General features: G+C 40.1%; 1 protein-coding gene and 2 pseudogenes across 1 annotated transcript; 1 reads left to right on the forward strand and 2 right to left on the reverse strand.

Annotated features, from left to right (window-relative positions):
• Positions 1 to 1,600: 1,600 nt before the first annotated feature.
• On the reverse strand, positions 1,601 to 120,745 carry ILRUN (inflammation and lipid regulator with UBA-like and NBR1-like domains). The gene is made up of 5 exons (XM_065886098.1): positions 120,399 to 120,745; positions 82,293 to 82,447; positions 76,177 to 76,374; positions 16,955 to 17,058; positions 1,601 to 1,801 (listed from the first exon to the last, which is right to left on the reverse strand). Exons 1-5 carry the CDS (start codon positions 120,554 to 120,556, stop codon positions 1,784 to 1,786), a joined length of 633 nt encoding a protein of 210 aa, XP_065742170.1. The 5' UTR covers positions 120,557 to 120,745; the 3' UTR covers positions 1,601 to 1,783.
• On the forward strand, positions 29,100 to 29,270 carry LOC136129859 (small ribosomal subunit protein uS14-like; annotated as a pseudogene).
• Positions 60,995 to 61,677, reverse strand: LOC136129827 (lysosomal-associated transmembrane protein 4B-like; annotated as a pseudogene).
• Positions 120,746 to 144,179: the final 23,434 nt, after the last annotated feature.

The following is a 144,179-nucleotide window of genomic DNA, read 5'->3' on the forward strand; positions in this document are numbered from 1 at the left end:
CATTTACTCATCAATGTTCAGCAATAGGGAGTACAATGCTATCAGAAGAGAAAGCTGCCCTTTTACGACAGTGGAACCTGTTTCTTTTTTTCTTTTCTTTTCTTTTCTTATTTTGGCCGTACCACGCACGTGGCACATGGGATCCTAGTTCCCTGACCAGGGATTGAACCCACACCCCCTGCATTAGAAGTACAGTCTTAACCACTGGACTGACCGTCAGGAAAGTCCAGTGAAACCTGTTTCTGCCAGTTATTTGTACCTTGCACATAGTAAGACACAAGTGTCAGTAAAATGAATGAATGAATGAACTGTGAAATACTCTGCACTGCTGAGCCATCTCTGTTTAACCTTCCAGGAGAAAAAAAAAAAAAAGAAGGCTAAAATTCCTAATGAAACAACAATGTCTTACGAGGGCTTTTGAGGGTACTCTTTCTATATGAAAGCCTGTTTAGATAAAGCACCACAACATGAAAACTTTCACATACCTGTCTTATTTTGCTTTTGTGATTTGATTTAAATAAATAAAAAGGTTCACACTGGTTAATAAAAAGAGAGGAGCGTTTGCTGCATGACTGTGAAATAATATGCTCTCGAAGTGTATACTGATGGCAGCATCAGATAACACCACCAGGGCCCTCCTCCTCCTTTCTCATTTCCTGGGCCAGTCCCAGTCTGCGCTTCGCCCACCTAGTGCTCCTTTTGTATCATTTATGTACACTGAATGCAAACACAGAAGAATACAGGGTTTAGTATTAAGTTCTGTCCTGATCCTGTACTGCAAACATGGTGTGGTGAGGCCCTGCTCATGGGGCTGGCTTGGCTGGCAAGGGCCAGAGACTGACCAAGCCCTGATCGAACCCACTTGTCTCTCATTAATTAGAAATCAAGTCTGTACTGGAGTAATGGGCAGGGCAATGAGGACTCTTCTCTCAGGAGCACTCAAAGCAGCGCCCTTCCCTTGACGGATGCTGACCGCACAAGAAGGCTTGCTGGTGGAATATCAGGGCCAGATCATCATGATGGGAACTTCTGCAGATGCTTTAACACTGGTGTTCAAGCCACTTTCAAGTGACAGTCCTCAAAATTTCAAAGATGCAGTGGCTGAAGACAAGTATGAGAACAAGCCAAAGAAAAGAAAATAAACGTACTTTTATGCATGAAGGCTGCTCATGGGGCAGGCTCAGTTCACAGCCTACTGATTGTGCCAAAGTTGTGCTTAAAAGCGTAACTCAGTTATAAGCGTGGTGAACTGTTTAAAAAGCCCTGTAAGAGCATTTTTTATACTTATCCCTGTAACACAGTTTTTCTGTTGCTCTTAACTAACTTCTAGGTCCTGCTGGGGACCTTCACATCTATCCATCCATCCTCCCTCTAACCACCCATCCAATCCTTTGCCATGCATCCATCCTCTGTTCTTCCTCCATCATCCACCTTTCCATCCTCCCTCCAGACATCCTCCATCCTCCTTCCATTCTTCCTCTGTCATTCATTCTCCCATCCCCCCAAGCTCCCCATGGCCAAAGGGAACTCCCAGAGCCTTCACCTACCCCCTGACAAATCAAGAAAATCACCAGGAAGAATAAAACTCAAACATAATTGTGAATGAAAAGATATTATTTAAAGTCCTACAAGGAGATGAAGGATGTTGGTTGAGTTTGACTTCCCTTTCATTAAAAACTTCAGAAAAGGCTATTTGCTATTTGAAATTCTAGTCCCCAAGATCTCATGTAATAGCAAGTGTGCTAGAATCCAGGTGAGATGCAGGCTCTCTCATGGCCATCTCTTAGGGTAGAGGAGATTCCTAGAAAGGAAGAAAGAAGTGATAAGAGTCTCACTGGGGAGAACACCTAAAAGGAGAGAACACTTATCCAAGTTCCCGGCCATGTGGCCATTGGTGCTGTACTATGGGAGTCCTGAGGCACAGGGTGAGGCTGCTGGTCCCAATTCCTCTCAGAATTTCCATTCAAGCTCCTGTACACTTTCCTTACATGCCACTGTCTCCCCCACCTCTCTTACAATTAATTCACAGTATCACCTCCCCGCACCTCCACCCCAGCCAATGGCTGGCTGATTGAGGGAGAATAAACTGTCTTTCCTTCAGCCATATTTGGTTTCATCTTGCCACCCCCCTGCTCAAAAGCATTGCTAGCACTCTTGATTCCTCTCCCATTAAAGGTGAACTCTTCTTTGCTTGGCTTTCAAAGGTCTTCCTCCAAAATTCACCCCATCCTCTTTAAGCACACCTCACTCACCACAATCAGGCTGGCCAGTATCCCCTGAACACACCCTGCCTGTGAATGCCTCTGGGCCTTCCTGCATGTGACTCCTTTTCCCTCCAATTCGGTTTGAATCTATCATTTCTTTCTTTCTTTTTTTTCTCTTGGCCGCACTGCATGTCATGTGGGATTTTAGTTCCCCGACCAGGGATCGAACCTGTGCCCCCTGCAGTGGAAATGCAGAGTTCTAACCATTGGACTGCCAGGGAAGTCCCAGCTTGAACCTATCATTCACCAAGGTATCATTTTCCTGGCTACTCCAAACCTCATTGTTTTCTCCTTCCTCCAAACTCAAGAGCACTTAAAACTCATCTGGAACTCAATATACTCCATCTTTACTGGTCTCATTCTTTCCTATGAGCTAGTCACATCTAAGTAATCAGACAGTAAATTCTTTGACAATAAGGAAGTATTAGCACAGGCTGAGGAACCTAGGAGGCCTCCCTTATTGACTAAATAATATCAAACCTCTCTCTGTTAAAGTACTTTTTTTTTTTTGCGGTACATGGGCCTCTCACTGTTGTGGCCTCTCTCGTTGTGGAGCACAGGCTCTGGATGCGCAGGCTCAGCGGCCATGGCTCACGGGCCCAGCCGCTCCGCGGCATGTGGGATCTTCCCGGACCGGGGCACAAACCCGTGTCCCCTGCATCGGCAGGCGGACTCTCAACCACTGCACTCCAGGGAAGCCCCTGTTAAAGTAGTTTTGATGAATGTCCACAGCTTTGAAAAGGGTCTCGCTTTCAGTCGAGCTCTAAGGAAGCCCATACTTTCCCCTGATGTACAGCAGCCTTTTACATTGTGCACCTGGTCCTGCTGGAATACAATCAGAGCACACTTAGCAAAGAACAAGTCACTGAAACCTGAGCATCTACACCAGACACAAATCCTCACACTTTTTAAAAATTAATCATCAATTTTATACACATCACTGTATACATGTCAATCCTAATCACCCAATTCATCACCCCTCCCACACAGCTTTCCCGCCTTGGTGTCCATACGTTTGTTCTCTACATCTGTGTCTCAATTTCTGCCCTGCAAACCAGTTCATCTGTACCATTTTTTTTTTTTTTTTTTTTTTTTTTTTTGCGGTACGCAGGCCTCTCACTGTTGTGGCCTCTCCCATTGCGGAGCACAGGCTCCGGACACGCAGGCTCAGCAGCCATGGCTCAGGGGCCCAGCCGCTCAGCGGCATGTGGGATCTCCCCGGACTGGGGCACGAACCCATGTCCCCTGCATCGGCAGGCAGGCTCTCAACCACTGCGCCACCAGGGAAGCCCCTGTACCATTTTTCTAGGTTCAACATGTATGCATTAATATACAATATTTGTTTTTCTCTTTCTGACTTACTTCACTCTGTATGACAGTCTCTAGATCCATCCACGTCTCAACAAATGACCCAATTTCGTTCCTTTTTATGGCTGAGTAATATTCCATCATATATATGTGCCACATCTTTATCCATTCGTCTGTCGACGGGCATTCAGATTGCTTCCATAACCTGGCTATTGTAAATAGTGCTGCAATGAACACTGGGGTGCATGTGCCTTTTAAAAATTGTGAAATTCTCCGGGTATATGCCGAGTAGTGGGATTGCAGGGTCATATGGTAATTCTATTTTTAGTTTTTTTAAGGAACCTCCATATTGTTCTCCATAGTGACTGTATCAGTTTACATTCCCACCAACAATGCAAGAGGGTTCCCTTTTCTCCACACCCTCTCCAGCATTTGTTGTTCGTAGATTTTCTGATGAAGCCCATTCTAACTGGTGTGAGGTGATACCTCATTGTAGTTTTGATTTGCATTTCTCTAATAATTAGTGATGTTGAGCAGCTTTTCATGTGCTTCTTGGCCGTCTTCTTTGGAGAAATGTCTATTTAGGTCTTCTGCCCCTTTTTGGACTGGGTTGTTTGTTTTTTTAATATCGAGCTGCATGAGCTGTTTATATATTTTGGAGATGAATCCTTTGTCTGTTGATTCATATGCAAATATTTTCTCCCATTCTGAGGGTTGTCTTTTCATCTTGTTTATGGTTTCCTTTGCTGTGCAAAAGCTTTTAAGCTTGTTTATTTGTTTATTTTTGTTTTTATTTCCATTACTCTAGGAGGTGGATAAAAAAAGATCTTGCTGTGATTTATGTCAAAGAGTGTTCTTCCTATGTTTTCCTCTAAGACTTTTATAGTGTCTGGTCTTACATTTAGGTCTCTAATCCATTTTGAGTTTATTTTTGTGTATGGTGTTAGGGAATGTTCAATTTCATTCTTTTAGATGTAGCTGTCCAGTTTTTCCAGCACCACTTATTGAAGAGACTGTCTTTTCTCCATTGTATATCCTTGCCTCCTTTGTCATAGATTAGTTGACCATAGGTGTGTGGGTTTACCTCTGGGCTTCCTATCTTGTTCCATTGATCTTTGTTTCTGTTTTTGTGCCAGTACCATATTGTCTTGATTACTGTAGCTTTGTAGTATAGTCTGAAGTCAGGGAGTCTGATTCCTCCAGCTCTGTTTTTTTCCCTCAGGACTGCTTTGGCTATTCAGGGTCTTTTGTGTCTCCATACAAATTTTAAGATTTTTTGTTCTAGTTCTGTAAAAACTGCCATTGGTAATTTGATAGGGATTGCATTGAATCTGTAGATTGCTTTGGGTAGTACAGTCATTTTCACAATATTGATTCTTCCAATCCAAGAACATGGTATATCTCTCCATCTGTATCATCTTTAATTTCTTTCATCAGGGTCTTAAAGTTTTCTGTATACAGGTCTTCTGTCTCCCTAGGTAGGATTATTCCTAGGCATTTAATTATTTTTGTTGCACTGGTAAATGGGTGTTTCCTTTATTTCTCTTTCAGATTTTTCATCATTAGTGTATAGGAATGCAGGATATTTCTGTGCATTGATTTTGTATCCTGCTACTTTACCAAATTCATTGATTAGCTCTAGTAGTTTTCTGGTGGCATCTTTAGGATTCTCTATGTATAGTATCATGTCATCTGCAAACAGTGACAGTTTTACTTCTTCTTTTCCAATTTGTATTCCTTTTATTTCTTTTTCTTCTCTGATTGCCAAGACTAGGACTTCCAAAAGTATGTTGAATAATAGCGGTAAGAGTGGACATCCTTGTCTTGTTCCTGATCTTAGAGGAAATGCTTTCAGTTTTTCACCACTGAGAATGATGTTTGTTGTGGGTTTGTCATATATGGCCTTTATTATGTTGAGGTAGGTTCCCTCTATGCCCACTTTCTGGAGAGTTTTTATCATAAATGGGTGTTGAATTTTGTCAAAAGCTTTTTCTGCATCTATTGAGATTATCATATGGTTTTTCTTCTTCAATTTGTTAATATGGTGTATCACATTGATTGATTTGCATATACTGAAGAATCCTTGCATCCCTGGGATAAATCCCACTTGATCATGGTGTATGATCCTTTTAATGTGTTGTTGGATTCTGTTTGCTAGTATTTTGTTGAGGATTTTTGCATCTATATTCATCAGTGACATTGGTCTGTAATTTTCTTTTTTTGTAGTATGTTTGCCTGGTTTTGGTATCAGGGTGATGGTGGGCTCATAGAATGAGTTTAGGAGTTTTCCTTCCTCTGCAATTTTTTGGAAGCATTTAAGAAGGATGGGTGTTAGCTCTTCTCTAAATGTTTGATAGAATTCACCTGTGAAGCCATCTGGTCCTGGACTTTTGTTTGTCGGAAGATTTTTAATCATAGTTTCAATTTCATTACTTGTGACTGGTCTGTTCATATTTTCTATTTCTTCTTGGTTCAGTCTTGGAAGGTTATATCTTTCTAAGAATTTGTCCATTTCTTCCAAGTTGTCCATTTTATTGGCATAGAGTTGCCTGTCTCTTAGGATGCTCTGTATTTCTGTGGTGTCTGTTGTAACTTCTCCTTTTTCATTTCTAATTTTATTGATTTGAGTCCTCTCCCTCTTTTTCTTGATGAGTCTGGCTAATGGTTTATCAATTTTGTTTATCTTCTCAAAGAACCAGCTTTTAGTTTTATTGATCTTTGCTACTGTTTTCTTTGTTTCTATTTCAGTTATTTCTGCTCTGATCTTTATGATTTCTTTCCTTCTGCTAACTTTGGGTTTTGCTTGTTCTTCTTTCTCTAGTCTCTTTAGGTGTTACGGTTAGATTATTTATTTGAGATTTTTCTTGTTTCTTGAGGTAGGCTTTTATAGCTATAAACTTCCCTCTTAGAACTGCTTTTGCTGCATCCCATAGGTTTTGGATTGTGGTGTTTTCATTGTCATTTGTCTCTAGGTATTTTTTGATTTCCCCTTTGATTTCTTCAATGATCTCTTGGTTATTTAGTAACGCACTGTTTAGCCTCCATGTGTTTGTGTTTTATACGTTTTTTCCCTGTAACTGATTTCTAATCTCATAGCGTTGTGGTCAGAAAAGATGCTTGATATAATTTCAATTTTCTTAAATTTACTGAGGCTTGATTTGTGACCCAAGATGTGATCTATCCTGGAGAATGTTCCATGCACACTTGAGAAGAAAGTGTAATCTGCTGTTTTTGGATGGAATGTCCTAGAAATATCAATTAAATCTATCTGTTCTATTTTGTCATTTAAAGCTTGTGCTTCCTTATTTATTTTCTGTTTGGATGATCTGTGCATTGGTGTAAGTGAGGTGGTAAAGTCTCCCATTATTATTGTGTTACTGTCCATTTCTTCTTTTATAGCTGTTAGCAGTTGCCTTATGTACTGAGGTGCTCCTATGTTGGGTGCATATATATTTATAATTGTTATATCTTCTTCTTGGATTGATCTCTTGATCATTATGTAGTGTCCTTCCTTGTCTATTGTAACATTCTTTATTTTAAAGTCTATTTTACCTGATATGAGTATTGTTATTTCAGCTTTCTTTTGATTGCCATTTGCATGGAATATCTTTTTCCATCCCCTCACTTTCAGTCTGTCTGCGTCCCTAGGTCTGAAGTGGGTCTCTTGTAGACAGCATATATATGGGTCTTGTTTTTGTATCCATTCAGCGAGCCTGTGTCTTTTGGTTGGAGCATTTAATCCATTCACGTTTAAGGTAATTATCGATATGTATGTTCCTATGACCATTTTCTTAATTGTTTTGGGTTTGTTTTTGTAGGGCCTTTTCTTCTCTTGTGTTTCCCACTTAGAGAAGTTCCTTTAGCATTTGTCGTAGAGCTGAATTCTCTTAGCTTTTGCTTGTCTGTAAAGGTTTTGATTTCTCCGTCGAATCTGAATGAGATCCTTGCCGGGTAGAGTAAAATTAGTTGTAGGTTCCTCCCTTTCATCACTTTAAGTATATCATGCCACTCCCTTCTGGCTTGTAGAGTTTCTGCTGAGAAATCAGCTGTTAACCTTATGGGAGTTCCCTTGTATGTTATTTGTTGTTTTTCCCTTACTGCTTTCAATAATTTTTCTTTGTCTTTAATTTTGCCAATTTGATTACTATGTTTCTCAGCGTGTTTCTCCTTGGGTTTATCCTGTATGGGACTAGCTGAGTTTCCTGGACTTAGGTGGCTATTTTCTTTCCCACGTTAGGGACGTTTTCGACTATAATCTCTTCAAATATTTTCTTGCGTCCTTTCTCTCTCTCTTCTCCTCTGGGACCCCTATAGTGCGAATGTTGTTGCGTTTAATGTTGTCCCAAAGGTCTCTTAGGCTGTCTTCATTTTTTTTTTTTTTTTTTGCATTACACGGGCCTCTCACTGTTGTGGCCTCTCCCGTTGCGGAGCACAGGCTCTGGATGCGCAGGCTCAGCGGCCATGGCTCACGGGCCCAGCCGCTCCACGGCATGTGGGATCTTCCCGGAACGGGCCATGAACCCATGTCCCCTGCATCGGCAGGTGGACTCTCAATCACTGCGCCACTAGGGAAGCCCTGTCTTCATTTCACTCTTATTTCTTTATTCTGTTCTGCATCAGTGAATTCCACCATTCTGTCTTCCAGGTCAGTTATCCGTTCTTCTGCCTCAGTTATTCTGCTATTGATTCCTTCTAGTGTAGTTTTCATTTCAGTTACTGTATTGTTCATCTCTGTTTGTTCTTTAATTCTTCTAGGTCTTTGTTAAACATTTCTTGCATCTTCTCGTTCTTTGCCTCCATTGTTTTTCCGAGGTTCTGGATCATCTTCACTATCATTACTCTGAATTCTTTTTCTGGAAGGTTGCCTATCTCCACTTCATTTAGTTGTTTTTCTGGGGTTTTATCTTGTTCCTTCATCTGGTACATAGCCCTCTGCCTTTTCATCTTGTCTATATTCCTGTGAATGTGGTTTTTGTTCCACAGGCTGCAGGACTGTGGTTCTTCTTGCTTCTGCTGTCTGCCCTCTGGTGGATAAGGCTATGTAACCTCATACTTTTGAATTATACTTATCTGCTTGAATTTCACCAGTCCCACTTTGAGAATTTTCATCAGAAATTAAAATGCTAAATTCAGAGTACAGGGAAAAGAACACGTCGTTACAACTGAAGTAAAATATGCTATCTTGGGAACACTAGCTCTGTTTCAGCTACAAGACTGCCCAGCATCAGCTCAGCCTATAACAATGCTCAGAGTCCCAAAGCAAAGAAGATGGAGCTGAACGTTCTACTTTGAAGCCGTTGAGGTACAAAAGAGAGAGTTCCTGGAAATACTTTTTATTCTCAGTCAGATAGTAATGTTACAAACAACAAAAGACATTTTCTAAGGCTCACAGTGTTTGCTTGATTTATTTTTAAAATGCACACATGACCCATGCCAATGCAAACACCAACAAGGCTGGGAGGACTTTGCTGGTTCCTCAGGGTTTTCAAAAGAGAGACATCTTAATATCATTAAACCAGAGTTTCCTGGCAAACCCCTTCTGTACAGAATGTGCTAATTTGCCAGCGAAAAGGGGCAGGTTCCTCAGTTGATGGGCACTGCTTCCTTCTTGGTCACAAATTCTTTCGTAGCTCCTGAAGATGAACAAGAAGGTCTCTACAACCTGACACTAAGTGTATAAACTACCTTCAGAGAACAGCAAACAAACTTTGCTTCTGCCAGCAAGCCTCAGCATAGTGTGGTGTAGAAGAACACGAGGCTCCAACTGGGTTCCCTGGGTTCCAGCCCATGGCCCATCCCCAATTTGCTGTGTGAATGTGAGCAAGTCACTTACAACTTCCTTATTGTTTTGTCAAATGAAGAGTATAACTAACTACAAAAGTTACAAGAGTGTCGTGAATTAAGAATAAGAATAAATGCAGTAGAGGTGCTTTGAGTAACAGCAGTTTTACATGTTAGACAGATAGCATTAAGCTCAGTCCTTGGACCTCTTCTCCATCTATACCAGTGGTTTCCAAGTAGGGAAGTTTTGCTCCTGCCCCAGGGGGCATTTGGCAATGTCTGGAGATGTTTTTGGCTCTTACACTTGGGGCTAGTGAGGTACTACTGGCATCCAGTGGGTAAAGGCCAGGGATGCTGCTGAACATCTTACGATGCATAAGATCCATACCACACTGCCCTCTGAAGCAAAAGAAGACGCATCCGGCCTAAAATGTCAATAGGCTTACTCTGTTGGCTGAGAAAACCCTGCTTTACATAGACTCATCACTTTGTGGATTGCAGCCAGGCTCATTGCAGCCAGGCTCATAGCATTAGATACCATCCACATGAAATGACTCCCAATTTTTTTATCTCCACCCAAACCCTCTCTCCTAAACTCTATGTCCAATCTGGATATACAGCAGCCTACTTGATACCTCCCATCTGGATGCCAATGTACCCAAAATGAATTCCTGATCTCTCCCCACCTCTACCATAGCCTTTCTTCTCTCTGTGGATGGCAATTTTACCCTTTTATTTGCTCGGGCCAAAAACTTTGGTGTCATCATTTATTCCCTCTTACACCCCGCTTCCAACCCATTAGCAAATCCTGTTAGTGCTAGCTAACAAACCAGATCCAGACACAGACCTCTTTTACCTCTGCTGCTACCAATCTGGTCCAAAACACCCATTCTCTTTACCTAGATGATTGCACTAACTTCCCTACTGGTCCCCTGCTTCTATCCTTGCCCTGTACTCTCCACAAGAGAGCCAGAGAGTGATCCTTTTACTCTCTGGCATGAAGTCAGACCACATCACCCCTCTGCTCAAAATCCTTCAGTGGTTCCTTCTGTCCCTCAGTGCAAAAGCCCAAAGCTTCACAAAGGCCACAAATCCTTCCATGATCTGGTTTTCATCCCCGACTTCATTTCCCTCTATCCTGTTCCTACCCACTCTGGTCTTGAACAAACCAGGTGAACTTCCACCTCAGGACTTGTACTGACTGTAAAATATTCTTTCTCCAGATGGCCTTTGCAGAAACTAAATCTGGCTTTAAAGGGAGTTAGATCGCCCCTAAGTATGTTCTAGTTTTAAAATACTAAGTATGTTCAAAGGGAGATGTTAAATTCATTACAGAAAAACGGAAAACTCCAGAGACTGTATCTTTTGGCCACAATCAGGAATAGACAGGTGACTTCAAGAGGTATAGGTGCTGCTGTCACAAAAGTGAGTTAACGGAAATTTCAATGTAACCAAAAATCTAAACCCAAGTGACCATGGAAGTTCTAGGGAATATTTTCCCTTCATAGAGGCTGGAGAGAAAGGCTGATTTCTGTAGCTTCCATAGATAACAGCTTGTGGAGAGAAGGGGTTTAGCAGTAGAGAAGTCACATAATAGCTGGCCAATAATTGGCTTGATCCTCATTTGAAATGTAGCAGTGTACTACAGAAAGCATGCATGCTCTCCCTAGCCCACAGCTGTCAGTTCAGCTGATAAAAATACGTACCTGAACACTATTTGTAACTAGGAAGCAATGTAGTGGATCGTAAGAGAGCAGGCTCAGGAGTCAAAAACAACTGGTTTTGTTCATATCCTCGTTTTACCACTTTCTAGCTGCATGACCTTGGGCAGGTCATGAAACCTGTGAACCTCAAGTCTCAGCAGCTGTAAATAGGGATAATGACAGTGCCTGTCCTGTTGTGTGGACTAAATGAAGTCATGCATGTCAAACTGCTGCCTCTGCCTCTGGGGAACAAATACTGGGGGCTGGGAGGCAGGGAGGTGACTAGCATTTTTTGTAATAAACTTTGTAGATCTACTTGACTCCTTAAATTATGTACATCGATCATTTTAACAATAAAAATTAAATTTAAAAAATCCTCAGCACAGTGCCTGGCACATAGTAAGTGCTTAATGAACGGTAGCTTTACAGCTCTGATTACTGCACTCCCGTGGCCGCCACCTGGGAGTAATGTGCATTTGCTACCTGTCCCTTGCCAGAGGAGAACACAAGTTGGATAGAATATCAAGTGACACGAGTTTTCCTTCCAGCTTCTCTTTGAGCCATCTTTAAACCTTTCAGGGAAAGGGTCTGCACCTGAGAACGAAGACTCAGGTTTCATGGCAGTGGGAAGGTTATACTGCCCTCTATTGCCATTAGCTCAGCTAAGGACACCAACCACCTGCTTTTGGGTCAAATTCAGTGTGCTCTGAACTGAGCAGATGTTGGGCCCATCCTTATTAAACTCATCCCTTATTATTATATTAAACTGATTGGCTACTTCAAAGTAGATAATAAGATCCATAAGCCATTACATCCTCAGGCCCATATAGCAAAATATCTGCCTTTTCCAAACCTCTCCCTGTAACCTCTACTACATTTCTAAACCTAAACAGAGAGAAATTAACTCTTCCATGCCTTAGTCAACACAGACAGCAGCAGGTTAGAAGAGTTGATTTCTGATATAATAAAAGCAGACTAACTTCTCTAGCTCCAGATCCAAAACACACTAAAGGGTGACTGTCAGAGAGAGAGAGGAGGAGAAGCAGGTGCAAACGTGGGCAGGCAGGGCAGATGGCACTCGGCAGGGGCTGACGCTTGACAAGCATGAGGAACCTCTCCCAAAGATAATAACACGTTTCTCCTTCTGAACCAGCACTTGGCGGAAGTAATAACAGTGGCTCAGGCTGTAATCAGTTTAAAGGAGGAGTGTATGACAAACACCAGCTCCAAACGTTTTTTTTAAAAAAAATGAGAGCAAACACAAAATAAGACGCATAGTCCAAGTAACAAAATAAATGAATTTGGGATTCTTTTCAGCTCCCCCAGTGTAAATCATTACTCTTCAGAGAAAGAAAGCAAAGCATTTGGGTTGTCCTGAAGAACACCCTGGTATCACACTCTTATTCCCAGCTGTCCTGTATAAGACCATTTGGTTGGTGTCTTATTCCTCTGTAAGGCCTTCTTAGAAAACATTGAGAAATTGTGAAAATTACTGGCAAGTAAGAAAAAGAAGTACCTAATTTCAATACGACTTATTCTCTCCTTCCACACCTCTACAGATTGTTTTTTGCTACTGTACCACTGTCCAAACAGAAGCTGTCCCAGCCTCCAGAGATGAGTCACAGTTAGAATTCATTGCAAGACTAGCCTTGAGTCCACAGAGTGAACACCTACCCTACTGTGACTGTCCTCAGAGGCTCTTGGGCTAATCACATAAAAAGCGTTCATTAAAACAGCACCTAACCTTCACCAATACTTGGTCTGATTGTTCACCTGGGACAGGTCAGCCACAACTGAGCTGACAATGAGGCCAGCCAATCTTTAACAAAAGCATGGAGTCAGATTTATGAATCCTTGGAGCAGGTCAACATATACTTGCTCACCTTTCTGACCCTCTGACAGCTCTCACACAGGGAAGGCCCAGGCCCTCTGGATGTTGTGGGATGGAGCTAGGACAGGCGTTCCCACCCAGAGCTCCCCCATTCTCCCCACCACCACCCCTGCCTGTGGCACAGAGCACTGGGTCCGGAGAGCTTATGGGTTATTCAAGGGTAGCTGGGGAAGGGCTCCAGGGGGTGTCCAGTTCCTGGCACTGACAGATGGGCCATTATGTTGGCATTCACCCAACCCTCACATAAGATGCATGAAGCAATCTTTTCATTTCATCCTACCAACCTTAGCAAGTTAAACTGTAACTATGGAGGCAGCAGGAAACTGTATCTGCCTACTAAAACTGTGGTCATGGGCTTCCAAGAGCGTCATGTTCTTTCCCAGCCTTCAGGGCAGGCAGGGAATTTCTTTAGAGTAAATCAAATCTATTGCCAACTCAGTGATCCCTGATACCAGGGCATCAGGTACTCCTCCAACCCATCCAATAAAGATGGCACCTGGTGTGAACTGAACACACTTGCCCCAACTCTAGCGCTCTAGGGGGCTCTCATCCTTTCCACTCACTCATAAATAAAAAGGGCTATTTATTATTAAGCCCACATGGTTGGTACACCCTGAGAGTTTAAAAAGTTTTTATTTTTATCAACCAGAAAAAGAAATCACTACTTTAAAGACTCAACAAACAGGGGAACTCTTCAAAAAAAAAAAAGACGCCACAGGCAATCCTCAGTTTACATTAGAGCCACTTATCTTATTTCAACTCTGCTTCTTTCACATCTTGATGACACTGCTCATCAACTCAGTTAATGCTTTCGCTCAACACAGCCTCCATCCCAACAGGAAGATCTAAGGAAAGCCCAGGTTCACCTACTAATACCTTTAGTAACGTGGTGCCTGGATGTGAATCCCAGCTCTGCCTCTTGCTAGCTGTGTGATACTGAGGTAAGTTACTTAGCCCCTCGGAGCTTTTATTTTCTTACCAAAATATGAAGATGATATATGTAAAGTACTTGGCACTTACCTGGCACATAGGAACGGTTAAAAAATAACTCTAGTATATACCTGATCTTGCCACTTATAGCCCTTCAGAACCTCAAGTATTCTTGCCTTTAAAAATAAATAAATCTATATTCTCAAGCCAAACACAAATGCTTAGAATCATGAATTATCTCTGCCTTAAGGTATTCATTTAAGTATAGTTCCAATTCTTTTCGAAGCCATTTGTAATTATTTCACCCAAATTTTTTCATCAAATTACTTCATCCAAAGGAACACACTGCAACCAACTGAATGTATCTCCCACTGTCCATCACCCGTATCTCCTGACCACACATCCCTTACTCAGTATTCTGCCCTCAGCACTTCAACTGTTCTCCTACCATCATCCTTCCTGTCTTTCCAAATCTGTCCATTCTTTGAAAAGCCCTTTCCATCAACTCCACCTCTACTTCATCTCTGCCTTCCGTAACTCTAACCCCCAGCCATGCACACAAATTATACATTTTGACTGTGCTGTGCTCTACTGACCAAATTCATACTTCACCTTGACTGAATTGTATGTGTGTTTCATCTCCCCTACTGTACTGTGAGCTGCTGGTTGGTAGGGATAACTTCTTTTATTCTTCAAGTTCCCTTACTCAATAATCTACACTGCTCTGTACATCAGTGCAGAAATGTGTTAATAAATGTGTTAATAAATACTTACTGATAACTTACTGATAACTATACCCTACCCCATTTCTAAGGAGCCCTAAGAGGTGGAGCTGACTCAACTTTAGCCAGAAATGCTTTCAGAGGACTTGCTTTAAGAGGACTGCTTAACTTAAGAAGAAAAGGAGGCTCCGATTTCTCTTTGGGGTCCAAGTGCCATATTCTCAATGCATTATAGGCAACAGTCTTGTATATCGTCTCCAATGAGAACCTTTTCTCTGTGGTTCTTGAAAATGCTATTTCTAAATGATTCTACAGAGTTCATGAAAAAAATTACATAACATACCATGAGTTCATCAACCTCAAGAAATATCTCAATAGCCTCACCATAGCCCAGCCCTTCCAAAAAAGAGCAGCATGGCAGGACCTCAATTAAGGCTGGTAGGTAATCCATTCAGACAACCCCCACCCCACCCTGGGCCAGGGCAATGACAGACTTAAAAGGTATCAGTCCCTAAAGCCCTAAAGGAGTGAAAAACAACTAACAGGCTCACAACTCAGGAAAACGAGTGCAGTGCACTGGCCAGGAACACCAGCCCTCTCCTAAGACTACAGTGATAGCTAAGCCAGGGAGTTTACAGTCGGGTGAAGAGGCTTCCATTACAGAAAGCACTGGAGCAACTGGCTTTGCCTCCTCCAACTCTCATCTTCCCATTACACTCAACTGCCCTAAAGTTCTCCTTCTAACAGGGCATGCTTAGCCTAGGGCCTATACCACCCAGAACAGTCATACCCTGGAGGGTTAAATTTAAGGAAGAGAAATCTGGAGCAATAGGAACTTAGTGGAAAATCTTTTGTTAGAGTATTAAGATGTGAAGTCTTTCCTCAAATATAAGCCATTTATTGCCTTGCCAATTTACTTCTCTCATATCCTGTATGACTAACATGATTCCACACAATCCTTTATAATGACCATCCAACCAATAAATCAATCCTGTTGCACTACTGTTGAATGAAGTCCCTCTTACTGGTCCCTGTGGAGAAAGAGAATTCATATCACCAAGTTTCTTTTCTTAATTTGCCTCTGGATCTAGACCACATATAAAGGCACTGGTCAGAAAAATGCCATTCTTACAACAGAGTGAGTTGTCCCTCAAATAAACATTATTTTTAAAAATTTGAGGGTGAATGCCAACACAAAGCAAGGAAAGACTTAACAGTTATACGATTATATAGGTGGGAGGCTGGGCCTAATACACCACATTATTAATCAGAGAAGAACGAACAGGAATGTTCACAGGCCCTGCCACACAAATCACCTACAACAGTTAGCGCTTAGCATCAGGGCTTTATTCAACCTACCAAAACCAACAACCAGGAACCATAGTCAACTCGGCGGAGTATGGAAGGTGCGTGCTGTTTAATCATCAAGCATAGCGAAACAGATCAAGAAATCAAACACCTAGAAGACTGTCTTAGAACAATCAGAATATTTAAAATCATGATTAACTTAACAAACAATTCTCTCACTTATTCCTCACACATGAAAAGTCAAAATATCACTTGGGCCACTCTGGGTTGTAGGTGAGGAGGTAGATGGGCCATAAGAGACTGGAAAGACATCAACAAGAAGACATGCAAACTAGGTAAATAAACTGGAAGCCCAACAACATTTGGACAGGATACAACATTAGGATAAATAATTGAGCTTTTTTTTGGGTCTATTTCCTCAGGAAAAACACCCCACCCAAAACCAAAAAAACACAGTAGGAACAAATTCCAAAGGTGTGCTGTTGCTCTACACTTGGTATATGCATTTACACTGGAAGAATGGCTGGTGATATTTTGACTTTCTTTTTTTTTTAAGCTAAAGGTAAAGAACTCTGTTCTTTCAGCACCCAAACCAGAGCAGAGAGACAGCAGTAAATTATAAATGTGGATGGAGTAACATCCACAGGACATGGAGATGGGGGAGGGGGGAGGGGAGAAGGGGTAGGTTTTTGTGCTGTTGCATTGGCAGGAGAGCTAAGCAGTCTTAAAGAACATTCTAGGCTTCTAGGTTTGCCATGAAGGAGTATCACAAATCCCAAGGCCCACCACCTACCCCTTCTCCTCTTCTCCGAGGGCACCTACCTTACTGTAAGTCACTACTGATAAGTTGTTTGCGTGACTGCTGGGGGACAGATTTACAGAGTTCTGTGAGAGTCTATTCTCATCTTGCTCGGTTTGGTCAGGAGCAGGAGCCCATGTGTTTTTGCTGATCGAGTCGAACTCGGAACCCCCAGGGTCTTTTAAGTTGTTTTCATCTGATTGTCGGTTCTTTTGGGGAGAGGCAAACGGGTTGAAGTTTCCTTCTACCTTGCGATGTGGCTGTGTGTTGAACTCCGTTTCAAAAGATGACAGCTGCTGCGTTACTCCTAAAAGTCCACCCACCTCCACACTGAGAATGACCCAGATGACATCTGAAACAAAAAGGCAATTCATGTCAATGCCAGGCATACCCTCAAGGCTCAAAGCAGCCACCACAGAGAACCCCAAACACCACCCAAACCATAAGATGAAATGTTTCTCTACATGCTAGTTTAGAAGCTTACTGACAAAGTTATCCAGTACATTTGCATTGCATGCAGTTCTACATTTTTGGTAACGTCAAATTCATACTCTGGTACAAATTCAGCAGACGTCTGTGGTGAGACCCATGAAACTATCTGTAAAAAGGTTACTAGTTGATTTTGATGCATAACCATATTTTGGAAATCATCACTCCAGAGAACAATGATCAATATATAGAAACCCAAAAGCTATTTTTCCAGAATTACAAGCTCTTTGCGGTTTTTGCTTTATTTTGTACATGGTTAACTCAGAAAACTCAGGCAGGCATAATTCTTGAGTCAAAAACAATGCTTATATTTACTAAAACTGCAACTTATCAACACCCCCCACACACACACTTTGGGGCAATTTAGAGTGACCTGCCCAAACTAGGACAACTGAGAGTAAAAGGGGGAGTTATTAATTACACCAGGACACAGTTGTAAGCCAGCACTAATCCTGACATATTAGAACAGATATCACCCTGGCTATTTTCACCATCTATGTGTTCAAAAGATAGCAAAATTTAGTATGCCTGAGACTTTCTATTGATAAAATAATCCAATTTAATACCAACTTTGCCTTTCTGTCAGATAGGGAAACCCTACCATCTACATTGAAACCATAAGAGATTTGTTTTAAAAGATGCACCGTCAGACTTTTGGTCATAATTCAGTTATTTCCTCAACTGTCAAAGCCATGGGTTCAAAAAGAAATGAATAAAGTAAGCGGCACTTCAATTTGATGTTCAGCACCTCAATTCAGAGAACAGTGGCATCTACTTTCCTGATGGAAGGTTTTCAAAAAGCAAGCTATAGAAAGGCCAAGAAGCTTTTAAGTGTGAACCTTGTTGAAAACAAATATGAAAAATTGTTCAGGCTCCTAAACAAGTGGTATAAGGTTGACAGGAAGAGGCAGATAAAACTTCATCAGTTAGCTACCTGGAAATACAGTAGTCTCCTTTACCCATGATTCACTTTTCATGGTTTCAATTACCCACATCAATGGTGGTCCAAAAATATTAAATGGAAAGTGCCAGAAGTAAACAATTCATAAGTTTTACATTGCGCACTGTTCTGAGTAGTGTGATGAAATCTCTCACTGTCCTGCTCCATCCTATCTGGATATGAATCATCCCTTTGTCCATCATATCCACGCTATATACGCTATCTGCTCGTTAGTCACTTAGTAGCCATCTAAGTTATCAGACTGACAATTACAATCGGGTACTGCAAAAGTGAGAGCCACAGTGAATGATAAGTGCTTAGTTAAGATGGAAAAGGCATTAAATTTGGACAATAAGATATTTTGAGAGAGACCACATTCACATAACTTTGATTACAGTATGTTGTTATAACTGTTCAACTGAATTATTATTGTTGTTAATCTCTTACTGTGCCTAATCGGTAAATTAGGCTTTATCATAGGTAGGTATGTACAGGAAAAAACACTATATATGGAGCTCAGTACTGTCTGTGGTTTCAACATCCGTACTAGGGGTCTCGGAGCATATGCCCCACAGATAAGTGGTGGACTACTGTATAATATATAAGCCTAGAACAAATACACTAAAAAGGAAATTGAAGGAAACTAAGGAAAACTCTTGGGCTGTGTTTGTTCTCAATTTTCAATCTGGGTTCTACAGCTGAGGAAGGGGATCTTAAGTGTCAGAGAGCCATAAATACTCGATTTAAGGTTAGTGATTTGGAAGCTGTATTAAGAACTTGGTTGTATCCAAACAGCTATGAGCCAAAACCTTAGTAAGTAGAGATGCAGTGACATCTACTGTTCACTTCTATAATGAGCAACTCTTTTTACCTCCTGTGAAGAGGAAGAAAGCCACTAGCAACACTAGTATGGATCACAGGAATAGGCATACATCCCAGACACACTTACCATTAAAGCAAATGTGAATCTTTATGTAAACTAGTATCATAAAAGTTCAACCTGGGCTTCCCTGGTGGCACAGTGGTTAAGAATCCGCCTGCCAAGGCAGGGGACATAGGTTCAAGCCCTGGTCCAGGAAGATACTACACGCCATGGAGCAACTAACCCTGTGCGCCACAACTACTGAGCCTGCGCTCTAGAGCCTGTAAGCCACAACTACTGAAGCCTGCGCATCTAGAGCCCACGCTCCACAACAAGAGAAGCCACCGCAGTAGTCTGTGAGAAGCCCGCGCGCCGCAACAAAGAGGAGTCCCCGCTTGCCACAACGAGAGAAAGCCCGCACACAGCAACAAAGACCCAACGCAGCCAAAAATAAATAAAAATAAAAATAAAAAAATTTATTAGAAAAAAAAGAAAGTCCAACCTGCTGATTTAACACTGTAAACAAAGACAGGCAGAGTACCTTTTCACTTAGAAATCTGTAACAGTGCCAGTAATGGTGGGTCAGATGACTTTTATTGAAGACTTGCTCAATCTCATAAACCAATATGATATGGGCCTTAAAAAACAATTCAATGGCAGGCAGCCTGAGGGAGACTCATTCTGTGCTCTCTTATTCTAGGCTTTCTAACCAAAGGCAACATTCCTTCACTCTACTATTCATTTCTTCCAGGCGGATACACCTTGTCTTACAGTACATTAATTCCTACTTTTGTCTTCCACCCATCTGTTTTCCAAAATCCTTTTGTAAGTACATGGTATGTTTAGCATACTCAGCTACAGGTAATAGTCTTTGTTCTCTTAGCTCAGGAAACTAAATGCTTATGAGAAAGGACAGACTGTTCTGAAGGCTGTTAGCAGTACGAGACTAATGACATTTTCCCCCCTGGCTTTGAGAACTAAAGCTTCTTTAACACAACTCACTGGGCCTTATCATACTTAAAGCCACCACACTCTCTTCACCTTGGCTATTTTTCTGTACTGTTCACAGATTCTACATAGTAGCTGTAAAAGGAATGTCACTTAAGAAGTCACTGATTTATAAACACCAATAATTAAATTCCAGTTCTGATCCTCCAAAGTTACTATCGTGATGGGTCATTATGAACAGTACACCATGCCTTCTACATGGTACTCTCTGAGCCCTCCAGGTACTACCTATAGACCTCACATTTCGGAACGTGTTCATCCCACACATAGTGTGTGAGGGTTTCTTTTAATCAAACAATAAAAAGGATGAAGATGAGCCCAATAAGCTTATTTCAGAGGTTGACCATTTCCAATTCTTGTCAGAACACCTTAATTACTAAGATTAAAACTGCCAGCCAGATATTTCACTATTGATGATGATAAAATCACAGCTGTAAGGAATCTTAGGGGGCATCTAATGGAACTGCTTCACTTTCTAGATGAAGGATCTGAGGTCTGGAGGTTGAAGTGATGGGCCTAAGATCAGACTTCAAGTTAGAAGTTGGCCATGATGATGACCAAGAACTTCCAGCTCTTAGTATAGTTTTTTAAACCCATACTTGTTTCTTCCCAACAGGAATTTGGGAAGCCAAGTGCCCAGGGAACGAAACCTATAGTTAAGTCAGTCCCATTTTAGTATCTTTACTGACAGACATATGAAACAAGAATGGTGTCCTAGAAAAGTAGCCAAGAAAGTAAAACCAAGTGCCAAGCCTACACAGTCAGGGCTTAGTAAGCCAACGGAGAAACCAATTTTAGAATGTCTTGCCTTAAAGTAATTTTTAAAAAGCACCTGAGACAGAACTTTGGAGCTAGAAGGTACTGTAAATATTATTTTATTCAACTTGTCCTTTTTACATATGATAAAACCTTTAATAATAAGTACAAACCTTATTAATAATAAGTATACATTTCCTTTTGTAGAAATGTGTAATAAATTACTGAAGAGAGAACATAACCTTTTATTTCTTAAGTTTAGACTATGAGAAGTGTAGAATAAAAGGAAAATATTTTACTTTGAGCCCAAGTCCATAATCTTAATCAATCATGCTGACACACAAAGACATCTCAGATTATGGTAAGAATATTAAAAACATTTGCATATATCTAAAAGCTAGCATCATGGGTCAAATCACATCATAATAAATGTAAACAAGTACCTATGATTTGTCCACTAAAATAGAATTGTTAAAAACAGTACAATATTAGAACTGGTAAATTTGTTTCTTGTGGGAATACAGGTTACAATATATGTACAGTAAGGGTACAGGTATACTGGGCTGAACAAATAAGTAAATGGATGGTGGGAGCAAGGTTTTTCATTATCAAAGAAGGATATTACAGGAAAGCAAGCAAAGACGGAATTCTAAAATAAACCCTGTGGTACTGGATTAAAGCCAGAGACATCAATATAAACGAAACATAGAAACAATTATAGATATGTCTGTATACAAAGGTTAGTATGTATACATATACTATCTAGCCCTATCTGATAAGATGGCCTAGAAGTAATGATACCCCGCTAGCAATGAACATACCTAGTGCTCAGAAGTTTCTAAATACTACTCTCCAATAAAAAGAACAAGGGCTTCTTGGAGAAATGGCTGATTCTAGGGCTGGGGCATGGAAAATATAAGAAAAGCCTGGAACATCTTGTTGTACCAGAAAGTAAGGAAGTGGTCAAAACACAAAAGGATAGGGGCAGGTTACAGGGATACAGGAGCCACCTTAAAGAGCTCCCTCTGGAGCTGGAACAATCTGGGCAACAAAATAAATAATGTAGCACTGGACTGTAACTCCAACTATAAAATAAATATACATGAGTATATTTATTAACTATGAGTCCATAGTTATATAAATAAATGAAGGAGAAGTGGCAAACTTCCTTACAAAGAATTCCAAATAATATATAAAGATACTCTCCCTTCCAAGAGGTGGAGCTTAATTCTATACACCCCCCAGGGACTTCCCTGGTGGTTCAGTGGGTAACACTCTGCGCTCCCAATGCAGGGGGCCCGGGTTCAATCCCTGGTCGGGCAACTAGATCCCACATGCATGCCGAGACTAAGAGTTTACATGCTGCAACGAAAAAAAGCTCGCATGTTGCAAGACCCGGCAGGGCATAAATGTTTTTAAAAATAACAAAATTCTACACACCCTCCAACCCACTCTATCTTAGTGATAGAGTAGGGAAAGAGAAAAGGTGTAACTTTACAGTGGAGAAACTGGCAAACTACTCAACCTAGTGACCAAGGTTAATATCACCAGTGATGTTATGCAAATATCAAGTACCCTCCACCCCCACAGGCCACTTCACCATCACAGCATTCTTCCCCAAACCCATAACATCAGTCTAACCATGTGGAAAACATCAGATAAGCTCAGACTGGGGGACATTATAAAGCAGGGGTCCCCAACCCCCAGGCCACAGACTGGTACTTGTCCATGGCCTATTAGGAACTGGGCTGCACAGCAGGAGGTGAATGGCAGGTGAGCAACCAAAGCTTCATCTGTGTTTACAGCCGCTCCCCATCGCTTGCATTACCGCCTGAGCTCCGCCTCCTGTCAGGTCAGCGGTGGCATTAGATTCTCAGAGGGGCGCGAACCCTACTGTGAACTGCGCATGCGAGGGATCGAGGTTGCCTGCTCCTTATGAGAATCTAATGCCTGATGATCTGAGGGGGAGCTGAGGTGGTGATGCTAGTGCTGGGGAGCGGCTGCAAATACAGACTATCATTAGCAGAGAGGTCTGACCGCACACAGACCATAATAAATCAACTGCTTGCAGACTCATATCAAAACTCCATCAGTGAGTGGCAAGTGAAAACGAGCTCAGGGCTCCCACTGATTCTGCATTATGGTGAGTTGTATAATTATTTCATTACATATTACAATGTAATAATAACAGAAATAAAGTGCACAATAAATGTAATGTGCTCGAATCATCCCAAAACCACAGCCACCCCCATCCGTGGAAAAATTGTCTTCCACAAAACTGGTCTCTGGTGCCAAAAAGGTTGAGGTCCGCTGTTATAAAGGATACTTTATATAAAGGATACTTGCCAGTATTCCTCAAAACTATCAGGGTTCGTGAAAAACACAGAAAAGACTGAGAAATTGTCACAGACCAGAGGAGACTGGGAGACATGACAACTAAGTACAATATGGGACCCTAGACTGGTTTCTGGAACAGAAGATTCCTGAGTGGAAAAACTGATGAAATCTAAATAAAGTTTGCAGTTGAGTTCATAGTAATGTACAAATGCTGATGTCTTCATTCTAGCAAGTGTGCCATGATTATGTAAGATGCTAACAATGGGGGAAACTGGGTATATGGGAACTCTGTATCACCTCTGAAACTTTACTGTAAATCTAAAATTGTTCCAAAGTAAAGTTTACTAAAAGAAATTAGTATAGCATTAAAAAAGTGTACTTTCAAACACTAAGAGTTAAAGTTGTAACACAGCCAACACAAACAATTCTCTCTGTAGTGAAGTGACTATAAAGGAGAGTGCTTTGATCTAGCAGGGGGTAGAACAAGGTTGTAGCAGGGCAGGCAGGAGGGGCTGTCACGCACTCAATTCTTCAGAGGCCTCAAAAAGACCACATCATCAACTGGACACACAAGTCATTCCCATCTGCAGGGAGATCTTGCCCTTCCAGTGCAACCCCTTCTCAGCAGTGCCATAAAGACATTAACAGTCTTCAAACAGGGGGAACAGCAATGACTGCACAAATGAACCATCTTGACATGGATGTTCGGCTGAAGCTGCCTGACTAGTTCCAGAGCCTGCCTCTGGCGCACAGAATATGCAAGTGGAAGCCACAAAAAGCAAGCAATAAACTGCCACATTAATAGGTTCCACTTGGTCTGGGTTTCCGAAGGGGAAAGGTAGGGGAGTCGGTAAAGCACCACCTTCAAAAATCCAGTTTACAAGGACACCTCAAAGTAATTCCAACTGTGGTTAGGACTGAAATCTTACAGGCTTCTTTCTGATCTCTAGAGCAACTACCTTGGGCTCGTCCCTAAGAGCTGTAAGAGCACCAGGAGACACAGGCTAGCTTTAGCCTGCATGTACCTACAAGATAACCGGGGAGGCCACTTCTAGATTTGGAGGTTGCAAATTCAAATCCTTCCTAAAGCTCAACTCATCTTCATAGCACAACAGGAACCCCACATTTCCCCTGAGAATTAAGAAACAACTTGGGTCTGTAGAGGTAAACAGGCTCTAGTCAGCTGCTGGGCTACAAGCTACGGGCTCACATTTCATTTCTAGAGTAGGAAGGCTGGATATGTGCTGCTTGGCTTCAGTGAGAGAGGCTTGAAAGGAGAGAGTCTGAGCACTGGTAAACTAGTGGCCTGAAACATGCCCTGACAGTAAGTAGCGCAAAGGTCAACATTATGAGTATCTTTTTTGTGTCTGCCTCTTTCCAGTCTCAACTTCCAGTCTGTTTTTCTACACTGTTTACTCAACACATGCCTGGCTCTCATGACACCTGCCCAGGCACTCAGATACTTTCACTCTCTATGAACACAACACCTACCTCAGCATCTACGGGGGAAGATGGGACAGCCAGACTCCAGTTCATTAGCTCCTCAGAGGACAACTCCTGTTTTCTGGGGCCCAGGCCCCTTCTACTGCAGAGTGACTGTTGAAGGGCTGTCTCTACTCAGCTCTGCTTCCCTACCCATTCTCACTCCCCACCCCATCTTGCCACAGTGTGCATTAAAGACTTATTCCTTAGTTTCATATTATTCTCAGGAATTTCATTTTAAAATGCAAATGCCCCCTAAAGGAACATAGTAAGCTACATTAACTCCATTATCAGATCAACCAACGGGCACAAGTTCACAAAGGGGAGAAGATAAAGAGAAGCCCAGGAAAGAGCACTGGAAGCCTGGATAAGACAAGACAGTAAGGAGTCCCCAGTGCCCAGAATAGGAAGAGGGGCTCAGAAAGAAAAGCAGAAATGGCAACAAAAAAGAGACTATTCCTCTTCACAATTTTTTCAAATCATGCCCTATTTAATAATCATGAGGGACTTCCCTGGTGGCACAGTGGTTAAGAATCTGCCTGCCAATGCAGGGGTCATGGGTTCAATCCCTGGTCCAGGAAGATCCCACACGCCGCGGAGCAACTAAGCCCTTGCACCACAACTACTGAGCCTGTGCTCTAGAGCCCGCGAGTCACAACTACTGAGCCCGCGCAGTGAGAGCCCGCGCTCTGCAACAAGAGAAGCACCCGCACCGCAATGAAGACCCAATGCAGACAAAAATAAAAATTACAAAAAAAACCAAAACATGAGCTTTTGCCTTAACTTGTATGTGTGGCGGGGGTGGGAGGGCAGGTAATCGCGATCATTGAATCACTTAGTTATTTACTTCAGGTCTGAGGAAATAAGGATCCCTACTTCCCAAACCCAGTAAGATCAGTGCCATGAAACAAAGAGTGAAAACATGTCTGAGACAAAAGATGAAATCAGCTCAGAATGGGGAAAAAAACCCAAATTGCCATTAATCGGGCTGGGAGGACAGACAGAGATAAAGGCAGGTACAAAGAAAATAGGAAACACTATTTCCCCCAAGGTCATACAGCAGCTGTAAAATGCTATAATGACCCTCTCTGAGTGGCTACTGCTTTCTTACCAACGACGCCCCCAGACCAGCTTTGTTACAGCCATCTATTACTAAGGATACCCAACTGCCACCCACGATAGCACCCAAGCCCTAACTAATCCTCACTTCTAGTCCTGCCTCAGAAACAGCAGCCAATCCAAAATTGATCCCACTTCCCTAGAGCCTCCTCAGAATCCTTCAGCAGGAACCCAACCTTACAGAAGCTGCTTCCCTCCTCCCTCTTACTGCACGGCATCCCACAGGTCACCTGGAGTGTCTTCCCTCACCACGTATGTCTATCTGGTTTTGTCAGACTACAGGCTTGTTTCAGGTGATCTCTGAACCCAGACGCCTTCCTCCCTTCCCCCTCCCAGCCTCAACTCCTAGAAGCAGAGACTCCACCCCTTCCTACCAGTCTTCCCTTCCTGTACAACTGCCCTCCCCACCAGCTGATAATATAAGGAAAAGGAGTGAATTCAATGATAAGGAGGTCAAAAAAAGAAAGAGAAGGAGCAGCCCCAAGAATAAAGAAAAACCAGGAGTATATAGTATTCTAGAAGTCTAATGACAAAAGTGTTTCAAGGAAAACAGAGTTATTAAGTGGGTCCAATCCAGCTAATAAATCAAGTTAGTTGAAAACTGAGAACAAGGCACTGGATGTAGTATCATGCAGGTCACTGGTGATTTTGAAAAGAGCAGCAGTTTTAGTGGAATGGTAGGGACAGAAGCCTGAATGGAAAAAATTCGTGAGACTAGGAAACAGGAGGTGGAGATAGCCATTACTGATACTAAATGTTTGAAGGACTTCTGAAAGAGAGCAGAGAAATGGGGAAGAAGCTGGAGGAGGAAAATTAATAATATTACATTATATGTAAAAGCAAGAAAAATTTTTTAATCAATCCAATCTATAGTTATTGTTTCAAGGCATGTAAAACAATAATGTGTGCCAACATTACATCTCCAAAGGAATTTTTTTTTTTTTTTTTTTTTGCAGTACGCGGGCCTCTCACTGTTGTGGCCTCTCCTGTTGCGGAGCACAGGCTCCGGGCGTGCAGGCTCAGCGGCCATGGCTCATGGGCCCAGCCGCCCCGCAGCATGTGGGATCTTCCCGGACAGGGGCATGAACCCGCGTCCCCTGCAACGGCAGGCGGACTCTCAACCACTGCGCCACCAGGGAAGCTCCTCTCCAAAGGATTTTTTAATTTTATATTGGAAGAAGTTTAAAATAACTCAAATGTCCATCAGTGGGGACTAAGCTAGAAAAATGAAGACATATCTACCTGAGGGGATACGCCACAGCCATAAAAACGAATGAATATTTCTACAGTGATCTCTAGAATATAATTATGAAGTGAAAAAAAGTAAGATGCAGATCAATATCTATAGTTATGACACTTCTTTGTAAGAAAAAGGACACATTTATATACATTTGCTGGTGTCTGCAAAACAAAACAAAATGCAACACTGAATGGATAATCTATAAATGAATAAATAAAAATGAGCACTTATAGGAGGAGGAAGGCACTATCTGAAGGGGACAGAACGGGAGGGAGACCTTTCTAAATACACCATTCCTAAATTGAGACTTAGGATCATAGAAATGTTCTACATACTCAAGAAAACAAAAAACAAAAAAACCAACACGCTAGGTCAAAGGGGGACAAGAGTTAAGAACTGGAGATTAAAAATAAATTTCCGGGCTTCCCTGGTGGCGCAGTGGTTGAGAGTCCGCCTGCCAATGCAGGGGACAGGAGTTTGTGCCCCGGTCCGGGAGGATCTCACATACCGCGGAGCGGCTGGGCCTGTGAGCCATGGCCGCTGAGCCTGCGCGTCCGGAGCCTGTGCTCCGCAACGGGAGAGGCCACAACAGTGAGAGGCCAGCATACTGCAAAAAAAAAAAAAAAATAATAATAATAATTTTCCTAGGATGGTGACTGACACAGAATAGGTGCTCAATAGAAAATTATTTTTAAAAAAAGAAAATTATTTATGCAGAAATACTTAGCAGTGTGACATTAAAAAATGTTTACTGTGTTGCACTGTTGGAAGTTAGATTCAATGCTAAGAGTAATGTCTGATGATTGCCTATGTCTAACTGTCGCTGGAGGACTCTACCAATGACAGTAAAACAGGTTTCCTATATAAAATCTAAGAGTTTATGATACCTGTAAAAAGGGAATATAATATTTGATCCTCCTCTTCATTCACTAGTTTCACTGAAAGTAAATAAAGCACCAAACCCTTACTCTAAAGAACTGGCAATTAAAGGTAAAGAATTAAGCATTTAATCTAGCCTTATCTGTAAAACTGAATTTCAGGAAAATAAGTCATTGTTGATAAATAAATGTTTCCTCCGCCCAAAACTACTCTAGCTAATATATGTGGGAAAAAATTGCCACTTTGTAATCCCTAATTGGAATGATTCAGGCAATAATCAATGAACAAAACCATTAGACAAAAGGTTGGTTGATGGGGAGGAGCTTTGGAGGGATCAGACTGTCACCACTTGAACACTTTGATTGATCTCAGCATCACTAAGAGCCAAATAATTTTGAAAAAGAAGTACAAAGTTAGAGGTCTCACACTTCTTGATTTCAAAACTTACTACAAAACTACAGTATCAAAATAGTGTGGTACTGGCAGAAAGACAGACATATAGACCACGGAATAGAATGGAGAGCTCAAAAATAAACCCTCACATTTATGGTCAAATGATTTTTGACAAGAATACTAAGAGCATTCAATGGGGAAGGGAAGTCTTTTCAACAAAGGGTGTTGAGAAAACTGGATATCCACATGCAAAAGAATGAATTTGGATCCCTACCTTACACCATATACAAAAATTAACTCAAAATGGATCAAAGATCTAAACGTACGAACTAAACCTCTGAGAAGAAAACAGAAGGAAAGCTTCATGACACTGGATTTGGAAGTGATTTCTTGGATTTGACTCCAAAAGCACAGGCAACCAAAGAAAAAAGAAACTGGACTACATCAAAATTAAAACTTTTGTGCATCAAAGGACACAATCAACAGAGTGCAAAGGTAAACACCGAATGGAGAAAATATTTACAAATCAATATCTGATAATGGGCAAATATCCAAAATATATAAAGAACTCCTACAAAATAAAACTAATAACCTGATTTGAAAATGGGCGAGGGCTTCCCTGGTGGCGCAGTGGTTGGGAGTCCGCCTGCCGATGCAGGGGACACGGGTTCGTGCCCCGGTCTGGGAGGATCCCACATGCCGCGGAGCTGCTGGGCCCGTGAGCCATGGCCGCTGGGCCTGCGCGTCCGGAGCCTGTGCTCCGCGGCGGGAGAGGCCACGGCGGTGAGAGGCCCACGTACCGCAAAAAAATAAAAAAATAAAAATAAAAATAAAAATAAATGAAAATGGGCGAAGGGCCTTTTGCCTCGCTGCATATGAGAAAGCAAGATGGGTCACCAGCAGCTCTAATGGAACCATCCAAGAAAATCAGGCCGGGGTTCTTGCTCTTGCTGCATCTGCTCAAAACTGCACAGTACGATCCAAAAGTACAGCCTCAATGTGTACCACCAGTGTTTCCAACAGTACACGAAGGAGATGGGCTTCATTAAGTTGGACTAAGCCAACTTCTTGAATGGGTCATCCAGGACATCTACCTTACCACAGAAACAATGCTAGCTCTTTGTACATTAAAACAAAAACAAAAACCCTTTTCAATTTTGAGAGTTTTAATGTGAATGGAATAGTCAACTGACTACAGAAATCTCCTTTTAAAAATTTACTGTTATCTTCTCAACGGATTCATCTTCAAAATATGTGGCTTATTTTCCCTCAGTTATATAAAAGTATTCAAGCTGGAGGGAAAAATGGGCAAAGGACGTGAACAAACTGAAGGACCTAAAAGCACAGGTAAAGATGCTCGATATCATTCATCATTAGGGAACTACAAATCAAAACCATAATGAGATACTACCTCACACTCATTAGGATGGCTACTGTCAAAAAAACAGGAAATAACAAGTCTGTGCAAGATGTGGAGAAACTGGAACCCTTGCACATTGGTGGGAGGGTAAAATGGTACAGCCACTATGGAAACCAGTATGGCATTTCCTTAAAAAATTAAAAATAGAATTGCCATATGGTCCAGCAATACCATTTCTAGGTATATACCCAAAAGCACTAAAAGCAGAGTTTCAAAGAGATATTTGTATACCCATTTTCATAACAGCATTATTCATAATACCAAAAGGTAGAAGCAATCGAAGTGTACATTGATAGATAAATGATTTTAAAACTGTGGGATATACATACAATGGATTATTCAGCTTTGTAAAGTTGGAAAATTCTCAGCCATGTTACAACTTGGATGAACCTTTAACATGAACTGATATAAAAGCCAGTCACAAAAGGACAAAAACTGTGTGATACCACTTATATGAGGTACCCAGATAGTCAAATTCAGAGACAGGAAGTAGAATGGTGGCTGTCAGGGGCTGGAGGGAGAGGGAGAAGAGGAGTTATTATTTAATAGGTACAGAGTTTCAGTTTTGCAAGAGTTCTGGAGATAGATGGTGATGATGGCTGTATAACAATGTGAACGAGCTTAATGCCACTGAACTGTATACTTAAAAATGGTTAAGATGGTAAATTGTTATGTGTATTTCACCACAATTCAAACAAAACCCTGAGGCCCAGTAACTTTAAATTAGTTGCTCAAGGTCACTCACTATTATGTGGCAGACTCAAAACCAGAGGTCAGATCTATTAACTCCTGGACTAGTACTTATCTATAACATCAGGCAGCACTTTTTTTCCCCCTACCCCTGGTCAGTTTTGAATGTTCCACCAACCAGGAAAGAAAGGGTACTTATGGAGACAACTATTCCTGGCAGAAAAGATGGAAATACTAACATCTTAATAATTTGAAATTTTATAGCCTACTAATAAAGTATAACTGAGTGGATGATAGCACAATTGCAGAAGATATAGCATGAAAGTACATTTAAGCAACTTAAATTGCTAATTTAAATCTCAAAGTATAATTATGTTTTAAGGGTAACACAGGGAATCAAAACTATAGCACATTAAGAGCCAAACGTATGTAACTGGAAAAAAATATACAGATTAAAACTGGCATTTTAACAATCGTTTTGCATTTACTTTGAAAAGCACTTAAATGTAACATTGGATAAAAGGGCTTAACATTTATTGTTCATTTTACATGCAAATAGGGAGAAAAATGGCTGGAATTCTCATTCCTTCACTACTTCTACTGCATTTCTCAACCAATCAGATTGTGACACACTTGGTGCTTCTTCATATCTGTAGTATTTTTACCAAAGGGTAATTTAAAATAGAATATTTGAACAGAAGAAGTACTTCCAAGTATTTAGTTCAAGAATCAGAAAGTCAAATTTTAGGCTAGCAACTGATTTACTTAATTCAACCTTAAGTAGTTCCATTAAAAAAAGAGAGAAAGAGGTCTGTTCTTCTTGGTACATGTGCTTTAAAGTAAGGTTTAACTTAAGACTCTGATATCTTTCTGCAGAGGTACTATGTATGTTCTGAATACTAAAAAGCCTAATAACAAGACATAGCCCCGTCTTTTTTAAAAAACTCAAACGCTATCTTTGACATAATCATGGACAAAAAGGGTAAAACAGCATTACTGATGGTAATTAGTTAACCTTGGTGAGGTCTCTGATAATGTACTACATCAACTCTCCCTTCCCCCTCCTCCTAAAAGAGGATGGGCTTTGTTTCTGGGTTCAGGGAAACTGCTCCCAGTCAACATCATCATCCTAGCTGGACCAATGTGAGAACTAGCGATACAAAGAAAATAGATACCCCTTCCCCTCAACATTCTCTCCTAAGAGAACTACATTACAGACGTCACATTCACTGACAAGTCAGAGTCAGACAGAGACAAAGCAGAACTTGTTAAATGTTTCTTCATTCTCCTTTCATTTTTCACTTTCTTCATCTCTTTGGTCCTACCCAATCTTCCTAAGTATCCCTTCCTCTTCATTTCCATTGCAGGCACTTATTAACAGGCCCAAAATTTTCCTGGCTTGAATCTGGGCACAGAGCTTTGAGGGAACGAATGACTACTCATCCCTAGACTGAAGTAGCAGCATCCACACACAGTGGGTCTTGGGACTCACTCATAGCCATTGGGACTTCCCAGTCCTACAAAGGGAGCCGCCCTCGCCACCCTCTCACAGCAGAGGTACAATGCATTGGGCCTTTTAGTCTGGGCCATGACACTCTGCTACTCATCTCTATTCCAGATGACCTGTGGGTGTAAATATGCTTCAGAGTACCATCACCTTCAATCTACCTCCCACTCTTTTGCACACAGAACCCTCAACTCATGCCAAACTGCATTAGTCATGATCAACCAGAGTTTATGCTTATTTACTGCAATCTGGAAATGTGATACCTTGTCACCAATCTGAATCTTTTTAGTTAAAATACTGCATATCTGGGAAAGCCCCTTCAGACACCATTTGACCTAGAAAGTTATTATTTCCTAATGTTTACTATTTTTTATTACTGAAAATAAGTTTTAATAGACTTCAGTATTTTTAAGACTTTATTTTTAGAAGATGTAGGTTCACAGCAAAACTGAGAAGATAATATACTCTGCCTCCACATACATAAAATCTCCTTTACTATCAATATCCTACATAAAAGTGGTGTATTTGTTACAACTGATGAATCTACACAGACACATCATTATCACCCGAAGTCCATAGTTTATGTCAGAGTTCACTCTTGTGTTGCACATTCTATGGGTTTTAATAAATGTATAATGACATGTTTCCACCACTGTAGTATCACAGAATAGTTTCACTGCCCTAAAAATCCTCTGTGCTCTGCCTATTCATCCCTCCCTCCCCCAGCCCCTGGCAACCACTATTTCCACAGTTCTGCCTTTTCTAAAATGTTATATAGTTGGCTACATACAGTATGTAGCCTTTTCAGATTGGTTTCTTTCACATAGAAATATGCACTTAAAGGTGTTCTGTATCTTTTCATGAAGTGAAAGCTCATTTCTTTTTCATGCTGGATAGTATTCCACTATCTAGATGTACCGAAGTTTATTTACCCATTCATCTACTGAAGGATGTTTTGATTGCTTCCAAGTTTTGGCAATTATGAATGTAACTGCTATAAATATGGTAAGAATATTTTAGTTTTGTAGGAAACTGCCAAACTGCCTAACGAAGTGACTGTACCACTTTGCATTCTCACCAGCAATAAATGAGTTGCCGTTGCTCCACATCCTTGCCAGCATTTGGCGTTGACAGTGTTCCAGATTTTAGCCATTCTAACAGGTAGGTAGTGGTAACTTATTTGAATTTGCAACTCTCTAATGACATAATGTTGAACATCTTTTTATATGCTTATTTGCACCTGTATATCTTCTTCGGTGAGATGTCAGTTCAACTCTTTTTTGCTTGTTTTTTGAGTAGTTTGTTTTCTTATTATTGAGTTTTAAGAGCTTTCTGTGTATTTTGGATAATAGTCCTTTATCAGATGTGTCTTTTACAAATGTTTTCTCCCAGTCTGTGGCCTGTCTTCTCATTCTCTTGACACTGTCTTTCACAGAGCACTTAAGTTTTTAATTTTAATGAACTCCAGCTTATCAATTCTTTCTTTAGATCATGCCCCTTTGGGGTTGCATTTAAAAAGTCATTGCCTATAATCAATTCACTCTGCTGCACACCTGAAACACAATATTGTAAATCAACTATACTTCAATTAAAAAAAAAAGTCATGGGAAATTCCCTGGCAGTCCGATGGTTAGGACTCCATGCTTTCACTGCTGAGGGCTCCGGTTTGATGAGCTGTGAGACACAACCAAAAAGTCATGGTCGTACCCAAGATCATCAGGTTTCTGCCTATGTTATCTTCTAGGAGTTTTACAGTTTTGCATTTTATGTTTAGATTTATAATCCATTTTGAGTTAATATTTGTGAAGGATGTAAGACCTGTGTGCAGATTCATTTTTTTACATGTAGATGTCTATTTGATCTGGCACCATTTGTTGAAAAGAATACCTTTTCTCCAGTGTATTGTCTTTGTTCCTCTGTCAAAGATCAGTTGACTATATTTGTGTCAGCCCATTTCTGGGCTCTCTCTTCTGTTCCAATTATCTATCTGTTTATTCTTTCACCATTACTACAATATCTTGGTTACTTTATAGGAAGTCTTGAAGTCAGAGTGTCCGTTCTCCAACTCTGTTCTTCTCCATTGCTGAATTGGCTACTCTGGGTCTTTTGCCTTTCTGTATATAATTTAGAATCAGTTTGTTGATTTCCACACAATAACTTGCTGGGATTTTGATTGGGACTGTGTTCAATCTGCACATCAAGCTGGGAAGAACTAATATCTTGAAAACACTGAGTCTTCCTATCCATGAACATGAAATATCTCTTCACTTACTTAGTTCTTCTCAGATTCTTTTCATCAGAATTTTGTTGTTTTCCTCATATAGATCTAGTTCACACTTGGATAGCTTTACACTTAAGTACTTTATTTTGGGGGGATAAAAACATAAATGGTAATGTGTTTTTAATTTCAAATTGAACATGTTCATGCTGGTTTATAGGAAAGTGTTTAATTTTTGTAAATCAATCTTGTATCCTGCAACCTTGTTATAGTTGCTTATTAGTTCCAGGATATTTTGTTGTTGATTCTTTCAAATTTTGCCATCTGCAAAAAAAAGATGGTTTTATTTCCTCCTTCCCAATCTGAAGATTTTTTATTTCGCTTTAATTGTCTAATTACACTAGCTAGGACTTCCAGTACGATGTTGAAAAGCAGTGGACTTTCCTTTGCCTCACTTCTGATCTGAGCAGAAAACTTCTAATTTCTCATCATTAAGTATGATATTAGCTAAAGATTTTTTGTAAATAGTCTTTATCAAGTAAAGAGCGATCCCCTCCTTTCTTCCTAGTTTCCTGAGAGTTTAATCACAAATAGGTGTTGGATTTTAACAAATGGTTTTTCTGTATCTATTGATAAGAACATGTGACTTTTCTTCTTAGCCTGTTCATATAATGGGCTATATTAATTGATTTTTGAATGCTGAACCAGCCTTGCATGTCTGGGATAAATCTCATTTGGTCATAGCATATGTTATTCTTCTTACACATTGCTGGATTTGATTTGCTAATATTTTGTTGATGACTTTTGCATCTATGTTCATGAGAGATAATGGTCTATGATTTTTCTTTCCTTGTACTGTCTGTCTGGTTTTGGCATTAGGGTAATGTTGGCCTCACAGAATGAGTCAGAAAGTATTCTTTCTGCTTCACTCTTCTGGAAGAGATTCCAGAGTAGTGGCAAAATTTCTTCCTTAAATGTCTGGTAGAATTCACCAGTGAACTCATCTGAGCCTGGCACTTTCTGTTTTGTAAGGTTATTAATTGTTGGTTTAATTTCTTTAATAGATATGGCCTATACAGATTATTTCTTCTTGGGTGAGCTCTGGCAGATTGCACCTTTCAAGAAATTGGTCCATTACACCTAAGTTATCAAATTTATGGGCATTACATCTGTTTGTTACCAACATGACTTGCTCATAATATTCCTTATTATCCGTTGAATGTGCATGGGATCTGTAGTGATGTTCTCTCTTTCATTTCTGATTTTAGTAATTTGCATCTTCTACCTTTTTTTCTTAGCCTGGCCAGAGGTTACTGACTTAAATCAACCTTTTCCAAACACCAGTTTTAGGTTTTATTGGTTTTCTCTATTGATTTTCTATTTGCAATTTCACTGCCTTCTGCTCTACTCTATATTTTTCTTCTGATTTAATTTGTTCTTATTTTTCTAGTTTCCTAAAGTAGAAGCTTATATTATAGATTTTAGGTTTTTCTTTTTTTCTAACATATGTATTCAATGCTATAAATTCCCCTCTGAGAACTGCTTTAGCTGCATTTCACAATTTTGATAGGTGTTATTCTCATTTGCATTTAGTTCAAAGTATTTTTAGATTTCTCTTGAGATTTCTTCTTTGATCCATATGTTATTCAGAAGTGTGGGGATTCGTCCACTATCTTTCTGTTGTTGCCTTCTAGTTTAATTCCATTGTGGTGTAAGAGTATACATTGTATAACTTCTATTCTTTTAAGTTTGTTAAGGTGTTTTATGGCCCAGAATCTGGTTTACCTTGGTGAAAAGTTTCATGGGAGCTTCAGAAGAATTTGCTGCTGTTGGATGAAGTAGTCTGCAGATGTCAATTATATCCAGCATAATGATGGTGTTGTTGAGCTCAACTATGTCCTTATGGTTTTCTGCCTGCTGGGTCTGTCCATTTCTGATAACGAAGTGTTGAAGTCTCCAACTAAAATAGTGGAGACTTCGTCTATTTCTCCTTTCAGTTCTATCAGTTTTGCCTCACAGAATTTGATATCCTGTTGTTAGGCACATATACATTAAGAATTCTTATGTCTTCCTGGAGTACTAACCCCTTTATCATTATATACTATCCCTCTTTATCTCTGATAATTTCTTTGGTCTGAAGTCTGCTCTGACTGAATATAGCTACTTCTGCTTTCTTTGGATTAGTGTTAGCACAGTACATCTTTCTCCATCCCTTTATTCTTAATGTATATGTACATTTATATTAGAATTTTCTTGAAAACAATGTAGAGTTGGGTCTTGTTTTGTGATCCATTCTGACAATCTCTTTCATTTGTACATTTAGACTACTGAGGTTTAAAAGTGGTTACTGATATAGCGGGATTAATATCTACCATATTTGTTACTGTTTTCTATTTATTGCTCTTGTTCTTTGTTCTGATTTTTCTCTTCTACTCTTTTTTTGCCTTTTAGGTTTTAATTGAGCATTTTACATGATTCCATTTTCTCTCCTTTCTTAGTATAACAATTAGTTTTTTTTCTTTTAATGAGGTTGTCAGTTTGCAATGTACATTAACAACTAATCCAAGTGAAATCATAAATGACACTACCCACTTCATGGATAGTGCAGGTATCATATAATAGCAAAATACTCCTAATCGCTCCCTCCTGTCCCTTGTATCACTGCTGTCATTCATTTCACTTATTCATACACACAAACACACACACACACGTATATATATGTATGTATACACATATGTATATATATATGTATGTAAATGGTTTATACACACAAACACATATAATTGAACACAAGCATACATAATTGATTACACTGTTGCTGTTATTATTTTGAACAAATTGTTATATTAGATCAATTAAGAATAAGAAAAATAGGGACTTCCCTGGTGGTCCAGTGGTTAAGACTCCACACTCCCAGTGCAAGGGGCCCGGGTTCCATCCCTGATCAGGGAACTAGATCCTGCATGACGCAACTAAAGATCCCACATGACACAATGAAAACCTTGCACGCAGAAACGAAGATCCCATGTGCTGCAACTAAGACCCAGCGCAGCCATATTAAATAAACAAACAAATAAAGGGTTTTGGGGGGTTTTTTTGCGGTATGTGGGCCTCTCACTGTTGTGCCTCTCCTGTTGCAGAGCACAGGCTCTGGACGCGCAGGCTCAGCGGCCATGGCTCACGGGCCCAGCCGCTCCATGGCATGTGGGATCTTCCCAGACCGGGGCACGAACCTGTGTCCCCTGCATCGGCAGGCGGACTCTCAACCACTGTGCCACCAGGGAAGCCCAAAGTAAAGTTTTTTTGTTTTTTTGGGTTTTTTTCTTTTAATTCCACCTTCCTCCCAATTCTCAATGATGGGGCTGTGAGGAACTACAGGCACTCTTCCCAATCCTCCCTCTTAATCAGCTTGGTAGAACTTTTCTACGGATTAGGGATGAATCTCTTCCAGTTCTAGCTGACACTTGAGCCAAACTTTCAGTGCTCAACCATACTACTATAAAACAGCCACTGCCTTTTAGTACTAAAACAGCTAGAATGGGGAGGATCTCTGATGAACCGCAAGAGGTTCCTGTCTCTGAACCTGCTCCCTTTTGTTTAGGCCCTTTGGGAGATACTTACTCTGTTCTCTTTAGTTCATCCACCCCTACCCATTTATTATGCTGAGACTTCTTAGACAAGTATGCTAGAATTTGGGAGAAATAATTCTAGAATTTGACAGTAGTCATCAAAGTAACACACTAGGTGAATTAAATGACCCTTTATTTGTTCGGTCTCTGATGGTACTAGAGCAGATTCTGGAAACACTGATCATTTGTTCCTACTGAATCAGCTACCATTTCCTTATGGGCAAAATCTCCAAATGATGTTAGCAAAATTCACAGCACACCTCCCATCAGCATTCAAAAAGATCCCTCAAAACCTCCTCCCCCAATTAATCAATATTCTGTAAGTAATGAAGTATTTCAAGGCATAAGGCCCATCATAGAAGATTACAAGGCTCAAGCTCTCATCATCCCTTGTACTAGCCTCTGTAACAGTCCTATTTTATCAGCGATAAAACCCAAGGGCCAAGGATAGAGATTTGTGCAGGACCTCTGAGCAATAAACAACATTGTTATCCCTCAACACCGTGTTGTTCCTAACCCTCATACATTACTAACATCCACTCCCACAGATGCCGAAAGCTCAGCCTCTGTACAGCAGTGCCGAATCGAATCTCGGAGATAGGGTTTTGGTTGAAGTAGAAAAGAATAGCTTCATTGCTTTGCCAGGCAAAGGGGGACAGAGAGGAATCCTACCCTTGAAAACTATGTGTCCCCCAAAGTAAAGTATTTTTAAACAAGAATAAGAAACTTTTAAAAGAATAAGACTTTTAATCCTACCTTCACTTACTCATTCTCCAATGTGTTTTCTTTGTATTTTTAAAATCTGGTTAATATGCTAAAGATTTTAATGGAAAAAGCAGACAACATGCAAGAACAGATGGATAATGTAAGAGAAAGGCAGAAATTCTAAGAAAACAGAACAAACCAAAAAAGCCAGAGATCAAAAACTGTAACAGAAATGAAGAATGCCTTTGATGGGCTCATTAGTAGACTGGACCCAGCTGAGAAAAGAATTTCTGAGCTTGAGGATATGTCAGTAGAAACTTTCAAGACTAAAAAGCAGGGCTTCTCTGGTGGCGCGGTGGTTGAGAGTCCACCTGCCAATGCAGGGGACACGGGTTCATGCCCCGGCCCAGGAGGATCCCACATGCCACAGAGCGGCTGGGCCTGTGAGCCATGGCCGCTGAGCCTGCGCGTCCGGAGCCTGTGTTCCGCAACGGGAGAGGCCACAACAGTGAGAGGCCCGTGTACCGCAAAAACAAACAAACAAACAAACAAAACTAAAAAGCAAAGAGAAAAAAGACTGGGAAAAGAAATGGAAAAGACTACCCAAGAACTGTGGGACAACTACAAAAGATGTAACATATGCATAATTGGAATACTAGAAGGAGAAGAAAGAAAGGAACAGAAGAAATATTTAAAGTAATAATAACTGAAAGTTTTCCTAAATTAACATGAGACACCAAGCCACAGATCTAGGAAGCTAAGAGAACACCAAGGAAAATAAATGCTCAAAAAACTACACATAGGTAAATCATATTCGTAATGCAGAAAATTGACAATAAAGAAAAAATGTTGAAAGAAGCCAGAGGAGAAAAACCTTTTACTGACAGAGAAAAAAAAATCAAAGTTATATATGACTTCTCAGAAATCATGTAAGGAAGCAGAGAGTGAAGTGAAATATTTAAAATACTGAGGGGGAAAAAAAACCTCCCAGCCTAGGATTTGGTACTTTGCAAAGTTATCCTTCAAAAGTTGAGGAGAATGATAATTCTAACACTCCTGTCATGTCTGACTCTGGTTCTGAGGCTTGTTCAGTCTCTTCAAACTGTGTTTTTCGTCTTTTCCTTTTCTGCTGAAAGGTGTACGTGAATATACTGTGTAAAAGGAACTGCAGAAAAGAGTCTTTTAGGTGTAGGGGGAGGAGAAGCATTCTGCAGTCCTATGATTAGGTCTCAGTCTTTTGGTGAGCCTGTGCCCCTGGACTATGAACTTCATCAGTGCTTCTCAGTTTTCTTCCCCATTTATGGGACAGGATGGCTAAGGGGACTGGAGCTGGGCACTTCCCTTCCTCTAGGTCAGTTAGGCTCTGATAAACCCACAGCAGGTAAGGCTCTGGTAAAATAATTTCTCCTGAGGGCAGGAGATATTACCCAGACAATATTCCGGGTAATTTCAAAACAGTTACTTTCCCCCTTCCCTGCCAGAAGAATTAGGGGATTTTTTTCTTCCAATATCCACTGGAAAAACCTGGTAGAGATTCTTGAGGTAAAATCACAAAAGTGTGGGGACACTCCTAGAGTCTTCATCTCTCAGGCTTGTCCACACTGAGCCTCCAGTAATTTGTCAATTACAGTTCTGGTTTTTCTACCCCAGTAGTGGTTCCCACAGGTTTCCACTGGTGGTTTCTGCTCTGGTAAATTTTAATTCTCTGCATAATTTTTAGTGCACATTAAGCTGCATATTCTTCTGCCTTGGGTATTCCACATGTTTAACACCTTTCTTGTTTTATGACCTGGAATCTTTTGACTCCACCCTGAAGATGCCACCAGGTCAAGAGATCACTGAAATATCTGACATGGAAAAACCTTAAGGAATCTTTACTAAGAGGGTCCTTACAAGACAAGTAAACAGTTGAGGAAGGATTACCACATAAGGTTTCACAATATAGTCATATCTTTTAATAGCAAGAAGAAGGGGCTTCCCTGGTGGCGCAGTGGTTGAGAATCCACCTGCCAATGCAGGGGACGTGGGTTCGAGCCCTGGTCTGGGAAGATCCCACATGCCGTGGAGCAACTAAGCCTGTGTGCCACAAATACTGAGCCTGTGTTCTAGAGCCCAGGAGCCACAACTACTGAACCCAGGTGCCACAACTACTGATGCCCACGTGCCTAGAGCCCATGCTCCGCAACAAGAGAAGCCACCGCAGTAAGAAGCCACACACCACAACGAATAGTAGCCCCTGCTCACGGCAACTAGAGAAAGCCCGTGTGCAGCACTGAAGACCCAATGCAGCCAAAAATAAATAAATTTATATATAAAAAGAAAAACAACAACAACAAGAAGAAGCAGTAGCAGCTGCAGCATCTAACACCTATTCATTGCTTACCATGCCAGGTGCTGTTCTAAAAGCTTTCACATGCATTAACTCCTCAAATTCCCTCAAAACCCCAGGAGGTGAGGACCGTTTTCCTTATTTTATAGGTGAAGAAACTGAGTCACTGAAAGATAAAATAATTTCCTAAAGGTCACAGTGCTACTGCACTGTTGAACTAGAAGTCAAACCCAGATGGTATGACTTCAAGGTTCACGCTGCTACTCTACTGTCCTTCTTTAATAAAGAAGAATATCTAAGAATTTAACTGTAAGTGAGCCAAGTAAATTATGGTTTGTTCATTCTTAGTAAGCAGCCCAGATTCTGTTTTTGAGATGGCTGTCTAATATATTTTATTTTTTTGATCACTATTTATATACCTTGCCCCAACACAGCAAAAAGAATTATCAATCCATAGAGACAAAAAGTACATTAGTGGTCACCAGGGGCTCTATGAATGAGGAGTGACTGCTTAATGGGTATGGAGTTTCCTTTTGGGGTAATAAAAATGTGTTGGAACTAAAAAGATGATGGCTGTACAATTCTGTGAATGTACTAAATGCCAATGAATTGTATGCTTTAAGTGGTTAACTTGTTATGTGAATTTTATCTCAACCGAAAAAGAAAGAACAATCTACAACATTTGGGTTAATAGTAGGGGGAAGGTTCTAAAATATTAGTTAATAGGAAAAAAGTAGGTTATACAATTATATGTAGCACAATACCAAATTTGAAAAACAAAATTTTTTATGCTTTTAATATTTGGATACATACACTAACAGTGTCTATATCTGTATTTCAGAATAAATGTTGTTTTCTTTATGTTTTCTATATCTTCTAGGTCATATATTTCTTTTATTATCAGGACAAATACATTTTTTAAAGAATTTAATCACAAATAAGTTTAGTGATGTAATTGATTTAAAAGTCCTAAAATAATAAAATGGTTGAACTAAATTCAAATATATCAATACCTATAGTAAATGTGAATAGTCTAAACACACCAATTAGAAGAGATTGTCAGAAAGGAAAAAAAAATAGCCTAACTATATGCTGTCTATAAGAAGCTCCAAATATAATAATATAGGTAGGCTGAAAGTAAAAGGCTAGGAAAAGATACAGCATGCAAACACTAATCAAAGAAAGCCAGAGTGGCTATATTAATATCAGACTTCAGAGTGAAGAAAATACCAGTGACCATGAGGGACATCACACAATAATAAATGGGTCACGCACCTTGAAGACATAATCCTAAATGTGTATGCACTTAACGACAAAGCTTCAAAATACATGAACCCAAAACTGACAGAACTGAAAGGAGAAACAGACAAGTCCTAAACTGAAGTTGGAGACTTCAACACTCTTTTCTCAGTAATAGATACAACTAGTTGATCCCCCCAATAAAAATCTATAAAGATATAGAGAAATTGAACAACAGCATCAATCAACTACATTTAACTGACATTTATACAACACTCCACCCAACAATAGCAAAATACACATCCTTTCGAGGTACACATGAAATACTCACCAAGACAGACAATATCTCTTGGGTGTATCTCCTGGGTCATAAACACCTTAACAAATTTAAAAGAATTGAAATCATACAAAGTATGCTCTCTTAACATAATAGAATTAAACTAGAAATGATCAAACAAGATAACAGAAAAATTACCGAACATTTGGAAACTTAACTACATACTTCAATACAATCCATGGGTCAAACAGGAAGTCTCAAGGGAATTAGGAAATACTTTGAACTGAATGAAAATGAAAATACAATATTTCAAAATTTATGATAGGCAGCTAAAAGCAGCACTCTGAGGGAAATTTACAGTTGTTATAGACTAAACATTTGTATCCTCCCCCCACCAAATTTTTATTTTGAAACTTAATCCCCAATGTGAGTGTATTTCGAAGTTGGGCCTCTGAGAGGTGATTAGGTCCTGAGGGTAGAGCCCTCATGAATGACATTAGCATCCTTATTTTAAAACATCCCAGAAAGGATACAGCAAGAAGGCCACCTTACGAAGTAGGAGACTAGCCCTCAACAGACACTGAATCTGCCAGCATCTCTATTTTAGACTTCCCAGCCTCCAGAAATGTAAGAAATAAATTTCAGTTGTTTACAAGCCACCCAGTCTATAGTAGTTTATTACAGCAGCTCAAACAGACTAAGAGAATAATATTAAATACCTACATTATAAAAGAAAGGTCTCAAATCAATGACCCCAAGCTTCCATCTTAAGACACTAGAAAAAGAAAAAAATAAACCCAAGTCAAGCAGAAGGAGGGAAATAATAAAATTAAGAGCAGAAATCCAGGGACTTCCCTGGTGGTGCAGTGGTTAAGAATCCACCTGCCAATTCAGTGACACGGGTTCGAGCCACGGTCTGGGAAGATCCCACATGCCGCAGAGCAACTAAGCCTGTGTGCCACAACTATTGAGCCTGTGCTCTAGAGCCCGTGCTCTGCAACAAGAGGAGCCACCACAATGAGAAGCCCACGCACCACAACAAAGAGTAGCCCTGCTCGCCGCAACTACAGAAAGCCGGCGCACAGCAATGAAGACCCAACGCAGCCAAAATAATAATAATAATAATAAATAAAAAGAGCAGAAATCCATGTAACTGAAAACAGAAAAACAGAGGAAAATCGATGAAACCAAAAGCTGGTTTTATTAAAATTAAGAAATCTATCAAGATTATTAAAGAAAAAAGAGAGGAGACACAAAATATCAAGAATAAGAGAGGATATCACTATATACACAGAAAGCATTAGAATGATAATAAAGGATAGTACAAACAATTCTACAAACATAAATTCAATGATTTAGTGAAAAGGATCAATTCCTTGGAATTACGCAAAGTCACCCAAGATGAAACATAACCTGAACAGATCTATAACTATAAAAATAAACTGAAGGGCTTCAGTGGTGAAGAATCCGCCTGCCAATGCAGGGGACATGGGTTCAAGACCTGGTCCGGGAAGATTCCACATGCCCCAGAGCAACTAAGCCCGTGTGCCACAACTACTGAGCCTAGGCTATTGAGCCCACGAGCCACAACCACTGAGCCCGTGCACCGAGAGCCCGTGGTCTGCAACAAGAGAAGCCACCACAATGAGAAGCCCAAGCACCACAACGAAGAGTAGCCCCCGCTCGCCGCAACTAGAGAAAGCTCACGTGCAGCAACGAAGACCGAATGCAGCCAAAAATAAATAAAGAAAGAAGAACCCTCCAGGCCCAGGTTTCACTAGCAAATTCTTTAGAAGAAGATGGCCACCAATTCTACACAATTTGTTACAGAAAACAAAAAAAATTGGTACAACATACCAGAGTTTATAGAGCTGCAGGCCACTAGCCACATGTAGCTACTGAGTGCTTGAAGTGGAACTACAGCCACACGTTGAAATGATACTATTTGGGCTATACCAAGTTAAATAAAATGTAGTATTAAATGCTCTTTAAAGTCTTAGTAAGACTTAGGTCAGATAAGGTCTGCTTTCCTATTCACTTCTGATTTCTAAATACAAAAGACAACTGTAAAACTAAAAAAGGAAAAAATGACTTTGAAGTGGCTACTAAGCCAAAGCCTGACCCACTGTAGAATTCAGTTACTTTCAAGACCATCTCAAAACAAAGTACAAGCAAAACTCTTAGAAATCATAAGAGGAAACTGGAAGGACATTGATCACTACCAAGTAAAATCCAGAGGCTCAAAGCATTCCTACCTGGAGCCAAATGTCTGACATTGACATTCTCTTTGTAAAGAAAGGAAACCATAAGCTCTTTAAAGTTAAAAGGAGAAAAATTAAGAGGGTTTTTTAAAAAGGCATTTTGTTTTTCAAGATAAAGATTACAGAATGAACCAATTTCTAAGTGATAAATATCTTTGCCATTCCAAGGAAAAACTCATTAGACCACTGTGTGGCTAATGTCAAAGCATCATTACAGGAAGAGAATGGAATTTGCTTTTCAGTAAAAAGATACCCTCTTCAAAAATTCCTACAGTTAACTGCAAGACTAACAGGAGGTATGTATGTATGTATGTATGTATGTATGTATGTATTTATTTATGGCTGTGTTGGGTCTTCGTTTCTGTGCGAGGGATTTCTCTAGTTGCGGCAAAGTGGGGGCCACTCTTCATCGCAGTGTGCGGGCCTCTCATGTTGTGGAGCACAGGCTCCAGACGCGCAGACTCAGTAGTTGTGGCTCACAGGTCTAGTTGCTCCGTGGCATGTGGGATCTTCCCAGACCAGAGCTCAAACCTGTGTCCCCTTGCATCGGCAGGCAGATTCTCAACCACTGAGCCACCAAGGAAGCCCCTAATAGGAGGTTTTTAAAAATAAAATAACAGCTACATTTCGAGCAATAATTAAGGAATATAAACTGCATCATAAAAATTAAAATATCAGGGCTTCCCTGGTGGTGCAGTGGTTGAGAGTCCGCCTGCCGATGCAGGGGACACGGGTTCGTGCTCCGGTCCAGGAAGATCCCGCATGCCACGGAGCGGCTAGGCCCGTGAGCCATGGCCGCTGAGGCGGCGCATCCGGAGCCTGTGCTCCGCAACGGGAGAGGCCACAACAACAGTGAGAGGCCCGCATACCACAAAAAAAAAAAAAAAAAAAAAAAAAAATTAAAATATCAGATAAAGCTTAAAAGCCCTATACTTCAATTACTTTAGACACTAATCACCATTCTGTTAAAATAAAATAACCACATATTTTTCAGTAGTTATATAGCCCCACACCCACAGTTTTGCTTTCTGTAGTTTCAATTACCCAAGGCCAACTTCAATCTGAAAATACTAAATGGAAAATTCCAGAAATACACAATTCATAAGTTTTAAGCTGCACACCATTCTAAGTGGTGTGATGAAATCTCATGCCTTCCCACTCCATCCCACCCAGAACCCCCAACCATCGACATCATCTGCTCCTGACATCCAACCATTCACATTGTCATGGCTTGATGATCCAGGATCACCCAAAGCAAATGATCCTCCTTGTAGGTATTTTATCATCTCACATCATCACAAGAAGGGTGATTACAAACAATAAAATATTTTGAGAGAGAGAGACAGAAGGAGAGAGGGAGAGAGACCACATTCACATAACTCTTATTACAGCATACTGTTATAACTGTTCTATTTTATTATTAGTTAATCTCTTATTGTGCTTGATTTATAAATTAAACTTTATCATAGGTATGTATGTACAGGAAAAACCACAGTATATATGGGGTTCAGCACTATCCGTGGTTTCAGGCATCCACTGGGGGTCTTGGAATGTTCCCCCAAGGACAAGAGGGGGACTACTGTACTGATAAATTAGATATTCACCATGATTTGAATAGGAAGCAATTATGCTTGCTTCCTGATTTGTAAGAGACATGCTGTGGTCTGAATGATTCAGTGGCAAGGGTACACAACGGCACTTATTAAAAATTCCCATCACATAACAATTCAGTAAAACCTTAAGAATTACTCATCTGAAACAATTTCAGCATACATGTAAACATTTTTGTGACCGGGAAATGGACATATCTCCTCCATTGTGAGTCTTACTTTTCACCTCATTTTTAATATTTCTGAAATCAAAATGTATCATATGATCAAATATGTTCATTTAATATGACAATGCTCTTCCCTTCTCCTCACAAGAAAAGTAGTCATTAAACCAATGATGCACATTAAAATTACTGTCACATAAGTGAGGAGGGGGAAGATGGTGGAAGAGTAAGATGCGGAGATCACCTTCCTCCCCACAGATACATCAAAAATACCTCTACACGTGGAACAACTCCTACAGAACACCCACTGAACGCTGGCAGAAGACCTCAGACCTCCCAAAAGGCAAGAAACTCCCCCACGAACCTGGGTAGGGCAAAATAAAAAAGAATAAACAGAGACAAAAGAATATGGACGGGACCAACATGAGCGGGAGGGAGCTGTGAAGGAGGAAAGGTTTCCACACACTAGGAACCCCTTCACGGGCGGAGATTGCGGGTGGCAGAGGGGGGAAGTTTCGGAGCCATGGAGGAGAGCACAGCAACAGGGGTGCGGAGGGCAAAGCAGGGAGATTCCCGCACAGAGGACCGGTGCTGACCAGCACTCACTGGCCCGAGAGGCTTGTCTGCTCATCTGCTGGGGTGGGCGAGGCTGGGAGCTGAGGCTTGGGCTTCGGTTGGATGCAGGAAGAGGACTGGAGTTGGCGGCGTGAGCACAGCCTAAAGGTGTTAGTGCACCACGCCTAGCCAGGAGGGAGTCCGGGAAAAAGTCTGGACCTGCCGAAGAGGCAAGAGACTTTTTCTTCCCTCTTTGTTTCCTGGTGCATGAGAAGAGGGGATTAAGAGCGCTGCTTAAAGGAGCTCCAGAGACGGGCGTGAGCCGCGGCTATCAGCGCGGAACCCAGAGCCAGGCATGAGACGCTAAGGCCACTGCTGCCACCACCAAGAAACCTGTGTGCGAGCACAGGTCACTATCCACACCTCCCCTCCCGGGAGCCTGTGCAGCCCGCCACTGCCAGGGTCCCGTGATCCAGGGACAACTTCCCCGGGAGAACGCGCGGCGCGACTCAGGCAAGGCAATGTCACGCCGGGCTCTACCGCAGCAGGCTCGCCCTGCATCCGTGCCCCTCCCTCCCCCCAGCCTGAGTGAGCCAGAGCCCCCTAATCAGCTGCTCCTTTAACCCCGTCCTGTCTGAGCGAAGAACAGACGCCCTCCAGTGACCTACACGCAGAGGCGGGGCCAAATCCAAAGCTGAACCCCAGGACCTGTGCGAACAAAGAAGAGAAAGGGAAATTTCTCCCAGCAGCCTCAGGAGCAGCGGATTAAATCTCCACAATCAACTTGATGTACCCTGCAACGGTGGAATACGTGAATAGACAACGAATCATCCCAAATTGAGGAGGTGGACATTGAGAGCAAGATACATTATTTTTTCCCCCTTTCCTCTTTTTGTGAGTCTGTATGTGTATGCTTCTGTGTGAGATTTTGTCTGCATAGCTTTGCTTTCACCATTTGTCCTAGGGTTCTGTCCGTCCGTTTCTGTTTTGTTCTGTTTTTAATAAAAAAATTTTTTTCTTAATAATTATTTTCTATTTTAATAACTTTATTTTATTTTACTTTATTTTATCCTCTTTCTTTCTTTCTACTTTTTCTCCCTTTTATTCTGAGCGTGTGGATGAAAGGCTCTTGGGGCTGCAGCCAGGAGTCAGTGCTGTGCCTCTGACGTGGGAGAGCCAACTTCAGGACACTGGTCCACAAGAGACCTCCCAGCTCCACGTAATATCAAAGGGCGAAAATCTCCCAGAGATCTCCATCTCAATGCCAACACCCAGCTTCACTCAATGACCAGCAAGCAACAGTGCTGGACACCCTATGCCAAACAACTAGCAAGACAGGAACACAACCCCACTCATTAGCAGAGAGGCTGCCTAAAATCATAATAAGGCCACAGACACCCCAAAACACACCACCAGACGTGGACCTACCCACCAGAAAGACAAGATCCAGCCTCATCCACCAGAACACAGGCACCAGTCCCCTCCACCAGTAAGCCTACACAACCCACTGAACCAACTTTAGCCAGTGGGGACAGACACCAAAAACAATGGGAACTACGAACCTGCAGCCTGCAAAAAGGAGACCCCAAACACAGTAAGATAAGCAAAATGAGAAGACAGAAAAACACACAGCAGATGAAGGAGCAAGATAAAAACCCGCCAGACCTAACAAATGAAGAGGAAATAGGCAGTCTACCTGAAAAAGAATTCAGAATAATGATAGTAAAGATGATCCAAAATCTTGGAAATAGAATAGAAAAAATGCAAGAAACATTTAACAAGGACCTAGAAGAACTAAAGATGAAACAAGCAACGATGAACAACACAATAAATGAAATTAAAAATACTCTAGAAGGGATCAATACCAGAATAAATGAGGCAGAAGAATGGATAAGTGACCTGGAAGATAAAATACTGGAAATAACTACTGAAGAGCAGAATAAAGAGAAAAGAATGAAAAGAACTGAGGACAGTCTCAGAGACCTCTGGGACAACGTTAAACGCACCATTATTCGAATTATAGGGGTCCCAGAATAAGAAGAGAAAAAGAAAGGGACTGAGAAAATACTTGAAGAGATTATACTTGAAAACTTCCCTAATATGGGAAATGAAGTAAGTCCAGCAAGCACAGAGTCCCATACGGGATAAATCCAAGGAGAAACACGCCAAGACACATATTAATCAAACTATCAAAAATTAAATACAAAGATAACATATTAAAAGCAGCAAGGGAAAAACAACAAATAACACACAAGGGAATCCCCATAAAGTTAACAGCTGATCTTTCAGCAGAAACTCTGCAAGCCAGAAGGGAGTGGCAGGACAGGACATATTTAAAGTGATGAAGGAGAAAAACCTACAACCAAGATTACTCTACCCAGCAAGGATCTCATTCAGATTTTATAGAGAAATTAAAACCTTTACAGACAAGCAAAACCTGAGAGAGTTCAGCACCACAAAACCAGCTTTACAACAAATGCTAAAGGAACTTCTCTAGGGAGGAAACACAAAAGAAGGAAAAGACCTACAATAACAAACACAAAACAATTAAGAAAATGGGAATAGGAACATACATATCGATAATTACCTTAAATGTAAATGGATTAAATGCTCCCATCAAAAGACATAGACTGGCTGAATGGATACAAAAACAAGACCCATATATATGCTGTCTACAAGAGACCCACTTCAGACCTAGGGACACATACAGACTGAAAGTGAGGGGATGGAAGAAGATATTCCATGCAAATGGAAATCAGAAGAAAGCTGGAGTAGCAATTCTCATATCAGACAAAATAGACTTTAAAATAAAGACTATTACAAGAGGGCTTCCCTGGTGGTGCAGTGGTTGAGAGTCCACCTGCCAATGCAGGAGACATGGGTTAGTGCCCTGGTCTGGGAAGATCCCACATGCCACAGAGCAGCTGGGCACGTGAGCCATGGCCGCTGAGCCTGCGTGTCCGGAGCCTGTGCTCTGCAACGGGAGAGGCCAAAAGTGAGAGGCCCGCGTACCGCCAAAAAAAAAAAAAAAGACTATTACAAAAGACAAAGAAGGACACCACATAATGATCAAGGGATCAATCCAAGAAGATATAACAATTGTAAATATTTATGCACACAACATAGGAGCACCTCAATACATAAGGCAAATACTAACAGTCATAAAAGGGGAAATCGACAGTAACACATTCATAGTAGGGGACTTTAACACCCCACTTTAACCAATGGACAGATCACCCAAAATGAAAATAAATAAGGAAACACAAGCTTTAAATGATACATTAAACAATATGGACTTAATTGATATTTATAGGACATTCCATCCAAAAACAACAGAATACACATTTTTCTCAAGTGCTCATGGAACATTCTCCAGGATAGATCATATGTTGAGTCACAAATCAAGCCTTGGTAAATTTAAGAAAATTGAAATTGTATCAACTATCTTTTACGACCACAACACTATGAGACTAGATATCAATTACAGGAAAAGATCTGTAAAAAATACAAACACATGGAGGCTAAACAATACACTACTTAATAACAAAGTGATCACTGAAGAAATCAAAGAGGAAATCAAAAAATACCTAGAAACAAATGACAATGGAGACACGACAACCCAAAACCTATGGGATGCAGCAAAGGCAGTTCTAAGAGGGAAGTTTATAGCAGTACAATCCTACATTAAGAAACAGGAAACATCTTGAATAAATAACTTAACCTTGCACCTAAAGAAATTAGAGAAAGAAGAACAAAAAACCCCCAAAGTTAGCAGAAGGAAAGAAATAATAAAGATCAGATCAGAAATAAAAGAAAAAGAAATGAAGGAAACAATAGCAAAGATCAGTAAAACTAAAAGCTGATTCTTTGAGAAGATAAACAAAATTGATTAACCATTAGCCAGACTCATCAAGAAAAAAAGGGAGAAGACTCAAATCAATAGAATTAGAAATGAAAAAAGAGAAGTTACAACTGCCACTGCAGAAATACAAGAGATCATGAGAGATTACTACAAGCAACTCTAGGCCAATAAAATGGACAACCGGGAAGAAATGGGCAAATTCTTAGAAATGCACAAACTGCCAAGACTGAATCAGGAAGAAATAGAAAATATGAAAAGACCAATCACAAGCACTGAAATTTAAACTGTGATTAAAAATCTTCCAACTGGGCTTCCCTGGTGGCACAGTGGTTAAGAATCCGCCTGCCAATCCAGGAGACACGGGTTCAAGCCCTGGTCTGGGAAGATCCCACATGCTGCGGAGCAGCTAGGCCCGTGCGCAACAGCTGCTGAGCCTGTGCTCTAGAGCCTGTGTGCCACAGCTACTGAAGCCCATGTGCCTAGAGCCCGTGCTCTGCAGCAAGAGAAGCCATCGCAATGAGAGGCCCGTGCACTGCAACGAAGAGTAGCCCCCGCTCACCGCAACTAGAGAAAGCCCGTGCACAGCAACAAAAGACCCAACACAGCCTAAATAAATAAATAAATAATAAAATAAATAATTAAAAAAAAAATCTTCCAACAAACAAAAGCCCAGGACCAGATGGCTTCACAGGCGAATTCTATCAAACATTTAGAGAAGAGCTAACACCTATCCTTCTCAAACTCTTCCAAAATATAGCAGAGAAAGGAACACTCCCAAACTCATTCTACGAGGCCACCATCACCCTGATACCAAAACCAGACAAAGATGTCAAAAAGAAAGAAAACTACAGGCCAATATCACTGATGAACACAGATGCAAAAATCCTCAACAAAATACTAGCAAACAGAATCCAACAGCACATTAAAAGGATCATACACCATGATCAAGTGGGGTTTATTCCAGGAATGCAAGGATTCTTCAATATACGCAAATCTATCAATGTGATAAACCATATTAACAAATTGAAGGAGAAAAACCATATGATCATCTCAATAGATGCAGAGAAAGCTTTTGACAAAATTCAACACCCATTTATGATAAAAACCCTCCAGAAAGTGGGCATAGAGGGAACTTTCCTCAACATAATAAAGGCCATATATGACAAGCCCACAGCAAACATCATCCTCAATGGTGAAAAACTGAAAGCATTTCCACTAAGATCAGGAACAAGACAAGGTTGCCCACTCTCACCACTCTTATTCAACATAGTTTTGGAAGTTTTAGCCACAGCAATCAGAGAAGAAAAGGAAATAAAAGGAATCCACATCGGAAAAGAAGAAGTAAAGCTGTCACTGTTTGCAGATGACATGATACTATACATAGAGAATCCTAAAGATGCTACCAGAAAACTACTAGAGCTAATCAATGAATTTGGTAAAGTAGCAGGATACAAAATTAATGCACAGAAATCTCTGGCATTCCTATATACTAATGATGAAAAATCTGAAAGTGAAATCAAGAAAACACTCCCATTTACCATTGCAACAAAACGAATAAAATATCTAGGAATAAACCTACCTAAGGATACGAAAGACCTGTATGCAGAAAATTATAAGACACTGATGAAAGAAATTAAAGATGATACAAATAGATGGAGAGATATACCATGTTCTTGGATGGGAAGAATCAACATTGTGAAAATGACTCTACTACCCAAAGCAATCTACAGATTCAATGCAATCCCTATTAAACTACCACTGGCATTTTTCACAGAACTAGAACAAAAAATTTCGCAATTTGTATGGAAACACAAAAGACCCCGAATAGCCAAAGCAATTTTGAGAACGAAAAAAGGAGCTGGAGGAATCAGGCTCCCTGACTTCAGACTATACTACAAAGCAACAGTAATCAAGACAGTATGGTACTGGCACAAAAACAGAAAGATAGATCAGTGGAACAGGATAGAAAGCCCAGAGATAAACCCATGCACATATGGACACCTTATCTTTGATAAAGGAGGCAGGAATGTACAGTGGAGAAAGGACAGCCTCTTCAATAAATGGTGCTGGGAAAACTGGACAGGTACATGTAAAAGTATGAGATTCGATCACTCCCTAACACCATACACAAAAATAAGCTCAAAATGGATTAAAGACCTAAATGTAAGGCCAGAAACTATCAAACTCTTAGAGGAAAACATAGGAAGAACACTCTATGACATAAATCACAGCAAGATCCTTTCTGACCCACCTCCTAGAGTAATGGAAATAAAAACAAAAATAAACAAATGGGACCTAATGAAACTTCAAAGCTTTTGCACAGCAAAGGAAACCATAATCAAGACCAAAAGACAACCCTCAGAATGGGAGAAAACATTTGCAAATGAAGCAACTGACAAAGGATTAATCTCCAAAATTTACAAGCAGCTCATGCAGCTCAATAACAAAAAAACAAACAACCCCATCCAAAAATGGGCAGAAGACCTAAACAGACATTTCTCCAAAGAAGATATACAGAATGCCAACAAACACATGAAAGAATGCTCAACCTCATTAATCATTAGAGAAATGCAAATCAAAACTACAATGAGATATCATCTCACACCAGTCAGAATGGCCATCATCAAAAAATCTAGAAACAATAAATGCTGGAGAGGGTGTGGAGAAAAGGGGACACTCTTGCACTGCTGGTGGGAATGTGAATTGGTTCAGCCACTATGGAGAACAGTATGGAGGTTCCTTAAAAAACTACAAATAGAATTACCATATGACCCAGCAATCCCACTACTGGGCATATACCCTGAGAAAACCAAAATTCAAAAGGAGTCATGTACCAAAATGTTCATTGCAGCTCTATTTACAATAGCCCGGAGATGGAAAGAACCTAAGCGCCCATCATCGGACGAATGGATAAAGAAGATGTGGCACATATACACAATGGAATATTACTCAGCCTTAAAAAGAAATGAAATTGAGATATTTGTAATGAGATGGATAGACCTAGAGTCTGTCATACAGAGTGAAGTAAGTCAGAAAGACAAAGACAGATACCGTATGCTAACACATATATATGGAATTTGAGGGGAAAAAATGTCATGAAGAACCTAGGGATAAGACAGGAATGGAGGCGCAGACCTACTGGAGAGCGGACTTGGGGATATGGGGAGGGGGAAGGGTGAGTTTTGACAGGGCGAGAGAGAGTCATGGACATATACACACTAACAAACGTGGTGGGGTGGATAGCTGGGGGGGAAGCAGCCGCAAGGCACAGGGATATTAGCTCGGGGCTTTGGGACAGCCTGGAGGGGTGGGAGGGGGAGAGTGGGAGGGAGGGAGATGCAGGAGGGAAGACACATGGGAGCACATGTATATGTATAGCTGATTCACTTTGTTATAAATCAGAAACTAACACACCATTGTAAAGCAATTATACCCCAATAAAGATGTTAAAAAAAAAAAAAAAAAAAAAAAAAAAGAGAAAAGAATGAAAAGAACTGAGGACAGTCTCAGAGACCTCTGGGACAACGTTAAACGCACCATTATTCGAATTATAGGGGTCCCAGAATAAGAAGAGAAAAAGAAAGGGACTGAGAAAATACTTGAAGAGATTATACTTGAAAACTTCCCTAATATGGGAAATGAAGTAAGTCCAGCAAGCACAGAGTCCCATACGGGATAAATCCAAGGAGAAACACGCCAAGACACATATTAATCAAACTATCAAAAATTAAATACAAAGATAACATATTAAAAGCAGCAAGGGAAAAACAACAAATAACACACAAGGGAATCCCCATAAAGTTAACAGCTGATCTTTCAGCAGAAACTCTGCAAGCCAGAAGGGAGTGGCAGGACAGGACATATTTAAAGTGATGAAGGAGAAAAACCTACAACCAAGATTACTCTACCCAGCAAGGATCTCATTCAGATTTTATAGAGAAATTAAAACCTTTACAGACAAGCAAAACCTGAGAGAGTTCAGCACCACAAAACCAGCTTTACAACAAATGCTAAAGGAACTTCTCTAGGGAGGAAACACAAAAGAAGGAAAAGACCTACAATAACAAACACAAAACAATTAAGAAAATGGGAATAGGAACATACATATCGATAATTACCTTAAATGTAAATGGATTAAATGCTCCCATCAAAAGACATAGACTGGCTGAATGGATACAAAAACAAGACCCATATATATGCTGTCTACAAGAGACCCACTTCAGACCTAGGGACACATACAGACTGAAAGTGAGGGGATGGAAGAAGATATTCCATGCAAATGGAAATCAGAAGAAAGCTGGAGTAGCAATTCTCATATCAGACAAAATAGACTTTAAAATAAAGACTATTACAAGAGGGCTTCCCTGGTGGTGCAGTGGTTGAGAGTCCACCTGCCAATGCAGGAGACATGGGTTAGTGCCCTGGTCTGGGAAGATCCCACATGCCACAGAGCAGCTGGGCACGTGAGCCATGGCCGCTGAGCCTGCGTGTCCGGAGCCTGTGCTCTGCAACGGGAGAGGCCAAAAGTGAGAGGCCCGCGTACCGCCAAAAAAAAAAAAAAAGACTATTACAAAAGACAAAGAAGGACACCACATAATGATCAAGGGATCAATCCAAGAAGATATAACAATTGTAAATATTTATGCACACAACATAGGAGCACCTCAATACATAAGGCAAATACTAACAGTCATAAAAGGGGAAATCGACAGTAACACATTCATAGTAGGGGACTTTAACACCCCACTTTAACCAATGGACAGATCACCCAAAATGAAAATAAATAAGGAAACACAAGCTTTAAATGATACATTAAACAATATGGACTTAATTGATATTTATAGGACATTCCATCCAAAAACAACAGAATACACATTTTTCTCAAGTGCTCATGGAACATTCTCCAGGATAGATCATATGTTGAGTCACAAATCAAGCCTTGGTAAATTTAAGAAAATTGAAATTGTATCAACTATCTTTTACGACCACAACACTATGAGACTAGATATCAATTACAGGAAAAGATCTGTAAAAAATACAAACACATGGAGGCTAAACAATACACTACTTAATAACAAAGTGATCACTGAAGAAATCAAAGAGGAAATCAAAAAATACCTAGAAACAAATGACAATGGAGACACGACAACCCAAAACCTATGGGATGCAGCAAAGGCAGTTCTAAGAGGGAAGTTTATAGCAGTACAATCCTACATTAAGAAACAGGAAACATCTTGAATAAATAACTTAACCTTGCACCTAAAGAAATTAGAGAAAGAAGAACAAAAAACCCCCAAAGTTAGCAGAAGGAAAGAAATAATAAAGATCAGATCAGAAATAAAAGAAAAAGAAATGAAGGAAACAATAGCAAAGATCAGTAAAACTAAAAGCTGATTCTTTGAGAAGATAAACAAAATTGATTAACCATTAGCCAGACTCATCAAGAAAAAAAGGGAGAAGACTCAAATCAATAGAATTAGAAATGAAAAAAGAGAAGTTACAACTGCCACTGCAGAAATACAAGAGATCATGAGAGATTACTACAAGCAACTCTAGGCCAATAAAATGGACAACCGGGAAGAAATGGGCAAATTCTTAGAAATGCACAAACTGCCAAGACTGAATCAGGAAGAAATAGAAAATATGAAAAGACCAATCACAAGCACTGAAATTTAAACTGTGATTAAAAATCTTCCAACTGGGCTTCCCTGGTGGCACAGTGGTTAAGAATCCGCCTGCCAATCCAGGAGACACGGGTTCAAGCCCTGGTCTGGGAAGATCCCACATGCTGCGGAGCAGCTAGGCCCGTGCGCAACAGCTGCTGAGCCTGTGCTCTAGAGCCTGTGTGCCACAGCTACTGAAGCCCATGTGCCTAGAGCCCGTGCTCTGCAGCAAGAGAAGCCATCGCAATGAGAGGCCCGTGCACTGCAACGAAGAGTAGCCCCCGCTCACCGCAACTAGAGAAAGCCCGTGCACAGCAACAAAAGACCCAACACAGCCTAAATAAATAAATAAATAATAAAATAAATAATTAAAAAAAAAATCTTCCAACAAACAAAAGCCCAGGACCAGATGGCTTCACAGGCGAATTCTATCAAACATTTAGAGAAGAGCTAACACCTATCCTTCTCAAACTCTTCCAAAATATAGCAGAGAAAGGAACACTCCCAAACTCATTCTACGAGGCCACCATCACCCTGATACCAAAACCAGACAAAGATGTCAAAAAGAAAGAAAACTACAGGCCAATATCACTGATGAACACAGATGCAAAAATCCTCAACAAAATACTAGCAAACAGAATCCAACAGCACATTAAAAGGATCATACACCATGATCAAGTGCGGTTTATTTCAGGAATGCATGGATTCTTCAATATACGCAAATCAATCAACGTGATACACCATATTAACAAACTGAAAGACAAAAACCATATGATCATCTCAATAGATGCAGAGAAAGCTTTCGACAAAATTCAACACCCATTTATGATAAAAACCCTACAGACGGCTTCCCTGGTGGCGCAGTGGTTGAGAGTCCGCCTGCCAATGCAGGGGACATGGGTTCGTGCCCCAGTCCGGGAAGATCCCACATGCCGCAGAATGGCTGGGTCTGTGAGCCATGGCCACTGAGCCTGCGCGTCCAGAGCCTGTGCTCCGCAATGGGAGAGGCCACAACAGTGAGAGGCGCGCGTACCCGGGAAAAAAAAAAAAAAAAAAAAAACCCTACAGAAAGTAGGCATAGAGGGAACTTTCCTCAACATAATAAAGGCCATATATGACAAACCCACAGCCAACATCGTCCTCAATGGTGAAAAACTGAAACCATTTCCACTAAGATCAGGAACAAGACAAGGTGGCTCACTCTTATTCAACATAGTTTTGGAAGTTTTAGCCACAGCAATCAGAGAAGAAAAGGAAATAAAAGGAATCCAAATTGGAAAAGAAGAAGTTAAGCTGTCACTGTTTGCAGATGACATGATACTATACACAGAGAATCCTAAAGATGCTACCAGAAAACTACTAGAGCTAATCAATGAATTTGGTAAAGTAGCAGGATACAAAATTAATGCACAGAAATCTCTGGCATTCCTATACACTAATGATGAAAAATCTGAAAGTGAGATTAAGAAAACACTCCCATTTACCACTGCAACAAAAAGAATAAAATATCTAAGAATAAACCTACCTAAGGAGACAAAAAACCTGTATGCAGAAAATTATAAGACACTGATGAAAGAAATTAAAGGTGATACAAATAGATGGAGAGATATACCATGTTCTTGGATTGGAAGAATCAACATTGTGAAAATGACTATACTACCCAAAGCAATATACAGATTCAATGCAATCCCTACCACTGGCATTTTTCTCAGAAATAGAACAAAAAAATTCACAATTTGTATGGAAACACTGAAGACCCTGAACAGCCAAAGCAATCTTGAGAACGAAAAACAGAGCTGGAGGAATCAGGCCTCCTGACTTCAGACTACACTACAAACTACAGTAATTAAGACAGTATGGTACTGGCACAAAAACAGAAAGATAGATCAATGGAACAGGATAGAAAGCCCAGAGATAAACCCACGCACATATGGTCACCTTATCATTGATAAAGGAGGCAGAAATGTACAGTGGAGAAAGGACAGCCTCTTCAATAAGTGGTGCTGGGAAAACTGGACAGGTACATGTAAAAGTATGAGATTAGAACACTCCCTAACACCATACATGAAAATAAGCTCAAAATGGATTAAAGACCTAAATGTAAGGCCAGAAACTATCGAACTCTTAGAGGAAAACATAGGAAGCACACTCTATGACATAAATCACAGCAAGATCCTTTTTGACCCACCTCCTAGAGAAATGGAAATTTAAAAAAAAATAAACAAATGGGACCTAATGAAACTTCAAAGCTTTTGCACAGCAAAGGAAACCATAAACAAGACCAAAAGACAACCCTCAGAATGGGAGAAAATATTTGCATATGAAGCAACTGACAAAGGATTAATCTCCAAAATTTACAAGCAGCTCATGCAGCTCAATAACAAGAAAACAAACAACCCAATCCAAAAATGGGCAGAAGACCTAAATGGACATTTCTCCAAAGAAGATATACAGATTGCCAACAAACACATGAAAGAATGCTCAACATCATTAATCATTAGAGAAATGCAAATCAAAACTACAATGAGATATCATCTCACACCAGTCAGAATGGACATCAAAAAATCTAGAAACAATAAATGCTGGAGAGGGTGTGGAGAAAAGGGAACACTCTTGCACTGCTGGTGGGAATGTGAATTGGTACAGCCACTATGGAGATACAGTATGGAGTTTCCTTAAAAAACTACAAATAGAACTACCATATGACCCAGCAATCCCACTACTGGGCATATACCCTGAGAAAACCACAAATTCAAAGAGTCATGTACCAAAATGTTCATTGCAGCTCTATTTACAATAGCCAGGAGTTGGAAGCAACCTAAGTGTCCACCAACAGATGAATGGATAAAGAAGATGTGGCACATATATAAAATGGAACATTACTCAGCCATAAAAAAAACGAAACTGAATTATTTGTAGTGAGGTGGATGGACCTAGAGTCTGTCATACAGAGTGAAGTAAGTCAGAAAGAAAGAGACAAATACCGTATGCTAACACATATATATGGAATGTAAGGGGAAAAAATGTCATGAAGAACGTAGGCGTAAGACAGGAATAAAGACACAGACCTACTAGAGAATGGACCTGAGGATATGGGGAGGGGGAAGAGTAAGCTGTGACAAAGTGAGAGAGTGGCATGGACATATATACACTACCAAACGTAAAATAGATAGCTAGTGGGAAGCAGCTGCATAGCACAGGGAGATCAGCTCAGTGCTTTGTGACCACCTAGAGGGGTGGGATAGGGAGTGTGGGAGGGAGGGAGACGCAAGAGGGAAGAGATATGGGAACATATGTATATGTATAACTGATTCACTTTGTTATAAAGCAAAAACTAACACACCACTGTAAAGCAATTATACTCCAGTCAACATGTTAAAAAAAAAAATCAAAGAAGTGCAGGAAGTTTTATGTGTTTATGTTTCACTATGATAGGGATATACTCTCTACGTAACGAAATACTTTTTTAACTAGATTCTACCTAAGCTATAGCCCTTACCAATGCATACACACACAAAAGTTAAGAATTATATATATATTTTTTTCTTGGATGTGGGCAAATCTCACTTTAATTCCAAATGGCTTCATTTACAGCACATTCAATAATGAACAAGCAGGAGAGGTGTGACTTTTGAACATATGAATATATAAAAGTCCCTTGAAATTCAGGTAGTCAAGATAAGGGCATTTCACAAGGAAAGCACCCCCGCCACCTCCCATTTTTCTGAAGACTGTTTTACACTCATTTTAAAAGATGATGAGACATACTCAGAAGTTCAAAGTAGTAGGATGTGCCTTGCAGGGAGAGAAGAAAACCTTTTTTCAGATTGTTGGGTAAATACATATCAGCAATTCCACTAGACAAAGGCTGATGGATGTCCTCCCTGAGTCAGGCTAGGGCAGAACTCTTAGTGAAAGGGGGCTCTGAGCAGGGATGGGAAACTGGGAGAAAGGGAGAACCAGATACCACACAGTACCAACCAGTTCCCCTCTAACACGCCATGCCGTGACCCCAGACATGGGTGTACAAGAGCAGCCACCGGGGTGGCGACTGACTGTCCTCACTGCCAGGAATCGACAAAGGGCTTCAATTTGGCCCATGGACAAAATCCTTGACCAGCAAACTCAAATTGTCACTGAATTTAAATCATAAAGGATCTAAGGAAATACTTGTTTTATGTATATGTATATATGGACTACTTACACGATTAACATTCCTCTTCTCCTAAGGTTTGTTCTATAAACTGGAATGGCCTAAGCATCATATAATTTTGATTTTATTTTACGTGTTCAAAAGAGAAAGGAGGGAACGGAGAGAAAAGTGTCATAAATTCTTCAACTCTGGGGCTCAGCACGTACAACAGCCTCCTCAGACAAAAGGTTCATCCGGATTGTTGGGTAGTTTCAATGCTGAGACTAGGGGAGCCCACCGCAACCCCCACAGAAAGAATTCTACAGTTACTCTATCACGGTGCTCTAGCTAAAGAATAGGTTTCAAACTACAGAGAGTTTCAACTTAACATCTAAAATTTTAAACTATAGCATTTCAGCAAAAAATAAGCTCAGAAGCTCATCTCAGAAGTAAAATTAAAGACCTATTGCCCTGATGTATGAAAGTCAAGCTGTCACTCTCAGCTACACCCTACTTCCAGGCTTAGGCAGACACATAAGGTGGTGGCGGCTCCTTGGCGGTGCCATTCACAGTGGCATCGTCGTACAGGGGTGCATAGCACCGTAGTGTCATTGCTGGTAACAGAGGCCAGGACATCGGAGGAGTTCCTGCCACTGATGAATCGGTAGCAGTTCCAAACACAGCTAATCAAGTACCCCTTAAAAGTAAAGATAATGCTGATAAACAGAATAATAATAAAGACCAAACAAGGTAGGAGTCACTGACACGCTATCATCTTCGTAAAGAAAATCAGGAGGCAGCTGTCGTATGTATTCCTGGATTGAGTCTGGATAAACAAGCACAATGACTGCAACCAAGGTGTTCAGGGAAAAATCAAAGACCTGGTAACAGGAGAATGGGATGATCCAGGCCACGTGTTGCCTGTATCCTCCATAAGTAGCCACCGCACAGATCAGGATCATGAGAAGAGAAATTGCAATAGCAGTGCACATGCTGGCAACATCCATGAACTCAAAGTCACCTCCGAGTTCAAAACTTGAAAAGTGATACTGATCTGGATCAGCCAGGGCGCTCAACAGAAGCAGCAGTACCACGGCATTGATGATCAGGTACCAGACGCCAAGCAGGATGGAGCCGGTGCAGACATGGCAGCACAGGCAGCAGCGGTGGGAGTAGAACCGCGTCCAGGGGGCCACCATCTTCATCACTCAGGCCGCTGGCACAGCAGTGCGAGCACGCACCCAAGTTTGCGGGAGCTTCAGCCGCATTGGACCGAGCCCGCCGCGCGCCTGCTGCCGGCTCCTCAGCCACTCCTGCTTGCGCTCCCAGCCCCGCTCGCTGCCCGCCAGCCCTTGCCCCGCGACTCCCCCGAGAGATCTGAGCAGTTGCCTCCAAGAATTATATTTTTTTAAAAAGCAATTATGCTTACGTATTTATTTTTTAAATGGTCAGTGGTTTTACAACTATTTATTTTCTGTTTAACAATAAGTACATGGATATTAATAAATAATTAAATTTGGTTAAAAATTTTTAAGGAACTGTCAATCCTTAAATTCAGAATCCTTGGAACCTAACATTCCAGATCAAAGACATTTCCGTTATCAAAACGGCTCTGGCTACCATAAGAAAAAACATGCTGCTTTGAAATTATATTTTTGCACTTCCACTAAACCCTTAGATATATATTTGGTCTACTGAGAAATAATACAATTAATTATAAAGGAAACAGTGTTAGCACGAACAGTTCACATTAAAACTACTCACATCACAATTTTCAAGTAGTTAAAATATTTGACGCTTCGTACCTAGACATGCAAATATTTTATTTACTACACTTTAAAGATCTATCACTGTTTCACCTGATCTCTTGATTTCGATGCTTCATAGAGGTTCAGGACCCACATGACTGCATTTTAGAGATTAATCTGAACAGTAGAGCCACTTCACACTGCCTGTGTCTCCTGAGGAACTACCTGGACACGACCACCAAACAAATGACCACTTGGTGTCAGTACAACCAACTGGATTGTACAAACCTGCAGGCTTCCTTCTCTGAAGCCAAAATAGCCCATCGCCTTTTAAACTTAATGTAGACCTTATAAGGTAAAGATATTTCAGGATTTCTGATCTCATTTACATATTGAAATGTCCCTTCTAAAAACACTTCCCATACAAATCACAATCAGCTTAGGATAGCATTTTTTTAATCAAAAAAGAAATCTCTTATTTTCAAGGGGTACTCCTATTTCTGATACTGGAGGGATCTAGAGATCAAAACTGAAACAGAGTATTTTTTTTTTTTAAAGAGATAAAGAATTTTTTTTAATTTCCTTTTTACACAGCAGGTTCTTATTAGTCATCCATTTTATACATATCTATGTATACATATCAATCCCAATCTCCAAATTCATCCCACCACTCCCCCACCACCACGTTTCCCCCTTGGTGTCCATATGTTTGTTCTCTACATCTGTGTCTCAATTTCTGCCCAGCAAACCAGTTCATCTGTACCATTTTTCTAGGTTCCACATAAATGCGTTAATATACGATATTGGTTTTCCTCTTTCTGACTTCACTCTGTATGACAGTCTCTAGATTCATCCACGTCTCTACAAATGACCCAAGTTCGTTCCCTTTTATGGCTGAGTAATATTCCATTGTATGTATGTACCATATCTTCTTTAACCATTTGTCTGTTGAGGGGCATTTAGGTTGCTTTCATGACCTGGCTATTGTAAACAGTGCTGCAATGAACACTGGGGTGTATGTGTCTTTTTGAATTACGGTTTTCTCTAGGTATATGCCCAGTAGTGGGATTGATGAGTCATATGGTAATTCTATTTTTAGTTTCTTAAGGAACCTCCATACTGTTCTCCATAGTGGCTATATCAATTTACATTCCCACCAACAGTGCAAGAGGGTTCCCTTTTCTCCACACCCTCTCCAACATTTGTTGTTTGTAGATTTTCTGATGATGCCCATTCTAACTGGTGTGAGGTGATACTTCATTGTAGTTTTGATTTGCATTTCTCTAATAATTAGTGATGTTGAGCAGCTTTTCATGTGCTTCTTGGCCATCTCTATGTCTTCTTGGAGAAATGTCTATTTTGATCTTCTGCCCATTTTTGGATTAGCTGGTTTGTTTAATATTGAGCTGCACGAGCTGTTTATATATTTTGGAGATTAATCCTTTGTCCATTGATTCGCTTGCAAATATTTTCTCCCATTCTCAGGGTTGTCTTTTCATCTTGTTTGTAGCTTCTTTTGCTTTGCAAAAGCTTTTAAGTTTCATTAGGTCCCATTTGTTTTTATTTCCATTAATCTAGGAGGTGGATCAAAAGAGATCTTGCTGTCATTTATGTCAGAGAGTGTTCTTCCTATGTTTTCCTCTAAGAGTTTTAAAGTGTCTGGTCTTACATTTAGGTCTCTAATCCATTTTGAGTTTACTTTTGTGTATGGTGTTAAGGAGTGTTCTAACTTCATCTTACATGTAGCTGTCCAGTTTCCCCAGCACCGCTTACTGAAGAGACTGTCTTTACTCCATTGTATATCCTTGCCTCCTCTGTCATAGATTAGTTGACCATAGGTGTGTGGGTTTATCTCTGGGCTTTCTATCCTGTTCCACTGATGTATTTTTCTGTGCCAGTACCATCTTGTCTTGATTACTGTAGCTCTGTAGTACAGTCTGAAGTCAGGGAGTCTAATTCCTCCAGCTCCGTTTTTTTTCCCTCAAGACTGTTTTGGCTACTCTGGGTCTTTTGTGTCTCCATACAAATTTTAAGATTTTTTGTTCTAGTTCTGTAAAAGATGCCATTGGTAATTTGACAGGGATTGCACTGAATCTGTAGATAGCTTTGGGTAATAGAGTCATTTTCACAATACTGATCCGTCCAATCCAAGAACATGGTATATCTCTCCATCTGTTGGTATCATCTTTAATTTCTTTCATCAGGGTCTTATAGTTTGCTGCATACAGGTCTTTTGTCTCCTTAAGTAGATTTATTCCTAGGTATTTTATTCTTTTTGTTGTAATGGTAAATGGGAGTGTTCCCTTAACTTCTCTTTCATATTTTTCATCATTAGTGTACAAGAATGCAAGAGATTTCTGTGAATTAATTTTGTATCCTGCAACTATATCAAATTCATTGATTAGCTCTGTTTTCTGGTGGCATCTTTAGGATTCTCTATGTATAGTATCATGTCATCTACAAAGAGTGACAGTTTTACCTCTTCTTTTCCAATTTGTATTTCTTTTTCTTCTCTGATTGACGAGGCTAGGACTTCCAAAAGTATGTTGAATAATAGTGGTAAGAGTGGACATCCTTGTCTTGTTCCTGATCGTAGAGGAAATACTTTCAGTTTTTCACCATTGAGAATGATGTTTGCTGTGGGTTTGTCATACATGGCCTTTATTATGTTGAGGTAGGTTCCCTCTATGCCCACTTTCTGGAGAGTTTTTATCATAAATGGGTGTTGAAGTTTGTCAAAACTTTTTCTGCATCTACTGAGATTACCATATGGTTATTCTTCTTCAATTTGTTAATATGGTGTATCACATTGATTGATTTGCGTATATTGAAGTACATTGATTGATTTGCGTATATTGCGTATATTGCATCCCTGGGATAAATCCCACTTGATCATGGTGTATGATCAAGTGGGATCATGGTGTATGATCCTTTTAATGTGTTGCTGGATTCTATCTGCTAGTATTCTGTTGAGGATTTTTTTTTTTTTTTTTTTTTTTTTGCGGTACGCGGGCCTCTCACTGTTGTGGCCTCTCCCTTTGCGAAGCACAGGCTCCGGACGCGCAGGCTGCGCGGCCATGGCTCACAGGCCCAGCCGCTCCACAGCATGTGGGATCTTCCCGGACCGGGGCACAAACCCGTATCCCCTGCATCGGCAGGCAGACTCTCAACCACTGCGCCACCAGGGAAGCCCTTGTTGAGGATTTTTGCATCTATATTCATCAGTGATATTGGTCTATAATTTTCTTTTTTTGTAGTATGTTTGTCTGGTTTTGGTATCAGGGTGATGGTGGCCTCACAGAATGAGTTTGGGAGTGTTCCTACCTCTGCAATGCTCTGGAAGCGTTTGAGAAGGATGGGTGTTAGCTCTTCTCTAAATGTTTGATAGAATTCACCTCTGAAGCCATCTGGTCCTGGAGTTTTGTTTGTTGGAAATTTTTTTTTTTTTGGGGCAGTACATGGGCCTCACTGCTGCGGTCTCTCCCGCTGCGGAGCACAGGCTCTGGTCACGCAGGCTCAGTGGCCATGGCTCACGGGCCCAGCCGCTCCGCAGCATGTGGGATCCTCCTGGACCAGGGCATGAACCCATGTCCCCTGCATCAGCAGGCAGACTCTCAACCACTGCACCAACAGGAAAGCCCTGTTGGAAGATTTTTAATCACAGTTTCAATTTCATTACTTGTGACTGGTCTGTTCATATTTTCTATTTCTTCTTGGTTCAGTCTTGGAAGGTTATATCTTTCTAAGAATCTGTCCATTTCTTCCAGGTTGTCCATTTTATTGCCATAGAGTTGTTGTAGTTGTCTCTTAGGATGCTTTGTATTTCTGTGGTGTCTGTTGTAACTTCTCCTTTTTCATTTCTAATTTTATTGATTTGAGTCCTCTCCCTCTTTTTCCTGATGAGTCTGGCTAATGGTTTATCCATTTTGTTTATCTTCTCAAAGAACTAGCTTTTACTTTTATTGATCTTTGCTACTGTTTTGTTTCTATTTCAGTTATTTCTGCTCTGATCTTTATGATTTCTTTCCTTCTGCTAACTTTGTGCTTTGTTTGTTCTTCTTTCTCTAGTTCCTTTAGATGTAAGGTTAGATTGTTTATTTGAGATTTTTCTTGTTTCTTCAGGTAGGCTTGTATTGCTATAAACTTCCCTCTTAGAACTGCTTTTGCTGCATCCCATAGGTTTTGGACTGTCGTGTTTTCATTGTCGTTTATCTCTAGGTATTTTTTGATTTCCTATTTGATTTCTTCAGTGGTCTCTTGGTTATTTAGTAACATACTGTTTAGCCTCCATGTGTCTGTGTTTTTTAGGGTTTTTTTCCCTGTAATTGATTTGTAATCTCACAGCATTGTGGTCAGAAAAGACATTTTATATGATTTCAATTTTCTTAAATTTACTGAGGCTTGATTTGTGACCCAAGATGTGATCTATCCTGGAGAATGTTCTGTGCACACTTGAGAAGAAAGTGTAATCTGCTGTTTTTGGATGGAATGTCCTAGAAATATCAATTAAATCTATCTGGTCTACTGGGGCATTTAAAGCCTGTGTTTCCTTATTAATTTTCTGTTTGGATGATCTGTGCATTGGTGTAAGTGAGGTGGTAAAGTCTCCCATTATTATTGTGTTACTGTCCATTTCTTCTTTTATAGCTGTTAGCAGTTGCCTTATGTACTGAGGTGCTCCTATGTTGGGTGCATATATATTTATAATTGTTATATCTTCTTCTTGGATTGATCCCTTGATCATTATGTAGTGTCCTTCCTTGTCTCTTGTAACATTCTTTACTTTGTCTATTTTATCAGATATGAGTATTGCTACTCCTGCTTTCTTTTGATTTCCATTTGCATGGAACATCTTCTTCCATCCCCTCACTTTCAGTCTGTATGTGTCCCTAGGTCTGAAGTGGGTCTCCTGTAGACAGCATATATATGCGTCCATTCAGCGAGCCTGTGTCTTTTGGTTGAAGCATTTAATCCATTCACGTTTAAGGTAATTATCGATATGTATGTTCCTATGACCATTTTCTTAATTGTTTTGGGTTTGTTTTTGTAGGTCCTTTTCTTCTCTTGTGTTTCCCACTTAGAGAAGTTCCTTTAGCATTTGCTGTAGAGCTGGTTTGGTGGTGGTGAATTCTCTTAGCTTTTGCTTGTCTGTAAAGCTTCTGACTTCTCATCAAATCTGAATGAGATCCTTGTTGGGAAGGGTAATCTTGGTTGTAGGTTCATCACTTTAAATATGTCATGCCACTCCCTTCTGGCTTGTAGAGTTTCTGCTGAGAAATCAGCTGTTTACCTCATGGGAGTTCTCTTGTATGTTATTTGTCATTCTTCCCTTACTGCTTTCAATCATTTTTCTTTGTCTTTAATTTTTGCCAATTTGATTACTATGTGTCTCAGCGTGTTTCCCCTTGGGTTTATCCTGTATGGGACTTTCTGTGCTTCCTGGACTTGGGTGGCTATTTCCTTTCCCATGTTAGGGAATTCTTTTTTTTTTTTTTTTAAACATCTTTATTGCTTTACAATGGTGTGTTAGTTTCTGCTTTATAACAAAGTGAATCAGCTATACATATACATATGTTCCCATATGTCTTCCCTCTTGCGTCTCCCTCCCTCCCACTCTCCCCATCCCACCCCTCCAGGCTGTCACAAAGCCCCAAGCTAATATCCCTGTGCCTTGCGGCTGCTTCCCCCTAGCTATCTACCTTACTATGTTTGTTAGTGGGTATATGTCCATGACTCTCTCTCGCCCTGTCAAAACTCACCCTTCCCCCTCCCCATATCCTCAAGTCCATTCTCCAGTAGGTCTGCGTCTTTATTCCTGTCGTACCCCTAGGTTCTTCATGACATTTTTTTTAGGGAAGTTTTTGACTATAATCTCTTCAAATATTTTCTCAGGTCTTTCTCTCTTCTCCTTCTGGGACCCCTATAATGCGAATGTTGTTGTGTTTAATGTTGTCCCAGAGGTCTCTTAGGCTGTCTTCATTTCTTTTCATTCTTTTTTCTTTATTCTGTCCTGCATCAGTGAATTCCACCATTCTGTCTTCCAGGTCATTTACCTGTTCTTCTGCCTCAGTTATTCTGCTATTGATTCCTTCTAGTGTAGTTTTCATTTCAGTTATTGTATTGTTCATTTCTGTTTATTTGTTCTTTAACTCTTCTAGGTCTTTGCTAAACATTTCTTGCATCTTCTCGATCTTTGCCTCCATTCTTTTTCTGAGGTCCTGGATCATCTTCACTATCATTATTCTGAATTCTTTTTTCGGAAGGTTGCCTATCTCTACTTCATTTAGTTTTTTTTCTGGGGTTTTATCTTGTTCCTTCATCTGGTACATAGCCCTGTGCCTTTTCATCTTGTCTATTTTTCTGTGAATGTGGTTTTTGTTCCACAGGCTGTTGCTAAATGATACACAAGTCTAGGGGGCTAGAATGGCACCATGTTGGCTGACTGCTCCAGGAGCTCTAATCTGGCTTGCGGCTGCTGCTGCTGGTGGTTTTCCTTCCTTCCTTCCTCCCTCCCTTCCTTTTGCAGAGAGTATCTTATTGAGGATCTTCTAGAACCAAATGAAGCAGGTTTTTTGAGTGTAACATAAAAGAGAGACATTCTAAAGGTGGGATCAATAGGCAAAAGGGCAAGAGAGCTGGTAGAGATGCCAAGTAGAACAGCATCTAAATAGAAGACACCTGTGTAGAGTCTAGAGGACATCTATGAAACCAGAGCTTCTTTTACAACATCATCAGTTAAAACATTGGAGAAGAATGAGGAGGAGCAGCCCCACACTATCTGGTTAAGGTGGACATTCCATAAACTGGAGAAGCTGAAAGAGGAACTTACGAAGGTTTAAAGAAATAAACTGTGTGGTTTACATAGAGCAACCATTAAGTTTCCTAACCTGTGGGACTATATTATATAGTATGATTTGGGAGCTTAATAAGGGAAGTTCCATTTCTAACCTCTGAGAAAACTAAATGAATATAAGTATTTAATCTACATGTGAATTGTCCCTAAGGAACCACGTGAAGCCATTTAACAAGAAGAGCTATTTCAAGTGGAAGAAACCCTCATCAGCATGTGATAACCAGAGTATCACGTGACCTCAGTGCCTACTTCACAACTAGAACCCCTCTGCTTTAGAAGGAACCATCAAGTGCAGGGGTACTGCTCTCCTGTGGAACTTTGGGTTTTTTTCTTTTGGGTGGTTTTTTTTTTGGCTGTATCGTGCGGCATGTGGGACCTTAGTTCCCCAACCAGGGACTGAACCAGCACCCCTTGCATTTGGGAGCATGGAGTCTCAACCACTAGACGGCTAGGGAAGTCCGTCTCCTGTGGAACTTTGAAAGACGGTACTCTACTAGGAAAAGGGGAGGCATGTTTGTACCAAGGCTAAAATGGTGACAAGCACCCACGCTGCTTACTCCTTTCCAAGAGTCAAGTGTCCTACAGGAACTGTATATCTCCTGGAAAGCAGGAACTCCTTGGGGAACACCGGTATTTACTCAACCATCTAAGAGTCACCTTGCCAATCTCAGCCTGACCCTCATTCCCACTCACTCCGGAAATGGAGAGGACTTGTAGACCATATACCCCAGTCTCCCTAAACTCTGCCAAGTACCAACAACCTGGAGCCAAAGTTTCCCTGTAAACCCAATATAGTAGTCTCCAATGGCAAAGATCATAAAACTACTTTTGTTAATTTATAACTATAATTTATAGCTAATTTATAATTTATAACTTCCACTGAAACTTAGACAAGTCATTAATTATCTCTGGTCTTCAGTTTCCCCACCCATAAAGTGCAGCTAATATTTCCCATATAATTTATATGAAAAAGCCCAGTACAATGCCTGACATAAAGTAGGCATTAGATAACAGGTTGTTTTTATCTAAGAAGCAAAAGTCTGTAGAAAGAAGATAAAATAAAATGTTTGAGCTTGAAAATAACTCTGCCAAGAATAAAATACTTAGTGGTACTCAACCAAGGGAGTTAGAAATGTGTGTGGTGGGCGAGGAGGGGTGGCTCTAAAGATGAACATGGTATTTAGTGAGAGGGCCAAGGGTCTTATAAATATGCCCCACATAAAGAAGAACTGTCCACACAATATGCCAATAGCACACTCCTGTTGAGAGACTGAAAGAGTACAACCAATCTAAAATGAGGGAAGAAGACTTTGTAAATTATTAAATATGGCAAGAATTCCTTTTAGGAAGAGAAATGAGTTCAAACAACATAAGTATTATTATAAAAATAAGGAGAATGGATTCTTTCTAGAAAAAGCCATTAAAGACTCAAGAAGAGACCACCCAACCAAAACCAAAACCACACAAACAAAACAAGCTTTGTTGTTAAAACAGAAAGATGAGGGACTTCCCTGGCAGTCCAGTGGTTAAGATGTCGCCTTCCAATGCAGGGGATGCAGGTTCAATCCCTGATCAGCGAGCTAAGATTCCACGTGCCTCTTGGCCAAAAAACCAAGACATAAAACAGAAGCAATATTGTAACAAATTCAATAAAGACTTAAAAAAAAAAAAAAAAGGTCCACATCAAAAAAAAACCTTAAAAAAATAAAAAGCAGAAAGATAAGGCATAGAGAAGTTACCTAACTTGCCCAAGTTTGTGCCCAGGCAATGTAGTCCGACATTCCAAACGCCTACCACTACACTATACTCAATGCACTAGCAAGCTAAGAGTGAGCAGAAAAACTGAAAGAGCCATTCATGCCAAGGTTAACATAGCAGCTTATTTTTTTCACATGTTCACAGCTGTAGTTTTATGTATATTGTGTATATTTCACTTTCTGCCAGTCATTTAACAGTTCTGCTATCATGACATGTTTTATAATCAACATTAAACTGAATTCAATGGAATACAGTAGCTTGTAAATGGAATTAAATTCTTTATTAGAGTAGATGGGGTTTGCAAACTATACTCCACACAGCCCTGGAGGTCACCTCAGACAGAAGGCAGGGAAACACGGGCCAAGGAGGCTCCCACTTCAACAAAGCCAGTTTCAGTTTTATCTTTTCTGTTTTTTGGAGGAGGCATTCACATATACTTTTATCAAGAAAAGGTTCCACTGATTAAGAAAAATGCTTGAAAACCATGGAATCAGATGAACTATTAAGATCCCTTGTAGGTATTAGATTTCAAAGTCCTGAAAAACAACTCACAGATTATATGACCAAGAAAGGCTTCGAAGTTTTTACTGCCTTCAGAGCTAGTATATTTATACTCTACCTACTTATAGAATTTGAGAGGGATGTTAAAAGTATAAATTTTAATGTCACATATAGTGATAATTATTTTTAATTTAACAATAAAGCACACGCACAAAATAAGACTAGAGCTCTCAAGCATGGGAAAACACTATGAAACAGTATCTTTGCATCAAAGAAAATTTTTTTTAAAGTCATGTATGTTGTCTTCCTCCTCCTTTAAAAACACTGACATGCATTTTAAAATTTGAGTAGCCACTCTCCACTCTGCACTTGGCTCAGCTTTTTCAAGAGTTACAAAGATAAATGAGACATGTATCACCTTACGTTTTAAAATCGATATTAGACATTCATCAAATTAACTGGGCAGAAAGAGGTGAAGTGCCAAAGAGAGGCAAAGGAGAGGGAAAGAGATTATGAAATGGAGCTCAGCAATGGGAGAAACCATTTGCAAGTAAGAAGATTCTCAGGAAAGGTGGCCTGAGAAGAGGGGAGAAATAATCTCTCTGCATTCTGATAGATGATTGTTACATGATGTTGATTCTGTATTCAACAGATAGTTCACTATCTAGTAGGAGAAAAGGATAAGTAAACAAACACCTAAAACACAATGTGTTAACTAAAATAACAAGCGTGTGCATAATATAAGTGAAAAGGGAAGTAGGTATTTCCTTCCGGTAGAGGAGTAAGAAGTGGGGAGGAGGGAAGGAGGAAAGGTGAGTTCACCAGGGTGCTGAGGATGAGCAGGGGTTTGTTGTAAAGAAAAAGGTATTTCAGGCAAAAGGAACAACATGAGCAAGGGCATGAAGAAGTGAAATCATGTGGTGTCTTTGGGGACTGGCTGTGGAGAGTAAAGAGGTGACTAAGGATGAAAGTGAAAATGAGACCAGACCAGATCATGACGCGGGCCTCTCACTGTTGTGGCCTCTCCCGCTGCGGAGCACAGGCTCAGCAGCCATGGCTCACGGGCCTAGCCGCTCCGTGGCATGTGGGATCTTCCCGGACCGGGGCACGAACCCGTGTCCCCTGCATCGGCAGGCGGACTCTCAATCACTGCACCAACAGGGAAGCCCCATGAGGAGCTTTAAGCCCTGTGCCAAGGAGTTTGGCTCCATTACAGGAGGCACAAAGGTTTTCGGCAAAGAATGATGTTACAAAGGATGACACTAACATTATAATTTTTTCAGTCAGAGAAATACTTCAAGTTTCCACTGGCTGCAAAAACATATATGAGAAAATTAATTCCGGGACTCCTTTAAATAACTCCAAAGGTCCCACTGGCCATGAGTCCCCAGTTAAGAGCTCCCTGAGGACAGGAACTCTTTTTTAATTTATTTTTCTCTGGATCTCTAGGACACAGGATATACAGAAACAAATAGGAATTGGTCTGTGATTAAGGATGATAAGACAGAACAAAAGATGACTCAAGCTTCTGGCCTGATCATCTCAGTAGGATGACAATTACACGAATATAAGTTTTGCCTAGGAGATACTAAAATACAAAACTCTACAGAATATCCAGAGGTTCTGTCCACAAGCACTTAAATACAGGTTTGAAACTCCAAAGAGTCTGCACCACAGATATGACTTCGAGTACCACCATGTATGCCGTACTGGTGACAGATGAAGCCAGGTGGGTGGATGAGGTCACAGAGCATAAACAGGGCCCAGCTCACAATCTAAGACAGGCATACCTTGGAGGCATAGCTGGTTCAGTTCCATATCAATGCAATACAGTGAATACTGCCATAACGCGAGTCACATGAACTTTTTGTTTTCCCAGTGCATTACGTTTACTGTACACTGTAGTCTAAGTGTGCAAGAGCATTATGTCTAAGAAAACAATGTAGATATCTTAATTAAAAATTCCTTTATTGGCAAAAACCGCTAACCATCATCTGAGCCTTTAGCAAGTTGTAATCTTTTTTGCTGGTGGAAGGTCTTGCCTCCATGTTGATGGCTACAGACTGATCAGCCTGGGAGTTGCTGAAGGCTGGGGCAGCTTAAAGTAAGAGAACAATGAAGTTTGCTGCATTGACTGACTCTTCCTTTTACGAGCAATTTCTCTGTAGCATGCAATGCTGTTTGATAGCATTTTGCCCACAGTTGAAATTCTTTCAAATTGGGAGTCAGTCCTTTCAAACCCTGCCATTGCTTTATCAACTAAGTTTATGTAATATTCTAAGTCCTTTGTTGTTATTTCAACAATCTTCACAGCATCTTCACCAGGACTAGATACCATCTCAAGGAGCCACTTTCTTTGCTCGTCATAAAAAGTTAACTCCTCATCGGTTAAAGTTTTATCCTGAGATTGCAGCCATTCAGTCACATCTTCAGGCTCCGCTTCTAATTCTCTCGCTACATCCACCACATCTGCAGTTACTTCCTCCGCTGAAGTCTCGAACCCCTCCAGAGTCATCCACGAGGGTTACAGTCAGCTTCTTCCAAACTCCTCTTAATGTGGATATTTTGACCTCCTCCCATGAATCACAAATGTTCTTAATGGCATCTAGAATGGTGAATCCTTTCCAGAAGGACTTACTTTGCCCAGATGCATCAGAGGATTCACTATAGCCTCACAAAATGTATTTCTTAAAGAACAAGACTTGAAAGTAGAAATGACTCTTTGATCTATGGCTACAGAACGGATGTTGTGTTGGCAACCATGAAAATCTCGTTGCATATCTCCAGCAGAGCTCTTGGGTGACCAGGAGCACCGTCGATGAGTAGTAACATTTTGAAAGGAATCTTTTTTTCTGAGCAGTAAGTCTCAACAGTGGGCTTGAAATGGTCAGTGAAGCATGTTGCAAACAGATGTACAGTCATCCAGGCTTTGTTGTTTCATTTACAGAGCACAGGCAGCGTAGATTGAGCATAATTTTTAAGGGCCCTAGAGTTTTCAGAATGGTAAATGATCACTGGCTTCACCGTAAAGCCACCGGCTGCATTAGCCCCTAACAAGAAAGCCTGTCCTTTGGAGCCAGGCACTGACTTCTCCTCCTTAGCTATGAAAGTCCTAGATAGCAACTTCTCCCAATATAAGGCTGTCTTGTCTACATTGAAAATCTCTTGTTTAGTGTAGCCCACCTTCATGAATTTTCTTAGCTGGATCTTCTGGATAACTTGCTGCAGCTTCTACATCAGCACTTGCTCCTTCACCTTGCACTTTTATGTTATGGAGAGGGCTTCTTTCCTTAAACTGCAAGAACCAACCTCTGCTAGCTTTAAACTTTTCTTCTGCAGCTTCTTCACCTCTCTCAGCCTTCACAGAGTTGAAGAGAGTCAGGGCCTTGCTCTGGATTAGGCTTTGGCTTGAGGGAATGTTGTGGCTGATTTGATCTTCTATCCAGACCACTCAGACTTTCTCCATATCAGCGGTAAGGCTGTTTCACTTTTCTTATGATTCGTGTGTTCACTGGAGTAGCACTTTTCATTTCCTTGAAGAACTTTTCCTCTGCTTTCACAACTTAGCTGTTTGGTACAAGCGACCTAGCTTCTGGCCTATCTTGTTTTTTGACATGCCTTCCTCACTAAGCTTAATCATTTCTAGCTTTTGATTTAAAGGGAGAGATGTGTGGCTCTTCCTTTCACTCGAACAGCTAGAGGCCATTGAAGGGTTATTAGTTGTCCTAATTTCAATATTGTATCTCAGGGAATAGGGAGACCCAAGGAAAGGAAACGAGATGGAGGAATGGCTAATTGGTGGAGTGGTCAGAACACACACATTTACCAATTAAGTTCACAGTCTTATGTGGGCACAGTTTGTGGCATCCCAAAACAATTACAATAGAAACATCAGAGATTGCTGATCACAGGTCACCATAACAAATATAATAATAATGAAAAAATTTGAAATTTTGTGAGAATTACCAAAATGTGACACAGAGACACAAAGTGTGCAAATGCTGTTGGAAAAACGGTGCCAGCAGACTTGCTCAACGAAAGGTTGTCACGAATCTTCAATTTGTAAAAAACAAAATTATCTGTAAAGCACAATAAAGTGAACGTCAATAAATCAAGGTATGTCTGTAGTCCCATGGCAAAAATGAGACTAGACAAAGAACATTCAGAGAAGAAACAAGAGAGGTACCATGTGAGTCTAAGAAGGAACACACTTCAAAAAACATTTAGTTTGGTGCCAAATGATAGAGGGTCAGTTAGTATGAAGACTGGAAAGTGGCTACTGGATTTGGAAACTGGGTAGCTGCTGATAAACATCACTGGAGTGGGTAAAGGACTGACTAGTTTGAAAAATAAAAGTAAATGGGAAAAAGAGACAATGAGTGTAAATCACTCTGTCCAAAAAGTATGGCAGTAAAAAGAAAGAGTGAGAGGTACTAGCATCTTGACAGGTCATCAGGTGGAGAGAAGTATGCACATTTTGTGCATTATCTTTTTTTATATAACTTCTGTCTAGAGACTGTGAGAACAAGGACTGCCTTCAGTATTCTTACAGCACCTACTAGATTATATAATAAAAATAGCAGCACTACTAAATCATTGTTTAGAATGCAATATATATCTCATTACACTTCACTAAATTTTAACTAAATTCCTAGTATAAAAAGGAGACCGCTAGACTGAACCAATTAGTCATTAAATTCAAGTCATTTACCCGCATGGGGTCGCTGTTTTTTTAAAAGGGACCACACCCTGCTACATAATTTGACAGGCTCTGTGAGCAACCGGGGATGCTGTAAGATGTTACCTTAATTCCTTCACCCTGGGCTGCACAGGGACATACTCACCTCCATAGTAGAGTCCTGTAGCAGTGCACATCCGCCACTGTCCCTGATACATTCCTGCTCTGCTGGGGCTGCACATCTGGACGCTGACATCTGCAATCTCTTGGGGCTCTAGCGATCTCACCATCACCATGTTCACATGTCCAAATTGGTCTCCCCCGACATATTTAAGACAAACCCCTGGAGGCCAGGCCTCTGCCCCTGAGTTCAAGCAAAAGAAAAAAATGTTAGGCAATCAATGGTCCTATGCTGAGTGCAGTTCATTACAAAACTGTAGAAGAGGTCTCTTTGTCTCTCACACATATGTAAACCTATCCACATATCTTTGAGCTATGTAACACCTCACTGGTCAGAAAGAATCAGAGTCAGCAACCTCTGAACAGCAGTCTATCCCTAACAGAAAGCACACACAGCAAAAGCAAGGCAGTTCCTCAAGCAGATGTGTTTTGGGTGACCCAGGGAAGGCCACACATCACACTGAATCTGTAGAACCTAAGAATGATGTCAGAAAAGAGCCATGGAAATGAAGCTCAGGCCCACATCTTTGGAAGACTGCTTTCTCTACTAAGAACACGTACCCATTTGCACTTGACCTTTTAAACTGACATTCAAAGTAAAAATATGTCTGACTGTCCCCAGTTTTTCCATCGAGGAAAGAGGATGAAACTTTCCATTGAGGAAAGAGGAATAGTTTCTGTATTATTTTCATTTTAGAACTGCTTTTTCCCTGATGTACGACTTTTCTTCTGGAGTTCCTAACAATGAAAAGATCGAGGGTCAAAGACTGCAAATAAGACAAAGGAGTCAAATGAAAGTTTCATTTTCAGGTTCAAACAGTAGTGGGGAAAATATGAATAGTGGGCCCTGATTAACAGTACAATGACCCGTTGTCTCAGGGGTGATGATACCAGCAAGAGGTGCTTGTAGAAAGAATAGGAATGGCAAGACAGAGAAATGGCTTTGGCAGGAATGTCTTTCCCTCCTTTGGAAGTGGGAACAGTCTTATTTGGTTCCCACTCCTGTACACATATTTTCACGTAAACTAACTCAAATGAGAAATCAATATATTGACTTCTGACTAGTCATAGGTGGCCACACAGTGACTAGATGCGATCTTTCCTGTGAAGTCCCTCCAACAGACTCCTTTTTACTATATACAGAAAGCTCTCTCTATTTTTTTGTTGAGATACATACATTCATTATAAAAGCAAATCACCATGAAAAGCTGGACATGGAAGGACTTTCAGCATGCTTGAAACTCATCTCCTAACAACACTCTAGGATTCCTCTGTACCTTGTTTGTGAAGTGCCAGGCCGGTTTTGATATACTTGGTTTACTACTGAAAAAGAGAACTGGAGAGAAAAGCAACCAACGCTCTACTGCTGAGATCTCAGCCCCATAATGAACGGCACCTGCTGTGGCTCTTGGATTTTTTTTTTTTTTAGGGGTAGCAGATGGAGGAGTGGTCACTATGTCTGTCAGACCCTCTTTAAAAAAAATCCTGCCAGCAAAGTGCCCTCTTAAAGTTAACACTATAAAGGGCAACTGCTGCTGTGGAAAAGGTTGTGGATGATACACTGGCAATACATGAAAATTCTTTTTTTTCATTTCTGGGGCCTACGGCCCGGCAAAAGCATATTTGTCTTAGTCAAGAATAGTAGCAGTTGATGTGAAGTACCTTGGAAAATGTCAGTCTCTTTAAAGACCAAGATCCAAGAGGAAAATTAAACTACTATTATAGGGCTGAATTCACAATTATTCTTTAAAAGACACACATACACATGCGCACACACACACACACACACACACATCTATAACAAGACAATGTTTATATGAAAATCCAAGAATGTGTCTGTTTTCCAACTTTAAAGAAAACAAGGGAAACCAAGACTGTCTGGGTGTGGAAAATACTTGGCTGTCCTAGGCAGACAAGCACAAGCAGCTGAGACAGTTGGATCTCTCATCTGTGCAAAAGAGGGAGTACTGCTGTATTCCCAGGATACTGAGTTAGTTGGTAAAATGTTAAATGATTAACAATTATGAGGCTACGGTCCTGATCTTTTTAGTACATCAGACCCTACTGATGTGGTTCTTCGAGAGCCTCTTGAAAAAACTGGAAGAGTTATACACCATCAACTATGAAGTGTTAATCTGCTATAAAATGAAGAACCAATCATCTGCCTTCTGAGAGTTACCAACAGTTTATTATGACATATAGTTCTTACAGCCCCCAACTGTCAGGTCAGGTAGTTCTGAAAAGGTCACTGATACTGGCTCTTGATACAGAAGGAAGGGAAATACTGATGAGCTACTTGGCCTACCAGGCTAAGCATACTGGAAAAATCTGGATTTGAGAAGCATAACACAATAGCACTTCAAATTAAGTCTGTTACAACTAGCTTAATGGGGGGGGGGGGGGGGTAGATATATATAAGAACAAAAGAAAGACTAATCTGTGTTTTATGACTTTCCAAGTTAAGTATCGCAAGCACACATATGACTAAGGCTGTGATTCTCCAGTTATCATGGAATATAATTTTATTAAAAAACATAAAAAGTCAAAACAAAACAAGACAAGAAACCTGTCATGTGGCAATTCTGAGATGATATAGAGCATGGCAAAAATGAAATAAAAGTCCATCAGTTCCAGAAAGTCTGAGACTTACTAGGTATAAGTGATTATAGAAATAGTTTGGAGACAACAAGGAACATCCAAAGAGCAAGACCGAAGACAAACCTCAGTGAAGACCCCCTCCCTCTTTTTAACCCCTGTAGCTTTAGAGATTGCATTTCAAATTAAGCTACATGCAAACAGGGACCTTCACTGATCTTGTTGCCATTTTCTTCCTGTACCTGATAAAGTGACTGGAACATAAGAAACTTATTTTAAGGAGTCAAAAGAAAAATGGAGGGAATAGTTGTTCTTTCTCAAGCTTCTTTTTTTCCCTCAACTGTTGTTTCATATTCACTTCTATGTAGTTTAGAAAATAAAGATGACTCTCATGTCACTCTCTCATATAACAATCATAACTACTTCATTAAAGTCAGAGAAACACCAGTTATAATATGCGTAGTTTAACACTCACCACAGCTGGACAGCAGAGCATGGCTATAACAACTGAAAAGCTGTAAGTGTTGGTAAAGAGAATTGTCTCCTTTCATCTTCAGAGGGACAGTTTCAAATTTTCATTTTAAACTCCAACTGTAAAGTTTCCTGGTCATGTTTCCCAAACTTCTAAAACTTACACAGTACCAAAAGTTTGGATCCTGGGATTCTGCATCTATGTCATTAAATGTCTCACTTCCGTTTTTCTATGATCTGAATGTAAGGACTTAAACAATATTAGGTGTTTAATTTTAAACAGTGTGTGACATTTATCTACTTTGGGGAAGGTGCTGGGACAGCTATATGCAGTTCCTATCAATCTCATCTGTTGTAAATTTGAATTCCTGATATGCCTGAAACATGACAGTAGAGAAGCACCGTGAAAAATTATTTATGAAACTCTTTCAGCGAGCACTTATCTCTTAGGGAAGGTTATGAATGAGAGTAAGAGAGCCTGAGGAGAAACAGCTAAGCCCTACCCTAGTTCTTTTTTTTTTGGCCACGCCATGCGGCATGCAGGATCTTAGTTCCCCAACCAGGGATTGAACCCATGCCCCCTGCATTGGGAGCAGAGCCTTAACCACTGGACTGCCAGGGAAGTCCCGGCCTACCCTACTTCTTTGTGTTACCACTCTATTTCCAGAAAAAACCCAGCCCAGATTAGAATGACACCAAAGAACCAGTGCCTGTGCATGCTTTCCTTATCTCTCTCTCTAATAACATACCTGTCACTTAATTATGTGAGGCCAGTTTCTTCTTAATCAAATGGAAAGCATTTAGTTTACAGACACAAAACTATTTTACAACAGATGGAACGATTTCCAGAAGAATAAAAAACCTACCTGTTCCAAGTACCTCGAAAGGTAAAATCTCTAGCAACTGTTGCCCAGTTTTTAAGAGGTGTACAGGAACAAAAATGTCCTTTTACAGGAAGACAGGCTGCAGACCCAGAGACTGTTTTAAACTGGAGTTACTATGCAAAAGCAGGACACTAAAACAAATTTTCTCCAAGTCAAGGTGAAAGGCAAGCTCTTTGGGGTTCTGATTTGACATTCTCGCCATTTTATATCAAACCCTTACAATCTCCCATTAACCCAAGGAACTGTCTAGTGAGTGAGTAGATATTTCAAGAGGCTTTCTGAAATATAAAATGGTTATTTTGCAGCAAGATGGTATTTAAAACATTTCAACAGTACTCTAACAACTTTCAATATTTAAAAACACTATAAAGAACCCATGGAAAGCCAGACCATTTCCAGTGTTTTCACCATTAAGTAAACAAGGTCTTGGATTAATTCTTTTAAATAAACAAAACTTTTAATAAGCTATACTTTCTAAACAAATGTTACTCATTTTAAAAATTCATGGCTAGGTTTCAAAAGCATTTTTGACCAGTAACACAGATTTTAGTAATTCAGATAAGAAATATAATGAATAAAAGCTGACCTAAAGAGATTGTTTTAATATTTTTAAAAGCAGACAACACTAAGCAAGGTGAGAAAGAAATTAGACAATGTAAAGATAATCAAACTTGGAACAAGAATTTCAAGAAAAATGGCTGTTTTCCTGTATTGCCATGTGCCTCTCAAACTAACAATGCACCAAACAGTGTTATAACCAAAAGAGAAAAGAAGCTAATGAAAATTTACAAAGCCACTGATGTCCCCAGTCATCTACAATACTGGGTCAATCCAGATTATGTGCTTTTGCTCAGTGACACACCATCCAAGGTAAAGTTACTTCCAAATTAGCCAGAAAAACTAAGAATAATAATTTGGTACATTAATTATTATATAAAAGGCTAGCTTGGCCAGTCTCTCCCCATCATAAAAGAACTGAAGTATAAAGAACTGAAAAGTAAACAGGGTCCAATAAAAGGTCACTTTTATAGGTTTGAGTCCCCAGAGTTTTATATCATTCCACATCAGATTACCTTACTAGACATGGTTCCCCGACACCAACAAACTTTTAGCTAAATATTCCTTTTGTCTAGTTTTCCATCTCTTAGAATTTCTTTTGTAAATCCTCATTAATAAGGAAGTTAAAGCATCCTCACCTAGTCAGCATAAACTGTTACTGGATGAGACAAGAAATACTAAACTCACTCAAATTTAAAAAGTCATTAGAGGGGACTTCCCTGGTGGGCCAGTGGTTGAGACTTCAGGCTCCCAAGGCAGGGGGGCCGTGTTCAATCCCTGGTCGGGGAACTAGACCCCACATGCCACAACTAAAAAGATCCTGAGTGCCGCAAGTAAGACCCAGTGCATCCAAATACGTAAATAAATAAATAACTATTTTTAAAAAAAAAAAAAAAAGTCATTAGAAAAGAATTAACAAGTAAAAGGTGATAATAAACATTTACTAATACATATTCAGATACTATTTTCAAAGAACTACGGTTAACTTATGTTAAATTTTTCTTAAGTCAGCAGTACGTCAAAACAATGTTTTTTAAAAAAAGCAATTTCTCAATCTTTCCATCTTTTCTATTCTGAGCAAATCCCTACACTTCTTACCCAATTTTTCAAAGTGATGTTAACATCTCAAATAGATAGCTCAATGAAAATTTCAGATACAATCATCCTTGTGGTTGCAAAGAAATAAGCTTTCAAAAGAGCAGATGCTCACAACTCTAACTACCTTGTTCCATTCAAGGATGTACCTCCTCTAGCTTGCTGGAAATAACTGGAAGATTAATTAGAGCAGAAATAAAATGATGGAGTAGAACTGTACAGGTGGAGACAATACCACCACCACACACAGGCCTAGTTCCTGGTATCAAAAGAATATTGAATTGTGTTTAAATGTCATCAAGACCTAAATTCTTCCTAATCTAGGGAGTATTTTATTGGTGTTTGGGTCATCATACCAGTAACAGAAAATTCTACATCATGTATAAGGAAAAGCTCAGAGTTACACAATCACATAATTTAAGCTAAAACACTTCCTTATTTCTTTTAACTACTAAGAAAAAGAAAACTGGGCAAGGAAGATTGCTCGTTATACATTTACCAGAATTTTGGATTCGCCATGTTTTTATAAATTGAGTATCAGGAGGTATCGACTCCCCTTCTCCTATGGTGACATCTTCAACAAAGGACATAGAGGGCACACTGATGTTTGGGCTCTCAAAGTCATAATAGGCGCCAATTGCTGCTTGTAGGTTCCTACAAATAAAGAGAAAAGGCAAAAGACTTCAGTCCTCTCCAGAGCATATTATCCTAATTGTCAAACAAAAGGAACCTATAGAACCCATATATAGAAGGTATATAGACGGCTCCTGGTATGTTAATCTTCAGAGTCATTGATTCTGGCTAAGGAACAACAGGAAAAACAGCAGGACGAAAAACTTGTGCATCACTTTCTTCCCAAGGTACCCACATAGAAAGTAATAAACATTATTAGCACCATCAGCAACAATGTGAGGAAATCCCCCTCTTACCCATAAGGACAGCAAGTATTGGTAAGGGAGTCAATTAAAAGAGAGCTCCTCTGTAGCTGTGACTAAAATCCAAAGAAGCTCCATTAAAAAAAAAAATCTAATTATTTTTTTGAAAAAGCAATACATGCACATGATTCAAAGTTTCATACAATGAAAAATACCCATCTTATCTCTTCCTTCCTACACACACACAGGTAATCATTCGTTCATATTACTTTCTTAAATACCCTTCCAGAACTTCCTTACGCACATACAAGCAAATGATATACATTCCCCCCTTCTTACACAATTGGTAGCATATTACACACTGCCCTTTCCTTTATTCCCTTAACACTGTATCATGAAGACATTTCTAAGTCAGTACACAATGAATATCCTCATTGTTTTCTATAGCTGTATCCACTGTATAGATATATCATTATTTAGGTAACCAATCCACTTTTGAGTTTGCTTCCAATCTTTAATTCTTCCATATATAAGGTTAAGCACACATAGTTTAACATACAAGTGCATCTGTAGGATAAAGTCCTACAAGTGATACCACTGGGTCAAAGGGCATATATTTGTGGCTTCAATCGATATATCTAAACTTCCCTCAATAAAAAAGTTACATACTTAATGAATGCTCCCACCAAGAATGTATGAGAGTGCCTATTGCCCCACTTGCTCATCAACAGTGTTTCTCCAACATTTTGGATTTTTGTCGATCTGACAGGTAAAAAATAAGATCTTGGTGAGGTCTTAACACCATTTTGTAAATAGTGGTGTTCTTTATTTTGTTTTTTAAGATTTATTTATTTAATTTATTTTTGGCTGTATCAGGTCTTAGTTGCAGTACACAGGATCTTCGTTGAGGCATGCGGTATCTTTCGTTGTGGCGCGTGGGTTCTTCGTTGTGGTGTGCTGGCTTCTCTCTAGTTGTGGCATGTGGGTTTTCTCTTCTCTAGTTGTGGCACGCAGGCTCCAGGGCACATGGGCTCTGTAGTTGTGGCGCGCGGGTTCCAGAGCACACGGGCTCTAGTTGAGGTGTGCAAGTGCCGTAGTTTTGGCGCACGGGCTTAGTTGCCCCGCGGCATGTCGGATCTTAGCTCCCTGATCAGGGATCAAAGCCATGTCCCCTGCATTGTAAGGTGAATTCTTTACCACTGGACCACCAGGGAAGTCCCTAGTGTTCTTTTCAATTACTTATAAACCCCCTTAGGTCAGAAGGACTACCAAGCACACAAACCAGAGTCCCTAACTGAACAGAATCACACGACTGACAGCTTGGCTCTTCAGTGCCAGAGACCAAAGGCCGCTAAGGGGTTTAAGTTAGCTGTGTTCATTAAAGATCAAAGAAATTGTCAGTAATTTCATTAACCATTTCTCTTATGGTCTTCCTCAAACTAGTGACATCATCCCCAGTCCCCACAGAATAACAACACAAATAGCATTTTTCTAAACATAACCCAACCATAAGCCAATGGATACAGTGGGTTGTTTTTAATTATGTATAAACATAGCATGAAATAAGCTCTGACAGTACACAACTGTTCAACAGACATGCTATTAACAGCAAATACTTTTCTGCTGGGGGCCTGCCTGCTCTTCCAGGTGTTTGCAGCTGCCAGAAAGGAAGGCTATATTTAGAGCAGCTACCTCAGGTCAAGCCTCATGCAATGGCGACCTGCAGTTATTAGTGAGTCATGACTGGAATTACACCACCACCAACTGCTGGCCCGTCATGTGTGTGCTAGATAAAATTTACATGGAGCAGAACTGGGCCAGGGTCCAAACTGTGCCTGTTTACTTGACCATTCAATAGGAAGGCTTAGACTTCAGTTTTTCCGGCAACTTCCTTATCTAGCTGACACTGATCTCAAGTGAAGAATATGTGACTGGTCGAACTTGGGGATGCCCAGACCCTACCACCCGCCAACAGACTTAGGAGTACATCTGGAATCAGCCTTACACTTAGGGATCAGAGATAAAACAAGGGAGAGAGAAATAAGCCTAGGTTGCATTTTGTTCTTCTGAAACTTTTTATAAAAACCAAGTGGCCACTTTTTTATAAAGATAATTTTTCTGCCGAAGGTCTCAGGCAAACAGCCTGAATTGTCTTCTGTTCACTTGGCTGTAAAATATGCTTGGGAGGGAAGAGACTATTTGTGCACTCAGGACAATTGCCAATGCTCATCCTCAGCCTGTGTCATATTTCGCCACTTGGCTCTGCCTGATATCAAACAGGACTTCGAGACCAGCACAGGAGAAACACTAGCAAGTGGAAAAGTCCAGCTACCCTACTTAGGCAGATCCATCCCCCTCCCAAATCTCCTTTCACATATTCCAACTCATCCCACAGCCAAGCCAACAAAACTGCTTACTTGTACCTGCATTATACAGAAAATTCAACCAAAGATTAAGGAATACTTTTAAAGCCCAAAGTGAAACTGAAAGTAGTGAACTGGACTCCTATCAGGACGAAGAAGTGAAGGATGACAAAGCACAATCATTTCCCAAGTACAAGGCGGAGAGAAGACATTAGCCCGGTGGTGCTCTAACCCATCAGGCAGGTACACAGCTCCTCAGCACTTGGACCATTTAGATCACTGCCTCACAGGGCCAAGGAACCGCAGGAAAAGACTAAACAGCTCCTATTCAGTGTGAGAACAGCAGACTTGATAGCATGTATTCCTGTTCAAAACAACATACCCAACTATTATTAGCCAATAAAAAACTCTACATGAAACAGAGCTGGCTGAGGAGATGGGAAAGGGAGGACACTGACTCAGTATGCAGCCCAGCCTGAAAGTTTAAACTTCCAGGTTCCTTCAGTGTTTTTGCTCAAGAGAAGTTTTTACTCTGATTTTAAAAAGTTAAAAGTGCCCTAAAGAACAAAGGGAGGCAGTGTTAATAGGGGGAAAAAGGGCACAGGCAAAGATGGATGATAGTGATGGTTACATAACATTGTGAATATACTTTATGCCACAGAACTGTGCACTGAAAAATGGTTAAAATGGTAAAATTTTACTTTATTTTTTTACTGACGTATAGTTGACTTACAATGTTATGTTAGTTTCTGATGTACAGCAAAGTGATTCAGATATATATATTATTTATCATATTCTTTTCCATTATGGTTTATTACGGGATACTGAATATAGTTCCCTGTGCTGTTTATCAGGTGGTTTGTATCTGCTAATCCCAAACTCCTAATTTATCCCTCCCCCACCCCCTTTCCCCTTTGGTAACCATAAGTTTGTTTTCTACGTCTGTGAGTCTGTTTCTGTTTTGTAAATAAATTCATTTGGATCATATGTTAGATTCCACATGTCGGTGATACCACATGGTATTTGCCTTCCTGACTTACTTCATTCACTTAGTATGATAATCTCTAGGTCCATGCATGTTGCTGCAAATGGCATTATTTCACTCTTTTTTATGGCTGAGTAGTATTCCATTGTATATATTTACCACATCTTCATTATCCATTCATCTGTCAATGGACATTTAGGTTGCTTCCACGTCTTGGCTATTGTAAATAGTGCTGCTAGGAACATGGGGGTGCATGTACCTTTTCAAATTAGTTTTCTCCTGATATATGCACAGAAGTGGAATTGCTGGATCATATGGCAACTCTATTTTTAGTTTTTAAAGGAACCTCCAAACTGTTTTCCATTGTGGCTGCACCAATTTACATTCACACCAACAGTGTAGGAGGGTTCCCTTTTCTCCACACCCTATCCAGCATTTGTTATTTGTAGACTTTTTAATGATGGCCATTCTGACCAGTGTGAGGTGATAACTCATTGCAGTTTTGATTTTCGTTTCTCTAATAATTAGCGATATTGAGCATCTTTTCATGTGCCTATTGGCCATCTGTATGTCTTCTTTGAAGAAATGTCTATTTAGGTCATCTGCCCATTTTTCCATTGGGTTGTTTGTTTCTTTGTCATTGAGTTGTATGAGCTGTTAGTATATTTTGGAAATTAAGCCCTTGTCAGTTGCATTGTTTGCAAATATTTTCTCCCAGTCCATAGGTTGTCTTTTCATTTTGCTTATGGTTTTCTTACTGTGCAAAAGCTTTTAAGTTTTTGATTAGGTCCCATTTGATTATAAAATGGTAAAATTTTAAATGGCTTTGTTTGGAGGCAGCTCCTAACCCCTGGCTGTGGGGCTTTGAACAAGTGGTTAAGCATCTGTGTCAGTTTGCTCACGTGCAAAACTGAGTTTTTTTATTGTAAGGTTGCTTATATTTTTTATTACAAAGTTGGGTGTTATAAAGTTGGCTGTGAAGACTGCATGAGGCAATGTGTGTAAATGCCAATGCCCTAGGTTGGCAGTCATTCATTCAACAAATATTTAATTAATGAGCATTTATCCATGTTCTAGGCACTCGGCCTGGGTCTAGGGACAGAACAGACAGCAAAACAGACAAGGGCCCTCTCCGTTACAAAGCCTAGCAGACTGCAGCAAACCAGGGACACTCAAAGAAGGGTAACTACAACTATCTCTCACACTGAGGCTTATCAGCCCAAGGCAGCTTTTCCATCTTGGGGTAAAAAAAAAAAAAATGGGCTTGGTGCACAATACAGTTTCAACTGCACTGATAATCAGGTTAACCTGATTTGGAGTAGAAGAATCTGGTGATGCTGATATGTGTTTCCTGATGAAATGCAGTTTTATAACTAAGAAGCAATATTGTCCAACCTTCATTTTATAGATGAGGCCACAGATGCACTGACAGGTAAATAACTTGCCCCAGGCTAGACAGTCAATTATTAGTACAAATCAGAACCACATCTATTCAAAGGCATAAAACTTTTACCTTACCCAGAATTTTCCAGTTTTCTACTAATGCTCTGAACATCTGATTTTCTTAAGAACATATTAAGTACCATCATGAATTCTATAAATGAATTAATTGTAACTTCTCATTAAACTGAATTCCTGAAAGTGGTCAAATGCCTAATCTTGCATATATTCACAAACACAAAACATTTATTTTTGTACTATTTATACAAACGTAAGTCAAATTGACAGTCTTATAAAGAAAAATCATCTATATACTGAATATACAGTCAGGAACATAATCCCAAAAATACGGGGGTAGAAGAAAACAGTTAAGAAAACTAGGAAATCAGAATTAAAGAGGGAATGCCGGAAGTCTAAGTATTAGCTCAGACTCTCAGCAAAATAAAATTAGACACCTTCTCTTTCCACTCTCTGAACAAGTAAGAAACTCAAAAGGGTCCAAATTGTTTATAAGAAAAAAAACTATCCATCTAATTTGGACATAAATTAAAATGGGAAGTCAGAATACTGAATCAATCTAGTTAAACATGAACAGTAGCTTCCTCAGGCTTCAAGCAGTACCTATCCTGAACTTCAAGAAGTTTCCCTCACCTGTGGAGCACCAATGATACTGCTCCTAAGGCACAAGCTCATCAGGGATCAGAAAGACCTCACTATCTTTGAATGACTGAAAAAAGCTGATTAGAAAAAGGATCAGCAAAACAGATGTCAGTTCTTACCTGGGCTTTCCAACATCTACCCGGGCTTTCCAACATCAACTCAGCAAGCATGTAACATGGAAGACCAAAAAAAGAGGCCAGAAAACGTGTACTTGTGAATTTTAAGGACTGAGAAGAAACTGAGAATTTCATTAAAACAAAGATGAATGCAGGTAGGGAACAGAAGTTGGGCTAAAGAAGACTTAAAATACTTTCAACCTAAAAATTAACTAATAGATGATATTATTTAATACATGAAGACAGTAAGAAGAAAGAAAGAACTTGTGGAAGATTTCATTAAGAGGAGCAACAAAGTTCACACCAGTATTTACCCACTTCTCAGGGCCCTAGCAAGCCTAAGACTGTTTCTTCCTCTTCTTTTCCTGGCTATTTACTGATCCATTAATTTTAATACTTTTTAGAACTGGTCCCTCTAACATCAGCAGTTATACCTTTTCCAAAGAGAAAGTAAAACACTAGCATTCTGCCATGAAAACCCAAGGTGGTGGCACTGTTCTAGATTTAAAGAGAGGGTCCAGGGGTTAGGTGCTTTCACTGCCGTGGCCTGGGTTCAGTCCCTGGTCAGGGAACTAAGATCCCTCAAGCCTTGTTGACAACCCCCAAACACAAAAAAATTCAAAGAGACATAACAACCAAATGCAATATATGATCTTTGAGGTCCTTGAAGGGATTCTGATTCTATTTTAAAAAAAAGGTTAAAAATGATACATTTGGGAAGAACTGAGCAAACTTACAATATGTACTGGATATCTTTTTAGTACTAAAGAATTTTTGTAAATTATCTTAGTGTCTTACTATGTAGTTATGTAAAGGAATGTCCTTTTTTTTAGAAGCATGCTGAAACATTTAAGGATGAAGGGTCGTGATGTCTACAACTTTCAAATGATTCAAAAAATTTTTACATAGAGAAAACAAATTATGGCAAAAATGTTAACCACTGTTGTTGAATTAGGTGGCAAGTATAAGGGTATATACTCTGATTTTTTAAAAATTTTCTGTAGGTTTGAATAGTTTATAAAAAAGGTAAATGAAAACAAAAACAGAAGAAAGAAAAGGTATCTTATTTCCCACCACTGGAAGATACAAAAAAAAATTAGGTGCAAAGAATTACTTCAGCCATCTAGGGAACATTAAGGAACCTACCGGGATCCTCAGGAGACCTAACGAGGATGAGGCTGACATGCTGACAATGACAGATCAGAAAGGGAAATAAAATTGCTGTGTCCTTGATGATATAGTTGAACCACTAAATTAGGCAACCCCAGAGCCATCTTACATTGGGTATCGCTGTCATCTGAGAAAATACAATTGGCTCATTGTTTAAAAAGTGGGCAGGGGAAGGGGCAGATTTTGAGCCTACACCAATTTGACACTGGCATCATAGACTTTAATTTCTGAGTGCCTTTGACTGTGTCAAGATCAAACTATTTCCCCTCTTTTAAAAAAACTGAGGTGAAAGCCACATAACATACAATTAACTACATACTTGAAAGTATACAATTCAATGGTGTTTACCGCATTCACAATGTTGTGCAACCACCTCTACTTTCAAAACTTTTAAATCATCTCATACCCATTATGAACACCACATATCCATTAAGTAATCAGTCTTCATTATTCCCTCCCCCCCATCCCCAGGCAACTACATATCTGTTTTCTGTCTCTATGAATTTCTCTATTTTGGATAATTTATATAAAAGGAATGACACCATATGCAACCTCTGTGTCTGGTTTCCTCCACTTAGCAGAATATTTTTGAGATTTATCCCAAATGGTAGCATGCTGATCAGTATTTCATTCCTTTATATGGCTAAATAATATTCCATTATATGTACATACCACATTTTGACTATCCATTCATCTGCTGATGGGCATTTGGATTGTTTCTACCTTTTGACTATTGAGTAATACTGCTATAAACATTCATATACAAGTGTCTGTGTGGGCATATGTGTTCATTTCTTTAGATATATACCTAGGAGTAGAACGTCTGGGTCACATGTAATTCCATGTCTAACTTTTTGAAAAACCACAAACTGTTTTCCACATCAGCTGAACCATGTTACAGTTCTACCAACAATGTACAAGTCAAGTGTTCCTATTTCTCGACATCCTCACCAACACTTCTTTTCTTTTTTTTTCTTTTTTTGCGGTACGCAGGCCTCTCACTGTTCTGGCCTCTCCTGTTGTGGAGCACAGGCTCCGGACGCACAGGCTCAGTGGCCATTGGCTCACAGGCCCAGCCGCTCCGCGGCATGTGGGATCTTCCCGGACCGGGCCACGAACCCATGTCCCCTGCATCGGCAGGCGGACTCTCAACCACTGCGCCACCAGGGAAGCCCTCTTTTTTTTTTTTATTATTATAGCCATCCTAGTGGGTGTGAAGTGATATCTGACTGTGGTTTTGATTTCCATTTCCTTAATGACCAATGATCTTAAACAACTCTTCAGGTACTTGGCTATCTGTATATCCTCTTCGGAGATACGTCTATTCAAATCCTTTGCTCATTTTTGTGACTGAGTTGCTTGTCTTCCTATTGTGCAGCTGTAAGGATTCTTTATATATTCTGGATACTAGACCCTTATCAGATATATGATTTACAAATATTTTCTCCCATTATGTTGACTGTCTTTTCACTTCCTTGATAATGTCTTTTGATGCATAACAAGTTTTTAATTTTGTTGCAGTCCAATTTATCTAGTTTTTTTCATTGTTGCTTTGACTCTGACATCAAATCTAAGAATCAGTAGCCCAATCCAAGATCATGAAGATTTATCCCTATGTTTCTTCTAATAGTTTTATTGTTTTACTTTTATTTAGGTCACTAATTTTCAGTTAATTTTTGTATAAAGAGTGAGGTAGGGGGTCTGACTTCATTCTTTTGCCCGTGGTTATCCAGTTGTACCAGCACCATGTGTTAAAGAAGATGAAACATTTTTAAGAGAAAAAGAAGTTGGACAGACTCTTGGGTATGAGTAGGATTCTGCCCTATGGGTGATCCTTGCTAGCCTTTGGGGACACTTCCATGTCAAGCGCAATAAACGGCAAAGCTCAGACATGGGAAACTGAGTGGGTGAACAAATTGAGACATGCACTGTACCTCACCATAACTCAAGTATGGTATGCTTATGCTCTGATCACCCTAAAAAATATATTTCCTATTCCCAAACACAGTTTCCAGGACTGAAAGAACCAACAACATTTATGCTCAGAATCAAACTAAATTATCAGTACAAAAACGTTTTCCCTATCTGCCAATCAGTTAGTATATAATATTTACTTCTTTTATATTTTTCTTTAAGTTTTCACTCATTCATGCTCTAGGTAATAGAAACGTAAAGATAAATAAGACAGTCTTTGCTACCAAGGAACACAAAGTCTATTAAAGAAAGATTTAGAAACAAGTAATCACAATTCAATGAGGTAAATTTCAGGGAAGAAATATAACCAAGGACTACAAAAGTACAGAAAAGAAAATACCTTACTCAAACTTAGGAATTCAGGGAAAGCTTCATCAACCAGGTAACATCAAAACTGTACCCTAGGGCTTCCCTGGTGGCACAGTGGTTGAGAGTCCGCCTGCCGATGCAGGGGACACGGGTTCGTGCCCCGGTCCGGGAAGATCCCACATGCCGTGGAGCGGCTCGGCCCGTGAGCCATGGCCACTGAGCCTGCATATCCGGAGCCTGTACTCCGCAATGGGAGAAGCCACAACAGTGAGAGGCCCATGTACTGCCAAAAAAAAAAAAAACTGTACCCTAATGAACTGGTTAAGCACTTTGAGAAGGGGGTGAAGGGGCATTTCAGACAGAGGGAGATTATATGCAAAGGCACACAAATGCATGAGAATCACAAGAACACCACAAACTCACCAACAGCCAGAAAAAGACAGGCCTGACAACATTCAGGTCTCTGGTTCTGGTTGTTTCTGAAGCCCAAATGAATTGCTAACTTAAGTTCTAAGATATTCCTGTATCCTTATTAATTCTCATTTTTATTCAGGCTAGTTTAAGACAGGGTTGTGTTCACCTCCAGTACAGTCCTAACTGATACAAGACTAAAGTATTGCAAAAGTTAAAAATCCACAATGCATAACAAAGTCAAGGGGACTTCCCTGGTGGAGCAGTGGTTAAGAATCTGCCTGCCAATGCAGGGGACACAGGTTTGAGCCCTGGTCCGGGAAGATCCCACATGCCACAGAGCAACTAAGCCCATGCGCCACAACTACTGAGCCTGCGCTCTAGAGCCTGCAAGCCATAACTACTAAATCCCGAGCGCCTAGAGCCCATGCTCTGCAACAAGAGAAGCCACCACAATGAGAAGCCCACACACCGCAACAAAGAGTATCCCCACTCGCCAGAACTAGAGAAAGCCCGCAAGCAGCAAGGAAGACCCAACGCAGCCAAAAATAAGTAAATATTTTTAAAAACAAACAAATAAACAAACAAACAAAAAGTCAAGGTGAGATGGAGGAAACGGGCTCCCCTCCATCTGGGCTTAGCATGCTAGCAGTCCCTGTATGTAGCAAAGCAACTGGTTATACTCCATATGCACTCCAAAGCTAGATGGAGCTTTTGGAGCTTGGACCATAAAAGGAAATTGACCACAGAACACTCTGCAAACTTCAGTAAAGTTTTTCAAGACAATCCAACCTGCAAAACACAACCCAACCCAATCTGGTTTTCCAGAAAGAAGATATGACATACAAGATAAGAATATAACTTTCTGCCCAAAGCCAGAGATCTGAAACCTCTAATGATTAGATAATTAAGAGACTTGCTGAATTTCAGCACCTGAACTCTCTGCATCACTTAAACTGTGAGACACTGATGAATACAATGTAGATAGCCCCTTTTAAACACTTCTCCCAGGATCCCCCAAACTGCCATCTCCTCCCCCCTTCATTATAAACCATATCTAAAAGAAACATAGCTGGGAGAGGGGAAATTTAGGGGGTGACATTCCACAGAATATCTGAGAAAACTCTAAATCCAGAATTATCCACCCATGCCCTGAGTAGAGATCTTTAACCTGGAAAGATAAGCAGAGCTAAGGGTCCTAACCCGGTCCTAGCAATCCTCTTCAGCAATTTGGAGACTAAAATCTAATTATAATATTACTGGACTTGGTTATTTATCAAAGGGAATGTCCAAATACGAAGTGGATAAGCAATGAACTTAAGTTTTAAAGGAGTTCTATTATTAGGAGCCTATAATTATTATACCCCTGGTCAAGCCCTAGGTCCCAAAAGTAGCATCGTATTGGAAGGGAAAGCTAAAGCAGCATGGCCCTCATAAAGGAACTCTCCCACCCTGCCCCTACATCTCCTGTGCTCCTCTCAAGGAAGGTCATGAAGAATATCAGACATAGGAAATCTTTCTGGGGTAAGCTAGGCCAAGGCCTTCAGTTCTTCACCGATGAAATGAGTTAACAGGTGACCAGGAGACTTGCTGACTGTATTTTACTGCTGCTGCCCTACAGAAGACAGTGTACACTCGTAATTCTTTCTGCTTCTATCCCCCAGGCTGAGAACAGTGCCTGGCATATAGAAGGTGCTTAATATATATTTGTTGACTGGAATATGCTACTGACCAAAATATAGTACAGCTGTCCTTGACCAACATGAGGTAAATTGGGCGGGTCCACTATACTCAGATTTTTTTCAGTGGTAAATACTACAGTACTACACAGTCCAAGATTGGTTGAATCCACGGATTGGGAACTGCCAATGTGGAGGGCCAAATTACAAATTATACACAGATTTTCCACTGCATGGAGGGTTTGCACTCTTAACCCCTGAGTTGTTAAAAGGTCAACTATATTTTTCCTTTCATCACATTTTCCCCTCACAATTTTATACTGGGACTATAGGCATACCTTGTTTTAATGGACTTGGCTTTATTGTGCTTTACAGATAATTGCTTTTTTACAAATTGAAAGTCTGTGGCAATCCTGCTGCAGGCAAGTCTATCAGTGCATTTTTCCAACAGCATTTGCTCACTTTGTGTCTCTGTGTCACATTTTGGTAAGTTTCACAATATTTCAAACTTTTTCATTATTATTATATTTGTTATGGTGATCTGTGATCAGCAATATATGATGTTTCTATTGTAATTATTTTGGGGTGCCACGAACAGTGCCCACATAAGACTGTGAACTTAATTGGTAAATGTGTGTGTTCTGACCACTCAACCAACCAGCCATTCCCCCATCTCTCTCCCTTCTCCTTGGGTCTCCCTATTCCCTGAGATACAATATTGAAATTAGGACAACTAATAACCCTTCAATGGCCTCTAGCTGTTCGAGTGAAAGGAAGAGCCACACATCTCTCCCTTTAAATCAAAAGCTAGAAATGATTAAGCTTAGTGAGGAAGGCATGTCAAAAAACAAGATAGGCCAGAAGCTAGGTCGCTTGTACCAAACAGCTAAGTTGTGAAAGCAGAGGAAAAGTTCTTCAAGGAAATGAAAAGTGCTACTCCAGTGAACACACGAATCATAAGAAAAGTGAAACAGCCTTACCGCTGATATGGAGAAAGTCTGAGTGGTCTGGATAGAAGATCAAATCAGCCACAACATTCCCTCAAGCCAAAGCCTAATCCAGAGCAAGGCCCTGACTCTCTTCAACTCTGTGAAGGCTGAGAGAGGTGAAGAAGCTGCAGAAGAAAAGTTTAAAGCTAGCAGAGGTTGGTTCTTGCAGTTTAAGGAAAGAAGCCCTCTCCATAACATAAAAGTGCAAGGTGAAGGAGCAAGTGCTGATGTAGAAGCTGCAGCAAGTTATCCAGAAGATCCAGCTAAGAAAATTCATGAAGGTGGGCTACACTAAACAAGAGATTTTCAATGTAGACAAGACAGCCTTATATTGGGAGAAGTTGCTATCTAGGACTTTCATAGCTAAGGAGGAGAAGTCAGTGCCTGGCTCCAAAGGACAGGCTTTCTTGTTAGGGGCTAATGCAGCCGGTGGCTTTACGGTGAAGCCAGTGATCATTTACCATTCTGAAAACTCTAGGGCCCTTAAAAATTATGCTCAATCTGCGCTGCCTGTGCTCTGTAAATGAAACAACAAAGCCTGGATGACTGTACATCTGTTTGCAACATGCTTCACTGACCATTTCAAGCCCACTGTTGAGACTTACTGCTCAGAAAAAAAGATTCCTTTCAAAATGTTACTACTCATCGACGGTGCTCCTGGTCACCCAAGAGCTCTGCTGGAGATATGCAACGAGATTTTCATGGTTGCCAACACAACATCCGTTCTGTAGCCATAGATCAAAGAGTCATTTCTACTTTCAAGTCTTGTTCTTTAAGAAATACATTTTGTGAGGCTATAGTGAATCCTCTGATGCATCTGGGCAAAGTAAGTCCTTCTGGAAAGGATTCACCATTCTAGATGCCATTAAGAACATTTGTGATTCATGGGAGGAGGTCAAAATATCCACATTAAGAGGAGTTTGGAAGAAGCTGACTGTAACCCTCGTGGATGACTCTGGAGGGGTTCGAGACTTCAGCGGAGGAAGTAACTGCAGATGTGGTGGATGTAGCGAGAGAATTAGAAGCGGAGCCTGAAGATGTGACTGAATGGCTGCAATCTCAGGATAAAACTTTAACCGATGAGGAGTTAACTTTTTATGACGAGCAAAGAAAGTGGCTCCTTGAGATGGTATCTAGTCCTGGTGAAGATGCTGTGAAGATTGTTGAAATAACAACAAAGGACTTAGAATATTACATAAACTTAGTTGATAAAGCAATGGCAGGGTTTGAAAGGACTGACTCCCAATTTGAAAGAATTTCAACTGTGGGCAAAATGCTATCAAACAGCATTGCATGCTACAGAGAAATTGCTCGTAAAAGGAAGAGTCAGTCAATGCAGCAAACTTCATTGTTCTCTTACTTTAAGCTGCCCCAGCCTTCAGCAACTCCCAGGCTGATCAGTCTGTAGCCATCAACATGGAGGTAAGACCTTCCACCAGCAAAAAAGATTACAACTTGCTAAAGGCTCAGATGATGGTTAGTGGTTTTTGCCAATAAAGGAATTTTTAATTAAGATATCTACATTGTTTTCTTAGACATAATGCTCTTGCACACTTGACAGACTACAGTGCCGTCTAAACATAACTTTTACATGCACCGGGAAACCAAAAAATTCGTGTGACTCGCTTTATGGCAATATTCAGTTTATTACGGTGGTCTGGAACCAAACCAGCTATATCTCCAATGTATGCCTATATATCAATATAACAGAGGGCAGAGGAATGCCAACAACAAAGAAATGTATCATTTAGCCTATAGAGTGCAGGATCATGCAAATGTATACCTGGACCAATCAAGACCACATTAGGGAAAGCACAGCTATCACCCAAAGACCTTCAGTTGGTGGGATAGGGCACCTGGGACAACAAAAGTCTTAATTATGATAGCTGGACCTGACTAGGGGTCATCTCCCACGGGAAGGGGGGATGAGAGCATTTGTAGCTGTTACTTGTTTGGCAATGCCCCCACTTGCACACAGAACTCCTTAATACAGAGTGAGGTCATTCCAGAGTTGACGTGGGGGTGGGGACACCCAGAAATTTGAAACTGAAATTTAGAAAGAGTTTTTCTCATAGTATCTGGGCTATAAACTACACATTTGGGGGCTTTTGACAGTCACCGTTCTCTTCAGCAGAGATAGGAGACCACTGCGAACACCTAGATAAAACATACATAGAAAGGAACCTGAAGGGTTTTTTAGTCCCTGGTTCCAGTCGTTCCTGGAAGCCCAAACTTATTCCTGCCTTTGGGTTCTGTGTAACATAGAAACATCCTTAAAATACCGCCACCCCTTTAGCATTATCTACTTGGAAGTAAGTTTGTTACCTGCAACATAATAATCCCAGATTAATTCAAAATTGTAGAGTGTGGTCCAGAGATAGAGTCTGCAAGTCTGGTGCAAAGTCTGTCACAAGAGACAGAAGAGGAACTGGAAAGGTAAATTAAAACTTAACTCAGATCCAGCAATCTACTTTTGGGTATATATCCAAAAGAACAGAAAGCAGAGTCACAAAAAAAATGTGCACATCCATGTTCATAGCAGCATTATTCACAATAGCCAAAAGATGAAAGCACATGTCAATCAACGGATGAAATGGATTAAAATACACATACAGTGAAATATTACTCAAACTTAGAAAGGAAAAACTGTCACATGTTGGAACATGGATAAACCTTGAGAACATTATGCTAAGAGAAATAAGCTGTCACAAAAAAGACAAATACTGTATTACTGTATTCACTTATATGAGGTATCCAGAGTAGTAATTCATAGAAACGAAGTAGAATGATGACTGACAGGGGCTCAGGAAAGGGGGAAATGAAGAGTTATTGTTTATGGGTAGAGAATTTCAGTTTTGCAACATGAAAAAGTTCTGGAGATTAAGTGCACAACGTGCTTAACACTACTGAACTGTACACTTAAAAATGGTTAAGATGGTAAATTCTGTGTTATGTGTATTTAACCACAATTTTTGAAAATTTTAATTAGGATGAGACCAATATGCTTCAATAAGAAATTTGGACTTAACTCCTAAATGCAAAGGAGAGCATCTAAAGGTTAATAAAAACAACTCTACTGAAGTAGGACTTATGCAGCATAAAACTCACCCATTTCAATTGCACAATTCAATGATTTTTAGTAAAGTTACTGAATTGTAACACAATCACCATGTTTCAGAACATGTTTTCATCATCCCCACAATGTGTATATATGTTATGTTAATGGCACAGGGGAATTAAGTGTGACCTGGACATAGCAACATTATCCTGGATTATCCAGGTGAACTCAATGTAATCACTTCCTTAAGTGTGAGAGGGAACTGGAAGACAGAACCAGAGAGAGAGCAGTGTGAGAAGGACCCACACAACATGTTGGCTTTGAAGATGGAGAAAAGAGGCCATAAGACAAGGTACGGTATGTGGCCCCTGGAAGTGGGAAAAGGCAAAGAAACGAGCTCTCCAGCAAGAACACAGCCCTGATACACCTTTATTTTAGTCCAGTGAGACTCATTTTGGATTTCTGAACTCCATAACCATAAAATCATAAACTGGTGTTTTTATAAACCACTAAGTTTGTGGTAATTTATTAACAACAGCAAAAAATTAATACAATGGCTATTCATTATATTATTCTTTCTACTTTACTATATGTTTGAAAATGTTCATCATACAAGAAAACTATGAATATAAAAAACTAAAAGGTTACAAATAAAAAGGTGCTATTTTCTGCTGAGTCATTTCCTTCATCATAACTCGGCTCTCAAGAACTCAATTATCCATTAAAGATGCACACTTAGAAGTTAACTCCTATTCTTCTTGCCTCCCGCCACCCCACCCCCACACCCGCCATGTAACTGTCATGGATACTTCCTAAAAAGGTAAATAATCATTAGGTTCAGTGCTAACTGAAATTTTTGAAGATACTAGAACAGAGTAGAAATGCGCGGAGTAGCCATGAAAATGTAAAATACTCAAAAAGTCCCAGAATGACAAACAGAAAATGTGATTCAAACAAAACTAACTTCATAAACAAAACATTTGTGGTTTACTGTTGTTCATGGAACTTTCGTTGGGACATAATTTAAAGTAGCAGTTATGAAATGATCAAGTAAATCTATAATTAAGTATGGTTTTCAAAAGTGTGTTTACCTCACAAGGAACTTAGAATAAGCCAGCAATGGTTAAAATGCATCTTATCCTACAGCCTAGTCAGAGATCTGTTTTCTAAAAAATACTAGCAACTTTTTCTTTATTTTTAAAAAAGGGAAAAGTGCCAAAAAGCTAAATTGTAAGCCAGCATTCCACTCTCAAATCTAGCTGTTGTTTCTGCATACAGAGAAAAAAAATGCAGGGGCTTCTAAAAGAAATCACACACCTTTTACATATACCTTTGATTAAAATGCTCCACACCTGTCTTATATATCTTGCCTAGAGATTTCCTGATGGTGTGCTACAGGGGCCAGCTTCAAAGCCTCTTCAGTTTCATCGCCCCTAAAGAACCACGCTGACCACACCGTCTTTGGGGAACACAACAGTAAGACTCAGCATACTTCACCTCCAAAATTGCATACTTGGGTACGTGTCTAAGACCCTATGTTATGAATCTTATTCTGTCCTCTAAAAACAAAAAGGTAAATAAAACTTGGCCAAGTTCTATGCAATATGTTGAACAAAGCCAATGCAACGTTATCATCGCCACCAAATAATGTCACATAGCCTTAATGCCTACTCTGCTCATTCTGCAGCCAACCCATCTCCAAATACTCTGCAGCTATATTTGGCTGTTCTCTAGTACATGTGAGATAGGTACCTTAAAAAGCTACATACAGCTGGAAGACTAAATTAAATTGGATAGAACTTGAAAAAAGACTAGGATAAAGGCAGATTTTATCACAGTTCATAAACCTGAGAGGACCAGCCCCCCCTTTATTTTACAAACTAATAAAATGACAGTATAAAAGATGTCAGATGTCATTTTTAGTAGTAACTAATCCCTGAGAACAAACAAGGAAGACAACATGTAAAGAATATTTCCTGTAAAAGTCCTATGACACTTGCAGACAGTCTCACATACTCTGTTAATGTTTTCATGTCTGGGCAACCAACTGCACATAAGAAGCAGTCAGGTTTGGACAGCTCATCCAACTATGGCATTTCTTTTACATTACAGAAGAAAAGAATTTTTAAAAATAGCTACTTTGCATGATACTGCATAATTACCACCAGTTAAATTACTATCAAAAAAAAATCACAAAACCATCCAAACAAACAAGGGGGGAAAAAAACTAATTTGCTTTACAAAGAAAAACTAACAAAAGCTTAAGAAAAACCATTTCTGTATCTTTTTCTTATTCCTTAAAAAGAGTGGTCTCTCAAAGAGAGAAAAGCAGCAAACATCCCCAAATAATGTAAACACAGTCAAAAAGTTTATGTATTTCAAGCTTCGCAAAGGTCAAGGAGATATCTCTCTCTCTCCAGTACCGTTTCTTTGGATCCTCTGTGGCTGAGGGTAAGGTAAATACGCTTAGCTCAACACTATTAAGACAAGCAACCAAAATCTGCTTCATTCTCCATAAAATCCTTCATGACTCTGACAAGTTCCATTTAAAAATTAGCAATATCTTTACAAAAGACTGCTAACTAATAAACACAGAAGGAACAACAGAATTAGAAAATTACCTTTTTGCAACCACTAGGCAATAAATAGCTCAAGCAAGGATCATCAATGGATACTATAACAGGAGAAAGATTGCTGGGGAAAAGGATATTCTGACAGTCTATCACAGATTACTTACTAATTACAAAGAAGAATAACAGGTGGACACTGTCTTAACTAAATACTCAAATTTAGCATAATAATGGGACAAAAGCAGATGCCTCCTGATGTGATGCAACAGAAGACACATTTCTAACAACAACAAAACGTTTAACCTGAATTTAACCATGAGGAAACAGACTAATCAACAATATGGGACACTCCAGAGGACAACTGGCCTGGACTTTTAAAAAATGTCAATGTCATAGGGCTTCCCTGGTGGCGCAGTGGTTGAGAGTCCGCCTGCCGATGCAGGGGACACGGGTTCGTGCCCTGGTCCGGGAAGATCCCACATGCTGCGGGGCAGCTGGGCCCGTGAGCCATGGCCGCTGAGCCTGCGCGTCCGGAGCCTGTGCTGCGCAACGGGAGAGGCCACAACAGTGAGAGGCCCGCGTACCGCAAAAAAAAAAAAAAAAAAAAAAATGTCAATGTCATAAAACAAGCAAATGGCAAAGGTGAGGTTAAAGACATGACAACCTAACATAGCATGAGATGCTTGAGAAGACTCTGGATTTTTTTTTAAAAAGTTATAAAGGGCATCTGGGGAACCAATAGGAAAATCTAGATATGAACTGTATATTGGATAACACTATTATTTCCAGGCTAAATTCCTTGGGAGTGACAATGACATTGCAGATATGCAGCATGACGCCCTTGTTCTTAGAAGATATCTGCTGAAGGACTAAGAGGTGAAATGTCATGATGTCTGCAATTTATCTCAAATGGTTCAGGGAAGAAAAATAAAATAAAATCCAGAGAGAGAACTTTCACACATTGCCAGTGGGAATGAAAAATGGTAGTTACTTTGGAAAAGAGTTTGGCAGTTTCTTAAAAGGACATAATTTTACAATACAAAATAGCAATCAATTCCTAGGTATCTACCCAGAAGAAATTAAAACACATCTAAAGTCTTGCAAATGAATGTTCATAGCAGTTTTATTCATAATAGCCTAGTAGAAAAAAATCCAAATGTCCATCAACTGGTAAATGGATAAAACGTGGTATATCCATGCAATGGAAAATTACTCAGCAACAAAAATACTGATACACGCTAAAACATGGATAAACCTCATAAACAAAACACTAAATGAAAGAAGCCAGATACAAAAGATCGCTTATGGGACTTTTCTGGTGGTCCAGTAGCTTAAGAATCCGTGCTCCCAATGCAGGGGGCCCGGTTTCAATCCCTGGTGAGGGAACTAGATCCCACATGCATGCCGCAACTACAAGTTTGCATGCCACAACTAAGAGTCCACATGCTGCAACTAAGAGTCTGCGTGCCACAACTAAAACACTCCGCAACGAAGATCCCGCATGCCATGACTAAAACACGGCGCAGCCTAAATAAATAAATAATTTTTTTTTAAAAAAGACTCCCTGGGCTTCCCTGGTGGCGCAGTAGTTGAGAGTCCACCTGCCGATGCAGGGGACATGGGTTCGTACCCCGGTCCGGGAAGATCCCACATGCCGTGGAGCGGCTGGGCCCATGAGCCATGGCCGCTGAGCCCGCGCGTCCGGAGCCTGTGCTTCACAACGGGAGAGGCCACAAGAGCGAGAGGCCCGTGTACCGCAAAAATAAATTAATTAATTAAATAAAATAAATTTAAAAAGACTCCTTATTATGATTCCATTGATATAAACAGTAAAAGGCAATTATTTAGAGACAGAAAAAAAATTAGTGTTTGCCTGAGGCTGGAAGTAGGAATGGTGATTAACTATAAATAGGCAGGCAAAGTCTTGAAATGAAGAAAATATTATACAACTGGATTGTAGTGATGGTTGCTCAGTTCTGTAAACTTACTAAAAATCATTCAATTATCTATTTTAAATGGGTTAATTTATGATATGTAAATTATACTTCAATAAAGATACTTAAAAAATAAAGCAGATATGGTAAAATGGCAATTATACAGGTATTCACTGTGCTAATCTTTCAACTCTTCTATAGTTTTGAAAGTCTTCAAACTAAAAAGTTGGGGGACAGATCAGAATGACCTCTGCAAAGCACATACACTCACCCCGAAATTAGTGTTTCTAACTGTAGATTACCTAAAAGAAGTAAAGGACAGAGCACAACTCTGATAGATTTAGGATTAAATAAAAGAAGAACATATTGGAACCTAGGGCAAATTTTTATCTAAGGATGTGATTAACAATTTTTTCTCTACTTAGGTATTATTTTTTCCTAATTACACAAGTAATACATATTCATTATAGAAAATGTGAGAATTAAAGTGAAAAAGAAAGTATAAAAAAGAAAATAAAAAACAACTTCATAATCTCATAGCCAGAGATAAGTATTTGTAGCTTGTTTTTTATCCTTCAGGTAAATGCAGATCCATTTTGGCGAAGGAACGCTATCTAAATGCAACATCATCACAACTTGATTATTCAATTGGTATACTAAAATTTTACATCATATCCAAACAATCACACAAATCATAAGAATAAAAAGGCAGAATAAAAAATTTTAGATGAAAATCCAATACTTCCTTTCAGCTTCCAATTAAAATTTTCAGGGACTTCCCTGTGGCTCAGTGGTTAAGAATCCGCCTACCAATGCAGGGGACATGGATTCAAGCCCTGGTCCAGGAAGAACCCACATGCCTCAGAGCAACTAAGCCCATGTGCCACAACTACTGAACCTGCGCTCTAGAGCCCATGAGCCACAACTACTACTGCAGCCCACGCGCCTAGAGCCCATGCTGCGCAACAAGAGAAGCCACCGCAATAAGAAGCCTGCACACCACAACGAAGAGTAGCCCCTGCTCACCGCAACTAGAGAAAGCCCACGCACAGCAATGAAGACCCAATGCAGCCAAAACTAAATTAATTAACTAATTAAAAAAAAATTTCACACACTAGCCTCAGCTCTCTCCCAAAACCCTCCTAAAATATAGGTATAGTGCTACAGATTGAATGCACATTTGTGTCCCCCCAAAATTCACTGTGAAACCCTAACTCCCAATGTGATGGTATCAGGAGGTGGAGCCTTTCGGAGGTTATTAGGTCACAAGGGTAAAGCCCTCATGAATGGAATTAGTGTCCTTATAAAAGCCATCCCAGAGAGCTCCCTTGCCCCTTCCACCACATGGGGTTACAGTGAAAAGTCAGTCATCTGTAAACCAGGAATCGCACACTCACCAGACATTGAATCTGCTGGCACCCTGACCTCGGACTTCCCAGCCTCCATATATGTGAGAAATCAATCTCTGTTGTTTATCAAGCCACACAATCTATGATATTTTTGTTATAGCAGCCTGAATGAAGAAAAATGTGGGAAAAAGTCAGAAATTCACAAGGACCAAATGAACAAGTGAGGAGGCAATATTTGGGTGGCTAGAAAGCAGAGAGACAAGTGGTAAATGACTTAGCCGACCTGAGAAAGATGACTCCTCCTCGGCCAGCAGTGGGGACAAGTAGAGAAGCAATCCAACTTAAAATGAGGATTCCCCAAAAGGTTCAGAAATTAAGAGCACCAGGTACCCTACAAGTGAAGGTAAAGACATGGATAAAAACAGAAGTTATGCATTTGCCTAAACTATGCATCAGACCTCAGATCCTCAATACAGTCTAAACACTGCATAGCTGGTGACTGCCCCACCCTGGAGGAAATGGGTGGAGCTGTTAAGCCCTCATTTAACAAACCCTACAGTCAGGCCCACAACTTTCAAACCACTTTTTGTGTCCTACTCTTAAATACGAGTAGATAGCTAATAAACAGCAAGTACGTAAGGTAAAGTATCTAATATGATAGAAAAAAACTAAAGCAAGCAAACAGAAAACGCAACCTGAAGAAAACAATACCGAGGAGATCTCAGAAAAGAGCGCAAAAATTTTGTCAAAAGATTAAAAGAGGGGGGAAAAAAGATAAGACAGAGGACCAGAACAGAAAATCCAGTGTCTGAAAAATAGGAGATCTAAGAAAAGAGAACAGAGAAAATGAAGAAGAGAAAATCAAAGAATTAATTCAAGAAAATTTCTAAGATCTAAAAAAAACAAAACAAATGAACAAACATAAGAAAAGAGAAACAGAGGTATAGACAAAGAGAACAAACAGGTGGTGGCAGGGTGGGGAGGGGGAGGAAAGAAATAGGTGAGGGAGATAAGAGGAACAAACTTCCAGCTGCAAAAAAATGAGCCACAGTTATGAAATGTACAGTGTGAGGAACATAATCAATAACTATGTAATATCTTTGTATGGTGACATATCATAACTAGACTTATCAGACTTACTGTGGTGATCATTTTGAAATATATAAAAATACCAAATCACTATATTGTGTAACAGGAACTAACAGTGTTATTGTAGGTCAATTATACTTCAAAAACAAACAAACTCATTGAAAAAGAGATCAGATTTGTGGTTACAAAGAGGCAGAAGGGGGAACTGCAGGAAGGCAGTCAAAAGGTACAAAATCCCAGATATAAGATAAATAAGCACTAGGGATGTAAGGTACAACATGATAAATATAATTATCATTGCTATATGTTATATATGAAGGTTAGTAAGAGACTAAATTCTAAGAGCTCACTCACAAGAAAAAAATTTTTTCTATTTCTTTAATTTTGTATCTATATGACATGATGGATGTTTACTAAACTTACTGTGATAATCATTTCATGAGGTATGTAAGTCGAATCATTATGCTGTACACCTTAAAGTTATACAGTGGTGTAGTATCTCAATAAAACGAAGAAAAAAAATAAACATTCCAAGAACAGAGGACAGTTTCCAGACTAAAAGGGCTCCCCAAGGCTAAGCACAATGTATGAGAACACAGGCTGAAATGCATCACTGTCAAATTTCAGGACACTGGGGACACAGCAAAGTTACCAAAAGCTTCCAGAAAGGGAAAAAACAGAATTCATTCAAAGAAGAAAGAATCAGAACAGCATCACATTTCAACATTTCCACTGAAAAACACAAAACAAAGGAACAGTGCCTTCAAAATTCTGAGCAAAATACTTCCAATCTTCAAACTGCTACCTAACCAAACCTGGGATTATCAACTAAACATCAGAGTAAAATACAGTTTCAGAATACGAAAGTCTCAAATTTTATCTCCTCTGCACTCTCAGGAAGTTTTAAAAAATGGGGTCCAGGAAACAGGGGTTCCAACAAAGTGGGGAAAGTATGAAAGAAATCCCCGGGGTACCAGGGGAGCTGTGCAGCAGACCTAGAGTTCTACCAGTCCAGTCATAGTGGGTCAAACACGGTGGAAGACTTCTTCACAAAGATAAAACCAATAGAACACCTGAAGTGTCTAAACCTACTGAGAAGAGATTCATAGACAGTAAGGAGTTTGAGGATAACTTAGTTTTAAAAATCTGATCCCAGACTTCCCTGGTGGAGCAGTGGTTAAGAATCCACCTGCCAATGCAGGGACACGGGTTTGAGCCCTGGTCCGGGAAGGTCCTACATGCCAGGGAGCAACTAAGCCTGTGCGCCACAACTACTGAGCCTGCACTCTAGAGCCCGCGACCCACAACTACTGAGCCTGCGTGCCACAACTACTGAGCCCGTGCACCTAGAGCCCGTGCTCCACAAGAGAAGCCACCGCAATGAGAAGCCCGCGCACCGCAACGAAGAGTAGCCCCCGCTTGCCACAACTAGAGAAAGCCTGTGTGCAGCAACGAAGACCCCAAAATAAATAAGTAAATAAATTTTTTTAAAAATCTGATCCCTATACAGAAAAAACAGAATTTTTTGTATATCCTGTATACAGATGTTGTCTACAGTTGTTGAACTATAATACTGTATACCTGAAACAATAAATAAAGCATTTTAAAACTATCTAAGAAACTGAGCAAACCAAAAAATCAAGACAATGATTCCCCCTAGGACAGCAAAAGATCGTGCAGAAAAGGAAAATGAATCCCAGTACACTAATGGCTCAAGTGTCAATAAGGATTTAAATAGTTAAAACAACATAAACACTGAAAACTGATTTAACCAAATCACAAATAATTAAAATGGGAGCATTAGAGAGAGGGTGAGTGTAACTGAAAATTACCATGTGCTGGGTACAGCTCTAAATCTTTACACATATTAATTTATCCAATTCTCAGGTAAAAACTGATATTGTCTTTACATATAAGGAACCAAGACACAGAGAGAGTAAAATAACTTGCCAAAGGTCACACAGATAGTAAATAGCAGAAGCTTTGAACTTTGCTCTTTACCACGACATTGCCTCTCACAGAATAACATCCTCATCTCCCTGTGGGAAGTCAACAGATAATGGTCAAAACAGAAAAAAAAAAAAAAAAAAAAAAATCAATGGAGGTAAAAACCCAAAAAATCAGCTGAAAGAATTTAAAAAGACTGCCTTTGGAAATGAGTAAGAAAAAAGGACTCTAGAATCCCTGGTTCCTTTTAACAAGCCTGTAGAACTACCTTACCCTTTAAACTATGTGCCTTTACAATGCAGATAAAATGAAAATTGTAAGAAGAAAATGGGGCTTCCCTGGTGGCGCGGTGGTTGAGAGTCCACCTGCCGATGCAGGGGACACGGGTTCGTGCCCCGCTCTGGGAAGATCCCACATGCCGTGGAGCAGCTGGGCCCGTGAGCTGTGGCCGCTGGGCCTGCGCATCCGGGGCCTGTGCTCCGCAGCGGGAGAGGCCACAACAGTGACAGGCCCGCGTACCGAAAAAATAAAATAAAATATGTAAATAAATAAATAAAAGAAAATGTACTTCCCTTTAAAAATATTTTTTAAGTGAACATTAAAATTCTTATCCAACCTTAGAAAACCGGACATACACACCAGTACAAGAGGAAGAATCTCAAAACCAAGCCCAAATATATACATAAGCATTTGATATATGATAAAGATAGCATTTCAAATCATTGGGGGGAAATGTGAATTTCACAATAAATGGGAAAACTGACTAACCATCTGAAAAACATGTTAGATATAAACCCCAGCACACTGCCAAATAAGTTTCATCTGTATAAAAAATTTATATGTAAATTATGCAATCATAAAGAAAACAAAGGTGAATAATTATATAATGATTAGGTGGGGGAAGGATTTCTAAGCATGAAACCAAAAGCAGAAATCAAAAAGGAAAAGACTGCTGGATTCAACTTCACAAAAATTCACCAAAAAATGCTACACAGTTAAAACAAAAATCATAAACCATGTTAAAAGACAAACTGGAGGAAAGGTAAGTATTTAATAAGCTATTTTCCTTAATATGCAAAGAGCTCACACAAATCAATGAAAAAAGAACAATCCAATAGAGGTAGAGAGAAAAACACACAAAAAAGTCACAGAAAAATATAAATGGCCTCAACAAAATGGGGGGGGAGGGGGGATACAAATGGCCAATAAGGATAAGGAAAGATGTCCTACCTCACTCATAATTAAAGCAATACAAATTAAAATGAATATATATTTAACCTATCAGACCAGCAACAATGTAAAGACCATTCTTCCATGGCTAAGAGGGTGGCAAAACAAGCACTCTTGTTTACTGACAGTAAAAATGAAAACTGGTACAATACATTTGAAGTGAATTTGATACTACCTATCAAAATTTATACTGGCCATACACCTAGCCCCAGCAATCCCACTTCTAGGACTGTATCCACAAGTTTGTATAAAGATACCTATACCAGAGCAGCTTTATAAAAGCAAATACCTAGAAACTGTCCATCAGTAAGGAAGCGGTTAAACAAAATGTGGTCAGCCACAATGGAACACCATGTATCCATTAAAAAAAAAAAGAAAAATAATGTCCACATTGTAAAGTTAAACAAGCTAACCTAAGAACAGTATGTATAGGGTGATTCCATTTGTGTGTGTGTTTTAAAATAAGAAGGGGATAAGACCTCTATAAGTGAGATGGTGCACCTCCATATCCTGCTCTCCCAGTTAAAAAAATCTTGACAACTGAGGTGGATGATTGACCTGAAATGGCTTGGCCTAAAGTCCATACTCAACAACATATAAAAGTTTGTTTTAAAGCATTGGGGAGGGGAACATTTCTATTTCCATGTAAAGGAATAGTATGAAGCCTTTAAAATAAAAGTGCAGAATCATATTTATTAAGAATGGAGAAATGGGGACTGCCCTGGTTGTCCAGCGGTAAAGAATCTGCCTTACAATGCAGGGGACGCAGGTTCAATCCCTGGTCAGGGAACTAAGATCCCACATGCTGCTGGACAACTAAGCCCGCATGTCACAACTACTGAACTCATGAGCCTCAACTAGAGAGGCTGCGTGCCACAAACTACAGAGCCCACACGCTCTGGAACCCGTGCACCACACTATAGAGCCCACTTGCCCTGGAGCCTGCGGGCCACAAACAGTGAGAGAAAACATGCCGCCACAACTAGCGAGAAGCCCATGCGCCACTACGAAAGATCCCGCATGCCTCAACGAGGATCCCACGTGCTGCAACTAAGACCAGACACAGCCAAAAATAGGTTAAGTAAATAAATAAATAAATAAATAAATAAATCTTTTTTAAAAATGGAGAAATGGTCATATTTTTAAGTGAAAACAGACTACAAATAGTGTATATATTGGTTGAAGGGTATCCCCCTGAATTCATGTCCTCCCAGAACCGCAGAACCATGATCTCATTTGGAAACAGAGTCTGTGCAGATATAATCAGTTAAGATGTGGTGATACTAGATTAGGTTGGGTCCTAAATCCAACTGGCTGGTTTCCTTCTAAGGAGACACATACCCCCACCCTCCCACCCCCTACCCCCCTCAACACACACACACACACACACACACACACACACACACACACACACACACACGGAAGAAGGTCATGTGACTTCTGAGACAAACTGGAGTGATGCATCTACAAGCCAAGGAACACCAAGAAACACCAGGAGCTATCAGAAGCTAAGAAGAGGTAAGGAAGAATTCTTCCCTAAGAATCTTCAGAGGGAGCATAGCCCTGCCAATGCCCTGAATTCAGACTTCCAACCTCCAGAACTGTAAGAGAATAAATTTGTTTTAAGCCACCCAGCTTGTGGTAATTTGTTATGGCAGTCCTAGAAACCCATACAGCGTGTAAAACACAACAATCAGGAGCACAGACTCTGGTCCCAGGCTGCTTATACTTGAATCCTACTTCTACCATGTATTACCCACATAACTTTAGGTAAGTTATTTAACCTCACTGAGTCTCTAATCCTTTTCTATAAAATGAAGATAACAGTATTTATTTCCCAGAATTATTATGAACATTAAATTATATATTAAACTTAATCACTTAAAACAATACCCAGAATATAGTAAATACTCCACTTTTGTAAAGCAAACACAGGTACACACACACACACAATAGTATTAAAAGGATATAGATCAAAAGGTTAAAATTGCTTATTTCTGGGTCCCACGAGTATGGCTTATTTTTTTCTTTTTGGTATTTTCTAGCTTATATGCAGTAAGATCTATGTCATAATACAATTTTTACTATTTTTTAATTTTTTTTTTTTTTTTTTTTTTTTTTTAATTTTAAAATATTTTAAAGGCAGTAGTTCCCAGTTACAGGTGTATGCAAACCCCATCCCTCGGCTAATGATTTCCACTACTCAAAGCCTGTTATCAAAGTATTTTTTAATTAAAAAGCAAAATTTACTTTAGAAGATAAATGCTGACCACAAAGCATTTTAGAAGCACATCGTATATCATTCAATCAATCATTAGTAAGCTGTTGCTACATTATAGGCTATGAATCACTGACCTCAAGCACAATAATTCAAGTTCAAACTCCTGGAAACACTGTACAGACCTGAGGCTCAAACAGTTTAAGAAAACGTAACCATTCATTTCTAAAAGTGAGTCTTTTCAAACCCAGTACATAGTAAATTCAATGAGGCTGAGTTCCATATTTGGAATAAACTGCTACCCCTCTCAAGACATACATTAACTTCGGCAAATCATTAGAAAATCACTTACAAAATCAACTACCCTTCCACAGAGTGAAAAATGTATTAGCGTTATCTCTACAAGATGGTTTAATAAAGAGTTAAAGTGAGTTTCAGTTTTGTGTTTTGGGTCCCTAAAAAGTTCAAATTATGAAATGTGTTCTCTGACAGTACCTCATAAGTAAATTCAGATAAGCTCACTGCTAGGTAGTTTACTTAACACATTTTGCTCTTAACACAGCAAAACAAAGGTTTAATAAGTATAGGTAATCACTAGATGAGAGTCTGTTAATACAGTGAAGAAATTTTACTATATTTGAAGAGACCAAATCCACCACTGCACGGGTTTTTCGTTGCTTTTCGTTGGTATTTATTATGTGTTTTTTTATTGAATTACAGTTGATTTACAATATATTAGTTTCACCACTGCATTGTTAATTAAAAAAGTGTATCTATTTGATCACCCTATCCAAGTACCTTGACAGCTAATTCACTGCCCACTGAAGCAAAGAAGGTGCAAGAGATATGGTACCCACTAGTCTGGATAGGAAGAATAATTATTCAAATAGCAATACCACTGCTATTAAAAGTTTTTATATACATTTAATTTTTTATATATGCATATACATATACACACATGCAAAAAGAATTACCTGTGTATATGTACAAAAGTCTATAGACATGAACATTTTCTAAAAGGTACAGAAGAAATAGTAATGGCTATATCTAGAAAGGAGAGGGGATTTTTGCTTTCCACTGTTCATCCACAGGTTGCAAATTCGCGGCCCAAGGACCACGTCCCACCTACAGATGTAGTTTATTTGGCCCACACAATGTTTTAAAAGTATTTAAAATAGTTGCCAATGTTTGAAAATCAGGAAATTTCCCATAAAAATCTGAATTTCTGGCTTCTCTTGAAAAAATGGAAAAATCTAAGAACGCTGGGCCCCCATTCCAGCATGGCAATATTTGACTTAAGGCAAGTATCAGACATCCTCTTTATAAAAGGCAAGTGCTTTCTAGCTCACACATACTTCAACTGTTCGTGTCCCCCACCTGACATCTATAAGCATTTTAGTTTGCAACTCCCGCTTAGACCCTTCTAAACTATTTGAACTTACTATGTGCTTATGCTGCTTTTTACAGTTTTTCCTCAATAAAAAATACTGGCAAAGATCCAGGAGAACTTCAGCGATTTTACAAAATATTTTTCTCCATTCATATCTAAATAACTGTTACCTAACTTTGACTAATACATTCTCTCATAAACTGATTACAAAAGATATTTAGTATAAGGAGACATGCCTGGAAAGGTAGGTATATAACAAGGTGGGGCCAACCTGCAGAGGGCTCAGATTGCTTCCAGAAACAATATTCTTGTTGTTACTTAAATTTTAATTTGGTTTTATGTCATGTATGTCCAAATTAAACCTACAAACAAAAGAGCCTGAAAAGCTTAGTTTATAGAACTTGTTTCTTCTAACAGCACTAGACTTCAAGACTTCCATAAAAACAAAATCTTTATTCCCACCTACGTTCAGGTACTACTTCAACAAATATTTGTTGAGCACCTACTACATACAAAGAGTTGCATCAGACGCTTAGGAAGAAACAAAGGCCGTTCGGGGACATTTTCCTCTCCATGCTGTGTATCATATATGATAACTGTTATTAAAAAGGCAAGAGTGCAGTTCAGAGAAGGCAGCACTACCAAGAATTCGTGTCCCAATTTCAAAAAAAAACAATAGGATTTCATGAGGTATAAAGAAAGGAAATAACAGTATTCTAGGTAGAAGAAAAAAGCTAAAAACTGGGAAAGCAGGGCTTCTCTGGTGGCGCAGTGGTTGAGAGTCTGCCTGCCGATGCGGGGGACACAGCTTCGTGCCCGGTCCGGGAAGATCCAACATGCCGCGGAGCGGCTGGGCCCGTGAGCCATGACCGCTAAGCCTGCGCGTCCAGAGCCTGTGCTCCGCAATGCGAGAGGCCACAACAGTGAGAGGCCCGCATACCGAAAAAAAAAAAAAAAATTGGGAAAGCAAAAGTATGTGTGGGAAATGAGCAGAGGCCAGCTTGAATGGGGCAGAGAGGAGCAGAATGGGGCAGAGAAGAGCAGGATATCCATCACAAAAGATATGCTGGATCAATCTATGGAAGGTCCTGAATGTCAAGCTAAAGCTCTCTGCTCTTTACCTGGTCGGCAACAAGGCACAAAGGTTTCTGAGAAAAGAAGGGCCCTGATCAAAGCTGTGATTCAGAAAGACTGACCTGGTAGGGGTATGTCCACAAAATGGACTGGAAGGAGGAGAACCTGGTGCAGAAAACCAATTTGGAGACTATTCCTATGTTACCCTGTTAAAGTGGTAACATAATCTATATAAGCTAAGGTGATGGCAAGGAGAATGGAAAAAAGAGACAGTTGGGAGGTGCACTGCAGAGTGGAAATGAGCTGGGTTTGGCAAATGATCTGGGGTATCCAGGAAAGAGAGGGCACTGGAAATAACACAGTTCAAGCCTTATGTCTGGAAGACCACTGTAGCTATTAATGAAACAGGAAAAAGTCAGAAAGAAAAGCTGAAGGATTGGGGGCAGGGAGGATTGACCTTTTGAACATACATTTAGTTTTTGGTGCCAATAGAACATGCATAAGTTTTTTCCCCCATCAGAAAACCTTGCACCCTTTTCTGGTCCAATTTTCAGTGGTGGCCAAAGCAAGTACAGTACATATTTAATACAAGTAAAGGATATACTTAATGGAGAGTCAATGAGAAGCCAATTCCAGAGCATATAATATGATCAAAATTAAACTCTACAGAATGAAGATGGACTCCCACCTCAACCATATGCAAAAATTAACTCAAGATGGATCAGTGACCTAAATATAAGCGCTGAAACCATAAAACTCTTAGAAGAAAACATAGAGGTAAATCTTCATGATCTTGGATTGGCATAAATTATTAGCTATAACACCAAAAGCACAAGCAACAACAAAAAATAAAATAAATTGGACCTCACCAAAATTAAAAACAATTATGCATCATAGGACATTAACAAGAAAATTTTAGAAACAATCCATAGGGGACTTCCCTGGTGGCACAGTGGTTAAGAATCCGCCTGCCAATGCAGAGGACATGGGTTCGAGCCCTGGTCCGGGAAGATCCCACATGCCACAGAGCAACTAAGCCCGTGAGCCACAACTCCCAAAGCCCACGCACCTAGAGCCCGTGCTCCGCAACACATGAAGACACCGCAATGAGAAGCCCATGCACCGCAACGAAGAGTAGCCCATGCACCGCAACGAAGAGTAGCCCCTGCTCATCACAACTAGAGAAAGCCCACGCACAGCAACGAAGACCCAACGCAACCAAAAATAAATAGATTTTTTTTAATTGTGAAGAAAACAATCCACAGAATTGGAGAAAATATTTGCAAATCAAATATCTGATAAGGGTCTAGTATCCAAAATATATAAAGAACCCTTATAACTGAACAACAAAAAGACAAACAGTCCAGTTAAAAAACCAGCAAAGGACTTTCATAGACATTTCTCCAAAAAAGATATACAAATGGCCAACAAGCATATGAAAAGACATTCATCACGATTAGTAACCAGAGAAATGCAAATCAATCTCACAATGAGGTACCACTGCAGACTCACTATAATTTAAAAAAGGAAAATAAGTGTTGTCAAGTTTGTAGGAAAATTGGTACAGACCCTCAAACATTGCTAGGGGAATGTAAATGATTCAGCCACTGTGGAAAATAGTTTGGTGGCTCCTCAAAAAGTTAAATATAGAATTACCATATGACCCAGCAATTCAACTCCTACATATATATCCAAAGAAATGAAAACAGGTACTCAAACAAGTATACCTAAACACATGTTCACAGCAGCGCTATTCACAATAGCCAAAAGGTAGAGATGGCTCAAATGTCCACCAATGGATGAATGGACAAACTGTGGTATACACATACACTGGAATATTAAACAGCCATTAAGAGGAATGAAGTACTGATCCATGCTATACACAAGATGAAGCTTGAAAGAAGCCACACACAAAAGTAAAAATATTTATGATTCCATTTATATACATCCATAGAGAAAGAATTCATATTGGTGGTTGCCAGGGGCTGGGGGGAGAAGGGAATGGGGAGCAACTTCTTGATGGGTGTCGGGTTTCCTTTTGCAGTGAAGAAAATGTTTTAGCTAGACAGAGGTGTGGTTGCACAACACTGTGAACACACTAAATACCACTGAATTGTCAACTTTACTGTGGTTCAATTTTATGTCAATTTCACCCCAATTTTTTAAAAACCAACAATATTCCAAAGCAAAAATAAAAATAAGCTCCATCTCTCATCACTTCTGATCCCATTAACCACATTCTTGCCAAGCCAATCTTCCAGACAGCTCTGCTCCAATTGCTCCTTCCTGGTTTCACTCAGGAAATATCCTCCACCTAACACTACACAACTTTTCCATCAATTCAAATCCCAACCATTTCAAACCTTCTAAGAAAGCAACCTACCCACAGCAAGCACTCAATATTTGTGAATCACTGGTTCTGTTTGATTCAGTCCATTCTTACCTGTTCTGAAATTTTACTCAGTTAATTCAGCATTAACATATGAATGCTGCTTCCTTACTATCCCCAAACTTTTTCTCTCATAGTTTCAGGCATGTTCTTTTCCTGTCAGAGAGCAAATTATGATAGAGGCTGTCTTCTGCTGTTGTATTACACTATCTGCCAGGGGTCTATCCAAAGTACATTTCTTTAAATACTGTCTGGTTGAGGGAATTCCCCGGTGGTCCAGCGGTTAGGACTTGGTGCTTTCAAGGCCGGGGCCCAGATTCAATCCCTGGTGGGGAACTAAGTAAGATCCCGTAAGCCTTGTGACCAATAAATAAATAAATACTGTTTGGTTGAGTTTTTGCTGTTATGTGCTAGACAAATTGGGGTGGGGGAGTCGGAAGACAAGAGATGGTAAAGAAACACCTCCACCCACCCTGGCGATAATGGAGATTAGTTGTGACTTGATATAAAATGAATCTTGATGCTCTATTTGTAAACTATTTTATATTATACCCAGAGTCCCAACCTGTGTGTGCCACTCAAAAAAGGCCAAAAAAAGTGGGAAAGAAGAAGGTCCAAACCAAGAACTCCCAACCTTCTTAAAAATGCAATAGCGTGCACAACACTGTCATTGTTACGCAACCCTTCCTACTCTCTTCCTAAAGCTGCTGCTTGGCACACATTTTTAAAGGAGATCATTATTAATATCATGTTTTATCTGTCATAAAGAGACTTTTCCTAGATGCATACATATAAACCAGAGAGTGGATCAGAAACTCATTTAGCATGCAGGTGACTGAGAAATGGATTAAGATCAGGCAGGGGAGGCACTGTGAGATCAGATAGGATGTACAACGGATTTTCACATCGAGATTCTGATTTCACTTCATTGCCTAGTGGTTATACCTTCATTTTATCCAGAAGGGTGCTTCTGACAATACTGAGAAAGTCAATAGGACATTATTTTACAAAAATGTTTTTCCTGAGTTATTTTTCTAGAAAACATCTGTTGTATCCATGATGGGCGTGTGTAGTGTTCCAAAAAATACACGCTGCTTCCTGAAGATACCTGAAGGCAACCTAGGATGTTGCAAAACTTCTGCAGTTTTGCACCAAAACTGCAAAGCACTAGCTTAATGAATAGGAGGGACAGAAACAACCAACATTGTCTACATGCTGGTCAAAGATAAATTACTTATCCCTATAATGAGAAATAACTCCTACGTTAACATTCTCTAAAAAATCTACAAGTGTTATTTGTTTCTTGTCACAAACACTAAAGAATAACTCACTTTTAAAACATAACAGAGACAAATGACTTTGAGGGCCACAACTGAATTTAAAATCTCATGTAACACTGAGAATTGACTAAAAATGGTAAATTTTACGTTATGTATATTTCACCACTATTAAGCTCTCCTCTCAATCCTGTTGGTTTCCACTTAAAAATATATATAAATCTATCAGACTACATTAAAGAGTGAGAAACCATTAAACTGAATGTGTTAAAATGACACATGGTTGAAAATTTCTAGTGATTTGTATTAATAGAAGCTTTCTGACCTCTTAAGGAACGTGTTTATTAGATATTCTTCATCTCCAAGGAGGACATAAGCAAATGAAAAAAGCTTAATTACAGTAAGAACGATTCAGTTTTGACATAATTCTAACTAGAAAGGTAATTAAACACTACCATAAGGTATCATGCAAATCTCTGCCCTCAGGGATGCAAGAAAAGCTATCTTGGAAGGGTTATATGCAATTTTGCAGGAAAAACTAGAATGAACTAGAGAATCTTAAGCCAGCTTCCAGTTTTAGAATTCCAAGTTCTATACTCACAGCCCAAAAGTGTCTTTGCAAGACATTCCACCTATAGAAAGTTATTCTAATTTACAAGTCATTTCAGCTTAGCTTCAGATATTGGGTTCCTTCACCACACCATTTATGCGCTTTATGTACTTACTTAGGAACTAAAAATTAACTACTTTTGTTAAGAGTCAGTTCCACCAATCTCCAGCAGCATAGCTGCCAGCTCAGGTATAAACAGTACAAAACTGAAATAATACTGGGTTCTAAATTAAATAGAAATATCTATATAATGCATATCCAACCTAAGACTAAAAAAAAAAAAAAAACTATGTTTACACATAGGTAACTTATAAGGCCAAAACCTCAATTTAGCCAATTTTCAACAGCTTCTTAAAAAGTTGTTTGTTACCAACAACAAAAATAAATTCTTACTTTTGAAAACAAACCTTTCCAAGTAGGGTTTCATTTTAGAAGACTCGTGGCCTTCATTTTAAAATAATCATTTTTATTTTACCACATTATTTTTTAACAATCACTAGACAACTGGTTATTTATTACAACCCAAAGCAGGCACTTATAAAGTCACAGGAGGGTTAATCATCTCAAATTCAACAGGTTAACCACAGCAATTTGAGAGAAATTTTGGCAACCTGTACGAGGACTATCTCGACAGTTTCTGAAGTCAGACATTAAATGACACTTAAAAACAATACATTTCAAAAAAAACAAACAAAACAATACATTTCTATGTAAAATAGATAGTGGGAAGCAGCCGCATAGCACAGGGAGATCAGTTGAGTGCTTTGTGACCACCTAGAGGGGTGGGATAGTGAGGGTGGGAGGGAGACCCAAGAGGGAGGAGATGTGGGGATATATGTATATGTACAGCTGATTCACCTTGTTATAAAGCAGAAACTAACACACCACTGTAAAGCAATTATACTCCAATAAACATGTTAAAAAAATACATTTCTAGACTTTAGATATTTATTTAACACACAAATATTTTGACCAGGTATGCATTCATGTATGTATTTTAACTAGATTTTATTAATTATGATGAGTATTTGTTTAAAACAAAGACAAATTTAGCCAGGTCAACATAGGAATCAAAACACAATATTGGATTATGAAACTAACTGCTTTCGTTAGAAAGAAAAGCATAACAAGCCTTACTTCCTTCAGTTCACAAATTTTTCATTTTATAATCAAAGAAAAGAAAGAACATGACTTCTACAGTCAAAAAATAAGGTAACGTACTTAAAGCTGAGTTATCACTTAATTGCCTGGATTCCTAAGAAGCTACTGACTTCTGTTTTAAAACCAGAATACATTTTTTAATGGCTCACTCCTTTGTTCAGGAATGCTGATATCACCTTGTTTTATAGAGATAACATCTCATCAGAACACATGCTACTCAGTGTCATTGAGCTTAATAATTTTTACATAAAATTCAAATAAAATTTTTATAATGCAACCATAATTTTTTTTTTCTCATCCACACTGGGCCTCACCTTTCACAACACTCAAAAACAAACAATCTTAGATGTTAAACACACACACACCTCAAGCATATAAAATTCATTACATTGTTTCTGTAGCCATTAATAATTGTACTAATAAATACTGACTCTAAAAAACTAAAAACTTATTAGGGCAGGATTTAAATGATACAACTCACAAGAGGGTGGGGAGAAATAATGATCCTCCCCTACCAAACTGGCAGCAACAATATGCCAAGTCTCTTATGCTGAACTAGCGTAAACAAGGAAGAAAAGGAGCTGGGGGTGGGAAGCAGGCAGGCAAGGGTACAACACTCCTCAAGATATAGCTTTACTTCTAAATCTCACCAGTGTAATACCTCTTCTTGGTGTTTTCAATAACCCCTGTCACTCTCTATTAAACACATAGGCTGGTGTTCAGAAAACTACTGCAGGCTGTAGTCCCTGTCTGAGATCATCCCGGACATAAAAGATACAAGTGGGGGTCACAAATGCTTCTTTAATTATAAAGACTATCTCCTGCATTCAAAGAGTTTTCTAAACATCTAAAAACTCAATCCCACTCTTACTATAACAATCAACTTTAAAGATAAACAACAGGACCTACCAATGATGCTGCACAGAAAAAAATTCACACGTCACCACAGCTATAAGGCTCCCACTAATAAGATGGGCATCATTCAGGATAGGGCTCGATGAGTAACGGGATCAAGACTAGGCTTACAGCCTCTTTTTCTGGCATTGCTTGAGGCATCCAGTGGACAGGGAATAAAGGGGAGGCTGGTTGTATAAGTGATGCCAAGAGAAACAAGATTCCACATGCCCAACACAGAGAGCAAAGGGCAATCATCTCATGGCTTTAAGACCAAAGAAAGATGAGTTCTTTCACCTGAAATCCTTTCAAAGGAAGTCTAATGGTCTCCACTTAATCACTCACCCTGAGTGAACTCAACAACCCCTCAGAGAACAAAGGGAAGCCTTGCTTATCAAAAATAGCAAGTGCTCCACCCAAAGCCAAGAAATACTCCTTTAGTCTAAGTTGTCATGGTCTTCTGTCCCAATTCAGTCTTCTACAAGGAAACTCCAAGCCAAAAATACTTGGTTCCCAGCCTAAGTCAAGTTCTCCATTTTCGCAAACATCTACCAACCAGCTTTCTTTCCGGTAAGCCCCTCTGGATAAGCCCCTCTCCATTCCCGCATTCTGGAGCCCAGGGCTCCAATCCCCTCAGAAAGTTCCCTCCCCCAAGATAATCTCTCTCCTTCACTTTTCCTAAGGTTTTTCCCACACCGTGCCCCAGGTCTAGCACTCCCGGTCCTCCATTAGCGGATCCCACTAGTAGATCCCACCGCTCCCTGGCACAGCTCTTGGGAAAGTCATCTTTCTTACCGTACTCACTTGTCCTCCCCCATAAAGTTTTTCCCTTTTCTTTATCTGTTTTCGAATGGACACGCGCGCACACACACACACACACACACACACACACACACACACACACAATCTGTTCTTCTCAGCTCTTAACTCCCAAGTCTCACCCGCGCGCCAGGTTCTTGCATAGTACCTAATTCTCTCCCTCAGTTTCCCCTAATCCCTGTCATCCTCAGCCCCTAACTCCATACCCCAAGCTTTTGCCCACTCCCCAAATTCAGATTTTCTGTGCTTTTTACTCTTAGCCAACACCACAGCGCTCTTCCTCACAGGTCGACCCCGTGCCTCGATCCTCGAGTCTTTCCCTCTCTTCCCGCGTTCCTCGGCCGCTAATACTCCGCAGAACCTCAGGAGTAACCCCCGCCCATCTCCCTTCCGCCTCTCCTGCCCTCCACGGACCCCAACTCTCCTCATACATCCCCCTCCAGCCCTGCTCGGCCCCCAAATTTCTTCCAGGCCCCTAGGGTTCCCCACACTCCCTCCCCGCCCCGGAAAGGGGGTACCCCTCAGTGCCCGACCGTCCCGCCCGGCCGCCGAGCTTGGGCGTCCCTTCCCTTCCCCTCGGGGCCCCGAGGCCGCTGCCAGGGCTGGCGCGGCGGGGCCGGCTCACCAGTTGGTCATGTCCAGGAAGAAGGCGCAGCCGGCCGGGTTGAGCTGGAAGCCGAGCAACCGCTGGAACTCGGAGATGAGCACGTCCTTGTCGGTGGTGCCCAGGCAGCTGAACTTCTGCATCAGCTCGGGGTCCAGGTCCACGTCCATGCCCTCCATGGCTGGGGCCGGACACTCGCTTCCCCGCCTCCTCACAACTGAGCTGCCGCCGCACCGCCGGGCCCGGGGACCGGGAGGGGGCCCGCTGCTAGCTGGCGCCGCGACCCCGCTCCTCTGAGGTAGGCCCCGGGCCTCTCACCGCCTCATAGGGGTAAACTCACTCAGCCACTCACTCACTCTGGCGCTCCCCCCCCTCCCACCCCCCCCAGTGCCGCCGCCTCCGCTGCCGCCGCCGCCGCCTCTCGCTTCTATGCCGCCTCCGCCTCCTCCCGCGCCGCGCCCACTGCGCAAGCGTCGCCCGCCTAGCCCCGCCCCTTCCTCTCCCGGAGTCCCGCCCCTCCGTGGCGACAGAAACCCGTGACGTCCCCCGCGTGACCTCACCGCGGTGGAGCGAGGGGGCGGGCAGTGGGAAGGAGGAAGGGGACGGCCGGGCGGCGCGGGGAGGTGACTCCTGGCCTGACCTTTTCCTCGCCCCGCCCCCACGCTGAGAGGGAGGAGTTAAAGCCCGGGGTTGGCGGGGAAAAGCTCCGGGATCTTCTTGTACCACAACGGCAGCGTTTGGGAGGTGAGGAAACTGAAGTCGGGGAAGAACAGAGGCCAGGGCAAGGTCAAGTACCAGATGGCATACAAGACCCAGTCCTCCCAGCCAGGGCTTTGCCCCTCGCTCTGGACGGACTTGTTTGCATAAGTTTCTAGAGCTGCTTTCCCAGAGGGTTAATGCCCTAAAATCCTAGGCTCCTGGCCACCCTCGGTGATGATTACCACAGTTTACCCGTGCTGTTTCTGTTATGCAACGGTAGTCTCCAGTTTCCGGAAAGTAAGGGAGGCCTCGATACAAACGTCAATCACAGGTCCAGACGAACACCGCATATAATCTTACACCCACTCCGTCAAGACCAAGCCTCTCAAAATAAAGGTTAAGTCCCGAGAATTTGACGTTGCCTTGTTAAGTTTTTAAAGTGTTACGGTACATATAGTACACCTAACTGGTCAAGGCCCCTTTTCAAGATCAAAGAATGAGAAAGGACGCATAGGGACCATCTTGTCTACCTTCATTCCTTCTTTCACCTCGATTTGCCTAACACATCCACACGGGGAAAAGGCGAATAAGAAACGGTTTCCTGCCTTTAAGTGGCTCTTTGTCTGTCTTACAAATAAGGAAAGTGAGATGCAGAAAGTTTGTATGCCTTGTCCAAAAATACAGAGCAGCAAAACTAGAACCCATCTTTCATTCCTAATGGAGTATGTTTTCCATAACAATTTCAACAAGCAGACAACTAGAATAAGTGACCAGTAGTATCCGGGGTGCCATGAGATTTTGGAAAGGGAAAACAGTCTACCTCCTTCTGTCCCACTACCATATAAGACTAAAACAATGGCTTTAAAAGCCTAGGTTCTGGGGTCACACATATTGGAGATTCAAATTCTCATTCTGCCAGTTATTGGTAATCATAGTACTTGCCCAGACAGGATTGTTGTGAGGATTAAACGAGGTAACAATATATAAGCTCAGTACCCTGCCTGCTCCATAAGAAGCACTTAAGAAATGGTGACTAGTATTCTGGCCATAAACTTGAGATGACGGTGGGGTTAGAGAGTGATACAAGTAGGCGGGGATTACTTCTTCACCTGGTCCCTCTTCTACTTCACTTCCCTTACTGGTCCTCCGTTAAAATATGAAATATGTGCCCTTTCTCTTTTCTTAATAAGGGACCAACCTTTCTCTCTCTAATAATTTTTTTCCTCCAACAGGAGTATTTTATGGGAAACAGACACCTTTAACAGCATACTTACAAACTCGTATTAGACACTAGTTATAAACATTTTATAAGAAACTGTTCTTGGGTCTCTAAGATCTCTGTGGAAGCTTAGATCATTGCCAGGGCCTAATTTTTGGATGGCCATAATGTTGGAATATTTCACTACTATTAAGGAAAATTTAGTCTCCCTCAGGTGAGCACATACTGTCCCAATCTTTTGGATGATGGAATGGGAACACAGAAAGATTATAAAAATCCCAACATTAGAGCTGAAAGGAACTGAGACTGTCTAATCTAACCTCCTCGTTTTACAGATGAAGGAGTTAAACCAAGAGAGGAGAAATGATTAACCCAAAATCACACAGCTAGTAATCACAGAAACTCCCAGTCTAGTGCTCTATCCACTATATCCTGCTACAATTCCCTTTATACTTTGAGTTCAATGTGGCCTTACATACAAAATAATTTGAAATGCAGATCCAAGACCTGATTTGATGTTAGACTGTACACTCTCTGGAAGTGTTTTAACTTGCAACATTCATGGATTAAAGTTGTGTTGACCAAGGGTCTAAAAGAAAAAAATGTTATTGGAATCTGATGATTCTATTAGAATGCTGACCCAAAGGAAATTAAAAGCTCTTGGCCAACCCCACGCAGTACTAGGGTCTTAGCTCTCACCTAAGCAGCCCGCATAATACGAAAAGATTCTTGCAAATAAGAGACCCAAATGGCTCAGAATGTCAGTTCATGATGGGAGTTATCTCAAAGGAGGATAACTACTCCTCAAATGAATTCTGAAACTTTCTGGGGACATTTTTGATTCTCATGAGATTGGGGGTGGTATTAATTCCTGGCCATTCATTCCCTGAGGACCAGAAATGCTAATCATCTACAATTCTTGGGACAGTCATGCCCAATAAAAAACTGTCCCATCCCTTGGGACTTCCCTGGAGGTCCAGTGGTTAGGACTTTGCGCTTCCACTGCAGGGGGGCACGGGTCGATCTCTGGTGGGGGAACTAGGATCCTGCAAGGTGCACAGTGCAGCCAAAAAGAAAAAAAAACTGTCCCATCCCTAACCACTGTGTACACTGACCAAGGTAGCTGGCACATTAGATCTGAAGAACCAGCCCACCCCTACTCCCCCATGGAAAAATTCTTTTGTGGGGTGGGATATGAAACGGAGGAAACCGAGGTGTTACCCAGTCAGGAGAATCTCAGAAATGTGAATCTCCACTTGAGTCTGAAGGGTTATATAACAACACCTGTGGTCCTGGCCTGATGGCTCTGCAGCTTTGTTTTGTTTTGTTGGGAAGAGGGCCTGGAGAAGGACTGGTTGAGAGGCAAAAGGACAAGTTGCTGAGCACCACCCTAAGGAAGGAAAGCTGACAAGCACTATTCCAAAAGAGCTTCTAGGCACCATCTCATGTCAGGCAATATGCTCGAACATGCCACTGCCTGGAATATGCCCAAGACCTGCCACTTTCTTTCCAAATTTCTTGAGCTGGTGATCTTATGCAAAAAATTTGGACTAATCCCAGATCCCCAGACCAGGTCAATTTCAGGGTTTCTTAAGGAAGTTAAGGCATTCTGTCATTCAGAAGTTGAAAGTCTAGGAGAAAAGTGATTCATTTCACCAGAGCAGCCTAGATTGCCTCCATATCTCCAAGTCCTTAAGATTCAGACTTGCCAAGGCCAGCTAGTACGAAGATTATGCCACAGCATAACTGATTCAGAGAATAAACAGAGTCCAAATTGATGTTAGGATACATTATATGATAATAGCAACTTGTAGTAGAAAACTTTTGGGTATTCATCCATACTATGATGACCTCCTTTCTCTTCAGACCTTTAACAACCCTCTAGTTGGCCCTCAGCAGCCATCTCTGACCCACATAACCATGTCCATCATCCTTCATTGATTGGACAAGAGAGAGACACCTGACCCAGGATAAGCCAATCAGATTCTCTCTCTCTCAGGAATTTGGAATTGGAACTCAATGGGTTGGTGGAATAGGCTGCCAACTACAAATTAGCACTTGCCATCTACCTCTACAAGGATTAAATCATTAGCCATTGCAGCTGCTGACCTACAACAGCCCCTGAAAGGAGTTCAGGGTGGAGATCAGGAATGAGGCACTCTGTGCTCTGGAAAAAACTGGCAGAACAGATCTTCAGACAGGTATTTTCAGGAGATTTTATGAGCCCAATTCTTGCATCTCGTATTTAGAAAAGCACTAAAATCATTAACAGTGACATCTGCTCCTCGTGACTAGCAGCAAGCCTCTGCCAAAATGTGTGCTTGAGTTTGCACTAAAAATCATATATAACACTGACCTTCCGCCTACCTCTTTGGAGCAGTTTCTCAGAGCTGTCCGAAATACTGTCTCTCGGGCTATTGTCTTCATTTTGCCCCAAATAAAACTTAATTCACAACTCTCACGTTGTGCATTTTTTTCAGTTGACAAGGCCTAGGCTGTTTACTTAAAAGTGAATTACAGAAATACACGAAATGAGATGATCTTTGTGGGGCACCCATGAAAAAGAGATAATGCCCACCTGCAGTAAGAGAGCCATAAAGCAGAAGCAAAGATAAGAGACCTGAAGGCATGGGAGAAAGACGTTCCTGTCATCCTGAGTCCTGGTTGTTCGGCTTCCCTAGATTCCATGGGATTCTCCAGGCTCCATTCAAAATACATTATCAGGACTTCCCTGGTGGTGCAGTGGATAAGACTCTATGCTACCAATGCAGGGGCCTGGGTTTGATCCTTGGTCAGGGAAGTAGATCCTACATACATGCCGCAACTGAGAGTTCGCATGCCACAACCAAGACCCAGTGCAACCAAAATAAAAAATTATAATAATAATAATAAATTTTAAAAATACATTATCTCCTGGATGAAGTCAAAGAAAGAATCAAGTCATTTAAAATAAAAAGAAAATAAAGTGATTATTTGATTTCTAGATAGAAATGGACATCCTACTCTTAAATATAATGGAAACCCCTATAGGAAAAAAGAAAAGAAGAAGAAAAATGAGGACATGGACAATTCACAAAAGAATAAATACGAATAGCCAATAAACATATTGAAAGATGTATGCCACGCATAGATAAAGAAATGGATTAAAACAACCATAAAGTATGATGTTTGCCTAATGAGAGTGGCAAAGCTTTGAAAAATGTATAACAGCTTTTGTTGGCAAGAGTGTGGGGAAACAGGTAGTCTCAAACACCACTGCTTCTGGGAATATAAATTGATATAATTTTTCCTAAAGGTGAGTAGATGTGAATTTAGATGACTTGGTATGAAGAACCTTTAATATATTCATATACTCTAGCCCCAAAATCCCAGGTTTATAAATAAGCTTTTCATAGAAGTATTATAATACGTATAATAATGAAAAGTTAAAAAGCTGGAAATAGCACCAATGTCCACAAGTAGGAAAACTGTTCCAAAAATAAAAAATGTGGGCAGGGATGGACAAAATCCTTACTTTGTTTTTTTCAGTAATATAGTTCAATATGAGTTTTTAATTTATGTGTTCTATTTATTTATTTTTGGCTGCACTGGATCTTCGTTGCTGCACGCGGGCTTTCTCTAGTAGCAGCGAGCAGGGGCTACTCTGTTGCAGTGCACAGGCTTCTCATTATGGTGGCTTGTTGCAGAGCATGTGCTCTAGGTGCGTGGGCTTCAGTAGTTGTGGCACACAGGCTCAGTAGTTGTGACTCGCGGGCTCTAGAGCGCAGGCTCGGTAGTTGTGGTATACAGGCTTAGTTGCTCCGCGGCATGTGGGATCTTCCCAGACAAGCGTCGAACCCGTGTCCCCTGCATTGGCAGGAGGATTCTTAACCACTGCGCCACCAGGGAAGCCCCAATATGAGTTCATTTTACTTCTTCACATCCTCACTCCCCATGTCAGCTGCCTTAAACCTTGTAAGCTGCAAAACCTAGGAAGCAGATAACAGTCAAATGACCTATTCAGTTGAGCAAGCAAATGTCTGCTGGCTTACTATGAGCAAGGCTGAGTTGGGAACATTAGCTCAGAAAGAGAACCTTCATCCTTGTGCTGTGTGAATGTAGACAAACTATCGATACTTACTTTTAGACCTCAGTTTCTTCATCTCTGTATAGAGAACGCTGCAAAAAACCACCAAAGTGGAGTAAAGAATAAATCAAACATAAGAAAGAAAAAAATACTTGAAATTGAACCTACAGGTACAATTACATAAACCTAACCACAAGCCAAAACTTTCATGTTGTGCTTATTTCCCAAGATTGGAAGTTTAAATGAGATGGGCATAAGTGATTGTAAATGTTACATGTTAAGGTATTACAGGACAATGGGAGAGACAAAGACATAATTTCTGTAAATAACTACATAAAAATAGCCAACAGTGCAAAGCAGCATATGTTCAAGTGCCAAATGAGCAGTAGACAAAGACGTGGTAGGACTTGGGAGGAGGGAAGAGTGGAGGGTGGGCTGGGATGCTCAGAGAGGACTTCAAGCCTACCTTCCCCAGGCCATGGGTGATTCTCCACATGGTTTGAGGAGCAGGCTGGTGAGGGTACACATTATGACAAAGTCATTTAGGCATTTGTTGTTTTAATTAATATGTGTACTTAATAAAAAACATAAAATTTACCATCTTAATCATTTCTAAGTGTCCAGTTCAGTAGCTAAGCATTTCCACATTATTGTGCAACCAATCTCCAGAGCTGTTTCATCTTGCAAAACTGCGACTCTGTACCTATTAAACAACAATTCCCCTTTACCCTCCCCACCCAGTTCCTGGCAACCATCGTTCTCCTTTCTCTTTCTATGAATGTGAGTCCTGTAGTAATCATACAGTATTTGTCTTTTTTGTGATTGGCTTATTTCACTTAGCATAATGTCCTCAAGTTTCACTCATGCTGTAGCGCACGTCAGGATTTCCTTCCTTTGTAAGGCTGAACGATATTTCATTTTATGTATATATCACTTTTTACTTATCCATTCATCCATTGATGGACATTTGGGTTGCTTCTACCTCTTGGCTACTGTGAATAGTGCTGCAGTGAACATGAATGTGCAAATATCTCTTCGAGACCCTCCTTTCAGTTCTTTTGGGTATATACCCAGAAGTGAGATTTCTGGATCATATGGTAGTCCTATTTTTAACATTTTAAGGATGCTCCATACTGTTTTCCGTAGTACTTGAACTATTTTCAATTCCACCAACTGTGCACAGGTGTTCCAATTTCTCCACATTCTTGCTAACACTGTTTATTTTCTGGTTTTTTGTTTGTTTGTTTTGTTTGGGGGTTATTTTTTGGCCATGCCATGCACCATGTGGGATCTTAGTTCCCCAACCGGGGATCAAACCCATGCCCCTGCATTGGGAGCATGGAGTCTTAAACCCTGGATGGCCAGGGAAGTCCCTATTTTCTGTTTTTTGATAGTAGCCATCTAATGGGTGTGGAGTGATACCTCACTGCAGTTTTGATTTGCATTTCTGTGTGTACTGGAGGGAGCATTCTTTCTGGGAAATGAATGGGTACAGTTGAAGAGCAGCCTCCTGCAGTGAGGAGTACCTTTACTTTCAACATCCATCCAGAGCATGATGGGAAAGGACCAGATCCCTCATATTTGGGGTTTTTCCAGTTCCTCTATTATTCTACTCAAGAGATACAAAAACTGAAGGCACCAACCTGTTGTACTATTGTACTATTTTTTCTTCTGGACACAGCATCTGATGCCCTGGGTCTCTTTTATCCTACTGTGGTGAATGGGACAATGGAAAAGAAAACCTGTCTTTATCTCATGTCCCTCGGTCCCTTGACCTAGATACATCCAGAAATAGTCCATTCTTTTCTTCTTTTTTTCTTCTTCTTTTCTTGGTCCCTTTAGTTTACCCGAGCCAAAACATCTTTTAAGAACACACCAACTCCTTACCTCTCCCTCATGCAGAAAAAACACTCACAACTCCTCTTGTTCATTATAATCACTCTTTTCAGTCTTTCTCCAACTGGGTCACAATGTGTAAAGCATCTTGCTGCCTGCATCCTAAGTAGAGGTAAGAAGGAAAAGGAGGAAAAGGGGAACAAATATATAATGAACCCTTACAATGTGCCAAATGTCCATCACTGTTAAGAACTTTGACACATTTAGTCCTCACAGCAAAATGAGATCAATATTATTATTACTGCCGTTTTGAAGATAAGGAAATGGAGAGTGTGGGTTTAAATAATGTGTCCAAGGAGACACAGATATTGAGAAAGCCAGGATTTAAGCCCAAAACTCAGAAAGAAACCTGTGCCCTCCTCATTACTCTAGATTTCTTTCAGTTCTAAGGAGTTTACCTCTTCCCCATGTTCAACTTGATTGTGTTTCTATGGAACTGTCATTGCTTCCTCTTACTTCTCTTACTTTGATAATTTGATAAATACTAATATTAATACTAATGTCTTACACTTATGTAATAACACCTTATAATTTTTCAACATATCCATCCATTCTTTCATCTCATTCAGGAAAAACACAATGTATTAGTTTATATTTTTAATAGCTTTATTATTTTGCAAGGACTCATACATGCTTGTTGCAAGTAAAATTAAGCAATATAGAAAATTATAAAGAAGTAAAAAATACACCCTAAGTCCCACTACCCATAGATAACCACTATTAATATTTTAGTAAATATGCATTTCCTATATCTCTACATTTGTATAATTTGCCTAAATGGTATCATACTGTATCTGCTTCTCTAACCTTTTTTTCATTCAGAGTATGTTGAAAAGAGCTTTCCACATCAATTAATATAATTTTACATCATCTTTTTTTTTTTTTTTTTTTTTTGCGGTACGCGGGCCTCTCACTGTTGCGGCCCCTCCCATCGCGGAGCACAGGCTCCGGACGCGCAGGCTCAGCGGCCATGGCTCACGGGCCCAGCCGCTCCGCGGCATGTGGGATCTTCCCAGACCGGGGCACGAACCCGTGTCCCCTGCATCGGCAGGCAGACTCTCAACCACTGCGCCACCAGGGAAGCCCTACATCATCATTTTTAATGGCTACATAGTATTCTTTTCTAAATTTATTTTTTATTAAAGCATAGTTGAATTACAATGTTGCATTAATTACTGCTGTGCAGCAAAGTGACTCACACATATAGACATTCTTTTTTCATATTCTTTTCCATTATGGTTTATCACAGGATATTGAATATAGTTCCCTGTGCTATACAGTAGGACTTTGTTGTTTATCCATTCTATATAGACCAGTTTGCATCTGCTAATCCCAAACTCCAATCCATCCCTCCCTCACTCCCCTGGCTACATAGTTTTCTAATTTAGGAATGTATTTTACTTGACCAGTCTCCAGTTAATGGACTCTGAGACTACTTCCAATTTTTTATTGTTATAGAAATTATTGGGAATTCCCTGGCTCCCACGGAATTAGGACTCTGTGCTCTCATTGCCGTGGGCACGGGTTCTATCCCTGGTTGGAGAACTAAAATCCCACAAGCTGCACCATGAGGCCAAAAAAAAAAAAAAAAGAAATATTAACCCCAACTTAAAGATTAGGGAACTGAAGCTCTGAGAAGCTAAATGACCCCCTTTTCAATATCTGAGACTAGAACTAAGCTGCTCAGGCCAAGCCCCAGACTTCTGACTCTCAAAACAGTATTATTTCCAACTAGACCACAGGAACAGGAAGCTGGAATTACTGACATAAGATACGGACCTGACAACTAAAAAAGAGGTTTTTTTTTAACTGCCCCATTTCTTAAAAAGTTAAGCATATACTTGCCATAAAACCAGCCATTCCACTCCTGGGTGATTTACCCAAAAGAAATGAACACATACATCCATACAAATACTTGTACATGAATGTTCATAGCAGCTTTATTTGTAGTATTCAAATAATGAAAACAACCTAAATGTTCATCAACAGGAAACTGAGTAAACAAATTGTGATGTAGCCATTCAATGGAATACTACTCGGCAACCAAAAGGAAGGAAGTACTGATACATACAACAACATGCATGAGTCTTAAAAATAATATATTGAGCAAAAGAAGCCAGACACAAAGGAATACGGACTGCATAATACCACTCATATGAAGTTCAACAGGCAAACTAGGCTATACTATTGGAAAATGACCAGTGAGGCCCTCCCCTCCATGCACGTTTCTCAAAGGCAGACCTGCCTGTGAGGACCACATGTCTGAAGCCCTCACCATGCCACCACACGTGTAAAAGCTGAATGGTTCCATGAGAAAGAAGACTTTGTGTCAAAAATGGACTTTCAAGGAGAAAAACAAAAGCTGTTTCCTGAAGCTAGGCATAGGGGAGCAATTCCTGGAAAGGTAAATGCTGGAAAACCTAGTTCAGATTTTGAAGGGTTGAGAAGGACTCCAGGTGATAACAATTCCAGGGCCCCCTCTGCCTCAGAGGTCCAATAAAATTCAACTACCTCATTCGCCTTCGGTCTACCTCCTCTGCCTTCGGTCTACCTCCTCCCATCACAGAATCTCCGAGACCACTTTAAAGACCATCTCAGTTTCTTCAGACAAGTGACTTTCAGATGCTCAGCTGATTAGAAAAGTCAGAGGTGGTTGCTTGCAAAAGAGAACAACACAAAACAAAACTGAAAGCCCTAAAGAAGGAAGAATCTCTATAAATCAAATATTTGTCTGTAACTGATCGTGGCAGCCTGCAATAAAGGCATCTCCAAAACCAAACTGTTTGTTTTGTCTACAGAAATGTGTGTGTGTGTGTGTGTGTGTGTGTGTGAGAGAGAGAGAGAGAGAGAGAGAGAGAAAGAGAGAGAGAGAGAGAGAAAGAGAGAGAGAGAGAGAGAAGCTGAGAGAATGATATGAATGAGGCCAAGATAAGAGAGAGCAGGTGAATTTTCCATTTCTTACCAGACTTCCCATGACCAAAAGGTAATAAGGTCCATAATCAGCAAACTCTCAACTTACACCTGTGTGTATTCTTAAAGCAGTGTTTTTCTTTTTTTTTAAGATTTTTTTTTGATGTGGACCATTTTAAAAGTCTTTACTGAATTTGTTACAATATTGCTTCTGTTTTGTGTTTTGGTTTCTTGGTCGCAAGGCATGTGGGATCTTAGCTCCCTGATCAGGGATCAAACCTGCACCCCCTGCATTGGAAGGCGAAGTCTTAACCACTAGATCACCAGGGAAGTCCCAAACCAGTGTTTCTCTGAGTCTAATTACCTAGAGTACCTACGTCAGAGGCACTTGAAGGAAGGGTGCTCTTGTTAACAGTGCTGGTTCCTGGGATCCAGATCTCTGGAATTTAAGTCACTGTGTCTGGGATGGAGCCCAGGAATCACCAGGTGATTCTTACTCACTAAAGATTGAAGACCATTACTTTAAACAAATACAGTGAGTTGTTTGTTAATGGTTTGCTCAATAGTTTAACTTGATTATAAGTTAACAAATTAAACTCTATATTTTCACTGGTATATTTGAATTACATCTGTCTCAAGAAAAGCAATTATGAACTGGTGAAGAAACCAACGAACAAACAACAACACTGGATGGTTGAGAATGTAAATCCATATAACCTTTCTGGAACTGTCAGCAATGTGTAAAACAATCCTTCTAAATGCTTTGATTCATATTTTCCACTTCTAGTTATGTATCTAAAGGAAATAATCAGTAAGCCAAGAACTATGTTATAAAAATGTTTATTTTGCCATTGTTCATAATAATGAAAAATTGAAATTATCTAAATGTCTAACAACATGAGATTGTTAACTAAGTTATAACAGTGCCATGTGTTAAATGGAGATTGATATTTATTGATATAGAAACATGTTTACAGTATTTCATTGAGAAAGATTTTACCATATTTCATTAAAAAAACAAAAGATTTGGAAGGATAAAATACAAAATGTTAACAGTAATTATCTCTGGTTGTTATGGTTATAGGTCATATACATTTTTCTTCTTTGTAATTTTTCTAAATTCTTTAAAAATAATGCACATTATTTTTGTAATCAGAAAAAAGCAATAAGGCTGTATACCTTTTGCTGTTTTTAATTGAAGTACAGTCAATTTGCAATATTATATTAGTTTCAGGTGTACAACATAGTGATTCAATATTTTTATAGATTATACTCCATTTAAAGTTATTATAAAATAATGGTTATATTTCCCTGTGTGGTACAGTATATCCTTGTTGCTTATTTATTTTTTACAGAGTATTTTGTATCTTTTAATCCCCTACTCCTAAGGCTGTATTCATTTTGAATAGAAGGGGACAGGCCACTGAATTCTATGTCTGAGGAGTGGGGTGAAGTCCCAGATCTACAGCTTTGAACCTCACTTTTCTTTTCTCTCAAATGGGGATGGTAATATCTTCCTTGTCTACCTCAGAGGGTAAGTGTGAGATAAAATGTGGAAAATGTTTTGTAAACTATAAAATGTTTTATGAAGTTAGTGTATTATTAAGTCTTGATTTTCATATCAGAGACATAAATTCAGGTATGCAAAGATTAGTTATTAAAGCATAAAGCTAGACCTTTTTTTAAAAAACTGCTTTTTTTAACTTTTTATTATGGAAGTTTTTAAACATATAACCAAAGGAGATAGAATAATATAATGACCTACCATGTATACATCACCTGGCTTCAATATTATCAACTTAACAGCCAAATTGTTTTAGTTATGCCTGCCTACCCACTCCTACTGTTAACATAGTACCAGACATGAAACTGGCATTGGACCTCTGTGATTTTCATAGACACCAAAAGATATTTCATTCTTAATTCCTCATCTAAAAAGAAAGAATTGTACACTTTAAAAGGATGAATTTTATGGCATTCGAATTCCATTTCAATTTTAAAAAAAGACAGGAATTAACATATGTACAACACTTAGCATAAATGTCTGGCATTTAGACATGGCTCATTATGGGTAAATTCTCATCTGTGGTGTTGCCATGACTTCAAGCTCTAAGGTGACTACAAACTCTCCTTAAAACAAAATGCTTACTCGGAAATAACTACAGGGTTAACAGCGACAATAGTGTATAAAGTTTAGTCATTGGAATGTGGGTGACATTTTTCCTCTCAATTTACATGAAAACTTTACATGATTCTATACATTAAAAATTTACATGAGGGACTTCCCTGGTGGTCCAGTGGTTAAGACTCCGTGCTTCCAGTGCAGGGGGTGAGGGTTCAATCCCTGGTCGGGGAACTAAGATCCCACATGCTGCATGGCGTGGCCAAAAAACAAAAAATTTACATGAAAATCTGCTATGATTCATAATATGTACCACTTAAAATTAAACAAACAAACAAAAAAAACCCAGTATCCAGACATATTATATCTCCAGATTTTTCACCCTCAGAAGGCATTCTAGGGACTTCCCTGGTGGTCCAGGGGGTAAGACTCTGTGCTCCCAATGCAGGGGGCCCGGGTTCGATCCCTGGTCTGGGAACTAGATCCTGCATGCATGCCACAACTAAGAGCCAGCGCAGCCAAAAACGAAGGCATTCTACCAGAAACGCAACACCACAACCAAGAGTTGATTTAATGTTATTCCTAAAGATTATGCATGCAGCTCAGCATTGGGGCAATCATAGGCGCCCTGAAGTCTGACAGACTTGAGTTCAAACCCCAGCCCTGTCACCTACCAGATATGTGACATCAGACAAATTCAAATTAATTACTCCTTCTAAATCTTGTACGCTAGCATCTCCCTCCTATAGTCAGTAGGAGACCTAAATAAGACAAGGTAAATAAAGCACTTGGCATGGTGGCCAACACGTAGTGGGCTAGCAATAACATCTCACAAGATATTTTTTCATTTATAGAAGACATTTTGGTTTTTTTGTTTGTTTTTTGTTTTGTTTTACCGCACAGCTTGCTGGATCTTAGTTCCCCAACCAGGGATTGAAGCTGGGACCATGGCAGTGAAAGCACGGAGTCCTAAACCCTGGACGGCCAGGGAATTCCCTATAGAAGACCTTTTGGATGTATTATCATAGATATGGTTTTCTCTCTTATAGATGAAGAAACTGACAAGCTTCGTGAGTATTGCTGAGGGTGTGGAGGCAGAGGACTTCTCATCCTTTCCCAGGAAAGTGAAATTTGGGACAACCACTTGGCATAGCCACGATTTGCTATGTCTAGGGAGGTTGAAGAGGTGGTTTTCCCTACATTCCAGCAAGTCCATTTCTAGGTATGTGCCCTAGAAAATTCTCACATGTGTGGCAAGGAGACCCAAGAATGTTCATTGCAACAACGCTTCTGAGAGCAAAAAATTGGAAGCAATCTCAGTGTCCATTAACAGGAAAATGGATAGATCAATTGTGATACAGTCATGAAGTCAAACACCTACAGCAATTAAACTGACTGAACTATCCATATGAAGCAACATGGGTAAATCTCAAAACCACGAGGCTGAATGGAAAAAGTAGTGGCAGAAAGATTCATACAATATGATACCATTTGTATAAGGTTTACAAACATGAGAAACAATAGGATATCCTTTCTATGGATTCATATATATCAACTTTAAAAATAATAAATAGTAAATTCAGGATAATGGTTATCTCAAGAAAGAAAAAGAAGGGAATATAATAAGGGAGGGATACCTGGGTGTGTGTGTGTAATTGTTTCTGTAATATCTGACTTCTTTAAAAATATAAAAAACAAATATGGCATAGTGTTAGGATGTGAGTAAGGACTTGGATGTTTGTTATATTCTTTTTTTTTAACTTTTTAAAAATATACATTTATTTATTTGTTTATTTATTTTTGGCTGCATTGGGTCTTCATTGCTGCGCACGGGCTATCTCTAGTTGTGGCAAGTGGGGGACACTGTTCATTGCGGTGCGTGGGCTTCTCATTGTGGTGGCTTCTCTTGTTGCAGAGCACAGGCTCTAGGCACGTGGGCTTCAGTAGTTGTGGCATGTGGGCTCAGTAGTTGTGGCTTGCGGGCTCTAGAGCGTAGGATCAGTAGTTGTGGTGCACGGGCTTAGTTGCTCCGCGGCATGTGGAGTCTTCCCGGACCAGGGCTCGAACCCTTGTCCCCTGCATTGGCAGGCGGATTCCTACCCACTGCACCACCAGGGAAGTCCTGTTATATTATTCTTTATGCATATATATATATGTATATAAGTGGAAAACATTTATATAGTGCTTACTATGTCATTTGTACTATTAAGTTCTTTACCTGTATTAACTAACTTAATCATTTCAACAACCCTATAACGTAATTACAATGATTACCCCCGTTTTACAACTGAGAAAACTAACTTACAGAGATTAGACACTTGCCCAACGTCACATATTTGGTGACAATATGGTGATCCTGGGATTTGAAGGCAGTCTGGTTTCCGAGTCTCATCTCTTAACAACCAAACCTTACTGCCTCTTTTTCTTTCTTTTTCTTGGCTGCATTGGGTCTTCGTTGCTGCGCACGGGCTTTCTCTAGTTGCAGTGAGCAGGGGCTACTCTTCGTTGTGGTGCACTGGCTTCTCATTGCGGTGGCTTGTCTTGTTGCAGAGCATGGGCTCTAGGCACGCAGGCTTCAGTAGTTGTGGCACACAGGCTCAGCAGTTGTGGCTCGCAGGCTCTAGAGCTCAGGTTCAGTAGTTGTGGCGCATGGGCTTAGTTGCTCTGCGGCATGTGGGATCTTCCTGGACCAGGGATCTAACCCGTGTCCCCTGCATTGGCAGGCGGATTCTTAACCACTGTACCTCCAGGGAAGTCTCCCTACTGCCTATTGAAACACGTCAAACTTTTTTTTAAATAAAAGGGAGACGGGACCAAGCAGGAAGGTAAATCCTCTAGCATCACACAGGTCAGTGAAAAAAGCAGTTCACCACTCTTTCCTAAGCTTCTTTTGCTATTGGAAGGAAATGCTTAAATTTCCCACCAGACCATGTGGCAAAATCCAGAGAGCCCTGCCCAGACCTAGAGACCATCCACCATCACCACACAGTGGTAACACTAGGCCAAGTTAGCTGTCACTTGGAATGAGGAGGATAAATTAAACAGTAAACTCTGAAAAGACTCTTCTGAGGCCTCAAGTCTTCAAGAAATTCTCTGGAAGGCAATGCAAAGAAGAATAATTAGTTCCATGAGTGAAGTCATTTAGAGTCTGAGCTAATAATCCCAAGAGTTTTGATTGTTGCTAAATTATCTGCATTTCAGCAGGACCATTTGAACGGGCAAATTCCTGAATGAGTCATAATCCACAAAAATGAAATAAAAAATAACTCCAAGCTTCTCTCTACACAAGAGTGATGTTAAAGATTAGATAGAAATCAAACGGAATATCTGCCTCCAAATCTGTTGGTGGCCTCCAACAATCCTTTTGGGTGGGTCAAAGGCCATTGTAACAGCTGGGCTTGTGAACGACGGCTGACAGCTGCCTCTTAAGATCCTCCCAAGCCCTGGCTCCGTGTTGTACATTCAGGCATAGCTTGGCTCAAAGGATTGGGGAAACTGATGACTTGGGCTAGTGGTAGGGGGCTTTGCTTACCCGAGCAAGCAAAAAGCTTTAGGAGAAAATTCTGCTGAACATTTTTCGAATGAGTAATTTATTTTTTAATAATAGAGGATGTTTTCAGTCCTATCATGTTTCTGAATTCTACAATTTTATTTTCCTTCTAGCAAGTTCCTGTGGGCACCTCACCATTCCCACAAAAGAGTGAATACCCCAATGGATAAATCCGTCTTTGTGTTTCCAGAGCAATTTCTTCTTCACAAAGAGGTTCCATATCCATTATGTCATTTGATTCTCATGCTATCTGAGTCATAGAAAATAGGAAGAATGACAATAACAATAATATCAAGTATTTGATATTACTGAATGAAAGAAGCCAGTCACGAAAGATCACACATTGCAGATTTCATTTATATGGAATGTCCAGGATAGGCAAATCCATAAGGATTTAAAGTAGATTAGGGAATTCCCTGGCAGTCCAGTGGTTAAGACTCCATGCTTCCACTGCAGGAGGCATGGGTTCGATCCCTGGTCGGGGAACTAAGATCCCACATGCCGTGTGACGTGGCCAAAAATAAAAACCAAATAAAGTAGATTAGTAATTGCCAGAGGTTGGGAGAAAGGGGTAATGGAGAGTGAGTGCTAATGTGTACAGGGTTCCTTTTGGGAGTGATGAAAAAGTTCTGGAATTAGGTAGTGCTGATGGCACAATCTTGTGAATACATGAAAAACCTTACACTTTCAAATGGTGAACTTTATGGAATGTGAATTTTATCTCGATTGTTTTTAATTGCAGAAGGAAAAAACTGAGTGCTTACCACGTGCTAAGGCTGGCCAAGGTCTTTACTTGCTGCAAGCCACTTATCTCTCCTAATCATCTCAACAAGCTTATGAGATACTAACATTTCCTGGAGACAGGCTCAGAGAGAATGATGGGTCCACAGTGATGTGGCGAACACATATGAGCCAACCAAAATTCAGATTTCTGACCCTTACTTTCCAGATCAGACCTTTAACTGTCACCCAGTAATTCAAGAAGGTATTTCTGCATGTAACTCAACTGACAGTATTTCCTCCGCTCTACTCTCTTAGTAAAAGATCTTTGCAATGCTTTTTACTTTTACCTCTTACGGTGCCTTTTTTAAATCTTCAGTTCGTCCTCCTGACTTTTTGAGAGTTAAAAATAGTACTGACTTCCCCCGGAAAGTCCTTAACTCTTTAAACCACCTTTCTTCTGATAAAAAGCGAAGTTTCATTTCTTAGCTCCAGGGAAGTCCCTTAGGGTCACACAACTACAGATGATTTTAAGCAAAGCTGTGATGTCTAGCCACTACACTCATTCTGCTTCAAGGACATGATTACCTTACCACACAGTTCCCCAAGGGTTTTTGTTTACTCTGGCCTAAGAGGTCATTTGGATGACAAGTGAGTCAGTCAAAACACTAGAGAAGGAAAAGACACATAGCAACAGTCTCTGTTATGGGTGAATCCTCAGACATTCAGAATTCCAGGGTGGAGAGACTGGGAGTGACCTTCCTATGGCCTGGAGCTAAGAGCAGACGTGAGCCTAAAATTCTAACCCTGTGGTAGATTTCTCAAATGAGTCTCAATCAAAAGAAATTGATATTTATATAAAATATGTTTAAAAAGTCTAACTAAAAAATGAGTACAGTATCATCCCACTTTTTTGAAAAAAACTATATATATAAACATTTATAAGTGCTAAAATAGGTACCAAAATGTTAATAGAGGTCATATCTCAGGATGGGAGCATCATAAGTGATCATTTTTCTCCTTTTATTTTATTTATTTATTATTATTATTATTAAGATTAATTTATTATTTATTTTTGGCTGCATTGGGTCTTCGATGCTGCGTGCGGCTTTCTCTAGTTACGGCGAGCGGGGGCTACTCTTCCTTGCGGTGCGAGCTTCTCAGTGCGGTGGCTTCTCTTGTTGTGGAGCACGGGCTCTAGGCACGTGGGCTTCAGTAGCTGTGGCACGCGGGTTCAGTAGTTGTGGCTCAGAGGCTCTAGAGCGCAGGCTCAGTAGTTGTGGTGCAAGGGCTTAGTTGATCAGCGGCATGAGGGATCTTCCCAGAACAGGGCTCGAACCCGTGTCCCCTGCATTGGCAGGTGGATTCTTAACCACTGCACCACAAGGGAAGCCCTATTTATTTGTTTCTGACAGTGCCACCCGGCTTGCAGGATCTTAGTTCCTCAACAAGGGTCTGAACCTGGGCCCATGGCAGGGAAAGCACAGAGTCCTAACCACTGGGCTGCCAGGGAATTCCCTATTTTTCTCCTTTTAGATAATCTATATGTACTCATATTTTTACAATGGACTTTTGAAAAGAATAATTTCCTGTTTTTTAAAAAGTGAGAGTAGGCAAAAATTTCTTACATAGGATACAAAAAAGTATCAAGCATAAAATAAACAATTGATAAATTGGACTATATTAAATTTAAGAAATGCAGTTCACGGACCAGAGGGCAGACAGAAGCAAGAAGAACTACAATTCTGCAGCCTGTAGAAGGAAAACCACATTCACAGAAAGATAGACAAAATGAAAAGGCAGAGGACTTTGTACCAGATAAAGGAACAAGATAAAACCCCAGAAAAACAACTAAAAGAAGTAGAGATAAGCAACCTTCCAGAAAAAGAATTCAGAATAATGATAGGGAAGATGATCCAGGACATCAGAAAAAGAATGGAGGCAAAGATTGAGAAGATGCAAAAAATGTTTAACAAAGATCTAGAAGAATTAAAGAACAAACAAACAGAGATGAACAACACAATAACTGAAATGAAAAATACACTAGAAGGAATCAATAACAGAATAACTGAGGCAGAAGAATGGAAAACTGACCTGGAACACAGAATGGTGGAATTCACTGCTGCAGAACAGAATAAAGAAAAGAGAATGAAATGAAATGAAGACAGCATGAAACACATGCTGTCTTCATGTTTGGGACAACATTAAACACAATAACATTTGCATTATACGGGTCCCAGAAGGAGAAGAGAGAGAAAGGACCCGAGAAAATATTTGAAGAGATTATAGTCGAAAACTTCCCTAACATGGGAAAGGAAATAGCCACCCAAGTCCAGGAAGCACAGAGAGTCCCATACAGGATAAACCCAAGGGGAAACACACCGAGACACATAGTAATCAAATTGGCAAAAATTAAAGACAAAGAAAAATTATTGAAAGCAGCAAGGGAAAAATGACAAATAACATACAAGCGAACTCGCATAAGGTTAACAGCTGATTTCTCAGCAGAAACTCTACAAGACAGAAGGGAGTGGCACAATATATTTAAAGTGATGAAAGGGAAGAACCTATAACGAAGGTTACTCTACACGTCAAGGACCTCATTCAGATTCGATGGAGAAATCAAAAGCTTTACAGACAAGCAAAAGCTAAGAGAATTCAGCACCACCCAACCAGTCCTAAAACAAATGCTAAAGGAACTTCTCTAAGTGGGAAACACAAGAGAAGAAAAGGACCTACAAAAACAAACCCATAACAATTAAGAAAATAGTAATAGCAACATACATATAAATAATTACCTTTGGGCTTCCCTGGTGGTGCAGTGGTTGAGAGTCCGCCTGCTGATGCAGGGGACACGGGTTTGTGCCCCGGTCCGGGAAGATCCCACATGTCGCGGAGCGGCTGGGCCCGTGAGCCATGGCCTCTGAGCCTGCACGTCCGGAGCCTGTGCTCCGCAACGGGAGAGGCCACAACAGTGAGAGGCCCACATATAGCAAAAAAAAAATTACCTTGAACATGAATGGATTAAATGCTTCAACCAAAATACACAGGCTCGCTGAATGGATACAAAAACAAGATCCACTTCAGACCTAGAGACACATACAGACTGAAAGTGAGGGGATGGAAAAAGATATTCCATGCAAATGGAAATCAAAAGAGAGCTGGATTAGCAATACTCATAGCAGATAAAATAGATTTTAAAATAAAGAATGTTACAATAGACAAGGAAGGACACTACATAATGATCAAGGGATCAATCCAAGAAGAAGATATAACAATTATAAATATATATGCACCCAACATAGGAGCACCTCAATACATAAGGCAACTGCTAACAGCTATAAAAGAGGAAATTGACAGTAACACAATAATAGTGGGGGACTTTAACACCTCATTTACACCAAAGGACAGATCATCCAAAATGAAAATAAATAAGGAAACAGAAGCTTTAAATGACAAAATAGACCAGATACGTTTAATTGATATTTATAGGACATTCCATCCAAAAACAGCAGATTACACTTTCTTCTCAAGTGCGCACGGAACATTCTCCAGGATAGATCACACCTTGGGTCACAAATCAAGCCTTGGTAAATTTGAGAAAAATGAAATCATATCAAGCATCTTTTCCGACCACAACGCTATGAGATGAGCAATCAAATACAGGGGAAGAAAACCTAAAAAACAGAAACACATGGAGGCTAAACAATATGTTACTAAATAAGCAAGAGAGCAATGAAGAAATCAAAGAGGAAATCAAAAAATACCTAGAGACAAATGGCACTGAGAACATGATGATCCAAAACCTATGGGATGCAAAGGAAGTTCTAAGAGGAAAGTTTATAGCAATACAAGCCTACTTCAAGAAACAGGAAAAATCTCAAATAAACAATCTAACCTTACACCTAAAGGAACTAGAGAAAGAAGAACAAACAAAACCCAAAGTTAGCAGAAGGAAAGAAATTATAAAAACCAGAGCAGAAATAACTGAAATAGAAACAAAGAAAACAATAGCAAAGATCAATAAAACTAAAAGCTGGTTCTGTGAGAAGATAAACGAAATTGATAAACCTTTAGCCAAACTCATTAAGAAAAAGAGGGAGAGGAATCAAATCAATAAAATTAGGAATGTAAAAGGAGAAGTTACAAGGGACACTGCAGAAATACAAAGCATCCTAAGAGACTACTACAAGCAACTCTATGGCAATAAAATGGACATCCTAGAAGAAACGAACAAATTCTTAGAAAGGTATAACCTTCCAAGACTGAACCAGGAAGAAATAGAAAACATGAACAGACCAATCACAAGTAATGAAATTGAAACTGTGATTAAAAATCTTCCAGCAAACAGAAGTCCAGGACCAGATGGCTCCACACGTGAATTCTATCAAACATTTACAGAAGAGCTAACACCTATCCTTCTCAAACTCTTCCAAAAAAATTGCAGAGGAAGGAACACTCCCAAACTCATTCTATGAAGCCACCATCACCCTGATACAAAAACCAGACAAAGTACTACAAAAAAGAAAATTACAGACCAATATCACTGATGAATATCATGCAAAAATCCTCACAAAATACTAGCAAACAGAATCCAACAACACACTGAAAGGATCATACACCATGATCAAGCAGAATTTATCCCAGGGATTCAAGGATTCTTCAATATATGCAAATCAATCAATGTGATACACCATATTAACAAATTGAAGAAGAAAAACCATATGATCATCTCAATAGATGCAGAAAAAGCTTTTGACAAAATTCAACACCCATTTATGATAAAAAGTCTCCAGAAGATGGGCATAGAGGGAACCTACCTCAACATAATAAAGGCCATATATGACAAACCCACAGCAAACATCATTCTCAATGGTGAAAATCTGAAAGCATTTCCTCTAAGATCAGGAACAAAACAAGGATCTCCACTCTCACCACTATTATTCAACATAGTTTTGGAAGTCCTAGCCACAGCAATCAGAGAAGAAAAAGAAATAAAAGGAATACAAATTGGAAAAGAAGAAGTAAAACTGTCACTATTTGCAGATGACATGATGCTATACATAGAGAATCCTAAAGATGCCACCAGAAAGCTACTAGAACTAATCAATGAATTTGGTAAAGTTGCAGGATACAAAATTAATGCACAGAAATATCTTGCATTCCTAGACACTAACAATGAAAGATCAGAAAGAGAAATTAAGGAAACAACCCCATTCACCATTGCAACAAAAAGAATAAAATACCTAGGAATAAACCTACCTAAGGAGGTAAAAGACCTGTACTCAGAAAACTATAAGACACTGATGAAAGTAATCAAAGATAACACAAACAGTTGGCGAGATATACCATGTTCTTGGATTAGAAGAATCAATATTGTGGGCTTCCCTGGTGGTGCAGTGGTAAAGAATCTGCCTCCCAATGCAGGGGACACGGGTTCGAGCCCTGGTACAGGAAGATCCCACATGCTGGGGAGCAGCTAAGCCCGTGAGCCACAACTACTGAGCCTGCGTGCTACAACTACTGAAGCCTGTGCACCTAGAGCCCGTGCTCAGCAGCAAGAGAAGCCACTGCAATGAGAAGCCTGCACACTGCAAGGAAGAGTAGCCCCTGCTTGCTGCAACTAGAGGAAGCCCACGTGCAGCAGCGAAGACCCAATGCAGCCAAAAATAAATGAATTAAATAAATCTATTTAAAAAAAAGAAAAATCAATATTGTGAAGATGACTATACTACCCAAAGCAATCTACAGATTCAGTGCAATCCCTATCAAATTACCAGTCGCATTTTTTACAGAACTAAAACAAAAATCTTAAAATTTGTATGGAGACACAAAAGACCCCGAATAGGCAAAGCAGTCTTGAGGGAAAAAAACGGAGCTGGAGGAATCAGACTCCCTGACTTCAGACTATACTACAAAGCTACAGTAATCAAGACAATATGGTACTGGCACAAAAACAGAAATATAGATCAATGGAACAGGATAGAAAACCCAGAGGTAAACCCACGCACCTATGGTCAACTAATCTATGACAAAGGAGGCAAGGATATACAATGGAGAAAAGACAGTCCCTTAAATAAGTGGTGCTGGGAAAACTGGACAGCTACATGTAAAAGAATGAAATTAGAGCTCTCCCTAACACCATACACAAAAATAAACTCAAAATGGATTAGAGACCTAAATGTAAGACCAGACAATATAAAACTCTTAGAGGAAAACATAGGAAGGACACTCTTTGACATAAATCACAGCAAGATCTTTTTTGATCCACCTCCTAGAGTAATGGAAATAAAAACAAAAATAAACAAATGGGACATAATGAAACTTAAAAGCTTTGCACAGCAAAGGAAACTACAAACAAGACAAAAAGACAACCCTCAGAATGGGAGAAAATATTTGCAAACGAATCAATGGACAAAGGATTAATCTCTAAAATATATGAACAGCTCATGCAGCTCAATATTAAAAAAACAAACAATCCAATACAAAAAGGGGCAGAAGACCTCAATAGACATTTCTCCAAAGAAGACATACAGATGGCCAAGAAGCACATGAAAAGCTGCTCAACATCACTAGTTATTAGAGAAATGCAAATCAAAACAACCACGAGGTATCACCTC

The sequence above is a fragment of the Phocoena phocoena genome, chromosome 10, assembly GCF_963924675.1.
Source record: "Phocoena phocoena chromosome 10, mPhoPho1.1, whole genome shotgun sequence".
NCBI classification, from domain to species: Eukaryota; Metazoa; Chordata; class Mammalia; order Artiodactyla; family Phocoenidae; genus Phocoena; species Phocoena phocoena.

What these genes read in the sequence shown, in the direction of transcription:
- ILRUN (XM_065886098.1), bottom strand. Translation starts at nt 120,556, where the DNA reads ATGGAGGGCATGGACGTGGACCTGGACCCCGAGCTGATGCAGAAGTTC. An exon ending in TTCCTGGACATGACCAACTG is followed by an intron (nt 82,448 to 120,398) that starts GTGAGCCGGCCC and finishes CTTTATTTGTAG; the next exon opens with GAACCTACAAGCAGCAATTG. An exon ending in TACAGGACTCTACTATGGAG is followed by an intron (nt 17,059 to 76,176) that starts GTGAGTATGTCC and finishes TTTTTGTTTCAG; the next exon opens with ATGTCATCTGGGTCATTCTC.